Consider the following 144,179-nt stretch of genomic DNA (forward strand, 5'->3'; position numbering starts at 1 on the left):
GTGTACTTGGCCTCCCAATCTTGCCACCTTGGATGGTAGTGATGGTACCAAAGACAGAAGAGAGAAGGAGAAAAAAGGAGAGAGAGGGAGAGGGGGAGCATTGGAGAAATGGAGGGGAGAGAAGGGAGAGGGAGAAAGAAGAAAAGGGGAGAGGGAGAGAGAGGGGAAGAAGGGGGGGACACAGAAAGAAGGGGAAGAAAGAGAGGAAGGGAGAGAAAAACAGAGAGGCAGAATGAAGATGGGGAATCCCCAAAATGAACACCTATGATATAGGCCTTTCGGGCCTTTCTGTCATTTTTAAAGTCAAATAAAGATCAAGTTGACATTCAGAGAAGAAATGGGGAATCTGAAAGAGAGGGAATGTGAGAGAAATGGCTGGAGGAATAAGGGGTAGATAGAGAGGTAGGGGTTAAGATGAAGAGAGAGAGAGGGGGGGTGCAGGCCACAGTGATAAAAAGGATAATGGGGAAAACTTTTTCTTTTAATAAGAAAAGGAAAAGAGGGAATGTGTATTAAAGAGAAAGAATCATTCCATCCTTGCCCATTGTACATCCATGGCAGAAAGCAGGATAAAATATGATATAGGGCCTACACCTGTAAGAGGAAAAAATATCCTATTAAAAACAAATGGGCATTGATGGTGTACATGTGGTAAGAATTGAGCACCCATACTTTTAAAAAAAAATGAATCAGCTATACCAAGACTAAATTGATAATAAAACTTAACTTTGGGTGGATTTAAATTCCTGTTTAACGTTCTTCAAGAGAGTCTTTCTAGGAAAAAGGCAGTATAGTTCAAACACACCCCCAAGTTCAAACTGGTTTTCTAAAGGATTATATACTTAATCGTACATTACAGCAAGATCTTCAATATTATGATAAGCAAAGATTTCGGTAAAAAAACATTCAAGAAGAAAATTGTGGGGAGAAAGAGTCAGACAAACAAACAGATAATATTTTCTTTGCCTGAGAATAAATCACAGGAGATTTGTTGACCTGACTCGTAGACCTGTTGCGGAGGTCAGATGGGGTCAAATGGTTTAGGTTGGGATGCAGGGCAGTAATAGAATGCGATGACAGCACTGTCAGGCCTGGGATTCCACAGAGGGCATCATTTTGATCCAGTGCACTGTACAGAAGTCAATCACGTTATGATTATACAGGGAACGAACCAGGTTTTGAAGTCAATCATATTCTGGTGCTCCTAGCTAGTTCTGTAAATATGGAATGGATTATGTACAGGAGTCAGTCACATATTTGATAGTCAATCATTTTCGCTACTACTAGTCGATCACTGATCAGCAACTAAACAAGTAACATATATTTGAAAAGCTATATCATGTATTGCATACACTGCAAACAAAATGTGGAAAACAAGTGCACGAGTCAATTATAGATTTCATAATTAATAAACATGTCTTCTTAAGATGTTAATCATATATTGGATATGTTGGGGTATAGGATCCATGGTTGGAACTAGTCATTCTTCACATATGTGGAGCGTTGTGGCCCAGTGAATTAGTCTCCGGACTTTGAAACAGAGGGTCGTGGGTTCGAATCCCAGCCATGGCGTAATTTCCTTCGGCAAGAAATGTATCCACATTGTGCTGCACTCAACCCAGGTGAGGTAAATGGGTACCTGGCAGGAATTTATTCCTTGAAATGCGTGTGCACTGTAATCTTAGTAATTACGGCTGCCAAGCTACAGCTGGGGTAATAATATCAAAGTCCTTTGGAAGTGCATAGAGACATTATTCATAATTGTGATATGCGCTATACAAGAACTGTTTATTATTATTATTATTATTATATGTGCTGGAGAGAGGGCGTGGGGGCTAGAGCATTCATTTATGATTGGTTTGATTTGATTATAGGGCATAAACATTAATGATAACCAACTGAACTTTGTTAACCCTGTATTTTCATCTTTAAATTTTCCTCTGCAAACTGAAAATATCCACACCTTACTCTAGTAACAAAACATTCTCTGATAAAAAGGATGTATCAGAAGTGATTTCGTTATGTAAATAATTAGAATAATATCACTGTTTAACAAAGATGTCAGAAATATAATATTTTCTCTTTCCCAAAAGGAATGTTCATCAAACTCTTCTGATCACACAACATTGAAGTCACCAATCCAGCTTGATTCAGACTGAATGCATAATCATGAATGAATACTCAAAGCTACTGGCAGACAAAAATGCCTAACTCTGGGACATTCATTGGCATTCACTCAGCAACAGAGGGCAGCAATCATTCATGATGCTGCAAGGCATTGAGTGTTCATATAACATGGACACAATCCAACTCCAGAGTTATTTCATCAACAAAATTTACAAAATACCTAACCTTTCTAACCTATTCATTTGTGATATTTTTGTATTGAATTTATTAATTCTGCTTACTAGTATTTGATAAGATAATACCACTATGAATATCCTTCATGCTGGCTAATTTAATAAAGCTCATTTAGTCTAGTGTTTTGGTTGAGAGATTCATCACACCATCATACATTGCCAACAGGCAGATGAATCATGCAAAATCCAATCATTCTGTGAAAGACATACTTTCATAAATGCATTTCATAATTGTGTAAACAAGCTAATTCACTGTAGTGGGTTATGATCACATACTGGCTCACTGAATCTATTAACCTAGATACATTGATATTATTCTCCATTTTAACGTTTTCTATAAGAAAAAAAAAGAGACATTAAAATGGCTGTCATCATTATTTAAAGCTATTGCAAGAAGGCAAATATAGAAAATTGTAAAACTGCATACCTTTACAAAAGGGGAAAATAATCAGCTCTATTTGCACCACGACACATATTGGAAATCATTAACCAAGATGTCCTATGCTTTCTTGATCAAAGATTTGTTTAATTCATTGATTCATATAATAAATATGAAAAACTACAATCTTTGAACATAATCACAACAGATTTTGTACAAGATTTTTTGGGTGAAATAGTGCTATATAAGAGAAATAAAGAAACAAATCATTCATTTGAATTTTATTTAACAACACTTGCAAAGACATTTCTGTATATAATAAAAAAAAAAAAGAAATGAAGTCTGCTTGGCCTCTCAGAATCTATTACCAATATAGGTTAACGAGAGAGTATAAATTTTGAGAAAAAATCATCATAAAGCACTGAAAGCTAAATAATGGATGTTCTGTTCAAGTGTTCACTGTAATAGAAATACTTCATATGAAATGAATTCAGTATTAAAAGAGGAATACATTACTAATGCAATGCGCTCCATTTACAAAATAAGATGAATGAAAGGTGAAAGAGCAAGTAATACTCCACATAAGAATTGTCCCATACATCAACCTAATATGATGACATTCAGAATACTCATAAATCATATATACGGCACATGCACAGTGAATTGGTAATCAACTGTGTGAAAAATCACACTCGAAGTATAAATATTCCCTCTCTCCCCCCCCCCCCTCTTCCATTTTTTTTATTTACCCTTTTCTTACCCCTCCCCTCTCACTCACTGTCCCTTTTCCACTCTTCATCCTCCTTTGTTTAATCACAATCCATTATTTTCTACAATAAACGTCCAGAGTCAAGTAAAGATACCTTGAAAGATTCCCTAAATCACGATTACAGACATGCAGCATTGCATGTTTGAAAATATCTTAGACAGTAAGAATTTTTGTATTGTTTTTTTTTCATTGAATATCAGTCTCTTGAGGGATGATGCAAACAAAAATTAAGTCCAAAGGAATTGTTTGTGAAAATATTGAAAATATATACTGTATGTGTATAAATATATGTATCTAAGTGTACAAAATTATTAGAAATTATGTGTGTGTTCATCTCTTTCTAACTCCCAACATGCCCCCTGGTCTCTCTTACTGACCCCTCTTTCTCTCCCCTCCATCTCCTTCACTTTCTCAAAATCATCTTTTAACAAGTAGTCCAGGAGCTATGGAAAACAGACACTAATCGATGATCACAAAATATTTGTCAAAAGCCATTTGCTGATCCTCAAAAAGAGTGCCACTTCAGTTCTAAGGATCAAAGCCTGAGCACTCCCCAGGATCTCGGCTTAAAGGGGAATGAAACCTTTGGAATAAGTAGGCTTGTGTCGAAACAGAAAAATAAAAGAAACAGATCAACAAAAGTTTGAGAAAAATCGGACAAACAATGAGAAAGTTATGAGCATTTGAATATGCAATCACTAATGCTATGGAGATCCTCCCATTGGCAATGCGACAAGGATGTGTGATGTCACATGTGAACAACTTTCCCTTTGATGGACTATACAATACCCCAAAAATTTTTCTTTTTGCTTTTTCTTATGGTGATACAAGCTCTTTATCAATGATGTATTCTTTAAAATCTGTATTACATGCCCTCCTATAGAAAGAACACATGATCTACTAATAGATGTGATAAAAGAGGCAATTTAAGTGAAATACAAGTGGAATGCCTCTGGCCGTCTCACCTGCATCACGCGATTCAATATAGCAGCAGTGCTGATTTTGAAAACTACTATAACTCGCACAAGATGTTCAGTGATACTTGACTACTCTTATTTCCACGTTTTATGAACTAGACCAATACACTTATAGAGATATGATGGAAATTCAACAAATACCCCCAACGTGGCCAAAGTTCTTTGACCTTACATGACCTTTGACCTTGATCATGTGACCTGAAACTCGCACAGGATGTTCAGTGATACTTGATTACTATTATGTCCAAGTTTTATGAACTAGACCAACACACTTTCAAATTTATGGCTGTAATTCAACAAATACCCCAATTTGGCCAAAGTTCATTGACCCTAAATGACCTTTGACCTTGATCATGTGACCTGAAACTTGCACAGGATGTTCAGTAATACTTGATTACTATTATGTCCAAGTTTCATGAATCAGATCCATAAACTTTCAAAGTTATGATGGTAATTCAACAGATACCCCCAATTCGGCCAAAGTTCATTGACCCTAAATGACCTTTGACCTTGGTCATGTGACGTGAAACTCATGCAGGATGTTCAGTGATACTTTATTAACCTTATGTATAAGTTTCATGAACTAGGTCCATATATTTTCTAAGTTATGATGACATTTCAAAAACTTAACCTTAGGTTAAGATTTTGATGTTGATTCCCCCAACATGGTCTAAGTTCATTGACCCTAAATGACCTTTGACCTTGGTCATGTGACATGAAACTCAGGCAGGATGTTCAGTAATACTTGATTAACCTTATGGCCAAGTTTCATGAACTAGGTCCATATACTTTCTAAGTTATGCTGTCATTTCAAAAACTTAACCTCAGGTTAAGATTTGGTGTTGACGCCGCCGCCGCCGTCGGAAAAGCGGCGCCTATAGTCTCACTCTGCTATGCAGGTGAGACAATATACTAAAGTAATGGGGAGAGTTGTTCACAGGTGACATCACACATCTCTGTTGCATTGCCAATGTGAGGATCTCCCTAGCAATAGTGATCGCAATATTCAAATGCTCATAACTCTCATTATTTGTCCGATTTCTCTCAAACTTTCGTTGATCCATTTCTCAGATTTGTCTGTTTTCACACAAGCTATCTTGTTTAAAAGGTTTCATTCTCCTTTAAGAGACAGTAAATAAATAGGCCAAGGAATAGAAGATGAGACATGACATGGTCATAAAACAATACAACACACTAGGTACAAGATAGGCAGTCAGGTTCCATTGCATCATAGGAAGGCAAAAGAACAAGAAATAAACCAAAAACATCAAACAAAGGACATGGCCCCATCTTACAAAGAGTTACGATTGATCCAATCAATCTCAGTTTATGGAAATCCATCAGTCATATTTTTTCTTCAGGAAATGTGCACAATGTCCCTTGTACACAAAGAGAAGCATACTGAATTGTCTAGACAACAATGACCACATGAATATAAATCATATCTAGAAAACATTTTGAACAAACATTCATTTTATATGTTGGCGTTGTTGGCTTTTCATAGTTGTGGTTAACTGGATCAATTGTAACTCTTTGTAAGACATGGGCCCAGAAAAAAACAAAACTGAGGATGTTTATCAGCCTTTCCTTGGCATTTTCAAGGCGGCTGATTGATGATATGCTCACCTCATCTCAAAGCAAAATGGATCCTGAAGAGTAGGAGATGTTTTTCTTGGGTTGTTCTTGATGGATGAGAACATAGGTCTATGACAATGCATCAGAATAAAAGCGCTTGGTCTCTTTGGATATCAAGGAATAGCCTGCCAAAAGAAATAAAGAGAAATAAACATAGCATGTGGGGGGGGGGGGGAGGAACACGATGTCCAAGAGAAAAAATCATGTATCAAAATGTGAGGGCATTGGAGATCAATGATGAATGTAATTTCTCCTAGTTCTAGTTCTAATCCTTTCCACTTTCTACATCCTCCCCCTTCTCAATATTTAATTACCCCTTCTCTACATGTATTGTCTGATAGGCCTATTCTTTGTACATAATTCAATTTTTTATGCTTTCATTATGTATCTGTCACCCATTAACCCAATAATTAAAATGAAAAATCTGCACCATTCCTGCCTGATGAATGAATGTATTATCCAAGGCAATGATAACAGCAATTTACAAGTTTACAGACAATCAGTTATGAATACACAGAAAAGCAAGGATAATAGGAACCAGAAAAAAGCATGAATGCTAGTCAAGTCTGGCCCCTTCTAGTTTAGGCAGATAGGGTATTATTTGGTTATTTTTTTAATTCAAATATGATTCTTATAACTATTATAAAGATGATAGAGATAACTATTACCAAACTATCAAAATACTTAATTGAAATTTTAATTTGCTAAATGATATAAACACTTCATAAGCATAATCGAACACATGTCATAACTCTTGGGGGAGAGAGGACTCCATATCTATTGCACATACACAGACCTGCCAACCTCTGGGAATGAAGAACTGTATTCTGTGATTAAAAAAAATGTATTTTTCCCCAAAAAAGTGTATTTCATAATAAAATGCTTGGCGCACTCGCTCATCGCGGCGCTCAAGCTGCATGCAAGCTAAAATGCGCACTGCTCTTGCAGATGAAAAAAAAAACATTAAAACATGTGTATATCTTCACCCTGGTTTGAACAAAATGATTGAAAAAAAAAAAAGTTACCTGAAATTACATTGATCTAATAACCATATTTGTGCACGTTTTATGAAATAGAGACATATAGAGATTATTTTTCTCAATAAATTACGATTTAGTTTTTACAAAAAACGTATTTTTCAAAGAAAAAACGTACTGCCGTATTTTGGTTGCAAAAACGTACTAAATACGGCTAAAACGTACTGGTTGGCAGGTCTGCATACATTAGCAAGACAAAGAGAACTTTATAAACAATGTATTATAGGCATCTCAACCCACTTTTCAAAAGTCAAAGAAGAAAGAATATACAAGCACTTCATGACGAAGTAAAATCAAACTAGGTTTATGTCGTTGCTACACAGCAGGGACTTGACAACAGATGCATAATGCATTTTTTTTTTAATCCAATATTCATCCCTTTTTTACTAAGCTTCTGAATAAATGAGAGCTGTCTGTGAATTATTGAGAGCTGAATACAACCTGGGAAAGTAGAACAGGGCCCCTTCTTACAAAGCGTTACGACTGATCCCATCAATCTCAAGTATATGGAAATCCATCAATACCATAATTTCTCTTCAGGAAATTTGCTCCATATCCTTTGAAAACAAAGAGAAGCATACTTAATTGTCCAGAAAACAGTGGATGGATGAATATACATCATTTTCTAGAACATGTTTTTGAACAAACGTGTAATTTCAGATGTTGACTTTGCTGGCTTTCCATAGTTGCGTTTGATTGGATCAATTGCAACTCTTTGTAAGATAAGGCCCAGGAGCCATAGCACCACAAGATGCAGGTGCATTTTGTATTTCAATAACTTTGTAACATATACATAAGAGAGAGACAGACAGACAGATAGATGGGGAAGCTGTAAAGGCCAATGCAGACATTTTCAAGAGACTGGATATTTTATGGATTGCATCTTTTGTTATTGCAGAGTAGCACAACTCTCATCCCTATTTAGAGCAGCAACGAAACGAAATGTTCTCATCAAGGTATACTTTTGCAACATTTCATCTGTTGAATACATAAACACAATGTAAAATAAGTATAGAGAACATCTAAATCATGAAAGAAATATTTCCTCATAACTGAATTCATTTACTGATAAAGCTATATTAAGTTTACTTCAGATATTAATAGGTAATGCCTCTTGTAATTTTTTTATCAAAGATTTTATTTATCTACCTATAAAATTTGATGCAATCAATATGAATTGCTGCCATATGATCAACATTTTTTTAATGTTTCATCTTATTTTCATATTATATAAAAGTATTTTTCTTTCAAAACTTTACTTTCATTAATGAGTAATGACTCAAAATTCCTTGTCATTGTTCGTATTCAGTGGTATCTGTTACAACTTTTTTTCTTCCTTTCTGGGGGTCTATACTATAGCAATGCTTTTAAATGGATCTTAAATTACCACACATGAACATCAAAAAATGTATTCACAGGTATTTTAGGTATTTAAAAAGTTTATTTTTTCAATAATAAATCTTTCACTTATTTCATCTCTAATGTTGCTGCTTTTTAGTTGAAAATAAATAAAAAAGGAATTATACAATGAATTTGAATAATCAATGCCCCTCATGTTTAATAATTCAAATGAAAATATGAATTTGTAGAACCTTTAATGTGCCATATAAGACAATGCATACAGAATACAGTACACCAGTTAATACTTAGTTCTATCGTGCCATCTCTTACGATTGGCCTTTCATAGCTGTTCACAAAAAAATTTTAGCCTTCAATTTCTTTTTTTACAATCAAGACGATTGCGATAACTGAGCACAAGATCTGATAAGACCTGTCATGATCACTACAATAACTCCGTGATTTGGACCACAGTTTCAATCATGGCAAAAATGACGACAGTGGGAACTACGCATTGCAATTTATAGAAAACAAAGAGTTTATACGAACTGACAAATAAAATAGCTGACAAAGTATCCATTACACTTATAATCTTAATACAAACAATGAAAAGTCTTAACGAAGTGTGTGGTGGTGCACTAGTTGTTCTGATTGCAACAACTAAATAATATTGCATATCGTTTTACCCACAAAAAGGGTGAAAAAAATGAATATCCATTAACAATATATATTTAATCAATATTTCAGTCCAGGATTCCCAAGAGCACTGGCTTGAGAATCCACTCGTGCTAGATGTGAATTATTTACTACCATGATGTACTTCTCTGTTCATAGGTTCTCGTGTATATTTCACAACTGAAATTGGGGCATCATCACGTATTAATGGAAAGCAACTGCATAAAAAGTTAGAAATTATTTTTTGATAATGCCAGGACACGTTTTCCTGATCTTTTCTAGTCTAATTGGTAACATGTCAATCAGGATTAATTAGGTTGAAAGGATGTATGCGTATCTCCTGGGTGTCCATTCACAATGGAGAATAATATGTACAGTATGATCTAATTCTTTTGAGTTCTCAAATAAATTAAAACGTAAAATCTTGCATACACTCTAAATTACATGGATTTCAAATGAATACAGACTGGCTATGAAGAGTGACCAAACAATGGATTTAGAAATAAATCTTAAAGATTTCAATTTAAATCCTTTGACATTTAAAACTACATCTGTAGGATTCAAATTCAATCCCGTTTGATTTGTCATTAATTTATTTAAATCCATGTAATGTATGCAAAGTGTACAGAGACAAGTTATTTTAGAATGGCATCCAAAGAAAGTCATCTCCAAGCTCTTGTGATTCTGATTTTTAGTCAATTTTGCTTTATAATGTGATATCTATTGAAAGTCCACTCATTCCAGGTCAAGTAACTCAGTAAAAAAGTAGCTTTAATATGGATTAAATTGACTCCCTGCTCACACTGTTACCAAGTTTAATTTGGCCTAACAAAAACATGAGTTTGCGATGTCTTTTTTCATCCTACACTCGAATAAATACCTTATGAGAGAAGAACTTAATAATGAAATTTATATTTACTTTCTTGTAAAAGTGGTAGGAATCTTGTCCTATATCACTGTTATAAAAATTTGGTTACTTATAGTTAGAAATTCTATTCAGTAACCCTCTGGGAATGTATCTTTTCATATTTGAGTAAAATTACTTTTATTAGAATGTATATTCCTCTCCTTTCCTCTGAGCACCTAATTAAAATTTAGTGGCAAAATTCATGGTTCACCAAAATGGTTTATCAAATATGATTATCATCACAAAACCAGCATTTACCAGGAAACAATCCAGAAGTCACTGTCCTCAAAAGCTATAATTTTGGGTACAATTTCATGAACGATGTTATAATTAATTCATCTAAAATGAAAATAATGAGGCATAAGAAATCCATGGTAGTATCCCAAAGACCTCAATCCGCCTTGACATCCAATTTGTCATGAAAACCAAAAGCCACAAGACCCAGTAAGCCACCTATTAGCATTTTGTAAACTTGATGTGAATTAGATCCACATGCGTGATCTTACACATTCAAACCAGGCTGCCATAAATGCCACCAATATTCATGAGCTAATTTGGGATGATGAATGAGAGCAATTCATGCGATATTTGTGACTTAATATCTTCCCTGGCAGGATTAAGTTGCAATGATATGGCTTTCAATGTCCTTTCATGCACCATTAGATCGAACAACACTTATATCTTACCATGGCAATCACATGGGAAATAGGCCATTGAAGATCTGCAATGGAGGAGGAAATTCGTCAAGACAGGAGAACTGTAATATGTCCATTAATTATCATTTCATCAGTGAAGAGCCTGATTGGGAATATGACATTTGTCTTGCTATATTACACAACAGCAAACAACATTCCACCCCCCTCCCACGCTCTCAGCTCTTTAAAAAATTGGGTATCGCCACATAAAATTAGGTCAAGATTATTGAGTCCCAGACTTTTGGGGCATAGGGTTTCCTGTTCATCGATGCAAGAACCCTGGGTAAACTGCAGAACATGTGATCCAGAGGTTCCAGCAAGCGATCCCCTAATAGTTCCGACGTAACAGGAATGAACGATTAGCTCGGCAAAAAAGAGCGAAACATTTTGCGGCAACTTCAAAAGATCGGGTAATTCTTCTATTAATCTTCGCAATAAATTTTCATTATCGGTATTCTTTAGGAGAATTGGGATGTAGACGGAAACCTACAATGGATTGGTTGCCATGACAATAAAATTTTAGTTAAGAATTTGTCTGATATCGGCAGATTCATGGTAGATGCTTTTCTGCCAGAGACAAAAGAAGATTGTCAACGATATTTATGCAATTCTTAAACAAAACTAAAAGCAATGTATTCTTATAACATCTTCATCAGCTTAATGCAGACAATACAATGTTGTTTTGATCAAACTGCTTTCAAATTTTGCTATTTTATTAGCTAAAATTTTCATCCAATAAAGCTCTGGGAGAGAGGTTTGAAAGAAATCAGTCTAATTAATGATTACCTTCAACATGTAGGACAGAGACAAAGAAAAAAATAATACTTCAAAGAAACTTTGCTAGTAAATTGTTCTACATTCATCAATGATAGATAAAGCAAATGATGATGCAAGTACAAACTAAATCAGAACTCGTAAATGTTTGTGGGATAATTGTTTATAAGAAAATAAACTTGAGAGATAGAGAGAAAAGGGGGAGAGGAGCAGTAAGGAAAGATAATTGGAGAAAGATAGAAAGAGAGAGCTTTGTGCTAATATTATTCAATGTTTTAAAAGGTACTATATTAATTGCTGATCTGTTAGTCAAATGTATAAGGTCTACTTGGGATATTCTTTCATCAAATCTGAGTATATTTTCTCTAGACTATTTTATACACCACGAGGGTGGATAACAATAAATTATCAAGAAGTCTGTTTTGTTTTATACGGGGATTCAGATGAAAAATTTGCTTCAGATACTTCTCTTAAAATGTATTTTATATTAGAGATAAAACCAAATCAACCGAAGTAATGCCATTTCTTTACCATTCCAAAGGTACAAGAAAACATTTAATGTAAATGTCCCTAAAATGCATTATACAGCAAAATGTAAACTGTAGGTGCATAACTAATATTTAAAATTACTTGTTATATTTTGTAAATGGTTTGTCACATAACTACAGGTGTAATTAATAATTAAACTGATCATCATCTTATATGATACTGATTACATTAAATAACTAGATTTTAGAAGATTTTAGAAGATTAGGAGATACCTTGGTCAAATCTGACATAAGTGCAGAGTAAACGAGCCGAGATAAGCTCAGGTAGAATACTACTGCACCATCCCTATCCGTATCTTATTCCTACTACATCATCCCTATCCATATCTTATGCATACATCTACATCAACCAGCCACATGAGATTATGGACAAAATATATATTGAACTTTTTCTTATGAAATCGGGATAATTTAATTTGAGATCAAGACATTCATACCCACATGTAGGTCAGCGCAATCCGAAGAGATCCCCCAGATACCCCCTCTTGCTTCCTACGGAGTCTTTGTCTCGTATCTGTGCTATCTTCAGGCGTTGATATTATAAAATTGGGTTAGCCTCACACTCTATATGCCATGAAGTTTCTCTGTTCAGTGTATTTTCCCAGATAACACTGAGAAAACAAGAGGTCCACAAATAGAATAAATCGTGACTGGGGGGAACACTGTCACTTTTAATAAGACAAGCTCACATGCAATTTAAATCAACCTTACCTATAGCCATTCCTTCCTGTATATATGTTATGTATGCATGTCCTAAGCGAGCTGGCCTGCTTTTGGGGAATTTTTCTGTTCATAATGCGTTGACAAAGGCCGGTTAATTTTCAATTGTGTTCTTCTCTCAACAGGCTTCAATAATCACACAGATTTTCTTGTGTAATAAATTCCATAGCAATCAGTATTTTGGATGTTATCGTAGTTTTCATAATCATGCATTCAAGTTGTGCATAGCGCCCTACATGTACACGTCAGTTTGTGATATTCAATATCTAAAGGAAAGTATGAAATAGTATTAGTATTGATAATGGTAATAATAACAGCAAACGCATCATTCATTATGCTAATAATATTTTAGATAATGAAGAATAAGAAGAAGAATGAGCAGGTGGAATGAGGTGATGGAGGAATAGGATAAGCAAAAGAAAAGAGGAAGGAGAAGAAAAACAAGAGAGAGAGAGAGAGAGAGAGAGAGATAAAAGAAGACAGTTTTGTGGAGAGAACTTTCTTGTTACCCACATGTACGTAAATCATCCTTTTGTTCAATCTAAATATCCACACCTGCCACCATGTATTAAGAGCTGGAAAAGTGTATTGAACCGCACCCTACACCCTTGATTGACAGTTAATTACCATCATATTAACACCAAATATGCCTTGTGGAATATGTTATATAGATCAAGTATCCCAGGTACTACACCTGTATATTCATTCGAATAACAGGTGCGGATATTATAAGTCATATAGTCTAGAAATTCAAACACTTTAGAAGTCCTCATTGTACCTGTACGTTAACATTTCTTTAACTCTTCATTTACCCTCGCTTTCTCTTTCCCTGGAATTCTCTTAGACTATATTTTAATATTTCTCTAATACCATTTCCCTAAAATACTCTAGATCTCAATTCCCTCTCTTATCCTCTTGATATGTTATATTCTATAATTCCATTTGTAAAACACCCCTTTATTTTCTTTCTTTTTTCTTCCCTTCCCTCTCTCTCCCTATCTCACTCTCTCTCGATGCCTCCCTCTCTCTCTTTACATCTAACAAGGTCTACTATTTTATTCCTTTGTCCTCTGATTGCTTTTCTTCACTGCTTTTATAAACCTAACATTCTAAGCCTGCCGTTCAAATACAGACACATACAGAGGCCCAATACCTGTCCTCCCTGCCCCCACCCCGTCTCCCTTCTCTCTCTTTACCACCAACTCTCTGCACCTCCTTGTATTTCAACCTCCCTACCATTTATTTCACAATCATATCTGGCATTACACTAATTCCCGCTCCCTGAGCTTAAACTAGAGCCTAACCCAGATCAGCTCACCCTCTCTCTCACCCATTATGCAATCTGGCCAAAAAAGAAATCCAGTCAATTGACCTTTAAGAAAACCCTCTATGCCAATTTAGGCACCGTTTTCCTCTAATTAGGACAATTAGCCTAAATTTGAAAGGTCAACAAGGAAAGATAGGTGATTTGAATGCTTAAGATATATTTTGCAGGGCCATTGTTACACTGGTCAATAGAGCAAAAATGTTATCCAATGAAAGCTAATTCTTTTTTTCATATCAAGCATCAAAATAAAAGAGTCTAAGGAAATTCAATTGATGAATGTTTTCAATAGCTAAAAATTACTAATAATTACTTCACTGTTATCTACTCTTGATGTGAATATACTGAACAATCATTATCTGACAAAGTAATTGCATTTAACAAAAAAATTGCAGATTATCTACACATTTTTGCTCTCTCTCTCTCCCTCCCCTTCTTCTTTTGCTATCTCTCCTTTTCCACCCTCTCTCTTTAAATTGATTTAAAGGAATGAGAAAGAAATTCCATATTTCATAGTCATCTAACTCTGATGTGAATACATTAATTCCATTCTAAACTATGTGGATTTGAAATAAGTCCTGATGAAAAGAGACTATAGACCAGCCAAACTATAGACTTTTTACATAAATGCTTCAATCAATATCTAATGAAATTTTAAAGATACAATTTTAGATCCCAAGTTTGGCCGGACACTAAGCACAGTAAATCAGGACCTATTATAAAACCCCTGTAACTAAAGTGTGGGATTAAATACCTCTTTCATTATCATGACTGAATCAATAATTTCAATTAATGTGATTAAAGCTAAATGATAGTAGTTGCAGTAAAACACTAATTTCGTGAGAAAATCTGTAAAACCAAGGTTAAGTAAGACAATATCATCGTGGATCTAGATCTGGTACAGTTACATAAACTGAACTTTGTGAAATCATAAAATCTAAGCTGAAATACGATCTCACTTAAAATCACCAACACAGATAGGCACACGTGGGACAGTGTATTATTATTGCTGGAATAAAGACCCGACGGAAGTGACCGAATCCGCGATTATTTTGCTTATTTCTCAGCAATTACACAATTTCTTCCAGAATCCTTTGGCACATATTTTTTATTCATACAAACAGACACTTGGGTGGTCATTATATTAGATTCTGTAAAAAGTCATTTTGAGATCGTTACCAGAACTGGAATTTATCTTTAACTTAAGGACATTCAGTCAATAGTACTTGTAAAGTCTAAGGTTTGCTATCTTCTTTTGATATGAACATGTCAACAGTACACAGTTGTTCAATAATCTCAAATTTATAAAAATTCATCCTTTTATCAGATTGCTTCTCTATTCTATAATTCATAGCTCCAATTTTTCAAATAACCGTATTCAAACTTGCACTGCCCTATTGTTTAAAAGAAGTTATTAATCTACATATACTCAATATCACTGAATTCAAATTCTATCCACATGCCTGTTAGGAAAGAACTATCTCGGGAAAACAGGTATGGATGGGAGACTAATAATCAAACGCATTGTTCTATTATATTCATGTATGTGTTAAGATGATACCTGCCTGAACCCCTAACGTATGCACGATTCCTCTCGCCCACCACAGCACACACTCAAGCCATCACATTACCGACTAAAAGGTGAGCTAAGTAGTGTGCACTCCTTGTCCGCACATTACCACAGAATGAAAGTGACATTTCCTCTTCGAGAGAGAGCAACCTGTTTCGCAAATAAATGCCTCCTGCGTACTCCAAGACACACAAGACAATTTAGAGTCCCTGGATGTCACATTTTCAAATAATGACAGTACATTTGCGCTGATCCTACCTTCTCCGCCCCCTCCGATTTAGGAAATGCGCAAGTGAAATATGGCTGCACTCTTGGCGTTTATAGGCGTCCCAAGCTTGCTAGAAAGCACCATAAAGCTTCCCCACAGCGAGCGAGTTGGTGCCTAATATGACCTTGATGTGTTTACAAGACCCAGCTAGCTATTTCCGTATCTCATTTTTCTTTCCTACACATCTAGTTCAATATCTGCCTCTGATATTTGTTTTCTACAACTGCTTCCCAACAATATGCAATATTCAACCTTGCTTAGTGTTTTAGAGGATGCCCCCTTGGTTTTTAACAATACTAATCCCTTTCTTACCGACGTCTTAAAAAAAAAATCACCCCTCTCCCAAAAATCGTTTAAAACCTTTTCAAAACTTACAACAATTTTATCTTATCCAAGCATGATTTACAATATCATACCCAACTATATGTACACTCTGAATTCCAAGGATTTAACTCCAGATCGGCTGTGAATAGTGACCAGCCGAATATTAGATTGAGATTTAAACCTTGTTGATTTAAATATAAATCTAAAAGATTTTAATTTAAATCTTTTGAGATTAAAATCTTTTGAGATTAAAATTTAATCTTCAAGATTAAAAATAATTCAAAATTTGGCTGGTCACTTTACAGCCAATCTGGATTTATTTTAAATCACTGGAATTTAGAGTGTATGCCCATAAATAAGAATAAGGGACCAGTTACTCTATGTATAAACCTGCAGTGCAAGTGTAGTTGAATATATCATGCATTCATAAAATATACCTTCATGATAAATGCATCAATGGATCAAATTTAAGTTGACAAATTATTTCTGAAATACAAGATGCAACATTCTACGCTCTGGATTAGAAATTAATCTTGAAAAAATGTAATTTAGGCCAATGAAACTTTGAATAAAAAAAAAAACATATTGATTTGGCTGTCTTATCGGATTTACATTTATACCTCAATTTCTGATGTTGAAAATGATATTACAATCACAAGGAAATTGGAGTTTTTTTTTCAATTATTAATAAATCACTGGGTGCTGACAATTGCACCAATTGTTGTAATTTACAGCTCATCATCAGGTGTTAAAAGTACAACGTTTCAACGTAACAACCACATGCTGTGTAATAACATAAAATGGCATTGAACCAACATCATAAATCTAACACTCTAGGATGTTTGATGGTGTTTTCTATGGTCACGTAGGTAAAGGGGAAGTGTATTTAAACACTACTGGTTTTGTGATGTCCATTCATTACGCCGAATTTTCATGCTATCTGTTGTTTGATATATCACCTTTCATGTCCATGCCAAGTCCACTCCCGATATTTGTGTAAATATTGAAAAGGTCATCACAAGCCAGAAACTATAATATCAACTGCTACAGGGGTAACTATTCCAGAAAGAAAGATGGTTCCGTATGTGCAGTGGCATATGCAGGGGGGGGGGTTACAGGTGTTCAACCCCCCCCCCCTTCAATTTTTTTGATACCCCAAACCCCCTCTAAAAAAATGTTGAAGACCTTTTTTCTTTTCTTGGTTGTCAACATTTCATTCAGCTTGAAAAAAATACGCAGCTGCGTATTTGGGAGGCATATCAAGGAAGATAGGTAAGGGGTTGTAATAAGAATGAACCAGTGAGAGAGACAGAGAGAGAGAGAGAAAAAAAGAAAGAATATGTGTAGGCAAGCGGAGGGGATGTAGACAAATAAGAAGGGAAAAGAATTTATCAGCTTCGATATGATTATTCAATAATTCATTGGTTGAAAGATGAAGAAAACAAGAAGAAGAAATGTCTTTTCCAATATAGTGATGTAATGAATTATAATGAAGATCGATAATTCTAAGTACACAATAATGTCTTTTGGATTGAGAAACAAAATATGTTTTAAAAAATAAAGGAGCAAGATTTCACTTACTTTGGATTCAACGTGTACAAGTTATTTGAGAATAAAAACAAATTAAGTGAAATTACATTCAAGAAAAGTGAAATGAAATGAAAGAGTATATGTGTTAAGGAAATGAAACAAAATAGGGCTGCGCAAAGTGATAAGAAACCCACAAACCAATACAGCGGATGGGATAAGAAATGTGAGAATGAGAGTGATATCCCAAGCGACTGAGAGTGACCCCTGACCTTTCTCCAACCCACAAGAAAGCTGCGCACACGAACATGATGTTACAAGATGGGCTAAAAAAAATCAATGAGAATCAACAGTGGATACATGATCTTAGCAGAGTCGATGTGAGATAGTAGTAGAATAGAATATTTGTTTTTTATTTCAAGTAAAATCTCATCAGGTACATGTAAGGGGTAAACAGCATTATAAAAAATCAAAGCAAAGTTCATGTTTTATTAGCTTAGGGGGTTCGACTCTTATAAGCTCTGTTTTTTGGTGAGCTACTTCCATTTTTATTTTCTTCAATACTCAGTAAGGTCATAATAAGTTCCTGAAGTTCTATTGCATGTATGTATTCTAATATAAGTATTTGTAATATATTGACTTTGCTGTGTTACGTATATTTCTGTTTTGTTGATAGGAGATTAAAATGAATAAAGTCTTAATCTAATATAAAAAAAACCTGTAGCTCTGACTAATTGAACCACAAATTGAACAGGTACTCTTCCTCAGTGCCTATTATTTTCAACACATGTAACAAAACAAAATAAGCAATAGAACAAAGAGGAAGCACTAAAATTCATGTAAAAAAAATATTCAATCGAGAGCTAAGGAAATACAGATTGATACTAAGGATGGTTCTCTGTTAAAAGGAATTGAGAAGCAAGCATTTGTAGATGACTGATTTTAATGATCTGTTTAATTACCCTGTTTACTATTTGGTGTGCACATGCATGCTAAGGGTGGTGTATAAGAATGCAATGCCCTGTGTATTAAAAGCTAGTATAATAGTCAATATTTTTAAAGCGTCATTTGCACAAGATACAAAGCAATTTGGGATGCCATCACTGGTCAGCATAGGAGATCTATGAAAAATATACATTTTACTGGGCAGTGGCAGTAGTATTCTGTCTAGTTTTTTTTTAATAATAATGCAATATGACAATGTGTACAAACCACATAAGAAATATATAATTCATTAGAAAAATAGTAGATGGATAATAATATCATTAAAATCCCTGATATAATGAATGAAAATACCTAGATCATATTCACATTTTTCTAGGTTCCTATTAGAACAAATTAAACTCAAATTCACCAAGACATCTATTAAGTAAATCTCAATTCTTATAATATGTGGTATGTGTCAAAGATGAGCATGATGAAAAGTGCAAATAATTGAAATGGAGTACCATCATTCCATTCATACCATTGCCCAAGCAAGACGTATTTACTCAAGAGTGACTTTCCCATGAATATATTTATGAAACTGGATAAACATCAGTTGTTATTATTCTCAATTGCCTAAAGCAATATGCATCATCATCTTTGCCAATGTCTAAATAGCCAGCGGGTAGCTGTACAAAGAAATTCACGAGTAAAATTACACTTTATTGAATTATTTTTTCATTATCTCTTGAGATATTGTAATATCACCAAATTTGCTATTGTTAACAAAATTGATTGAATTGATACAAACATCCCAAGAATAAATAAGTGCTTAATGAAATATTTTTTGTGCAAAAATTGTCACTGATTAAATGCATTTTGGCTAAACTGTTACATCCAATTATAAAAAAAATTGATATGATACTAATTTCAATGATTTTAATATACTCTGTAATTGCTGTTACAAACTAATCTATAGACAATAAATATCTATGCATTTTCAAAATGTCTTTTTACATTGATACAATAGCTAAAAATTATATAATTTTTTGGTAGTTTTTCAATGTGTTCAAAACCCTAAAAATGTTTGGTTATGAAAATGAAAGTTAGTCATGAATGAAGGGAAATCAAAGTATTAGCTTATGACAATGGAAATCATTTCATAAAATACAGAAACAAATTGTGATGATCATTTTTCTTTTCAGTATTTAATTAACATGATATCACAATTAAAGAAAACTGAAAATATTTTTTTTATAAACTTATAATACAAAGTACTCCAATCCTACGTTTGCTGGTGCGAGAGTGAATGAAACGACAATGAAATTCACTAACTAGATGATGAATCAGAAAAATGAAAATACACTTGATTATCCAATGTCATGTGACTTCAAATTATATCTGCTATCTCAAAATATAAAGGGGAATTCCCTCTGCATTCTAATGATTCACAAACTTTATGACAATAAAATCAGCACTTGAACAACCCTATATTCTTTCAACTTCAACGCCAATAATAAAGCCTTTGTTGAAATCAGAAACTCCATGCACGTGTCTATGGAGTTGTTTTTTCTCAATATCAGCCATACCTTACCTGCATATATATATCTCCTACAAGTGCTTCCCGAATGCTCAACAAGTGATCCGTTGGCAATGATCATGTATGTATGCATGCAATTGTCACGCTAGTATTTCACTACCATATATATATGGCTGGAAATGCTTCTAAGGAACTGGGTTTATTTCTTTTTCAGCAATCCCTAGACAACCACACTCTTCTGATCAGATGACTGTCTGCCGAGTTCGTTTCGATGTAGAATACAATTCTCAGAAGAATGAACGTGAGAGACGAGCAAGCACCCGCTCGCATAAAAGTTGCCAACTACTCTCATTGCCTCATTACATGCAAGTGAATGCTTTCTACCTCATGCAAACAAACCCTCCAATCCTCACTGGCAATTTCAAAATGTGTTCAACTTTCAATGCAAATCATGAGCAGTCCACCTTGATGACACGAAATGGAGAGAGGCACAGAGAGGATAATGAAAATAAATGGAGCTGAGAGATGAAAAATCTCACCCTCTTCAATTACTTGCACTATGCCTGTAGACAGTCAGCTAAATAAACATTAAGGAGTAGAAATAGTCTTAGGTCATACATGTGCAAAGAACTTCGCGTAGATCTTGAGAAAGTCAGCAGTAAAGGACGCAGAGCCCTCTTCGGTAACCTTGGAATTCCGCCGTATCTTCTCTAAATCGCTACATTTGCAATCACTATAAAGATCTAGCCACTTGCGTATTATTCATAGATTCATATTATGCCATGCTCTCATAATACAAGCAGTGTCTGCCCCCAAGTCATCGTTCCCCCTACATCCATGTACACAGGTTGAGACAATTCCACCAAATAGCCCAAGGGATATGCAACGGCTACTTCTTACCCCATCCAAACCGGAGAGGGAAAAAAAATCAGCCATATCAGCTGCTCCTTGCAAAAACGAGCCGCAATCTCACACTCAAAAATATTCATCATTGTTTTCCTCCATCTCTCTATCTCCTCGTTTTTCTTCCCCAATCTCTTTTCTATCCCCTTCCAGAATCCCGGTTTACTCAATAAAGATATCAAGCCCCAGGGGATGTTTTAGCATCCTTCTCAAAATAAAACTGATGGAAATCCACAAGAATACAAGCGCATTAGGACAGCACGAATATTAGATCATTGGGGCAGAACAATGCAAATTCAATATAACCCACACAGGCAATAATTCACAGACTCCTAAAGTGGTTGTCAAAGAGATTTGTTAAAAACTTTGGCATCTCTTTTTTTAAATAAAATTTTATTTCCTCACAAGATTTGCTGGGACTTCAAATAATACAGCAAGGCAAGATAATTACTCTGTTTTCTTTTCGGGAGGATGAAAGACAAATATTTTGCTGCCCACTTAAGGCTTTCGTCAGCCTACTTCATTTGATAAAAAAGTAATATTCTAGTTTAAATAAACCCTGACCCATTTTCTTAGATAACACAAAAATCCATGAGTTACTTTATCTATTTGCCTAAGGGGTAGTAACAAAACAAAATAATAGTGAAACAAAGTTTCAAAGGCCTCAAACATTACCCATAGATGAAAAAATGAAAATCATGTTGTTATCATTATGTTGTATGCTGGGCCATACAATGCTCTATACACTGAAAATGCAATATTTGAGAATTCATTTAACAAAAACAATTCTTTTCAATATTCTTGCAAAGAAAATGCAAACATCCTCATTCTTTTTCTTGATTCTATCTCTTAAATCCCTGGCTTGTAAACTTTATCGTTTCTCCATTATTATTTTCTATTCTCTGTCCTCATCATCACCCCTTCTTTCTCTTTCAATGTTTTCCATTTTTACCTTAAGGCATAATCTATAATTTCTCTCCCTTGATCTGTTTTTCTTTCTCCGAACTCAGTTTATCCTCTTACGATGATCCTTGGTTGTTCCCTGTACCTAATCCGCCATGATCAAAAGCCAAAGATCCCTTGATCAATGCAAATTTCTACCACAATAATTCCTACAAATCAAGGGATAGCATTAGTATCTTCTGCACCAGGATGTTGTTGCGTATTCTTTTGATGTAATCTATCTGGATCAGGACGGGGGAATTAGCGCCACGATGATAATCGAGATTGAGTTAGCCTACATACGATCCCATATCTGTGGGGTAAACGGCTCCCAATTTGCACGAAAGCAATTTTGATTCTTCATCTCTTTCGGCGGCATCACCCGAATTTTCCCCCTCGACTCTATACCTTGCGAAAAGGAACACAGATTTAATTTCACAATTGTTTCAGTATTTATTGGAAGGAAAGCGAGAAGCGTCGAGGCATTAGGAAACGAGATCAATACAGAGCAATTTCTTGGGGATATAATAAAGACCCTTGCGCTTTGTAGCACAGGGAAGAGGCATGATATCTACAGAGGGACCCCTTCATAAATGAAAGTTCAGGTTTGCTTAATACAAACTGGGACAACTTTGGCACATTGAAACAAAATTTGACATAACACCTTTGAACATACTGTATATGAGTCTCTAAGGCAACTGAAGGGTTTGATTCAAATAACAAGCAATAAACATACAAATCTTACAAATGTAGTTAAACAATGTGAGCTCATGTTACATATTCTGTCAAATTAGAATGGAAGTTAATGTTCTGTCCTACTTTAGCAACAATAGGGAGTTTTCCCTCCGCTATGCACAAGGATTCAAGAACACAGTTAATGTATTGAAAAATCCCTGTCAAATGACAAGGAACAGCTGGGAGGTCTTTAGGTGGTTTCAAACCGCCTCGATCACAAGAATCCCCGTTAAATTACGAGAACATTTTTAGGCTAAAAAATACCCATTATTATTCCTGCATTCAGACCGCCCCGAAACATAGGCCTACACTTCGGGATAAATTCCTGAAGTTAGGAGCATGCGCAGTATGGTCTAATAAACAGGCAAGGCGCGAGATTCAAAACTACTAGCCCAGCAGCCACCCACGGCGCCGCACCCATCGACACGCTGGGCTAAAAGTTCCCGTAATTTGCTTTCACATCGCCAAAATACCTGCGACCTTGGAAAAATCCCCGCGAAAGTTCTCGTAATTTCGCCAAGTACCTACTATTTAGCGGGTATTGTCTTTCGGGGAAATTACGCGTAGTTTGCTTTCACATTACCAAAATACCTGGTATTTTCTGATCGGGGTAAATTTCCCGATCAGAGAATACCTGGAACTGACGAACTTCGAGGCGGTCTGAAACCACCTATTGTCAGAACAGCAGTTTGGTCCTAAGTTTTGGAGCTGATAAATATTGCATGAAGACTGCCTGGTTGTTCATTGTCATGAAGGGCATTTCAAGGGTTATCAGTGTCATAACTTTTTCTACAGGAAATTTGCAAAATGTCCTTTGTAAACAAAAGAAAACACACCAAATTGTCAAGAAATCAATGACTTTATGGATATACATTCGTATCTAGAATTGTTTTTAACAAACATGCATTTCATATGTTGACTTTGCTGGCTTTCCATAGTTGCCATTGCCATTGACCTGTTGTCTGTCATTTGTCATGGAGTAAAAACACTCTAATGAACAGTGAAAACACCAAAAGGAAGTACTATTACAACATAATCAAGAGAGCAAATGAAAATGTTACTAAAATTGTATCCACATGAATAGAAGCGATTTACAAATTTTTTTCCATAAAAAGGAGACATCCAGCTGGCCTGAAAAAAAAGTTGAATGAATCATAATACTCATCACAGAAGGGGACAATTTGCAGATTTGTTAAGTATTACACAGCATGTAAGAAGGATAAGACCTGAAACAATTCAAGTCATGAATTCAACAAAAAATAAAATAAAAACTTCACAAACTATGATAAATTAAACTTCAAATGACCAGCATACGTGCCAGAAATTAATTCTCGCAAAATGTTTGGCCAGGAGGAAGCAATGAAGGAAAAACTGGAATGTTCTATATGAAATTAAAATTACAGCAACTGGGACTGGTGGGTGAAAGATAATCCAATTGCTAAAATTGAGATGATTGTCAGGTTCTTTATCCGCCGGCCAGAAACTACTTTAGGGTTATTAATTGTGACTTGGCTGAAGGCATGAAAAGGAGTTTGATTACTACATAGTTTAGACGCAAGGAGACGTATCCTAGCATCTTAACTATAGAATGAAAAGGTCTGTTTCATAAAACTGTTTGACCAATTATGCATGAATTTACGAACAACAGAAATATGGCAAGTCATTAGCTAATTGAAAGGATTAACATTTAATAATGCAGATTGTTTAATAACACTCTCCACTGTGCACTATACAGTGCATCCCACAAAAACGGGAACCAGGATTCCCATGCCTTTTTTCTTCAAAGGAAAATTAATAACCATATTTCATTAAATCATCTTACAATTCGATTATTCTTATATTTTGATACTAATATGAGACAAGCACTTTACATATTTATGAGCAAGACAAGTTTGAAATTTTGATGTCAAAATCAAGTTGCGCAGAAAAGTTGAACAAGATTGGTTATCATGCGACGATCGTGCTTAACGATTGGCTCATTAGCATTTCTTTTGTATTCTCTGTTGAATTTCTCTCACTAATCCCTAAAATGAGAGTGGATTTAGATTCACACATGAGTTTCTGCGCAAATCATTTCTGACATGCCTCAATATTTATTGTTTGTAAAATGCCATGCGCCAACAATTTACTAAGATGTTGGTCTCATTTTAAGATTCCACTCTTACCAAAAATATCAAATTTATAGTATAAACATATTTCATAATCATAAAATCTGTCTCTGAAAACGGGTTTCCTTTTCTGTGGGATGCACTGTGTATTACAAAGGGTTTTAAAAAAAAAATAAAAAAAAACCAAGTACTGTACATAATTGGGAGAGATACAGAAAATAAAAGGAAAGAACTGATCAGGAAAATGGTTTGTCTGAGATTCGTAAATTGATCTGTAAAGTTTATGTATGCAACATATTTTTTGCTAATAAATTCAAATAATTTTTTTAAAGAAATTAATCTTGATAGTTCTGGGGTATTTTTATTCTTGTCACTGCCCCATTATGGACCTGCTAAGATAATATCTTGAGGGTGGGTTGTGCTATCGCAATTAAAGTTTGCATGGCAGAAAATGATGTTATCTATGGTGTTGCATAGCTAGATTCAACTAATTTAAATCAAATCATTTCATATTAATCATGATAATTCATGCATGAAAATAGAACTTAAGTAATAATTTAGATAAAACAGCTATTTTTTCATTAAGAGCCCCTGTATTAGGGTTCTGATTAAAAAAGGATTGTATCTTTAAATTTTTAAATATATTTTATTTTTTTGAAAAATCATAATTATCTTCTTTTTTTATTTTTGTTTTGGGGATGGAAATTGTAAGCAATACATTTACAATCCTAAACAAGATTACATCAATATACTTTAATCAGAAGAGGTAAAATAATGTTAACTATGAATTTTTGCAAAAATAGAATTTGCATTGGATTTGTGCATGAAATCATATTTTTGAGCAATTTGTTGAATGCATCGTCAAAATTGTATGAAAACAATGAAGGCTATTTTGCTACTTCATGTTCCAGTTATTCTTAATTTTATGCACAACTTTACAAGCAGTTTGAAGAAACAGATTGGGTTAAGCCAGGACAAAGTTGGTCCTATGGGCTTCTCAGACAATAAAAATCAAGTAAAGTTGTACAATCTTATAACTTTCAGACAAAAGTAATGTTGATGAAACACCCGGTCCAGCTGGAAGATACTAAACAGTACATCGATCAGCATTCAGCAGACACGTGAGTCATTGCTTTGGACAAAAATAAAATGTCGCATAAAAAGGCCACAAACACATAAATAGAAAAGAAAAAAAGTGCAGGGATTATATGACAAGACACAAAGTGGAGCCATGTTATCACATATGGATTTATATAAAACTCATAACCCACTTTTTGCCAACTTAATAAAATATTCCCTCCATACAGGGATAGTATCATTGAGTTCTTTAGTAGCCCCATTATATCATGTAATTAGGTCAAGTAGAGTCATAAAAGAGATGAATGCAAAGACAGATTTTATGACAGGAACTTTCATGCTAGCTGCTCTTATGTCATCTCTAAATTATTGTTCAGGGGGAAAAAAAGATTGTCAGGAAATACTGCAAAGACAAATGGCCCACTTAAAGGATTTATTTATTGCCATTTTTAAACTCTTGACAGGTTGAAGGTACTGCTTGCCATGTGCATGCATGAGCAACAGATAAAGTATCATAGATAGGTCCATGTTTGGACTATGGTGTCGATGTTATTTGGTTGTTGCTGGTGGTGTTGGTGTTGGTATAGTTGAATGTGATGGTGTTGGTGTAATTGTGGGTGCTGGTGTTGAGAGTTTGAACCATTACATTGTGCATAATGACGTATTGTCTTTAAAACAAAACAATAATAAATGTTTGTATGTAAAGAACTTTGTTTATCTGTAACTTAATTATGCTGTCAGTTTTGCTACTGAATATGACATAAAATATAGGGCCCGATAATTTCATACAATTTTTTCTGTTGGAAATGAATAAATATGTATGTTAATTCAAATTTGAACCTAGCTCAAATATATACTTTTTGTTATTTTCTTTTATACATTTATCATTATATTCATGGTAAAATATTTTACTTATGAGGTCATTTCCAGAACAAGCCTCACTTCATGTTCAGTGTGAAAATTGGCCAAACACCAACATCATCTGTCTACACAAAACTTTTAATCACACACACACACCACCAGCCTGTCAACACTAAAACTAAAAGTTACAATTTCTCATTTTCAAGAATGCTTTGGAAAGCTTTGGAAGCCCGTGGTTCACAGATCACTCTTTTGAAACCAGAGACATTTTTAATCATTGCTTGGGGGACTGAATTGATCCTGTATTTAATTATAATGATAATATTATCAACATATTAATTATATTGTGCATATCACTGCCAAATGTGTCCCTATGCACTCAATAGGATATTATTACCCTGGTTTTAGCCCCGCAGCCTTTTACAGCGTGGTAGCATTTCGAGGAATAAAGTCTTGCCTGGTACCCATTTACCTCACCTGGGTTGAGTGCAGAACAATGTGGACAAATTTCTTGAAGGAAATTATGCCAAGGCTGGGACTTGATCCCACATGTACATACTTGTTGCTCTTGATTAATAAGACAAGAGACGAGTATATGTGATCGATCATACCAAAATGAGAGACAAGTCGCAAATCAAAGTTCCTCGGAATTTGACAAACAAATAAAAAAGTCAAAATATTGAAGATTTTTTTTTTTAATTTCTGATTCTTCCACATTTCATAATTACTCTGTGAAAAAAATGAGTGAAATTGATGACAGGAAAGTGATAAAAAAGTTTTTCTGTGAGTGTTTTTTTTTTGGTCAGTTCGAAAATATCTGATACTTGGCACGCTCGACTTGATTGAATTTCGCCTCATACTAAGCTCCACCCCTAGCAACGTACACCATTGTTGATTGGCTATTCCTCGCTCTTTTTGTTGTAGAGTTAAGATGTTTATGTCAGTTTTTTTTCTGCATTACTTTTAGAATCACTATAACTTTTTTTTTTTTGTCCTTTTTTCATTAATATATCTTTATGGGTTTTTTTTCATACTAATTTTGAAAAATTCTAATGCTGTAATAATTATACCCCCCCCCCCCAAAAAAAAAAGATTGATAATAGACGATATTGAGCAAATAATTCACGTTTTTGTTCTTACTGCCTCAATCTAACATAAGCATGAATACCATACACATTTTCCTACGATTTCCATTCAAATTCCAAAATATGATACATTTTGCAAAAGCTGACTACTGAAATGTAATCATTTTTATCAAAATATCAACTATCTACTCTTTTTAGAACATATACAGTTGTGCTCAAAAGTTACTGACCCCGTTCACAAAATGCACTTCATGCTGAGTGTGAACAACATCTTAACAATGTTCTGTGAGCCCATAGAAACAAAATTGATTTAATGTAATATTTTATCACCGGAAATCACAATTAAATATCTAAAACATGGCAGAACTTGAAGACTCTAAAATATGTTCATTTTTCGAGTGGGGTTCACTAACCTTTGAGCACCTCTGTATATCGTCAGATTTGGTCAGTCAGTGGACCTGGCAGGGAAAATGAGTCCTTTCTTTCTATAATCATATGAACATGGCACAGTGTGATAACACTATATCCAACATAGATACCATCTGCACAGGAGCATTGATAGTTATACTAGACTTCATTCATAGTATTTGGATCTATAATGAAGATCATGAGCATTATCAAACCTAGACTAAACATGGTCTACCAAGCTCTATATTGTGTTGATCTTCTTTTATCAATCCAGACTTCTTCATCAGTAGAGTATTTCATGCATTCTTTTTTAAATTTCACTCCATTCATTCCACTCTATTGATTCCCCCTTTTCTCTCATTCATGCAGGACCTAACTGTTAGTTGTCTTCATTGGTAAAAAGGATCACTTTTATAACCTTATTTATCAAATCAATTCAACCCCATATAAAAAAACAAGGTGGCAGAAATATGTTCTTTTACCCTGATGTCTGATCCAAAGGGCCATTTTAGGCAAAACTTTAAATGGGAAAAGGCAAAAAAAGTGATAATAATTAGAATATGAATCAGATTGAAATTTTACATTTTGAATAAAGTGATATGTACATGTACATAACCTGCTTTGTAAAACAAGAGTGTCGCTAAGGCAAGCAAATAATAAGCCCGCCTGTAACGCGGAAAATGGAGTAATTGGTCAATGAAGCAAGAAAGTGGAAGGTGACGACTTCACCTTTGACCTTCTGACCTCAAACTCTATAGGCTTCCTGGGATCTATGCTAGTATCTTCAGAAGGGTAAGATGAAAACATGTCACTGTCACCTTGACCTTTAACCTTTTGAACTCAAAATCTATAGGCTTCCTGGGATCTATGCTAGTATCATACACACCAAATTATATGAGCTTAGGTGAAGTTAAACTGAAGTTATCGCATTTACCTGTTTACAAGGAAAAGTTAACCAACGGACAGACAGACGGACGGACACCGAGCATGATACCATAATAGTCCTGTAGGACGTGCATAAAAAAAAGAGATTACTATGTTGTGAGCTTGAATTTTACCTTCTTGTATGTATTTCCTAACATAACACCATTAACATTTGAATAATTTTAAGAGCATATTATATACATTTCAATATTGCAATATGGACCCCGACAGAGAAGTTCTATACTAAAGGATTTCCATTACAGCCCCTCTATCAAACACATTTTTCCTGCAATATGACTCCAACAGAGTAAGTTCTAGTGTTCTAGCAAAGAACTTCCATTTAGTACCTCCATCAAACACACTTTGCTTGCAACGTGCAACAAAGTTATTTTAATGAAAAGATTTCAATTGAGCTCTTTATATTGCATATCAGACCCTCCACTAAAAAATAGTTATTCTTGCATTTTCTCCACTATGCTAATTTTACGCTCCCATAGTCAACACGCAGAGAACAACAGAAATACACCGGTTGAGGACGTCTCAAACAAATACAAAAATTATCATCATTCCTGCTATGCGCGGTCACGTTTGGGTTACGGTAAGCTAGGATTTTCCCCCCGTTATTTTCCCCCTCTTCCATATTTGCAGGGGAATCTGCTTATTGATATCAATTGAGAAACATTAGGTTTGTGTCTCCCGTGTGCCTTTGAAGCATGCCGACCGATCATGGGTTTATATTTCTCGGTAAAACTTCTCTGATGTCTATATTGAGAGGATATAGATGGGCAAAATGATTTGAGGAGAAGTTACTTTTCATTGATTCCTTCATACCTTAAAAAAAAAATGGCCATTTTGTTTATTCCTTTTGTGATGTTTACCCTCTCCCCTAACTCAGTATGATATTCCAAGTATTAAAACCTTTTATCTCTGTCTCAAGGGGTCGGCATCATCTATAGCATCAATCACAAAGATAATTTACATGTATGTATATTTACAAAATTAATGAGCACATTTTTCTCTAAAGCTGATTTTCATCATTGCGGTATACTCTGAAAATGTTTGGCTGTATACATGAGGGGCCAGAAAACTATTTTGAAAGCGGGGGTGGGTGCTGAACATAAAATCACAATTTGATGGTCATTTTTACTTCTTTTAGCAAAGTGGAGATTTAAAGCCCCCCCCCCCCCCCCCTATGTTCTGCGACCCCTGAACTGGACTCTTATTGGCGACTTTGTAATACACTGGATGCTTGTTCATCCACCAATAATTGTGTCATAGCAAATAAATTTCTGCAAATTTTGAGAAAGAAGTCAAATGAAAATGTAATTATTAAACGCCTAGCTAGGCATATAAATCTACATACTATATACATAACAATTTGTATGCATATGCAGTAGGTCTAAAAGAAAATATGTGGTTCAAGAAATTGAATATTTTGTTGATAGATAATGATGGTCCACACAGTCATCTAAAATGTACAGGAGGGGGGTGGTAAATGTACAGAAACAGAGGGGAGCAAGTTCTAACAATTTACTCCAATTCCATTAGGAAATAGGCAAAGAGAAAAAATATCAAAAATTAGTATATTCTCTCGAGGTTCAATGTGCTTTAGGGAATAGACAAATATTGCATTAAAAAAATCATGAATGTCCGTAATTGGTTTTTCAAAGTTGGAAAGTGAATTAATGGGGCCAGTGTCATGTTAATGCAGAAAGGGACGGTCTCGCTAGTCATCTATAATGGAGTCCATAGCGCTGAAGCCCTCAAGGCACAGATGTTTTTAGCCGCTTTCTGCTCTCGAAAGCATCAGAAATATGCAACACTAATTTGTCACCCCTTGCATTTTTATGACCACAAGAAGTGAAGAGTGGAAATACAAAAAGTCTTAAATTTGCCACTTTGATTGACACATTGGCTTTGGTTGGCATTGCCTCTTTTCCTCAGTAAAATGGATGCAAAACCAAACTATGCTATTAAACAATGTGACAGATTTTTCAGATATTTTATCCCCCTTGTACTGAAGTCAGTCAATCTCATAGGGAATATGAAGATAATACATAAATTCCTTTTTCATTAAAAGTGATATTCCTTAAAACTATAAAGTGTCATATTATCAAGCTAGTTCACTAGTCATTTAAATTTAAAAATGGGTGGAGACTTGATCCATGTTCAAGTGTGTTTTGTTATTAGATTTGTTCGGGGATATTTTTACTTTAAACTGATAATTGATATTGTTGACCATGACGGAAATCATAGGGTGATTGTGTTCCTTACCAAAGTCAATTCATGAACAAACAATAATGCACCAGAGCCATTCAAAAATCAGTACCCACTGAAGGATTGATAGAAGCCCTCTCCTCTCATTAATGGATGATATTTTGCAGCATTTTTAAAAAAGGGCAAAAGATATGAATATAAATATCTACCTTTAACAATATTCATTTGATGAAACCACTTTTGCATCTCCTCTCTACCATATCACTCTCTTTCTTCTATTTCTTTCACTTACCTTCAAAATGCTTTTATCTTTGATCTGTAAATTTTGTGCCGTCCCTGTGCTAGTTGGAAGAGAAAGTGCAGTAGTCTATGTCTTCCCTGTTTGTCTTTCTCAGAAACATCCAAATCCAGAAAGTTTTAGGTTAACACACCTGAAGATGAAAAAAAAATTAAAATAATTGAGGCTTCTCATCTCCAGATCAATGACACATCTTGTTTAATATTGTCAAATAATTGTATTCACAGGCCTTTAAATTTATCTATTTCAGGGCAAGACCACTTTCCCACAGGGTGCATTTCTAATCGCAGCACAAATGGACAAAATTATAAAGGGCACTAAATATATATCAAGCTAATATTGGGGCATCAAGGTCCGTCGATAGGGCATCTAAGGTCATATAGCCTTGCTGGCATTCAATTACTTCCCCATCTTTCTTCTCTCTCCTTCTGTCTCTCTCACCCTCTTTCTCTTTCCTGTATAAATCATTGTTTATACCCCTCTCTCAACCTTTGAAATTGCATCAGTTTTCCCCCTTTTCTTGACACCCCTCAGTTTACTTTTATCTTTCAAAGTATGTTCACTTTGACTGTTATCTTCCTTCTACTTCCCATGTCTGAAAATTGGTCTGTACAGTTTTAATGATCTTTAGGAGCCCATGAACGCTATTTCTTTTAGCACATTTTTTTATTTACATTAATTGCCTTTTCCCTTTTGTATTATTGTGAATACTTATAACTCTTACAACAATTCTCTTTATAAAATTGCTTTTAAAATTTGATCTAGCTAGAACCAAGATGTTTTTTTTTTTTTTTACTTTTAAAAAAGTATTTACAGTAGAATATAGAATAACACCCCACAATTAGCATTCACCGTGTTCTAAATTAGAAATTCAGATGCTTACCTTATTAAAGAGGTGCAGCTGCTGTTTGAATGATGTTGATTCCGGTCTTTCCACATCAAAGGAGAGAGACAAAATGATGGCTAAGATGCATCAGTGCTGTGACAACATAGGTGAAGATGTGTATCATAGATGAGAAGTGAACTAAGATTTCTAAAGTGTATATATGCCTCACACCTGTGAAACCATTAATGTACAAAACAAGCCACCCACTTCTCATTAGAATCGCAGACCGTGAATCTTATCATACCAGGTGATACTCGACGCTTCCTGAGGAAGACAGAAACAGTGCCGCTTAATCCCTCTAGATCCGCATCGCATGCCGTTAATGACATGCGGCAGGCTTTATCTCGCCGTTCTCACGGAGAGATTCATGGTGGAGATACCGGCGGGCGTCTGTAGGCAGAAAAAGAGGGCTTGTCTGAGCCAGGGACATCCAATTTAATTAGCAATGATCATTACATTATCAGCACCATGATACCATCAGTGCCTGCCATAATGAACCATTCAAGGGGCCCGCTATCAGTATTTACTATCGACAGAACGGTAATAATGTACGAGACTTATCTCTTGAGGTTTGTCAATACTGCTAGCTATCTGATTGTCACAGCCGGGTTGTGATGTTACCTGTATTGTGTCATGTCAGAGTCGCGTCAATTTCCACGCCGATGAATCCAGGGGATGAGCTTGATGAATCTCCCGCTTTTCTTCTCATGATCCCTGCCGACAAAAGAACGTTTTAGATCTGTGTCACTAAGCATGCTTAACTTCCCCCGACCAATCTGTTTTCACCTTTTTATTAAATGTTTTTCACGATAATCATCAAAGTTTCTCTTTTTAAGAAATATTGGAATGAGCATCGTAAACAACGATTGAAGGCAAACGAATCACCTAAAAAGTACCCCAACCCTGTATTATCAGATGGCGCTTGATCTTATCTTGAAAGTGAGCAAGCCCGTGGTTGCTTGGTTTCAATTATGACATTTAAAACTGATCTCCTGAATGGATACTTGATATGGAATAAACCCACAAGGCATTTTATATCCCATTGTTCAATAAGAGCCATTTGAAAGCCCCCATTCAGCCCCAAACAAGGCTTTGCAAATTGGTTTTAACTTACACGATCACTCTACCATGAAATGCATTGTGGTAACAAAACACAATATTTTTTTTCCACACCGGGAGATATTTCTATCTTTGGATTGTCGAGCTTTAATTCAAATCATTCCATTCTTTCTTTAAAAATATTCTCCTTTTCAAAAGAGAAGTTTGTTGAATAGGTCATGGTCCTCCTTAAAAGCCAAATCCCCTCTCACAAAAATGGACTGATAAATTATCGGTTTGGTAATGATGGGGGTGGATTTAGTGTCAGCAGTTATAGTTTCACACATGTTCAAAGAAAGAAAAAAGAATGTTTGCTATCTTTGACCTTGGAAGGATACGCAGGTGGTGGCTTTAACCTCAAAACACCAACTCTCCCATCACCATTGCACTCCAGACTGACTTTAAAAATTATTATTGTTGCGGTTGAAACCGAAATAAATCAAAATGACACAAATTTGTGAGAGATATAAAGGAAAGAGTCAGACTCTGACATGAAGTTGGTAGCCTCTGAAATTGGAGCATTCTATTTGAGTCTGTTGGTCAATCTCAATTATTCTAGTGATGAGTATAGGCCTACAATTGATTCCATTTCTTTATGTTTACAAATTAATTATTTACTTTTCTTGAACAGGTTCTTTAATTCCCCCATTGTTTTCCATCTGTTGAAGGAAATTGTGATAAGATTGATTTACAATATTTATCTCTCCCAACTCCCTCTCTGTCTATCTCTCTTTTTCTTTGTCTCTTTGTTAATTCATCTCTCCTCTCATCTTTAGGCTAATTTCCCATATCCTAATCTCTCCCCCTACTCTTACCCATCTCTCTTTTGTATATTCCCCTCTGTACTATAAGGTAGCAGGCTGGTATCTTTAAGCCCAAAACATATATTTCATATGAAATTTTATGACTTAAGTTATAATAGTTATAAAATTATAATCTCCCAAAAAGTAATATGAGGCTGAAAAGAAATTGAACAAAAAACAAGATAAGACAAGTCAAACCAAACGGGGCACCAGGAAACAAAAAAAAATACAAGAACAGTACATATCAGAACATTACAGAACATAACAGAACAAGAATACAACAAGTGGAACGCCTCTGGCAGTCTTGCCTGCATTACGCGATTTAATATAGCAGCAGTGCTAACTTTGAAAACTACTATAAAATAATCATTCACAAAAACACAATTCATATCATGACATAATACCACATTCATTGACCATAAATGACATTTGAACGGTGACTTAAGACTTGTCAACTACACCCATGTCCACATTTCATTCACTCTATCCATAAACTTTCAAAGTTATGATGGCAATTCAACAATTACCCCAACATGGCCTAAGTTTATTGACCTTAACTGACCTTTGACCATGGTCATGTGACCTGAAACTCGTACAGGATGTTCAGTGATACTTTATTACTCTTATGTCCAAGTTTTATGAACTAGATCCATAAACTTTCAGAGTTAGGATGGTAATTTAACAAATAACCCCAACACGGCCAAAGTTCATTGACCTTAAATGACCATTGACCATGGTCATGTGACCTGAAACTCGCACAGGATATTCAGTGGTACTTGATTAACTTAATGTCCAAGTTTCATGAACTAGATCCATAAATTGTCAAAGTTATGATGGTAATTCAACTATTACCCCCAACTTGGCCAAAGTTCATTGACCCTAAATGACATTTGACCTTGGTCATGTGACCTGAAACTCAGGCAGGATGTTCACTAATACTTGATAAACCTTATGTCCAAGTTTCATGAACTAGATCCATAAATTTTCAAAGTTATGATAGTAATTCAACAAATACCCCCAACTTGACCAAAGTTCATTGACCCTAAATGACCTTTGACCTTGGTCATGTGACCTGAAACTCAAGCAGGATGTTTACTAATACTTGATTAACCTTATGCCCAAGTTTCATGAACTAGATCCATAAATTTTCAAAGTTATGATAGTAATTCAACAAATACCCCCAACTTGACCAAATTTCATTGACCCTAAATGACCTTTGACCTTGGTCATGTGACCTGAAACTCAAGCAGGATGTTTACTAATACTTGATTGACCTTATACCTAAGTTTCATGAACTAGGTCTATATACTTTCTAAGTTATGATATCATTTCAAAAACTTAACCTTCGGTTAAGATTTTGAAAATAATTCTCCCAACGTGGTCTAAGTTCATTGACCCTAAATGACCTTTGACCTTGGTCATGTGACCTGAAACTCAAGCAGGATGTTTACTAATACTTGATTAACCTTATGCCCAAGTTTCATGAACTAGATCCATAAATTTTCAAAGTTATGATAGTAATTCAACAAATACCCCCAACTTGACCAAAGTTCATTGACCCTAAATGACCTTTGACCTTGGTCATGTGACCTGAAACTCAAGCAGGATATTTACTAATACTTGATTGACCTTATACCTAATTTTCATGAACTAGGTCTATATACTTTCTAAGTTATGATATCATTTCAAAAACTTAACCTACGGTTAAGATTTTGAAAATAATTCTCCCAACGTGGTCTAAGTTCATTGACCCTAAATGACCTTTAACCTCAGTCATGTGACCTGAACTCAGGCAGGATGTTCAGTAATACTTGATTAACCTTATGTCCAAGTTTCATGAACTAGGTCCATATACTTTCTAAGTTATGATGTCATTTCAAAAACTTAACCTTAGGTTAAGATTTGATGTTGACGCCGTCGCCGTCGGAAAAGCGCCGCCTATAGTCTCGCTCTGCTATGCAGGCAAGACAAAACCAAACTACAAAAGGTAGATAAAAGGAAAAAGAGAGAACATGGAGGCATCTGCCTCATCTCCAAAAATTGTCAGTCTGCCATGTCAGTAAAATCAATAAAATACAAAAAAATAAATTAATATGTGAATAAATGATTGATTTAATGAATGAATTAATTAATCAATGAATTAAATTAATGAATTAATAAAAATGTCAAAAATAAATTAGCTAAGAAATAATAAATAAATAAGTAAATAAATAAAAGAATAAATAAATTAAAGTAGATAAACAAATAAATATGAAAAAAAAAGAAAGATAGTGAATACAAAATACATAGTGTATGAATATAAGAATTAATAACTGAATGAATGTAAGAATAATACATAATTTAATGAATCAATGATATGAATCAATGAAATAATTTTTTTTTTAATTCAATCAGTTAAAAAACGTCCATTATATAGGGGAGACCGGGGTGAACTGGGACGCGGGAGAAGTGGGACACCTCCTATATCTAGAAAAGTGTTCAACCAATCAGCTATCTGTTCTTATCCCGTGATAGACATTAGGTATTAGAGTAAAAGCACATGGAAGCAACAGCGCAAGAACTCCCCTGGTAAGTGTAATTTTGAATTTTATTTTTTCACACTTTTTTTGTAGTTTTTTGCAGTCAGTGTGAAGTACTTTTGAATTCATTCTTATAGCTTTAGCAGACACTTAGCATGCTTTATCTAGGCCTTGTTAGTCCTAATAATTTGCACTCTAAGTTTTTGCAAAAATGTGCAAATTTGAAAAGTTAGCCGCCATTTTGATTTTTTGTGTTTGTTGGGATAAACTAGGACATGACTGTCCCACCTCTCCCTTTACTGTCCCACTTCTCCCAACTGTGTCCCACCTTACCCCATAGTCATACAATATGGTCCTCACACCAATGACATTCATATCACTTTAAATTAATTGGTATAATCATGTCGGTAGTAGTTCTTGAAGCTTGTGTTCATATAATTGTAGGCCTTGTATAAGTATGGCAAATTGATTCAAACACAATCTATTCAGGAACATGTAGTCTATCAATTAAATTAAAGCAGTAGGCCTACACTTTTACATCACCTTCATCAATACTCTGTTAGAGAACCTACTTGTCAAGTCTTCATATGGTGTGGTACTGCATGTCAACAGTTCATCCCATTTTTATACTTTTGCAGATAACATGCCAAGGAACTACAAACGAAAAACTCGCATGGGACTAACGTCCCATGCAGAAATGTTGGAGGCTGTTCAAGCAGTGGTGAGAGATGGGAAATCGATTCGAGAAGCAGACGTAAAAAAGTCAACTCTCGGGAGATATGTTGCCAAGTTTCGCGCAAACCAAGATGCAAGACTAGCTCCCCAATATCAGCATTCCTTGGTGATCTCTCCAGAAAAACTAGAGTGTTGAAAAAGTTGATCAAGTTTTGCACATATCTCAGTGTGAAGGATATTGCCCAAACAGTTATGGTTTAAGAATTTTGTTTTACGTTGACAGGATTTTTACTGTAGCATGTGCAGATTTGGAGTTTTCAGAAAATAGATGGGGAATATGTACCATATTTCATGAGTAAAAATACTCTACACAAAAGACTTTAAGGTATCGTGAGACAATATGAGCAACATTTGAAACATATCATCTGTTTTTTACGGTTGTAATATATGCTCAGTTTTAGACGGCTATTCCCATCTGCACAATTTGTTGTTTCCCATATTGAATTAAGGAAACTTATGTTCGGTGTTTGTTATTTGCTTCCCCCACAGTATAGGTCTAATGTTTAGCGTTGACAGTTTAACGTTCAAGCATTAGCTCAAGGCTTATGGCGGGATGGGCAAGTTGAATTAGATTTTAATAAATGTTTGAATTGTTGATGATAGATTTACAGTTATAAAGTCTGACATTTTTTTCCTGAAACTACTTACACTAATTGTATGTGACAACATGTCCCAAGACCAATGAAAGGTATTAGCTTGTGCCACATCAGAGAATTATTGTAACTAATACTCTTGAAATGTTTTAACTTCGTTTTTGAAAGGGACCCTAATTTCACATTTGAAAGAGCATCCAGTTTCAAAATCGCTTACAACAGAACAGCCTTACCTGTTACAAAATTTGAACTTCTAAAGGTTGATTATGATTTATTTCCCAAAATAATGACACCAAATTGGTGTGAAGTGTGGAAGGGAAGCATTCACCAACATACTTTTGGTGAAAACAAATTGCTTTGCTCAATTTAATGAACACCTGATCCTTCATTGTTAACTTAGACAAATATCTGCATATGAAGAAAGCAACAATCAACAATACCTGAAGGGCTGAAAATGCCAATACAGGGATATGTTGCCAACATTTGCATTTTCAGCCCTTCGGATATACTTTTATATCTTACTTGAACATGTAGGAGGATGTCACACAAATTTAAAGTACAAATATACATGTGTTTTTAAAAACAGCTGAAAAAAAATGAACCACAAATACATCTATTCATCCACAAGTTTTGATACTGATGAAGGAACAAAAAGGATGAACATCCCACAGCACTGTCAAGGAATGCCATAATTGTATTAGTTTGAATTACAAATAATGTTGTTTTCAGCATTAAAAGTTAAAACCAGTTTACTTGAGGAGCATTTACATGTGTCTTGATCTAATGCATTATTTTCTCTGAGGTGTGTGCGTTGATCATGATTGATTTTTGATTGAGATTACAATGGCATTCATCAGCAATTAGGATTTTCTCATAAGTAATATGGTTTACATTGACTGTGATATAATAACTGGCTTTGGTGGATGGCTGATTCATGATTACGTCAAAGTAAGGGCATTGAATAACCTGACATTTATCGATAGTTAAATTTTCTTTCGATATGTCTAAGATAACATATTAATAAAAGTATTCTGGGGGCATATCCATTTCATATCTGGCAAGTCATAAATACACATATATACACACACACCCCATTCACACTCACATTTACACACACGCACACACGAAAAGCTCATATATATTCATAATATATATACATATATGCGCAATGTGATATTCTCAACCTTATTAGTAGGCCTAGTTATTGTTTGTCCCACTTCTCCCTAGCCATCCCACTTTACCCCAGCCGATGTCCCAATTCTCCCAGAGGTGGCCCACTTCTCCCCGTTCAGAAGCTTTTTACTAATCAATGATTACACAAATATGAGACTTGCAGCAATATGAACCAACGTTCCATCATGTGGCCTAGCATCGGTTGTCTTAAGGTACAAAACACAAGTTCCCAATTCTGAATAAAAGAAAAGTTATAAGAGAAAATTCATCAACTTGTAATTTTTGTCCCACTTCACCCCGGTCTCCCCTAGCCATCAATTCTTAATTTAAGATGCCTAGCTGAATTGGTTGTAGATCTAGTGTGAGTATTATCAAAAACATTATTTCAAAAGCAAATGTTTTTATGGTGAAACTAATTAAGCTACTATGATTTTCTAGTTTTAAAAAGGGGGGAAATAGCACCAACTTGATAATCAAATGCAAAAAGTGAGAAGTCCCCTTGTATGGATGCACAGCTAACAGCAACAAAAACTTCATCTTATGGTTCATCAGAGAGACTCACTAAATCAACATCTAACATAGATTTTTATTAACAATTTCAAAGGTAGGGTCTATATAGCAATCCATGTCTTGGATCAAAATAATATCATACACTCTAGTTATTTCAAGATTCTTTTATTGGTCAATGTACGCATACAAAGAAATTTCGTTTCCAATGGCTTTATGAATAAGTATACACAAAGGTGAAAAACTATTTATAACAATATTGAAATGATTCACATGAACAATCAATATTTCAACTTCAAGAACTTAGAAGTGATATTGAGCTAAAGTTTAGGAGCCATAGAATATTAAACCAATCTGATGCCTCGTCTATAATATACTAGTAATAGTATACACAGCCCTCGTTATCAGCAGACCAAAGAGTTGGTCAGACATTCTGAACGGGCTGGGCCTATAGGCCAGGGTAGCCTAGGCCTACAGTTCTCTGCTGGCTATTTTGATCAGTGGGCCGATCGATGCAGAAGCAGTAGCAGCTAGTGCTTTGTTCTACCACTCATCTGACATTGCCCACGGACTTAATTGGCCTACTTACAGCCATATAAATGATTGATACCTCGTTCTGTTTCTCTTGAAGTTCTATATTGCTCTCATTTCATGACTTTCTGATGAATTTCTGATTTGATCTTTGTCATCACTGTCCAGTCCAGTAGATGTCCGGTCCGGCGTTCTTTCCGGAGTTCTTCCACTATCATCTAGCCCCGGCTCTCACATCCACCACCTGTTACACATTGGTTTATTGTACCCACGTGCGCCTCGCTTACGCATGATTCAATTGACTGAGTACTATATTGGAATTCCGGTAAAATTACTAACGTGCGAATGGCTCAAATAATGAGAAAATAGGCCTATACATATTCATATAGGCTATTATACATGTAGTCATTAGTTTCATAGGCCGATATAGTTATCCGGGGTAGTTTATTAGGCCTACGTCTCATAAATAAAACAGGACTAAATTATGACAAAATGACATGAGCACGAAAGAATAAGGGAAGAGACAAGACTGCCAAATTATGTGTGCGGTGTGTGTGGGGCGTGGGGATGGATAGAGATATCTCTATGGGGGAAACCTAGATCGGAGAATTGAGAGAGAAAACAGAGGAAGGGGGAAGGGGCCGGAAGATGCAGAGTTCTGCCGTATTTCCCTATTCGATAACTCTTTCAGGACAGTGACTAGGGATACAAGGGTTCGCGTGACCCCATCCCTTTGAAAAATAAATACCCCCAAAAAATAATAATAATAAATAGGGGGGGTGTAATAATAATAGAAATATGTAAATAGGTGAATAGATGAGCTAAAATAGAAATTAATAAATGCAAATTTCACATGCCGACAGTTATTTTCTTTAGCTGAGATATATATTTTTTAAATTCCTTGTCAAATTCTCGAGAAATTAGCAACTGTCGAACCATTCTACTTTTAATTGATGGTCTTTTCTTTTCTCTAAAAGTGATTTCATTGGCCAAAAGGAATTGTCCACGTGCTCTTCATGGGGAAGGGTGAGAAGGGGATGGGGAATCATTTTGTTAATCCAACCAACTTCCCCATTGAAAAGGGTGGGCCTATATGCAAAGGAAAAAGGTAGCCTATGTATAGGCGGCGGAAGCGGGGGGGGGGGGGGGACGGGGGATCCTGTCCCCCCTAAATTTTTTGATAATTTTTTTTTTGCTTGTCAATTTTGTTTCCTGCGTCCCCCCCCCCCCCTCCTAAATTCAGGTGGACCCCCAAAAATCTTTTTGGCTTCCGCCGCCAATGAGCCTATGAACTAACATGTATACAATTATAGCTTTGCTACATTTTCATCACAACCGAGAAATATATCTGGGTCATGAGAATACGCAGCAAATACAATAAATTAATGATACGATGAAATTAAACTCATAAAGATAAGAATCAATCGATGTTTGTAGTATGAACTCAAATAAATTGACTACTGTTCATGAATGTGTGGGAATTATGCATGGATGTATTGTAATGTTGTGTACTGACATGATTATGATCATCGATTTATCAAGAAAGTACTTCCGGATTATAATTGTTACCTAACTCCCTGCTTTTATCATCCTGAATAGAACTTCACTGTTCACTTTAATATTGATAAACAGAAACAGTTCATGAAAATTTTCAACTATAATTGTTATAAAAATATTAATGACTTGATGCATTCTAAAGTAACGAATGTAAATGATGAGTAAACAGAACACCTATCTCTGAAATCAAAATGCCTAATAAACGTCACATGTTTGAATTGTGATATGATATTAAATTCTTGCACTTAGACCATTCAACAGACAGTCCCATGCATGTTTACATTAAAGTGGAAGCAAAAATCATTTAATAATGGCAGTGCAACATAAGGAGCTGCTTTGAGTGGTCGACTGCATTCTTACATCTGACATAGCGTCAAAAGTAGCCATACTTATGGTCATACAGAAGCCTAATGAGGGGAGTTTAAAAAGACTAATGCACGCTACATAGGGACTAGAGCTCAATTTGAAAACAATAAGTCTTATATAGAAAATTAGAAAGTCCCCACTTTGATTTTGGTAAACAACCCTATAACAAAGTAACCTAGCTTCATGAGGGGAGCAAAATAAAAAATAAAAAATCGTAACCCCCCCCCCCCCCCCCCCGCAGCAGGTTTTCCCAGCATTCACTCTTTAGGAAACGACGAATATTGTTTAACTGCTAAATGTTTTTTTTTTTTTAAACTTCGAAAATGTTTCTGTCAAATACAATCTAACTTTCAGTAAGTCTTAAATTACAATTCGGTTCCCATGCATGCAAATGTGGAATCTTGAAAGACATCTGTCCTGTTTTATTAACTTTCCCACTCATGTCAGAGGCATGTATCTTAAGAATGATGTGAACACTCATAGACTATCAACTGATAATAAACTGTTATCATTTATATTATTTATACGGAGGTGGGTATTTATGGGGAAAGCCCAATAGTCCCAGGGGTATGTACAGCGTTTGACTAGGAAGTTCTAAATCAATATTTCCAAACATTTATAAGTCCAAAGAACAGAGAATACCCCGGTCACACCAATGATACATCGATATCCTAATTACACCAAACAGGGCTATTAAATCCAACCTGGGTCCCGTACGCTTTATTTTCACCATTGATTGTACACTGTAGTCAATGCAATCTATCGTAAATAAAATGTTCTACAATTAATCATTGCTAAGCTTTGTGTTACGGGCCCCTGGTCGTCAACCAGCCAAACAATTAAGACCAACAAGTCTCGACTACGAGTCCGACCAACATTTTATTTATACCTAGACCACCATGACCCTGAATCAAACATGGATTGGGGAGGGGGGCACAGTAGAGAAACCCCCCCCCCCCCCCTCTCTCTCTTTCCAAATTCCCCGAAGAAATTCTTCGTTTTGAAGTAGGCTCCTACTTTTTTTTTTTAAATAAAATAACCTCCGTATTAGTCTTCTTCTTTTCCACTTGATGTGTTTGTCTGATTTGTTTGGGGACATCTATATAGTTGAATCACGTTCAAGAATATTTTTACATTTTAGAAAGGTTTCGTGCCCCGCTCCAGTATTTCCCAATTAAGCTATATTGGGACTCAGATATGAGACAAATTAGAGGTGTGACTGATCCCTCCATTCATTATTTGCAGATGATTTGTGCGTGTGAGGAATATCTACGTCATGTTTATGACATTGATAACATAGGGTATACATTTATATATCATCATAGTCCTAAAATTCGATTACTATAAGTATTCAACATGAAGTGCATGTGTGGTTTGCTTCCATGTCTGGTTGTGTGTTTGGTTTATGTTGGCTTGGTATGTGCCCAAACGGAACACGTTGAAGGTAAGCATTATTCGTTGTAACGATTTTCAAAAGACATGGCAACAATAATTGTTCGCAAAAGCTGGCAAAATATTGCAACATAATATTGAGAATGAAAATACAAATACATGTATCTATTTGTTTTCAGTTTTTCCTTTATATAGGGCACTGAATGTCATTTTGAAATGCTTAAGATGTATATGCATTAGATGAATAGCAGCAGCAGTAGATGTAGAAGTAGTGAAAGTGGTCATTTGAATTTGAAAAGGTATACTAGAAATCACATGGCAGCCCAAAGCTGAATTGAGTGAAATTTTATATCGTATAATAAAATACAACAAATGATAACAGTCATAACGTCTTTAAATCATGACCAAAGATTAATAACAAAGGAAGGAGAAAGAAAGAAATGAAGAAAACCTAATTAGTGACAGGAAACACAGGGGGCGGTATAGGTATAGACAGGTAAAGAAGTTGAAGGTGGTGTATAGAGAGGAGAGTACTCTGAAAGCCGGGAGTAGAAGAGGGATGTAATGGAAAGTGAAGGAAAAAACAAAGGCATATCAATCATACATGGTATGCAAACAAATTTGAAGTCAATATGCAAATCAAGAGAGAATGTGGTAAAAACTCAAACATCATTAAAAATGTAGGAAACCACGTTGATGAGTGTTAATTGAAAGTAAAGTGAAGAAAAAGTAGTATAAGATATTGCAGTTAAAGTCATCGGGTAAATAATATAATATAAATGCATAAGATTGGACAGACTTCAAAAGTATATAGTGGCAAATCTGTACTTTGAATTAAAAAAGAAATACTGTGGTGCTTCGTTAAATTGTTTTACGTCAAGAGTTTGGAGGGGGGAAGGGTTCATACATTAAAATACAAGCATAGAACAATAATTATTAAAAAGTTGATTACAATAAGTTTGCTATGCAAATAAAACATTGAAATGGTTTTACAACGGGAGTATAAGATAGGGTATTGGACTGTTTCTATTATGCCTTTCAGTCCTGCTCATGTTAAAAAAAATGCCAGTGTTTTTACTGTTATACCCGTGTTTACTACGTTGGGGCAAGAGGTGATGGAGTAAGAAGAAGAAGAATTAAGTAGAAGAAGAAGTGGAAATAGTAGTAGTAGCAGTAGTAGTAGTAGTAGTAGTAGTAGAAGTAGTAGTAGTAGTAGTTATATTGGGTGATTGTTCCACCAAGTGGATCTGTTTTACCGACAGGATGGCAATATCCACTTTATTTGCGCCTCTTCATAACAATCTTTCGTGATGATAATTAAATGCTGTAACCCATCTCTAGGTGATATCCGTCTGGTTGATGGGATCTCCAATTCCAACCAAGGTCGAGTGGAGATTTATCACAACGGTGTCTGGGGGACGGTCTGTGGCAGAAATTGGGGTTGGGAGGAGGCTACCGTTGTCTGCAGACAGTTGTACTTGGGGGAGGTCCTGCTCCAGAAGGCGTTTTTCGGCAACGGTTCTGGGCCTATATACGTCGGGGCAGACTGTCACGACCATGACTTCCACATCGATGATTGTCATGGGTACTGGGAGGAGGTACCCACCACCTGTACACACGAGGATGATGTGGCGGTGATCTGCTACCCAGAGGACCATGAAGAAGGTATATTGTATCGTATTGAGTTTTATGACAGGGGTGGCGCCAGTGTATTTTGATGAGGGGGGGGGGGGGGGGGAGGGGCAAGATGACAATTTTTTTTTTCTCAAGGGATAATATAGAGTTACAAAACCGACGCCTCTCTTTTTAAGGTTATTCAATTTCCCCTCTATCCATCCTCTATTTCTTCTTTTTTCCCCTTTTTTTCACTACTTAAAAAAAAATGGAAGATGCAGTCGCCCTTGCGTGCCCCTGTATCACAGCTCCTGTGTATAATCAGTGGCGTAACAGGCCCTTTGGCGGATTTGACCAGGAAAATAAAAAAAAACAGTAGAAAGAAAAAAGGGAGAAAGGAAGAAAGAAAGGGAGAAAGGAAGAAAATGAGAAAGAAAGAAAGGGGAAAAGGAAAGGGAGGGGCAAAGTTGAAAGAAAACTAAGGAAAACCATGAAAAGGGAAAACGGAAGGAAAGCGGGAAAACGAAGGAAAGAAGAAGATGTGAAAAGAACAAAATCATCCAGAAATACTTATACATTAGCATGATGAGACAGATAAATTAATTTAAAAGATGACAAAATGTCAAACAAAAGCGCGAAATGAAGTTAGAAAGTAATGAGCCAAAAGCTAAATTGGAAAATGAAAAAAAGGGACAAGAAAAGAAGAAAAACATTACACGACCGGGCTGCCGAGGATTGAAAATAACGAACGGGAAGAAAGATGGGTGGCATATAACATTTATCATCATCTATTATAAGATTGCTAAATTCTATGCAATGGCGGTCGCAATCAGGACAATAAGTCCTAAGCCAAAGGCTAGATTCGACACATCCCCTTTACACGTACGTTATGTGCCCCTACACAAGTAAAGCTTGGCAAGAGTAACCGTAAAAAGCAAAATTTCCAAAGCTACAGGGGGCTCTGCCCCAGACCCCATGCAGTAGGGGCTCTTCATCTGTAGCCTTCACAGTGCTCTGTAACGGGCCCCTTGTATGGATCCTTCCTGCATTAATCTCTAAGTTGTAGCACTGGGGGAGGGGGGGGGGGTGGTACCACAGACAAGGGAAAATAAAATGAAATAAGATAAAGGAGGCAGCGAAATAAAATGAATGAAAAACAATAAAATATATGTTATTTGCTTAATATAATGTCAAAAACTAACAGCGTTTAATTAATGGGTTGTGTAAAAGCATGGTAAAAGTTATATACATGTATGTAGGGCCTACCCGCGATTTGATTAAAAAAGCGGCCATTTGTAAAGTTTAAAATGGCTTTAATATCAAGAGATTCTGGGGCTTCACCCACATAGCACTGGCGTACAGATAGAACTAAGAACAAAATAGAAAAGGAGGAAAGAAAGAAATGCAAATGAAAAGCGTAAGATATGATATTTTCTTAATAACATGTCAAAATTTACCTCAAAGTTGGATTCTCATGAAAAGGTGATTTTTTTTACTCGCTTCGCTCGCTCGAGACTTATATTAAGCAGCTTTTGCCAAACGCGCCATACATGTGCCCCCAATCTGCTCAGTGGCGTACAGACCAAGAAAAAAGGAAATAGAGAAGGGTGAAATATGAAACTATTTTCTGATCATGTCAAAATCTATCACAAAATTTGAGTTTTGTAATAAAATTTCGAAATTTTTGCTCGTCGCAATTTAAAAAAAATAAATTTTGCCCGATACGCCATATCTGGCCCCCTTGAAATTTTTGCCGCATTACGCCACTGCTTGTTCATGATATGGCCTGGAAATGTTTGGCCCTGGCTACAGACCCCTGTGTATTTTTATGATAATGGTGGTGGTGATGAAGGTGGTGGTGATGATGATGATAATGGTGGTGGTGATGATGATGATAATGGTGGTGGTGATGATGGTGAAGATGATAATGGTGGTGGTGATGATGATGATAATGGTGGTGGTGATGATGATGGTGGTGGTGGTGATGATGATGATAGTGGTGGTGATGATGATGGTGATAATGGTGATGATGATAATGGTGGTGGTGATAATGATGGTGGTGGTGAAGATGATAATGGTGATGATGATGGTGAAGATGATAATGGTGGTGGTGATGATGATGGTGGTGATGATGATGGTGATGATGGTGGTGGTGATGATGATGGTGGTGATGATGATGGTGGTGGTGATGATGGTGGTGATGATGATGGTGATGATAATGGTGACTATGATGGTGGTGGTGATGATGACGATGAGTATGATGGCAGCGATGATCATAATGACGTTAATGATGAGGCCTTTATGATTATGACGCGACGATAATTCTGATGATGAATGTGTCAGAAAAAAGTCTGACACAAAAAAGGAGTTTGGAATACATCATTTGGCAAAGAAATTAAGAAAGGGTTAACATTTGCTTTTGATAACGAAGAATATATGTTTTTAGTATTTATTTCTTCATTTATTTACTCAAATAACATATTCTTCTCACGTTTTTACTTCGTTGCTTGGTACACCCATCCCGCCAAAAAGACTTATCAGCGCTTGTTAAATATATACCCCTGATCGATGCAGTCTATATCACACATACTGAGGAAACTACCACTTACATGAAATAAAAAATCTCCTAAAAGATACTCACTTTAGCATTTTTATTCTCCAAAAAATATTTGTTTTCCTTTTTTTGCATTTTTATACTCTTATTTTTAATATAAGCTCGTCACCCTCGTATCGTGCCTCGTTGGCGATAACCTCGCTTTTGAATCTCAAAACATTTTGCAGTTTTTTCTTCATCATTTCGTTTTGGGTTTTTTTGTCGATTTTTTTTTTTTTTTTTTTTGGGGGGGTATACTTATGTAGAGCAATAAAGTTGAAAGTGATGATGAACATGACGTAATTTGTTCCAAATTCTGATCATTTATCATGTTTATTAATAGTCGAATCGTTAACTATAATAAAACGCCCTATTCGTCCCTTTCTGGTAATTTTAGTCTTTATTATAAAACAGTTTCAAACTATGGATAAGATAATTTTCAATTAATACAATTTCAAATTTGATTTTCCATTTGCAATATCATCATATTGGCGTGTGGTCTAACATTAATCGACTTCTCTACATTTTCCCCCCCAAACTTTCAGTCGTTGAAGGTTTAACGATGTGGCAGGAATTGATCATCATAATCGCATTTGGAATCTCCTTCATGCTTTTTCTTAAAATGGTCAAGTTTGTAGGTAAGAGGCATGGTATTATTTAACTCGTTGTTTAAGAATAAGTGTTATTGATAACAATTTAAACAGACATGACTGATATAATATATAGGCCAAGCCCGCCTAAACTGACGAGACATGAGCATATAGGTTTAGAAAAGTTAGTATAGCTGTGGAAATTTATCAAAATCGGAAGTAAGATAGGTAAGCTTTGGCCCTTTTCATTTCTACTCACTTCTACAGCAGAGTTGCAAACCCATAAGGAATATTAATGAGATGTGTTCTAATATAAACTCAGTGTTTACTTCCCGATTGAATGACTGAGCGGAAAAACTTTTGTTAACATGTTTTGTCTCGCAAGAAAACATTTGGTTCAGCCGTTTGGTTATTCACATTGTAATTTCTTATTTGATTAATATTCCATAACGGTTGGTATCTCTGCTACAGATGAACAGTTATACCCATTCTGGTTAGTTTGCATAGTTACATTTGTACTTTATTACATTAAATTAAAAAGAAAACTGTTTCCATAAAAAGAAGATCTGATGACAGAGAGGATTTTTAGGTTCATGTCCCATAGTCAGTGAGAGTGTTGCAAAATCAGGTGTATTGAATGATTGTTAGGTATAGAAAGGGGTAAATTGCCAATTCGTCTACTGCCAACTCGTCCTCTCACCACATGGTCTACTTTCATTTAGTCTAATGCCATTCCGGACGGTCATCAACATTTTGTATAACAACCATTTGGTCCAATAACCAATTCGTCCAATCATCACTCCGTCAAATCACCATTTCGTCTCATAACCAGTTGGTCTAATATCCATTTCACTTTCATTCATTTTGCACGATTAACACTTAGTCTAATTAGGTCAAATGGTATATGGACTAAATGGTTATTGGAGCAACTGGTTATTATACGAAATGGTGAATGGACGAATTGGCAATTATACCATGTGGATAGTGGTCGAACTGATGGTAGACCGAATGATAGTAGACAAGTTGGCAATTGGACAAATTGGAAGTAAACCTAGAAATGTAACTGAATATGGATTTTAAATCTAAGAGGTCACTTTTTGAATTCTTTGGAAATGGAAGTCAATTTGATTGACCGATCAAACGACTTCTCATTTATACCTCCTCCTTCTTTTTCTTCTTCTTCTCCTCCTTGTTCCTTTCTTCTTCTTCTCCTCTTCTTCATCTTCTCCTCTTCTGTTTTCCCTTTTCTTCCCATCCCATCTTCTTGGAATGAGATTCCCCAAATAATAACTCATTCACAATTTATATCTTCCTTTAGAAAAACAGTACAAAATGTTTCTAGTAAATGATTATTAATTTTCGCAGTTGATATCAATGCATTACTTGTACCATATCTACCCCCCCCCCTTCGATTCGTGTCTTTTTGTATTCTTTGTTGTTGTTTTTTTCCTCCTTTTTCCTACATTGTATTTACTATAATGATATGACATTCTGTTTTTTTTTTTTCAATATTGTTGTCGTTTTACTATGTTTTGGCGATCCAGCCTTACAGGTTTCTTATAACCTTCATGGAAAGCCACGCAATTTATTTTATTATATAATCACATTAATTGATGTTTCTTTGTATTTTTATCCTATTTTGCGAAATAAAGATTGAATTAAATTGTCAATATTATTCTCATTTTGTCATAAGTGTTACAGGTCTTTTGTGTTTGTAACCACATTTGTCTCTTATAAAAATATGTCATGATTATTGCATATCTCTTTATCAACAGAAGATAGCAAGGTTGATGTTGTCGGTGATGACATTGCTCTGAAAGAAATAAAGACTGATGACCATCCATACGCCGCTAGCCAACATGTTAGTACAGCTGACGAGTGTCATGACCCAGCTGATACAGAGGCTGCATCAGCAAGTAAACAGGTAGACTCCGCAAGTAAAAGTGATGACACAACGAGTGCACTTGAGGTCACTGCGAGCGAGAACGATGTCAACAAAAAGGAACTAGATGTCAGTGACAATGAGACTGAAGGAGTACAGAAGCATATTTTAAGAGATAAACCCAACATCCAAAGTGCAGATGTTTCTGTTCAGACTGTAGAGTGACTTTTTTTTGTTATGTGTTTGTTTTGATTTGAAAGTATTAAAATTCGATTTTTTTTTTTTCCAATTCAATTTTAATACTTTCAACTTTGTTCAAAAGACACACACTAAACTGTGTCGCTTTAAAATTCTAACAACCAGTGAACACAACATATTTCAAATATATGTATTACCAATACCACCATCACTATTTTCATTATTTTCATCCTCATCACCATAAGAGGTGTTGTGTCTCAGTGGATAATCTCCAGACTTTGAACCACAAGGTCCGGGGTTCAATCCCCCTGCAGCACTCGAGTCTTTTGGCAAGGCATTTATCTACATTTGCAACACTCTGCCTAGTCTAGTAAATGGGTACTCGGTAGGAAGAAATTCCTTGAATGCTACAGTGTCGGATCAGGGTAGCTGTGCTAAAGCCGGAGTAAATCATGTAGTATGGCGTGCTTAGAATCATTGTATTAAGCACTATATCAACGTTGCATATTATCATTATCGTGATTTATATCATCATCATCATCATGCTTTTAGTATCATCTTCATTCAACATTATTGTTATAAGATGTGATCAAGTGGATATTTCACCAGAACATAGATCACAGAGTTTAAGGTTCTTATCGCACTGAAGCGGTGTCCTTTGCCTTGACATTAATCTATGCACCCAAGCTTAACCCAGGTGGGTGTTTCACAAAACTGTTCGTAAGAGCAGCTTTACTAACAACCGGTGATTTTTTTTCTTGTGGTAAGTGATACACTCTGGATTTAAATTGGCGTTGATTTACGTCACAAGAAAGGGTCACCAGTCGTTCGTAACTTACGAACAGCTTTATGAAACAGCTACCAGGTGACTTAAAATGAGTACCTTCAAGAATTTGTTCTTTGAAATGAAGTGCGTTCTTGGCAGCTATTCTATAGCTGTGGTTATGATCGTGGAGAGCAAAATGTGTCCTATATGACAGACATACTAACTTTAGAAGCTCCCTGTCTGATTTTTTGTTATTATTGAATAATTGTTATTACGAAAATCATCTTCACTACCAGCACTACCATTATTATAGACCTTGCCATCATCATATTTTTTTATGTAATAGCTACATGTCGTTAAATTATTACATGGATTTGCTCAGACATAGATTTACTTTCATTTGTATTTGAACCCATATTGTTCTATTCACTAATATCATGAATGCAGAATAATGAGATCAAAGTACAGAAAGCATCAATAAATTTGGCACATTTTATTTCCTATACATAAAATATAAAAATTTATTGATATAATACCTAATCTCATCAACACTGGAGTTTTTGAAAGGATTCAATGTATTCAAATAAAGTTATTCTGTCCATGAATTAAAACAAAATAAATTAAATTTGGTTGAAGCAAAAGCAGTTTAATACTGCTTTGTCTAAGTTTAAGTCTGCTTAAAGTAATACTCACATGTCCAACATGTTTACTTTCTTCTGTCTTTGGCATGTGACATAAATATCATGCATTTCATGATTACTAAATGTTCCTTTTATTACCTGTGATTGCTGGATTTCAAAGCCACAAATCAATGAGCACATTCCCCACTCCTTGGGGAGTATTCCTACTGTTTTGTACCATTCAAGTGTGTTTCTAAATGTCTGTAAAAAGGCAGTATTGGTACTTCCAACCATGGTCTGACTAGACTAAACCCTGTTTGAAGCAAGTCGAGTGTCTAACGAAACATGTCACTGATTTCACCGACAAACTTGCTCTTAGCCAATCAGAAGCAAGGATTTCAGTAGCTAATAAATAATAATCTGTGAAAGTCACATCTTACAGATGATGGTTGATATAGAAGTTTACAATCTTATCACTCTCAAAGATGTCTATAAATGTCTGAATAGAGTCTGTATTTACAGACTACTCATCTTCCTGGTCATTGAGTATAAAGGCGACCGCACACCTTACGACTGGTCTGCGACCCGATTTAGGAACAAATCGCATTTTGCTCATTTTCTGAAGATGTGAATGGAACATATAATTTTATTTGAGGTTGAAATTAATTGAAATAATAATATTATAACAATTTTGAAAGATTGCAAGCCCTTATTTTGGATTAAGGTCCAAATTAGGTTCAAATCGTAGCCAATCGTAAGACTGCTATGACGTCATTACGACTAGATATTAAATTCGCTTTTATTCTAAGAAGGATGATAGCATAGTCACAAATTTGATCATAGGTATTCGTACGATGATTTCGAACATTACACAGTAAGATATTCCAAGTCTCAATATTAGCATCAAATTCTATTACATTTTATTCTGAAATCGGGTCGCAGACCAGTCGTAAGGTGTGCGGTCGCCTTTAGAGACTTTTTCGGGGTAGAGTCTATAATAGACAACATGGCAATCAGGTCACTATGGAAACCGTTGCATTGCGAGTTCATGGGAGTGTTTCATCAACACTTTCATCCGACAAGTTGTCAGATCTGACATCTTTCTCTGATGTTGATTGGCTGAGAGGTACTGTTACTATGGTAACTGTCGGATAAGATGGGACTTGTCGGATAAAACGTCCGACAAGTCCTTTCATGAAACGCCCCCCCCCCCCGGTTTTTACTTCAGGACTAACCATGCATCTATCACAAATCCAGTAACAAACAATGGTATATCCAGGAAAATCGCCACCCGAGACAACCCAGAAAATTACACCACCATTCATAGATGACTTTAAATCCATCGGGTAACCAAAAGATAACGACTCAAGGAGGCCATCATTTGTCAAAGACTTTCATCCACTGTGCGTTGGATCTGAACTCGGCATAGTGACGCAATGCATACAGGCATCCTGTGAACAGAGAGACAAACAAGAAGAGAAATAGAGAGAGAGAGAAAGAAAAATTCATTACTTTCATAAATGGCTGAGTAACATTAGTATAAAATCTATTACACAATCATTTTGTAATAATCCAACTTCAACTGTCAACTTCAACAGTGATTACTGAGAGGAATCATACGTACATGTATCAGTCAGACTGCAGGTCCCTATGCTAATGGAATTTATCAGGAATCTGATCAGACAAACCGCTTTTGTTACTTTGCAACAAAATAATACTGCACAGGCAGAACCATTTTTTAAAGTCTTATATCTCATTGTCTTTGTACATAACATGTTGATGAGTTATGCCACACCATGTTTGCATGTAGCTTAATGGCTTGAATTCACAAAGGTGGTTTTGAAAACCCATGGTTGAGTCCATGGTTTATGCAGATTTCCTGTATAAATTACGCTTATTTTACCGCGTATATTAAAAAATGCTTTTGTCACAGTGCGCCAAATTGACGCCTGTTAGTGGTTATACACGCTATTTTATTCATGAGTCCACTGTTTTGAATTAATGAGTCCATTCTTCAAGCAGTGGACTCATGAATAAGATAGCGTATCTAACCATGGTAACAGGCCTCAATTTGGCGCACTGTGACAAAAGTATGCATCAGCATTGGAATTTTTAAACACGCGTCGATACGTGCTAAATTAAGCATTATTTATACAGGAAATCTGTATAAACCATGTACTCAACCGTGGGTTTTTCAAAACCACCTTTGTGAATTCAGGCCAATAAGTTTGTATTGAAAAAAAAAAAGGATTATATTTTGTTACCTCTTAGTTGTCTTCTCATTGGGTCTGTAACCAGCTCAGGCTTGCTGTCAATGCCCATGTTGATCAACCACTCAATGATCTAAATAAAACAAATCATTAATAACATTCTCATTCAAATGGAAAGCTTGTTTTGGGAAAAATGAACAATGATTTTAGAATGTTCTTAAGGAGTAACTTAGGAAACAGGTCTGTTCCCTGCTTAAAGCATGCCCTTGAAATGGGAATACATTTTGTTAGCTTTGACAGGGTTCCCAGCTTTTCAAGAAAACAAAATTCCCTGATTTTTCCCTGATGAAGTTTAATAATTCCCTGATAATTATTTAAACCCATTCCCAGTTTCGCATGTTTTCTAAGTTGTTACAGTGAATTATATGTATTTTCAGTATAAAACAATAATGTTTAGTTAGTAATTAGTACCACCATAACCAGTCATTCAATGGATATTATTTTGATATGCAAAAAAATATAACAAAGTCTGACTAACTACTGTGCTTTCGACTTATGGGCTGATCAAAATTCCCTGATTTTTCCCTGACTGGAAAAAAGTACAATAATTTTCCCTGATGGGCTGGAAACCCTGTTTGAAAGTTTGCACTGAACATGCCTTTGAGGAGAATGTCTAGTCTTGAATATGTATGAAGCATCTCAAAAAATGTAGTGTCCAGGAGAGTTCAAAAGAAGGCTATCATAACACTGTGTCTGCCCTTTGTAACAGCTTCAAGAAAAAGAACTGAAATTTGACCAAAATGTCTCTTGGTTGATTATCTGGTTACAAAAATAATATTTTTGGGGTATCATTTTAGGTTAGATTTTGTGATACATATTTTTGTCACCCGGTACTGATGTTCGTGAGAATGTGAGCTAATTTTTATATCAGTCAACTTCTGATAAATTTAATTATTTCCAAATCGCGCATCATTTCTCCACACCTTTGAAAAGGTGATGTTTTGTTTACATGAAGTTACATGATTATATCTGCACTTTCATCTTAAAGAATAGGTGTAACTTGAGCCTTAAGAAAGAGTGAACTGAATCAAAGCAACCTTGGGTCCTTCCATGATCAAGAGACTTGGAATGTGCAGGTGGACCAACCAAAAGGGCTTCCCTTACCGTAATAATAATAGCAGATGATTTTTAAAATAATGTATCGCAACTATCCTTTATACATGTCTCCAATCAAATTAATTTGACAGAGAGAGGGAGTGAGCAGTCTTAGATTAGATAGATAGATAGATAGACAGACAGATAGATAGATCATAGATAGATAGATATATAGATAGATAAAATGGTTTATTAAAAGATTATCACAGCCAAAGGCCAAATTGTGATCAATTTTACAAACATGCAAGTTACATATATATGAAGTTTTCATACAAAGTATTGTATCATTTCCTACATGTAAATGATACACAAACCTATTTTGTAAGTTATGTGATCCATAAGTCAGAAAAATTGTACAAACAATGAAAAAATGAGCAAAATCAAGGCAAAATGAGAGCTAAAAATACAGGACATGCTGCGCCAGTACAGCGCCATCAAAATCCATTAAATGTAGCATTCAACTTCAAACAGAGGGGGTATACATAGAAGATGAGAGGGAATGGGGGGGGGGGTTAGAAGTATATCATAACTCATTACTGACTGGAAGAAATGAAAGTAGAATTCCAACAAACAATGTTCATACCTTGCCTCTCATACCATTCCAGGGGGCCATGCTAACCAGTCTACACAGAGCACTAGGCATATAGGATTTCACCCTCTCCAAAGTCTGCTTCCCATACTCCCCGCATCCAAGTGGACTATTCTCATTGACTTGCTTCAGCCAATCAGGGCTCTCACAGAACTCTGTGGAGGACTGTTCCTCCTCTTCTCCTTCAGTACCTGCTGCTGATTGGCCAGTTCCTTGGGTGGATCCATCTGTGGCATAGTGGTGGGGGTGGGGACCACAAAGGTGTGTAAACTCGGGAGATGCCCAGGTAACAATGGAGATGGCAAACACTTCAAGTAGAAAGTTGATTCTCTAGAGAAATACAAAGAAAATGAAAAGAATTCAAAAGTGGGGCCCCCAAAAGGAAACAAAGGACACAAAGTGTATTCCATTACACTAGGAGTCTGGACACAAACTTTTTAAGATATCATATCAAAATAACAGCTATAACAACTGAAAAATAAACTTGAGAGAGAAAATCTCACTATCTGAATAGAAGCAATGTGGGCCCTGTAACACAAAGCTATAGAACTTGATCATAGGGTGGATGTTTACTCTTGATCACATTGGTCATTATGGGCAATCAATCATGTAAATCAATCGTATGATCAGTAGCAGAGCTATATGTTACTGGACTCTGAACAATAAAGTATCAGCACCTGATGAGGTTCACGTGAGCAGTCAGATAGTGTTGATTCTCTGCCGAAAGCAATGGTTTTCAAGTGATTCATGAGCTGTTGTAGCCATGCTTCCCTCTCTCTGACTGGGAGCTTAGAAGGTGTCTGCCCAAGGGATATCATCAGGAACCATAGAAGGACGGACTGCTCTGACTCGCTCCCGACATTCATCGCCACATCTGACAACATACACAAATAAAATCTTATGATATTGTGGATTTGTCCTTAAAAGCCAGGGGACTGATATAAATGACTACTCTTGCATAAAAACAAACCTCAATTGTTGCAGGCAACTCTGCATAAATGAAGAGGGACTATTTAGCTGCAAGTGTGCAGGTTATAAGATGTAACTGAGGTATGATCCAATTGATAAACTTGGACTGAAAATAGGCTAACTAAGTAGGCAATAATACGATTTGTGAAACATGTCTTCTAAATAGTTGACTGTATTATATAGAAAAGTTGTGAAATTCTCTTTGATAACTTCCAATAACATTTAAGGACATACATGTATGACAGAGATCTCATTTGAAAAACTGGACAGGTATTCTGAAAATTAATTTGCCTTTTATCTTATCTTCATTATTGCAAACAGAGTTTAAAAATGGAAGGCGTTCTTGTGATAATTTTTGGACCAGCAAGCAAATCAACTGTGTGCATTTCTGATCACTACGGCAATGAAATCATGATACAAAACATACAGACTACCTGCCCTGGTCTTTACACTACATAGCTTTTTATGGATTACATAATTGAAATTTAAAACAAATGTAATCATAAAAAAAATATATAAATATTTAGTGTGTTCTTCTTGACTCACCTATACAGTCATTCAACCAATGCACAGGTTGTAAACCTTGTTTGACCAAGTATCCTCGTATAAAACTTGCTTTCAACAGATTGCCCTGCAAAATCAATGAATGAAGTCATTATCTTCAGTTATATCACATTGTTTCAACAAATAAAACTTCTGCCTCTCATGGCGACTTGAAATACAAACTGAGTGAGTCTTTCTTTGCACAAGAGGGATTCTTTATACTTGGTTGAAATTTGGGTCTCCAGCATTGCCAGATCAGAAATATATTGAAATGCCAACATCTAAAATTTTCAAATGATGACATTTGACCTTGGCTCCCAATACCTTATCAGATCAAAAACAAAACAAAGGAGACCCTAGCCTTACAAGCCTTGCTTTTTCAGGGGTTCTCCTTGTCTTTCTCTCAATACGTTTAGTTATTTGCTATGTTCCTTTTTTCTACTGTAACAATGATTTATGGTTAATTGATTTTTTTTTTTTTTCATTTGTAGAATGTGAAATCATACTTGTAAGATAAAATGTATAAGCAGAAAGAAAGACAAATAAATATCTTATCTTATCTTATCTTATCAGCTTCACTCCTATATGTACACACAAGCGAAGTTTAAAGTTGAATCCCACAAACAATTACTTCATTATCATGAAAACAAGATAATGTATGTACTTTCATGTTAGTAATGACCTTCTTGTCCTTCTTGTTTTTGCTGTGAAAATAACCCATGTAGGCTCACCCGACATTGTTCCCCATAATATATTATATTCTGAATCAGTTATTCACCAAATTGTTGCTACATGTAGACTGGCCTATTGCATGTTACTTACCTTTATCCTAGTGACGTCCTCTAAGAATTCCATAGGAAGGTGTTTGATGAATTCGGCAAAATGGGCTAGGAGCAGGCAATGGTACTCCTAAATACAAATAAAAGAATTGGTAATGATTGCATGAAATAATTGCAATTAATATTCTCAATCATTTAAATTACCAATGGTAGGAGTCAAACATGTACGCTTAGGGGCTCAGGTATGATGTTCCAATTGACTTGTCAAGCCACTGAAATAAACAAAGATGAATGGACAAACAATAAAGAGCCATCAATAGTTTTATTCTGAATGAATAAATCTTCTTGGTAAGATTCCTTGATAAGTTGAGGTCCTCTGGTGAATAAATCCCAAAGGCTGTTCTATTAACTATTTCTTAAGTTACACATGACTTATCATGGGACAGGTATATATTTTTGTGATGAATTAGATACTCTAAAAAGTCATTGGTGTTTTGATATAAAATTTCATGCAACCAAATTAGAATTTTGACAAATTAGCTTCGCCTTGAAATGCTTGTTACCAACAAACAGTTTAATCTATTAAAAGATCAAATTTCAAGTTTAGCTGATGTGAACTGAAATGATTGTAATACATATTTTGGCACAAAATTCCAGTCATTTGTAAATCAATATTTAACTCTGTGAACAGTTTCATGAAAACAGCCCGCGAGCATGAAACTCATTGTTCATGTATGGAACCTTTCATTGCACCTATTACATATGGCAATACATTGACGCAGAAGAATTTCAATCACACGCAACTACACAACTCATTACAATTTCTTTTCAAACCATTCAGAAGTTGAAGCTTGTGATTGCTTTGCGTTGAAGCACTGTCACTTTTTTTTTACAATGGGATCCAAGTAAAGTAAATTGGAACCAAGTGGTGCAATAACTTCCATGAATATTTCAGCAAAATTTTTATGAAAACTTAGATTCAACCGAGGGTAATAATATTACACTTTGTATTAACTTTTGCTTGGATAAGGACCTCAATAAGACCCAAACCCACACCACAATGCTCAAATTCGCTCTTAAGCCAAATAGTCACCAAAACATGCATGTGGGAATTCAAGAGGAATTTTTATTCAAAATTTATACAAATCTTTGTGAAATAGATAACAGCAACACTACAATTATTTGTACCTTATCAAATGGCAAGCTTGCAAAAATCTTCTGAGCAGTCTCGATCAGTAAATTGACAACTCCTTGAGCTGGGTCTTTAACCTCAGCGGCTAATTTCAGTCCATACAATGCTGCAATACATTGGGTGAGGTGTGTGTTGGAATGCTGAAACAAGCAAACCAATTGGCCAGTGAGGAAGGCTTCTAGAGTTTTGAGAGGGATGCAGCTCACAAGGATGTGTAGAGATAGGAAAAGGTGTTTCTCGCAACTTTCCTGTATGTGAAGGAGAAAATAATAGCAGTTCCACATTCAATACTTCTTTTTTTTTAATGCATTCTTAGTTCAATCTATTAAATGCAACTGATACAGGAACAAGTGTGGTCCCTGCCTAAAATCTAGTAAAAAAAAAATAATAACTATGCCTTCTAAAAGTTAAAAAAAAAAAAAACCTTTCATAAGGAGAAATAAAATTTTGACTTTTGTATCATTCATTAAAACTGTCAACCAGATAAAATTGATAATCAATTTAGTGGCCTTCATTTACATAGTATAAAAGATATAAAATTATAATTTGGAATATCAAATGACCAATACTTGATTCATCAGTAACTTTCAAACATAGAATTATATGCTCCTAACAAACTTTTGTCTGTAAAATCCTTCTTCTAAACATGCTACTCCTCAGATAAATGCTCCAGCAGGTAGTTAGAAGAATAGCAGGAAAGCAGTTAATTAAAATGATCATAATCAAACCAGGGAAGTGTTATAGAAGGAAATGAAACTCGAAAAGTAAGATTTTATTGCCCCCTTTAGGCAAATCCGAAGTGAAATTGAGAGGGGAAACCCTGCTGATAACTGCTGATAAGTCTCTCACCAGCCCCCAAAATACCCCCGCAGGCCGCAATGATTACGCAACCAAGGCTTACTTTTATCGCTTTCCCTGCCTCGCTCCTAATCTCCGCTCTCCTAGCCAAACGACTTCGTCTTTTGATCTCACTACCTCGGAGCCGATAACATGACGTCATTTACATGATTTCTCAATAGCTGAGTTCAGAGTGAAAAGTTATATGTACACGTTTTGGCTGCGCACCACTCTGTTGATTGCTGGAGACATGCGTAGTTATCACATTCGCACCCAGTGTATTCTAACGATTCAGCCGATATCTCATTCATCAAATTCACCCTTCGTATACCGGAGTAACAAGGTTTGTTATCTATTTGTTTACATTTTTGTATATGATATGATATATAGATTTCATTGTATGACCCGCTAATCTTGGCTATTCTTCTGTTATATGTAAGTGAAGAGGAATAAAATATCTTTATGATGGTAGTAGTCTCATTGGCGTGTTCTCGCGTGCCTAAAAGTTATGGTACTTCAAAGTTGGTTGATTTTCACCGAAATCTCCAGTTTGGCCGTTGATCGACTCGATTCGAGCGCCACGCGTGCATGGAAAGCGACTTTCGTGCAGCTGAATAATGGTATAAGATTGCATAGAAATGACCATGATTTATTTATTTCAGTTTATGTTCCATTATTAAATCATTAAATGCTGTGTTTGGTGGGCTTTGGGAAGTTTCATTTTAAGTTCAGTTTCGATGGGAACGATTTTGCGTGCGGCTCAGGCTGCACAGCTACCGGGATAGCGTAGGCCCGGAGCGCAGGCTTACGAGGTGTATACAGTCCCCGAAGACGAAGTCTCGTTGCAATGACAATGCAGGAGACTAACTTGTTAAGTTTTAAAGATATTCGAATTCAATTATTTATCTTGAAACCAAGAATTGTGTTTCGAAGAATACAAATGTAAATAATGTGAAATTTATTTATGTTAATGCTATTAAAACCATTGACTCAGGCATACAGTGTAATAACGGCAGCAGAAGTTCAGAACCGTGACTAGTTTTATCTAAATATGGGACAAGAAGGATGGGGGGTCGGGTCCGCGACATTGAATCAAATTTTCCGTAGACGGAATGTCACATGTGCAAACAGATGATGCCAAGTCGCTGACTTCCCAAACGGAGGGCTCTAACAGCAATTCATCGTCGAGAATATCGTCAATGTCACTGTGTTTACATTCGGCGTCCATCTTAGCAGATAAGCCTATCCCATATTGCACTGCGCGAGTCCTGTACTTCCACCAGCTGTCGCGACCGTGAGCGGACTTTACGACCGACCGCAGGGGATCATTTTACGAGCTTGCCTGATAGAATGGGATTAAGCCAATTATGGAGAAAAACAACGGCTCCGCGCATGCTACAAAGGGAACTTTTTGAGTTTCATTTCCTTCTATAACACTTCCCTGATCAAACCAAGAAACTGGTAGCCATCATCTATTTTTAAGGAAACAATAAACTAAATCTACATTGAGTAGACCAAGTCATTAGATAAACAAGCAATTATGGAAACCAAAAGACGGGTGAATGGCAACAGCTATTTTGAAAATCAGCCAGTAAAACTAAGACTTACTTAACCAGTCAGGTAAACCATATAGCTTTTGAATGATCCATTACCTTGATAGTCCGATACACAGACGGTGACAGCCAGGATGATACAAAACTTGCTGTGCTCTGTAACGCTGCTGACCTAACAATACTACATTGTCCTATAGCTAGCTTCGTACATTCACAGTAGATTGCACCATTTGCTAAAAAAAAAGAAGAGAGGTATACAAGCAATAAAGTTGGATGTTAGCCAATTCACTATGATACTCCGTAAAGTGGGAGGCGGCATGATCTAGTGGTTATGACACTCATCTTTCAATCTGAGGGATGTGGGTTCGATTCCCAGCCATGGCATGTTTTCCTTCAGCTATAATTTTACCCACATTATGCTGCACTCAACCCAGATGAGGTGAACGGGTACCCGGTAGGAAGAAATTCATCAAAGGCAGCACGGCTATAGCCGGGTAATAATAATAGCATTATTGTAATACGCAGTTGAGTATATACATATAGAAATTGTGCAATACAAATATACACTTATTATTAAATGAATTCTTGAATGGTGTTACGTTAAGATTGTCATGGTTGAATTGTGACATGAATCATGGAGCAATTATGTGGGGCCATTTAACATAAAATATATAATCGATTGCACAATTAGACAAAACTGTAAAGCTTCTACAACCCATTTACGAAATGTTATCAATGATAGATATTAATCCATTCTTTTTACTTTATAGACTCTTATCTCTTATCTTGATTACAATGTCAGTCATAGTAATCATGTTCAAAATTATGAGCACTTTACAAAATTTCTCCAATCAATATCATTAAAAGCAATTATGATAATTGTATCAAACTGTAGCAAAGGAGAAAAGATGGTGTTTAATTATATATAAAATCTTGTATATCATTATCAACCAACAACACATAAGACCAACACCATTCTAAAATAGGACTTCATTTTGATCTGATAGTATTCAACATTTGGGTGGTATAAAATTCAAAATGGGATTGCAATACGTTTTTTAAGGGATGGTCCGGGCTGAAAGTATTTATAGCTTAATAAATAGAGTAGAATTCACTGAGCAAAATGCCGAAAATTTCATCAAAATCGGATAACAAATAACAAAGTTATTGAATTTTAAAGTTTAACAATATTTTGTGAAAACAGTCGTCATGAATATTCATTAGGTGGGCTGATGATGTCACATCTCAACTTGTTCTTTTGTATTTTATTGTATGAAATTAGGTTTATTCAAATTTTTTCCTCCAAGACCTAGAAAAATTGGATTGACAACTGATTTAGTGCATTAGATATTTATTGCTGCAACTTATTTCATTATAAGGGAGACATATTATTCATACAAGTATGAAATAATGAAAAAAATATGATTTTATGTAATAACATAAGAAAACAGAAAGTGGAGATGTGACATCATCAGCCCTCCTAATGAATATTCATGATGACTGTTTTCACAAAATATTGCTAAACTTTAAACTTCAATAACTTTATAATTTGTTATCCAATTTTGATGAAATTTTCGGCATTTTGCTCAGTGAATTCTGCTCTATGTATTAAGATATAAATATTTTCAGCCCGGACCATCCCTTTAACTCCGATATGAAAATGAAGTTGTGAAATTTATTGAGGGATTTCTTACCATAGCTGCTGTTTCTCATAATAGGGTTGAGGACCACGGCCCAATTGATTGGTGGTAATGCCTTATTACAGCTTGCAGAACATTCATGCAATACTTTCAGTACAGTGAGTACATGTTGAGAAGGGATCACCTCGCTACCCAGCCTCCCTGCATTAATCAACAAGTCCACTGCTGCCCTCAGGAGGCTGCTTTCATCCAGGTTGCTGTAGTTGGATGGAACTGAGAAGAGAGTGTAAACATGGAATTTCAGAGTTTGATCTCAAATCTTCAAGTAAACTCATTAGGCACTTACATATTTAAACTATCTTGTAAAGATTTTACAGTCAGAGCCTTTGAGTACTAAAATTACTCCACGTTCTTGTTACGTTTTAGTGCTAGGTTTCAAATCTTAACCAATTATTATACAAAAATTGGTAGGGTATCTTGGAAAGGATTTTTTGTGTCAAAGCAAACTGCATATTTTCTTCAGAAGTAGAAATAAATTGGTGAGTGCATGGAAGTATCTTAACCTCAGGAATATCAAACAATTAACATCACATACAATATTCAAACACAAATCATCGCTGACAAAACAAAACTAAATTCATACGAAAGCCACAGACAGGATCATTCTCATTTAAACATTGTCTATCCATTTATGTATTACGAAAATTTGAAGTTGTTGAAACCATCTCTATGGATTTTTCTTACAGTAAGTTGATCTTATTTCACCTTGTACCCCTAAACATATATTATGTCACATGCCTTAAATATACTTCAATTAAAGTAGAAAGGATGTTTGGATTCAAATGCCTTTACTTATCACACCACTAAGCAATTTGGTCAAGGAAATGTAGACCAAGGTACTGGGGTTTTTCACAAAGAGTTAAGTCTGATTAATTGTCATATCTAAGTGTGAATGCATTAAACACCTAATTGTTTTGATTAATACGGTTCAAAGCAAATTCGTCCAATTACCAAATCGTCTACTATCATTTGGTCTACCATCGGTTTGTCCACTATCCACATGGTCTAAGTGTAATTGCCATTTTGTCCACTCAGAATTTCATCTAATAAACAGTTGGTCCAATGGCCATTTAGTCCATATACCATTTGGTCTAATTGGACTCAGTGTTAATTGGGCAAAATGAATGAAAAGAAAATGGGTATCAAACCATCTAGTTATGAGATGAAATGGTCATAGACGAACTGGTGATAAGGCAAAGTGATTATTGGACCACATGGCTGTTAGACAAAATGTTGGACGAAATGGCATTAGACTAATTGAAGGAAGACCCTGTAATGAGTGGAAGAGGTGGCAATAGACGAATCAGCGATTTACCGATTAATACTACGTAAAATGTATCTCATTTGCGCAATCTGTTATATACAACACACCACACATGAGTGAGGCTTTAAAGTGCCATTTTTACTCAGACTTTAATCTTTTTGAAAACCCCCATAAAAGTATCAAGTGCAATCCTCACTCAGATGATCAGGTAAAACGTTGGTAACATCTTGAAATTAAAAAAAAAAATACAAATTTTTCTTTAGCAAAAAAAAATTCTTCCTAAAGAATTACTGGTTCTCCAGACTTTCTTTGATTAATTTACTCTAAACCTGAAAGTTTATCTTACCAGATGATCTTGTTTCCGTCACATCTGTAGATCCCATGTACAAATACCCAAGTAACCATGGCAATGAATGCTGAAGTTTCAAATCTGATGTATCTGATAATAGCTAAATATCAAAGAATTAAAATAAAATCCCAAAGTCAGATGGACATAACTATATGAGCTACAAGGGGTTTCTACTTTCTACCAGATAATTCTATTTATAAAAAATAATAATATTAGTCACAATAAAGCATATGTCATACAACTTCCATCTGATATCACGAAACACTGCGATATAATGCAAGTGTGCCTCAAATATCTTCATGAATTTTTTATTTATTTAAAAAAATTGAATAGTAAGTTTAATCATGAAATAAGGAGAAGATATCAAACAGGTATCAAAATAATCCTGTGTTTTTAGACAAAAGAAACTGGCATAATGTCAAGAGGCAATACACAAGAATTGACTCAGTGTTAACCTGTTGAGACTGAATGATTTCACTAGAACACACTATTTCCATATACTCACATTTATGCAGGCTCATAGTACAACTCTAAAACCCTATCCTCTATACAATATTGATATTACATTGGATGGCTCAGAATGAAATACCAAAAATATTCCAAGAGTTCGGGAAAATATTCCATGAATCGCAGATGAGTAGTGGAATATTGGCCCTAACGAGTGGAATATTTCTGGTATTTCATGAAATAAAGCCATCCAATATAATCATTATCATCTATCCCACCCCCCCCCCAAAAAAAAAGCGGGAGCAATTTCATATCACTTATCACATTGTGCCATTATCACTCCATAGAATCAAATTTGGTCGTTGACTTGTAGTTCATTGTGACATCATTGAGTGTAGCTGTGCTCTATGCTGCGCATTGCTTTCATTGTTGTACGCGTTGTATATTTTACGCGTTCGCACACGCACCCTAAACTGTTGAATATCCTCTCATATTCAATAGCAAATTTTGTACAGGAGCCTATGGGATACTTGTTGGATTTCAATCCTTTTTAGGGATACACTCTGATACTGCATGGGCAATTGATGCAGACCAAAATACGCGTTTTTAATGCATCACTAAAATACTGTATATAGATGATAATTATATAATATTGACTGGTCTTGAGGGGAACATCAAATATATTGCCAGCAAAAGAATCATATTAGCCCAAGTCTTTAGACGAGGGCAATATGGGTCTTTTAAGGGCAATATATTTGATGTTCCCCGAAAGAAGGGCAGTCAATATTTTTATTATTATCCAAATCAGATATCTAGAGCAAAAATCATGATAACAGTGATATCTTTTAAGAATAGAGTTCTGTTGTGTCATGATAATATCAGTGTCTAGGCTCTGCACTTTACCATTATGACGTACTTGCAAGCGCCCAGATCCAGCGTTGTCTTAATTATGACGTAGATCGTTGGTGCGCGGAACATTATGAAGCGTATCGAGCGTATCACTTCATTCGCATCCTCAAAGGCCCGGATGTGAGACCAGGGAAAATACAAAGGTATATTTTGCGTCGTCTCTGCATGCAAAGTCAATACGCGCGCATTGAGACCGAGGAAAATACAAACAATATACCTAACCCTTCCTGATAATAATAAAATACAGGGAAATACGGTTTTGTAAATGACCAGCTCAGATGTCTGATATGGGTGATAATAAAAGTTAATCAGTTAATCAATGTCACTTGAATAAGGTCACTGGCTTATTGTCCATTACATTCCTCCTTGTTTACAGCTCCAGCATGAAATCAACTTCTCAGTTATTTCTTGTAGATTTCCTACCTCCTGTAATCTACAAGGTAGCTATTGTCCAGCATACCTGTCAGGGTATATTACACAGGTGCAGGTGTATATTACATACCTTCCTGTGTATATTACAGGCAAGCATGTCCGGTGTAAGCTACAACCTGTCAATCAATTTACCTCAATTATTGAGTGACCTAGTTCCCCCCCCCCCCCCTCCTCCCCTCTCTCTATCTCTCTCTCTAAATAATAGAGCAGTGACATTACTGTATGTGACAATGTTAATGCACAACTGCTAGTTTCAAATTTTAGCAGTCTGTCTTTAACAAGCTATTATTCTACATGTACTTACCCATTATTTCAGCAAACTAGATACTGCACAATTTGCTATAACCACTGGTCAATTTACGTATAATATTATCAATTCTCTATTGACCACAATTAAGAAGACACTATTATTTGATTAACTCACTCTGAAGAAAAACTTTCAAACTACAAAAGCTGTTTTTAATTAGGTTGTTTAAATATTCTTTTTTACAAAATTAAGTGTTTAAATACAAGCATTTATAATATCACAGGAAGAAAATAAATTATCACTATTTTGTCAATTTTTTCTTACATCTGCATGAGTTTACCTGACATAGCATCTTGACTGTAGAGCTGAGCCCTCGATGATCAGGTCCTGGTCTTTGTTCTGTGTGGATGAGATGACCAGGTCCTACCAAGAGGGCCACTAGTCCAGCTACCGATGACTTCACCAGGTCTATGCTGCTTTCCTATTGGAATCAGAAAAAAGGAAAATATAATAAATTATTAACAAAAACAAAATTAAAGAAAATATAAAAAACTATAACTGGCTAAAATATTTTTAGCCCCACCTATGCCTTTTTATTCTTCATTTCTCAAAGGCCATCTTCAAAGAATCATAGCTTAACATTACTCAAATCAAAGGAGAAATATTAATAATGTGCCAATTATTTGGACCATAAAACCTGTTTACCCATCTATGACCAGGCGGATACAAAATGATGGAACTGGTTTTGCCAGTACAAAGCATGTCAATAAGCCAATTCGCAGTTAACTCATCAACAAATTTTCTCGAATGACCTTTCCCATTAGGATGAGCACTGAAAATTTCAAATTAAGATGTTGCATAAGCTCTTCTAGCACAGCATTAAAAGTCTAAAAAAGGTGACTAGAATAGTATGTCAGAGATAAAATTTTGAAATCATTTGTTTTTCCGCTTTTTCCACTTGTTTTTCCGCAATTAAATATTATTTCAGCGGTGGATCCATGATTTTCCAAAAGGGGGGGGGCACATTTTTCTGAGGAAAATTTTGACCAGCAAAAAAAAAAAAGTCTTCACTTTCAAAAGGGGGACACACCATTACAACTTTTAATTTTGCTTCTCAAATCAAAAGGGGGGGGGGGGGGCACAGCCGTCCCGTGATCCCCCCAGATCTGCCAGTGCTTTTGGCTACAGTCAAATACTAATAATTATGAACACTTTGTTACTCTTCAGCATTAATTAGATAAAAAGAATATTCTTAAATGAATACATAAGTTATCATCAAACCACAAAGCTTATATCAATGAATATGAGGATTGTGGACCACCTCGATGGTTAATTTCAAATGACCTATTACTGCTCATGCGCAGTTACCACTGCAAAATGGCCAATGACAATACCGAGTCGTGGACTGGAATAAATCACCTTGTCTGTGAGCTGTCTGAGTAGTACTGCATGTTGATTATTGTAGAGAGGAATCACATCTTGATGACCTTGTCTAGTCAAGCTGTGTATCAGAACACCAGTTCCTACTGCATATGGGATACACTACAGGGTTAGAATTGAAAACAAAAACAAACAAAAGTGGCAATAATAATATGTTCATTTATATAGCGCGGTTACTATGTGAATATACTCAATTATATACTACATATATTAAATCCTGTATGCTGATTGGTTTAAATAGCATCATGTGATCAAACATATTCTCACTATTTTGCGATGATGTCGAAAATGAAACGCCCACCAAAGAAAATGTGCTATTCCGTGACGTCAATGATGGAATAGTCGACTATTCCATCATTGACTAACAGAACATGATGGCGCAGGCACTAATACGCGTTCCGCGCACTGAGTGCGTAGCTAAGCGCTTCAGGAAAAGTAGGTCAGTAAGCACAGATGGTTTGATTCAGATTAAAAAAAGGATGAACTAAGAGTACAAGAACTAGATTATCAAGATCTATTGCTCTAACTTATTAAAGTAGGATATAAAAAAATATACCAGGCCTTTATTTCGAAAGTATAGAGGAAATTATTCATCATCGGTTCTACTGGCATAATCACTATTTTTAACGCCAGTCCCACCTCGGATTAATAATTCCCGCTTTACTTACTCAAAGCCTGGTATATTTGTATACTGCGCTTTGATCCTTGGTGTCATATTATTACCCCGGCTGTAGCTGAGTCGCCATATTAATAGGCGCTAAAGAGTTCGAGAAAAAATCCTACCGGGTACCCAATCACCTCACCTGGGTCGAGTGCAGCACAATTTGGATAACTGCAGTCAGTTTTGAAATGTATATAAATGTTAACATATTAATTATTTGTGAAACTGATTTTTCTTTTTCTTTTAATTCTTGTTTGAATTTGTTACTTATTTTCTAGCAGAAGTATTTGGCAGAGGTTATAATTTTCATTACGATTCTGTTGAAATTCATTTGTGATTTTTAACACCTAGAATTCAACTCAAACACCCCCCCCCCCTCCCGAAGAAAACTAAACTCCGAAGCCCCATATTTTATGTTATTCCTCATGAAGGCACATACTTAATCATCCTGTCCATAAAGGCTACATCTGTGTACAAGGTCAATTCCAACTTTTTTTTAAAATCTGACACCCAATTTTCTTAATTTTTACTTCATCCTATGAATAACTAAACCCGTGATAATTTCAAATCTTAAGAACCTTTCATGTGAAGCTCACAGCTAAGACAAGGCTCCACATATACAAGGATTGTCATATATACTCTCTGTATGGAACTGCCTATACACGACTTCTTTTCTTATCTCCCTTAACCCACTGCCTACTGGAACCAGATGATTCATGTATAAAGCCTGTGGTAATCTAAGAATTCAGTAGTCAACGGGTTAAGTGGCCTTCATAAACAGGGTTCACCATACATAATGTATATTGACATTGATATGGGTAGGGTTCTGCAAGGTATTTGAGTGGAATGTATTTGTCTTATAACAAATCCATGTTTTATTCTTATCATTCTTATCATATAATGTACGAGGGGTAATACCCCATAGTTATGAAGAACACTTTTCTGTTCTCTCATGAGAGATCGATATAAAACAAGTTTGAACATTTATTCCGCATGGTATTGCACCATTTCCTTTCAGAGAATTACCACAAGAAACCATGATTTCCTCTACTGTTATGCACTTTTTCTTGTACTCATCTTTGCTCTTGGTTTTTGTTGTAAATTGCCTTTGAGCATTTCATCAAAATGGAAAAGATGCTAGCCAAGTCATATGTATTATTATTATCATCATCATCATCATCATATAGGCCACAAGAGAGCTCTTTTCTGATCACCATAGAGTGGTCTTCATAAACAGATTTCACCATGTTCATGTAATAATAATAATAATAATAATAGGCATTTATATAGCGCCATCTATCTAGAAATATTCTATTCCGAGGCGCGTTGTTATTATTATTATTAGCCCGGCTTTAGCTCAAGCTGCCTTTCAGCGCTCATGCATTCGAGAAATTAATCCTGCCGGGTACCCATTCACCTCACCTGGGTTGAGTGCAGCACAACGTGGATAAATTTCTTGCTGAAGGAAATTACGCCATGGCTGGGATTCGAACCCACGACCCTCTGTTTCAAAGTCAGAAGACTTATCCACTGGGCCAAAACGCTCCACGCATGTAAATAATTACCTTGAGGTTGCTTTGTGCAAGATTCTGCAGGGTATTGACGGTATGGAAAGCATCCTTGGGGTTAATGTAATTAACCTGATAACATGCAGCAGTCACCAAGGCAACAGACAAAACTTGTGCCTACACAAAAAGAGAGAATTGAGAGAAGTATAATTGAAGAATATTGAAAACAATTTAAAAAGAAATATCAAATCAAGACTTTATAGGAGAAATTGTTTCAAAATAAACTTGTCAAGACCCAAATACATAGAAACAGGTTTGAAATTATCAAAGAAAATTTAATTTACTAAATCCCATTGTATCATGATGCAACATTAAGAGAGACCTGGGTCAAGTCTTACATAGAAATGCAATAGATTCAAATCAAAATCGAATCGTGATTGATATAATTTTGTGTAGTAAAGAGATAAGATCTTTAGATCGATTGCAAGTCAGTCTGAATCTTTCGCAATTCTTTGTAAAACTGGCCCCTGAAATACAAAAGCAATCATGAATTACTTCTTTAGCACGAATGAAAATTGAAAAATGTACAAGTGCACGTATTACGTCATATCTAATAGTGGCGGTGATTTCATGTACCGAGGGGGGGGGGGGGGAGGACAGAAACATATTGGACCATGTTTCCTTCTGCGCACATCAAATCAACCAAGTATGTACATCTGGGTGCAAGATTTCTTGTTCATATCAGGGGCTATGATAGAAGGGTATGCATGATAAATGACTGACTTTTGTCAAAAAGAACAAAGTATGCATTCCATCATTAAGGATATGAATATTTAATCTTTTGGACAGGTGGACAAAATATCTCCAAAATGCTTAATAGAAATAAAAACAGCAATGTTAAAGATAAATTCCAGTTGTGGGAACGATCTCAAAATGACTTTTTACAGAATTTAATATAATGATCATCAAAGTGTCTGTTTGTATTAATAAAAAATATGTGCCAAAGGAATCTGGAAGAAATTGTGTAATTGCTGAGAAATAAGCAAAATAAGCGCGGATTCGGTCACTTCCGTCGGGTCTTTATTCCAGCAATAATAATACACTGTCCCACGTGTGCCTATCTGTGTTGGCGATCTTCAGTGTGATCGTTTTTTAGCTAGATATTATGATTTCACAAAGTTCAGTTTATGTAACTGTACCAGATCTAGATCCACGATGATATATCAATATTTTACCTTGGTTTTACAGACTTTCTCACGAAATCAGTGTTTTACTGCAACTACGTTCATTTAGCTTTAAGCTGTAGAAATTGAGGGGGCACAATTCCGTTAAAAACATGGAGGGGGAACACCCTCCAAGGATCGCTGCCTATGATTAGTAACATCATTGTTAACAAAAACATTCTTATCTATATAAACCATACATTGATCTCCTGACTTTCTCCTGAAAAAATATCTCACTTAGAAAAATAAGGACTGCAATTCAAAAGTTTCCAGAAAACAATAGCAATCAACAATGTCTAGAACTAGTATACAGGCAAAAAAAAATTAAAAATTCTGATACTTGGTTGTCACGTGTCAATGTAAAAAGAATCCTGAAATCCTGGGCCCCGTCTTACAAAGAGTTACGATTGATCCGATCAATCATAACTATGGACGGCCAGAAATCAACATCTATTATGCATGTTTGTTTTAAATATTTTCTAACTGTGATGTATATTCATGCATTCATTGTTTTCTTGAAAATTTACTTTGCTTCTCTTTGTTTACAAAGGACATTGTGCAAATTTCCTGTAGAAAAAAATTATGGTATGAATGGATTTCCATAGAGTTACGATTGATCCAGTCAATCATAACTCTGTGTAAGATGGGGCAGGTCTTACTTGTACAAGACAACTGGCAGTGATTCCAGGGCATTCAATTCTCTTCAATAAATCTTCTCTAATCTTCAAGACATGGACCTTAGCATGGGTTGTACTTTCATGCGTCAGACCAGAGAGGGCGACACCCAACCCCAGCGTATAGCCAATCACTCCATCATTGGGATTGTTATTCTCAGTCAAGACCATGTTCTCCAGCTTGTCGAAGTATCGGAAAAGGATTTTCTCACCCTTGAATTAAAAAAATAAAACAAAACAAAAAGGTACTGAAATCATCAATGTCACTGTCTCATTGGATATTGGCTTTGAAACACTCTTGTAAGGAGAGGAAATGTCCAGGGGCCCATTTCACAAAACTTGTTATGACAACAAATTTGCAATAACCGTTAAAAGCTATTGAAACCCTTCAATCTAATTGGCTGAGAATTTTTTTTTCTCTAGAAATTGTGCATTTGTTATGACACGTCTTTATGAAATGGGACCCAGTTCTCTGTGAATGGTTAAAAGAATATGATTTCAGACATCGTCAAGTTGAGTATCTACACCAGACTCTGTGTCTGAACCACTAAGTAAAATGTACCATACTTACATGTAGATAAACATGACCATTCAGACCTTTTTGATATTTTCAAAAATTTAATATGCAAATATACTTATCAAGCTTATAAGCGTTAAACAAAAGATATACCCATGTTTTGGGTTTTGTAAGATGTTAGCAATTTTGTTTTCTTTTTGTATATAGCCAGCACCATTGCATAAGCATGTTCAGTAAAAATATGAAACGTATTGACAATGGCGACTGTTCACACAAACCTCTGTTCCCGTCATGTCAGTGAAGTGCTCAACACACAGCCTAGCCAATAACATCCCCATCCCGACACCATGGTGTATGGGCACTGATGATGGTTGGGCGGAGCTTAACGACATTATCCTGTCAATCAGTTGTGAGACGAGACTGGGAGGCGTGGTCATGAGATGGCTGGCCATCAGCGGAAGGGCAAGGGCGGCGCAGGAACGAAGCTGTTCACCAGTGGCCTGGGAATGGTCCCGAGAGTGCTGCAAAGTAAAACAATGCAATTCAAAGACATGTCAGAAAGTGTGCGGAAAAAAATAATGATCTCCACATTTCATGAAGCTGTGTGTAGACTTATGTACATGTTTTAACTGCACTATAATAAAGAACTAAGACCCTGTCACACATCCTTAGTGATTAATTGATTGTAGGACTGATTTTAAAGTTGAATTGCATTGGTCATTATGTGCAATCAATTCTAACAATCAATTGTGATCAATGAATATGTTATGTGTTAATGATAATAATAATAATAATAACAATAACAATAGTTAAAAAATGAATAATAATAATAAATGCCACTTTTTTTATAAAGCGCCAAATCCACTCTCTGGAGAGTGCTCAAGGCGCATAAATAAATCAGGATGTGAATAGAAAGGTTTAAAGGTTAATGGGCCCTGGATATATATCTACATCTGTGTTTAAGGCGATTTTTGGGGTCTTCTTTTGTTGTTTCGTAATGCACCTTAACGCCCTCTACCTTCGTCTTTATGTCTTTATGTGTATTATGACGGAATAAACCCATTCATTGACTTCCCCCTTTCGTAGGATGTAGGCATATATGTATATATATATATACCCATATTTTTTTTTTTTGCAATTGACAAACTTCAAATTTTTTTTTTTTTTTTTTCAAAACAAATTTTGAAGCAAAATATAACTGTCAATGGGCAAAAGAAAGAGCCAGAGTTTAAAACATACATTTTGATACTTACATGCTGGCAAAACTTAAACACTGACTGAGCTTTGTAGGTTGTATCCATGGCAACCTGTAAAGAATCCATGACCCTAGCTGTCCATGACTTATGACCTTCGTACTGGGCGGCTGCCCTCTGGCTAATAATAGCTTCTTCTCCAAGTTGTACGACGTAAGCACTCATAGCATGCGCCAACCCAGCCAATGCAAGAACTGCATTGCCCTTGGCACCAGAGTTTTGTCTGCAATGGAATATTTAATCAAAATCTCACACGGTTAATGGAAATATTACCACTGCACAGAAATGCGAAGTTGGGTTGTGGGATATCACTAAACTGTGAAATCATCTTTTAAAAGGTGATACATTTCATAAACTTCCCTTAATAATTGTCAAACAATGATCACACCTGACTTCATCTTAAGCCAGCACATATACAAGGTACATTGGATGAGAGGATAATTTAGTTAGAATGACATTCTTGCGACTCTTTTCCTTGCACCATGGTAAATTGGATTAGGGTCATGGGGATAATACCTTAGATTAATCCAAGGTCACCGAAGTCATGACCTTTGATACCCCATTGATTGGCCCCATTGCCCTCTTGTTGCCGTTGGATATTTTCTGTGCCCTATTTCACTTCTCCCATTTGTTGTCAGTCGGACCGCAGGTCCCTATGCTAATGAGCAAATAGGCCAGGTTCATCCAAATCCTCCCTTGGCTGAATCCTCCCAGCAAAATCTCATGAATCATGAGATTTTCTTTCTCTGAGAATTTACCTACTTTATCCTCAAGTCAAATTAAGTAACTTCGCACAATCGGACAGTGTAAATGTTTCTCTTTTATATTGGTTTATTTATTTTGTATAAAATATTTTGATAAGTGGATTTCAGGCCTGAAAATGTGCATCAAAACTGAATTTTCTTTTGCAAATTGTGCAACTTAACTTTTTATTTTGAGCCTCGAAGATATCTATATCACCACAAAGCTGAATTTCTGTACTTTCTCACAATGTCACTCTTACTATGCGGTACCTTTATAATCGGGTCAAGATCACACTATTTCCAACCAATGTACAAGATGAGATTTCTAAAATTTTTGAGTAGCATGAAATCTAGAGTTCTGATTGGCTGTATAAGGCTTCAAAACAATAAGCGCGGGAATTTGATGAGATTACCACATGGGGACTGTGACCTTGCTGTGAACCCAGTGCTGGAACCGTTGAGTGTGTGGTCTCTTTGACCAATCAGAGTACAGTATTCTTGTTTTTAAGCTGCTTAATGTACTTGGCCAATGAAAAGTGTGATCTTGACCCAATTAAACCAATTCGTTTGAAAACCTATTCCATTTTAAAGCATAGATATTCAGCTTTTATCTTGATCTAAAAATCATTTGGCTCAAACAAAAATAAAGTGTAAAAATAACATTTTTTTTTCAGGTGAAAATAATTATCTTGTAGTGGATTTTAGATCAAAAGTTTCTCCTACATTACATCTTTAAATTAATTCAAACACATGACCCAAAACAATGATTCTTCTTCTTTACAATGATACCAAAATCATGAAATTTGATGTATATTTAGAGCAGTAATGACCGAATTTAAAGAGGTGTTTTGGTCCGCATCAAGGTCATTAAGTATGCAAAACCTCTCTAGTCATGAATATCACTTGGATGAAAGAAGCCACTTTTGGGGGACCTGCCTATTGACTGCTGTAATATAGGAATGTGCCCTATAGGCTATACAAAAGTGACATTGTCCTGAAAAATATCCACTTTTTAAGGCCTGGATTTATAGCTTTCTTGCTCTGATTTACATGTATGACTATTTAAGGCAAAGTTTGTACAATATAAAGAATTCTCACAATACAGTTGTCCTTAGCTGTTCAGTCAGCCTGTCTCTAGCCCAAAGCCAAGCTGACGAGAGACCTTCCCCTAGCTTCTCCTCATCAGGTCCATCTCTGCTACGACTTGCTTCGTGTTCTACATCCAAACGTCTTCCCTGAATGATGGAAAAAAGCTTGTTATGTTGTTATTGGTGCTTTTGTGTTTGGTTTGATGGCTTCAAGAATAACATAATTATAATATATTGCATTTATAAGGCGCTGATAATCTATCTGATAGTTCAATGGTGCACTATGTATTACTTTACCCTGGCTTTAGCTTTAACTGCTAAATGGCACTTGGTGCATTTAACAAATTAATCCTGCTTGGTACATGTACCTGGGTATATAACAGCATTACATACTTGACAGTTTACAACCAGAGGACTGATGGCTTGAAGTACTCCCCAAGGAACTCATAATGTTGAGAATGAATGGTAAGGACATTAACCCATTCGATTCTACTGCGAATGGGTGTACTTATATAAGCAACCTGATGACCGACAGATAAGTTTTCTCAAGGGACAATACATATCAAGGATATCAAATGCCTTTACCAAAAGGGATTGAATGCTCTATTTTCTGCAACACTTTAACTTGGTAGAGTTGTTTTCATGAAGTCATTGATATTAATCACATTTGATTACTTTCTTTTCACTAGGTCTGTTGTGATTTATGATTTACCTCAATGACAGCTAGCAGTGTGGTTGACATGAATGAAGCCCACGCTCTGGGTAGCTGCATGATGTAAAACCAATCAGGCGAAGAAACGGGAACCTGCAAATATGACAAAATAAGGAATAATTAGAAATATCACTGAAAATTGATATCTGAAACAACATGTATGTGCTAGCTCATGAGCACTGCTTACAAAAATAAAGTTTGATTTGAAAACTTTCCTTGTTGTATTACATTGAAGTGTTATCATGACGATGAATTTTCCAACATATTCACAAAGTGTGTCCTACATATCTTCGTCCTTAAACCACAATGTACACCAATATTTGGTAATCTTACTTGAAAAAGAAGTAAATAATTTGATCTTCGCAACATGTCACACTGAAACTTTACGACACATAGTGTTTGAGGACCAATATTAGTTGGGGTACACAGTACTTGTATGTTGGCTTACCTCATTCAGCAATAGGGAGAGCTCATCTAAACAGACTTTGCTTGTAGCAGCCTTGTTCCTCCTTACTTTCTTCGCGTCTCTACTGCTTTCACACCCAGGTTTGAAGCTGAACAGTAAACCAGCTATAATAGTAGACAAAATAAGTTACCTCTTTCACTCAGACAATCATCATCTCTCTCTTTATTTAAAAAGGGACTGAAGACATTTCTTTTTTCCAGTCCAGAGTTTTAGGATTACAAATTTCATTCTCTACTTGAAATGATGTGTTCTTTTGGTTGTTGTAAGCGCTTTGAGCCATTTTGGGAAAAGCACAGTATAAATAATAATAATCATAATAATAAAATACAATGTTTAAATAAAGATATGCATGTTTGTGTTATGGCTTGCAAAGGAAGTACAGATGCTACATACATACTTCTTCTCTCTCATTAATGAAAAAAGTTTAACACATACACAAATACAAAAAAAATCAATCCCAAATGTCTAGACATAAAAATAAATAGTTTTTCAAATACAGACGTGTCTATTTGTATGACCAAAAGCTGTGCCAGGTTATTTTGATGGGGCAAATGACCTATGAAACAATGATACTGTTTTTTTCCCCTCTATTGAATAATATTGGTATACTTTACAAATACCTTCTCCCCCCCCCCCCCCCATTTCAGTACTTGAAATTCACACAGGGAAGGGTCTCACAACCCACCCCTAAAACTCCCCTCTTGCACAGCCACTCATGTACATGACAACAATTTTTCTTAATATCTTCATACTGGGATTGACTACATTCGGAAAGGTTTGTTTCTGAGTGGTATTCAACAGAGCACTTGTCAGGACATATGACACAATGAATGTCAATGTTTCATTCTCTCAAATAATGACAAGCTTTCAAATTTTGAATAATAGTAATATTCGGATCTTGTTTTCATTAAATAATTCTCATCTCAGTATATTTATGAATTCCACTGTGGTACTGAGGATTGTACCTGCATATGAAGGTCTATGTCCAGGCTGTTTGTTGTGTTGGTTCTTCTGAGAGATGACCGAGGGGATGGCCGATACCTGCTTGCTAACATGGCTCTCTGTAGCTTCCCGTCTTGGTGAACTCTGAGTGTAAAACCTTCGAGGAAGGCTGTCCAGCTCATCACACAGGAAGGAATAAAGGAGATCCTCTTTACCTATCATTCAGGATGCAATAATAATAATAATTACATAGCACCACAGATCTAGAAATAATCTATTCTGGGGGCGCAGAGCTGTGGCAGCCGATAGGTCAAGGTGGTGACGTTCAGTGGAGGCCCTACGTATGCATAGGCTTCTGGATAGGTACATGTAGGTAGGTAGGTTTAGCTTGAGCTGCCTTCCAGTGCTCATTGCATCAAATGAATTAATCCTGCCATGTACCCATTCACCTCAAAATGAACTCATAAACAAGGTTCAAAGAAGGGGTTGATTATTGAAAACACAAGAATTATTTGCATGGAACTGATTGAAAATAGTCACATTTTGCACAACCTCCATAAAAATATCTACGCACGAGGTCATCTGATATTCCATTCATAATTTCTTACATTATTTTCAAATATATATTGACATGATAATTATATCGATTACCATTAATGCCAGCAGCTCCTTGCAGAAATGTGCACAGTGCTTCCTATATATGTTGTATACCCGGTAAATAAAATTTTTGAAAGGTTCATCATGCGAGTGGCTTTTCAAATTGTATCGATAGTATATCAATAATGTCTGAAAAAATTTCAACTTATGGTTTATCATCAGTGTTGAGAGTCATTTTCGTTCTAACTGACAGTGTAATCAAATACCAAAGAATCACATATTCAATTACTGAACTCTATCTTTACGACATAATTAAGCAAAGACTCTCGCAGTTCATTAAGCACTATGTCAATGTCTATTAGCGATGTCTAATAAACATTTTTAGAACACTTTATATTTTGCTCTTAATATCCGTCTAAAAAATATGGGATTGTAAAACAACAGCTTTGCTGTAGTTTAATACCAAAAATAAGGGGGAAAAAAACATGTTTATAGTTTAGTGAAGGGTTTAATTCATCTGACAGCAGGTCTTAAAAATTACAAATATACTTTTTTTTAATTGATGATAAACCATACATTACAAGTATTCCATTCCAAACTCAGGCAGAAATGAACAGGACATGGTGGTTATATTGCTAAAATTACCTGACCAAGAAAGAGCTTAGAATGTGCCTCGGTTGCTAATGTATATCAACATGCTGCAGCTTCAAGGTTTTTTTGTTTTTGTTTAACATACCAGATGTTGCCTTCTGGTTGACACAAGAGAGCAGGTTGATAAAACAATTAGAAATATCGTTGAAAATAATTGATATCTGAAACCACATGTATGTGCCATCTCATGAGCCCTGCTTAAAAAAATAAAGTTTGATTTGATAACTTTCCTTGTATTACATTGAAGTGCTATCATGACAATGAATTTTCCAACATATTGCCAAAGTGTGTCTTACATATATTCATCCTAAAACCACAATGTACACCATACATTATAAGTATTCCATTCCAAATTCAGGCATAAATAAACAGGACAAGGTGGCTATATTGCTAAAAATCACTTTAAGAACCTGACCAAGAAAAGAGCTAAGAATTTGCCTAGGTTGCTAATGTATATCAACATGCTGCAGCTTCAATTTTTTTTTAACATACCAGATGTTGCCTTCTGGTTGACACAAGAAAGCAGGTTGATGAAACAGCTTCCAGGTACAGACAGGTCTTCCTCTTCCTCCTCCATCTCTTCTTCTCCCGTTGATGCCCTTGCATCAGCCCTCTTCTTCCTCTCTTGGGCCCTCTTTGTCAGAATTTCCCTTGTTGCCTTAGAAATAAAGTCATTTGTTAAGTCTATTGGGTCATTTCTCAACGTTATTCTTAATAAGTTCTCCATGGCTTAAATGAATGCCTTGAATATGATAAGCAAGTCCACCTGTCTAGATTTATTTTAAAATTGATTCGAACATCTTCCTGGATGAATCAAACGTTACATCAGTTAAAAGGAAACAACAGATGGCAGTCATGTAGATTACTGTTTTCTCTATAGAGATTTTATAAAGTGTGTTTTGCTGTGCATACCTCTTTTGGAAGATAACGAAGATTGAATGAAGATGTCTTGAATCCTGCTAAGGCTGAGAGAGCTTCTGAGACAACTCTGTGATCTGTATGCTCTGTATAACACCACAGGTGATTGATAACTATCTTGGTTAATACCTGCAATGTGAATAGGAATGTTAAACATCATGAGTGCAGAAGACCACACTGGAAAACAGCATCTAAATATTGAGCAAAAGTCCAATCGAACAATGTCAGGGTAGCCACTGCAGTTCCAAAAACTGTTCTCACAATGTGTCCTGCTTAATATGATATTGTTATTATTATCATCTTAGCTTTAGCGTGGCTACTCATAATGGCCACTCAAGCATTCAGACCAGGGGCCCGTTTCATAAAGGACTTGCAACAGTTGTAACTTTGCCATTATGGCAACTACCATGGTAACCTTGATTCTGATTGGCTGCTGAGCCCTGTTACAGAGATGCCAACCTAAAGGGATGGTTGTCAGGAATATTTACCATATTTGTCAGGAACAAATGGGAGTTTCTCAGGAACATCCCGCGAAGTAGCATCGTTTATACAGGGATGCCACTAGTTGTCCTCCAAAAATACTGAAACTCATCGCGGGCCGGGACAGTGTCCAAGAAAAAAAAATTTAGGGGGGTCCACCTTTAATTTTGGGATGGACACATGTCACAGGTAAAAAATTGGACAAGCAAAAAAAAAAAAAAAAATTAGGAGGGGGTAGGGGAGGGGGGGGGGAGGACCAAGTGGCTTCTTACCTTGTTGTGATCGATGACTTTGAAGTCAATTAGGTTTGAAAAACTGACGGTAGTTAGTTGTGTGTTTCTCATAGAACGCTAGACCAAAAGCTTCAGTCTCTGTATTTTGGTTGTTCAGCTGAACCGCGTTGGCTCCACTCACCAATACATAGACTGAAGAGTTGTTGGCCCGTACATTAAGACGACGTATCAGCTAACCCAGGGAGCTCTGGGCTAGCTGATACGTACGTAACCCAAGGAGCTCCGGCCCGCTTTTCGGACCGGAGCTCCCTGAGTTCCGTATCAGCATGCAGCAGTAACGTTAGATCTAACATTCAGCGGAAACCCGATTTTCGGATCGTTTTTGGTACATCAAATGTCACATTATGAAAAAATAATTACATCCAAACTTACGAGAAAATATATAAAATTCAGAAACATCGTACCTTAGACCGCAGTTACCGCTAATTCCTTTCAAATGATGATCAAAACTTAGTCATCCTCGATTCCTTCGTTGGTCATCGTAAGTTGCCATCTTGGATGACGTCATCATCTTTACAGTCGTATTTACCAGTCGCTATTATACCGCGATTCGTGCCGCTGATTTGTGCTTGTCTATGTGCGTGCGTTCAGAACTTGTCGCTCGCATTGATTGGCCAGGATATCGATAATTCTAATCAGAAAGCCTTGATAAAAGCATAACTCCATGAACGTAGTATACAGTGCGCGCGTTTATAAATTATAGTAGAGAAACTCCCGTTGGTTTACCGTTGGCCACACACACGCTGCATGCACGATACATGTATACACAATACACGCATATACATGCACAATACACAATACACGCATATATACACATGCACAGCAAAGCAATACACAATACACATGTATTGTAGTTGTTTTTTCCGTAACCTTTTTATTGTTGCCGTAACACCGTAATTGGAGGAATCAAATCGGAACAAATACGGCGAATCCGTAACGGTTGGCATCTCTGCTGTTACCATGGTAGTTGCCATTATGGCAAAGTTACAACAGTTGCAAGTCCTTTATGAAACAGACCCCACACCCATTTACTAGACCTGGGTGGAGACAGGCAAATGTGGATCAATACCTTGCCAAAGGAAGCGAGTGCTGCGGTGGGATCATACATTACAACAGATGATATCTTCCTTTCTCAGAAAATTCTCCATATCAAAATAAAAGAATAAAATGCATATTTTTCAGAAAAATTCAATTTCAAAACACAGGGTAAACTATTACGGCCGTTGGTTTTAGAATATGAGCAGTTTTCAGATGGACTGTTTTTTTAATGCAATATTGATAATTGCTGCAAGTTTGCGGTCCATTGCAATTTGGCAACGAAGGAGGATTGAGGTAGCTAAACAAACTTGAATTTTGGATGCATGGGAAATATTTGCAAACAAATCATGAAAAATATTTGCATCACATGCAAAAAGTAATGGCATACATACGTCATAGTCCTTTGAGTCCACATACAAATCTGGGACCAGTCCAAGAAATGCACACCATTTGGCTATAACCATCGGTCTAAAATAAGACAGGATTTAAAAGGAAGCAATAATTATAGCAATACAGTGCATGCATTGGCACAATAATGAAAAAGTCAGTGAACAAAATGATTGATCTTGATGTATATCAGTTGTGGATTTATTTGGTCCTCTAGAAAGAAGGAACCTCACATTCACTTATGTTCAATTATTTCTTTGTTCAATATGTTTTATATCGAACATGGAGATTTTGTGTCATATTGTGTACCACTGGCACAGATCCTGTTCATTGGAAGGGGGGGCTGTAATTATAATAAATAGGGTCACTTCTCTCCCCATAAATAGAATGTACATCCAGATCTACGCAAGTGTTGCGTTGAATTTAAGAATTTATATTCAAATGTGGTGAAACGTTTTATCAATATTGTGTTATATTTGAAGAGCTCATTATCTGAAAAGGGTTAGATCCATTTAATGCTTGGGAGGAAAAAAAGTGTTGTCTTCAATTGAAATTTACACTGTAACCAAGGATATCTTAAATGGATCTAGCCCCTTTCGAAATAGCTAGTTCATTTGTACATCACAAAAAAAAACATTCAAACCTACTCAAGTTGAGATCATACAATCTTATCCGAAACAGGTACTTTAGCTGACTGAGCTACACCTCTTCTTCTACGTTGGCAATTAAACTGCAATAGAGTATCTTCTGAACAACTTCAAATTCATAAACTGTATACAGTTTTCAATACCAATGCAAATAACATACATGTAACTTCACATAGATGTATCCTCCAAGCTCGGTTTGGGTGATAAATAATACTCATATTCATATATGCCGCACCAGATTTTCACACAATATAGAAATACATTACCTCTTCTCTGCTTGAAATTGCCCTGAAAGATTCTTAAACGCTGTGACAATGTCAATGACCTCTGCTTGAGTGATGGCTATTAAGGCGTCCAGGGCATAACAAGTAGCAGGGACTCCCGTTGGACCGGTGGCTTTTCTCAAGACCATGGACAATGTCTTTACCATGTCCTCACCATGCTGCTCTGGTCTGGAGAGAAGTAACGAGATGGAGAATGGGAATAAGAGTTGGAGAGTAAGAGGGAGAGGGGGAATAAGAATGAAGTAAGAGTGATAGGGGAATGAGAGAAACAGAGAGGAGACAAAGGGGAAAGTGAAGGTAAAAGATAGAAATGGAGAGAGATGGGGAGAAGGAGAGTGAAAGAGAGAGACCCAGAGAGAAGAAAGAAGGGGGATGATTGACATAAAAAAGAATGATATGGAGAGAGATTTGAAGCAAGAAAACATGTGAAAAAGGGGGAATGGGAGCCACACGGGACACAGAAGAGAGAGATAACTACTAGACTTAGAGGCAGAGAGACACATACACAGGTAGCAAATGCTTTACAATAGAAGTATACACAACTCTTTAATTGAATATGAGTCCCCATATTTACATATGGCTTTATGTTCTTACTATTGTTGCTAGTTTAAAAAGTAATAACAAGTTACCAATAAACCTGTTTGAAAAGGAGAAAAAATTGAAAAGAAATTCAAGATGATAAAATACCGGTACCGCTAATAACTTACATGTACAACTACAGAACAAGAGATTGTGTTCATGAGAAACTTACTTATGGCAGCAGACTTCATAGACACAGACTGCAATCTCTAGAAGCATGTCATCAAGTCCTGTTTTAGGTGTCAGATGACCAATGCTTTCTCTACATTCGGCCAGTTTCTTCTGAAGCTCAGGAAATATCCGATCCTATGGTGAAAAAAATATCAGAGCTTTCTGCCTTGGGATATATCATACAATTATTACCATAATCTCTGAGTGATCCCTACTGCATTTGTAACACAAAGTTTTATGGAAAGATTTGGTGAAATTTAAGAACAGAAATGACGGTTAACATATAAAAGAACTCAATGGAGACAATGGTAGGAGGGAGGGGTCTCTTCTTGGATTCAAATGCACTTAAATCTTGTAAAGCAGAAAATGCTAACTTGTCACAAGGTCATCCTATTTTTGGGCCTGTGATGATCCTTATGGAGCCCATAAACAACAATCTTACCTTTAATAGCCTTAAAAACGGACATACTGAAGCTTTTCGACATGCACTCTTTGGAGTAAAATCGCATGAATGACTAGAACGCTAGAGCGAAACAATATATAATAGAACCAAAAGAGACAATGGACACTAGTTGTGATTGGCTGTCAAGGTAAACAATTTAGGCTTAGTACCAGCCGTAAATTGAAGTGTCATTCTAGTTGCTTTGCTTCAATTTATTGCTGGTACTAAGCCTAAATTGTTTACCTTGACAGCCAATCACAGCTCGCCGTTTAGCATCCATCGTCTCTTTCAGTTCTATTATATATTATTTTGCTCTATAGCGTTCTAGTCATTCATGCGCTTTTACTCCAATGAGTGCATGTCGACAAGCTTCAGTATGTCCGTTTTTAAAGCTATCTTACGATTTTGCGGTACCAAACACTTAGGCCCGTATTCTGAAGTCGGGTTTAACTTAAACTCAGGTTTAAAGTTGTGGTTTAAGTATGGACAGCCAATTGTTACATAAATCACTAACGGTAGAGATATCATATTTCAGCTCATTTGGCTCTCAAATCATTCATAATTGTCTAGGAAATATATATAGATTATTGTCTTCACCATCGATGAATCAGGAAAGAGCACAGTAAACATAAGAAACGTACAACTTAATAAAAAATTTGATACTTTTGGCGTCCCATACTTAAACCACAACTTTAAACCTGAGTCTAATCATATCTTTCACATCGTAAAAGTAGGGGGAAAAGGGCAGTGGCTGTACCATCATCATCTAATGTCAGATTCTTTATGGGCATCATAGCCCCTACAAGTATGTCCAATGTGATCATCAGGACAACCCACAGGCCTTCATCCTGACCCTACTCTCTCCTAGTCCTACTCTGCATCCAAGCCCTACCTCAACTTCGATTGCGCTAAGCTTTATCCTTCAAATCCATTCTTGCAGTGTGACCATATCTACATCTTAAACCCCCTCTGGTCCTGACTGACTGCAGTGTTACATTTTACTCATCTAGTCCTGAAGGTAATTGCTAATATCCGACCGCAGCATAGAAAGAAGTTGGACAAAATTTTTAAACACTGTATTAGCCTGTAGACTTATTGTATATGCCATTGCGTGATCACTGCAGAGACACCATCAGGAGGCTACGCTAATCATATAACATGATGCTTGTGTGCCCTTTGTAGGCAGTAAATAACAAGTACACTTACATCGTAGAACATAGCCAAATGGGAGATCCCAAAAGACAATGCGGCTTCAGCATAAAGAAATTACATTAAATCTTACCTGTTTTTTCCAGAGGTCTGTAACAAGTTTAAGCGATTTCTCTTGCAGATTTGGGTTCCAGACACACGTCAAAATAGGCCCTATGAGGTAGCGATGACTTAAAACTCTTGGGAGTGCATTGAGGAGGTATTCGCTGATTTTGGGACTGGTCCTCGATTTGAGGAAATGAATGTAAAGCAGCATCAGGCTGTGAGCCTAGGATAAAATAATATGACAAAAATGCAATAAGCATAATTCTTCCATTCAAACTTACAAACCAAGGACTTGTCTTCATAAAGCTGTAACACCAGAGCAATTACTTACACCAATTCAAAGCATACAGTCTATCCTTTCATTCCTTTCATAATTTTTTATAGTTGAAATTAAGTTCAGGTAGGCATTTTGGGAACTGTTTATTTTAACAAAAAACAGGGGGCTTATGTCATTTTGTAAAACCATGCATATCATGCGCATAGTTTTTAGTGCTTTATGCCAGTAAATGTAATGACTCAATGCATAAGCACAGCATCTAAGTTGCGTTTTTTACCTTTACATGCCATTCCAGAGGCTGTTGTACAGAAACAACAGTTAAGGGTGCTTTGTAAAATCTAATGAGGGGGATAATCTGGTACATGCAAAATTTCAATTTTCTCTTATTCTTTAAATAATGTCATACCAGTGTCATATATCACATCACAGAGGAAATGGCCTCCAATTCAGGCTAATGCATTTACAAATAACATCTAGAAACATGTACCTTGGGTGGAGCTACATTGCCAATGTTGACCAGAACATCGATACAGAGGTTGGCCAGCTGGTGACCAAAGGAGAAGAAGATGGCTGCGGTTAACTGTATAGTCTCTTCCATTGCTGCATTCCCGATCCCATCATGCACCTTGGCATGTTGACAGCAGAGCCATGTTTGGGCTGTGGTCATGTCGCTCAGGACAGCAGCAGCCATATCTTGAAAAACAGACATTTTCTTGTACCATGGGTGTGCTCCATGAAACTGGCCCATCTACAGAGAGAAGTATAATATAAAAAAAACATGAATTTCTAGGTAAAATAATGTAGTTGCAGAAAACAATTATTTTATGAGAATTTTTTTAAAATCAAGGTTAATTGCCAACATTTTATCACAGATCTAGAAAAATAATGTAAATTTAACTTCGTGAAATCATGAAATCTTAGCTGAAAACCAGTAAATCTGAAGGTAACTAACACAGAAAAGCATATACAGGACAGAGTATTAATAATACTTGGAAAAAGACCCAACATTTGATGGAATGACATGCTTATTTTGCTCATTTCTCAGCTACAATTACATATTTTCTTCCAGAGCCATTTGGTGGTAATTTTATTTGGTTCTGTTTGAACATATTTTGAGATCATTACCATAACTGGCATTCATCATTAAATAGTTAACTTATTTCAAACAAGTGGAACGCTTCTGGTAGTCTCGCCTGCATATCGCGATTCAATATAGCAGTAGTGCTGACTTTGAAAACGACTATTGAATAATTATTTACCAAAAAAAATATAAAAAAACCATTCATAAAACACGATATTCATTTACCCTATAAAATGACCTTGGACCTTGATCATGTGGCCTAAGACTCGTGCAAGATGAGCAATGATACTGGATTACCATTTCGTCCTTGTTTCGTGAACTAGATCTGTAAACTTCCAAAGTTAAGATGGCAATTCAACAATACCAAAAGATGGCCAAAGTTCATTGACTCTAAATGGCCTTTAACCTTGGTCATGTGACCAAGGATGTTTAGTGATACTTGATTGCTCTTATGACCAAGTTTCATGAACTATATCCATAAACTGTCAGTTATGATGGCAAATTCAACAATTACCCCAACATGACCAAAGTGCGTTGACCCTAAATGACCTTTGACCTTGGTCATATGACCCGAAACTCAGGCAGGATATTCAGTAATACACCATTACCCTTATGTCTATGTTTCATGAACTAGATCCATAAACTTTTAAAGTTATGACGAAATTTCAAAACCTTAACCTTGGGTTAAGATTTTTATGTTGATGATGCCGCCGTCGCCACATGTCAGAAAAGCGGCGCCTATAGTCTCGCTCTGCTATGCATGTAAGACAAAAATGACGTACAACCAAATAAAAAAGGACACTCCAAAAATTATCAGGTAATAGTAATTTAGACTAACATGTACCAAAAAATTGAAAAAATAAAAGCAAATTAAATATGACATATTATGACAAAATGACATTACACAAAATATAACATACAGCCTTTTATGAATAGTGTAAAATGTTACCATTAAACATAAAAAGAGAAATATGTTTTCCCTTTTGAACAAGTTCTAGTTGATGTTTTTCTATTTAGGGGGATGTCCGTTAAAAATTTGGAAATTGGAAGTTATTGGATTGTATCATTGTTTATGGTATGAAGAATGGGGTTTGCAAAATATTTTGAAAAAGGGTAAGTGTGAGGAGCTCTGCCTTGTGAATACCTGTAATTGTTGCTGTGAGATTGGTATACTAGCTTGCAATTAAGGTTAAGAAAAACAAATGATCAAGGAAAATTTGACCATCACTCAAACACTTTAGATTCAGAATTGAACAGGTTACTTTTCAGAAGCAAATGTTAGACTTGTCAGGTGTCAAGTTCACAGGTGGACATTTTCGAACCTCACATTATTGCAGAATAACACCAGCAAATAAAACTGTTTTCATAAAATCCTGTCTCTATAAAGGTATGTTAGAAGATAACAGAAACATCAAAATCTGAAGGGGTAGAGGGCCTAGTAATTCTATACAATTGGCCAAGACATTCCCTTATAAGGAACAGTTAAATGAACCTTTCCACCCAAACTTACTTTATCAGGCACATCACAACTTTCTTCTTTCAAGGGCATTGTTAGGCTGGCCGTGATATCTGTAAAGAGCTTCAGCACCATTTTACGGTTTTCCATCCCTGCGGAAACTTCCAGAGACTTCAGATCGATGATGGAACGGCTCTTTAAGTGTTCCATGACATGTAGCAAGGACCATATCAGCAGCTTCTGAGTCCTGAACCTGCAGCAGGGATCATCAGATGATCCAAACATCTTCAGGGCTGCAATAGAAGAGAAGTAAATAGGGACAGTTGACAAGTATAATAACATTCAATTTCATGAAAGGCCTGTTGGTTGACATGTACATACACCTTTAACCTCAAAGGCATATTACTGAGGTTTGGCAATGCAGCATGGCACACTAGTTTTTAAGCACTGCACAAAGTACGAAAATACTCTACCCAGAGGTCTGTACTACACCCGGAAGAAGAAGAAGACAACTATATCCAAAGGTATACAAAAGAGAAAAGGAACTTGAGATCCATCATTTTTTAACATGTTAAAGTTTGACATCCATATAAGGGAATTTCAGATTCAAAACGGTAAGACCCTGTCGAAAACTAGAACAAAAATAACATGACTCATCCCTACTTTTCAGGCACTCCATCATGTCATCCATGTTCAATTTTCAAGAAAACTGAAGCAACCATTCTAAATAAGTTCTCCTAACCTAGTTATCGATCCAAAATGAAACATCTTCACACCATTTTATATTTAAATATAAGTTTTATTGACCCTAACTGACATTTGACCCTGATTACAAGACTTGAAACTCACGCAAAATGATCTGGAATGATGTCTTATTTTCATGATAGATCCATTTACTTTCAAAGTTAAAATATAAAAAACACTTATCTTTGATTAAGATTTGAATGTTGATAACACCACATTGTCAAAGCTCATTGACCATAAATGACTTCTGGCCTTGATCATGTGCCCTGCAACTCATCCAATATGATACTTAATTAAAATTATGTTCAACTTTTATGAAATAGGTCCACATACTTTCTGAATTAATAATGACATTTCAAAAACGTTACATTGTCCTTACAAGAGCAGCACCTCTAGTCATGCTCTGCTATGCACGCGAGACAAAAATTGCTGTAAATAAATAGTGAGGAATCCATATAAGTATCCTTGAAAATTTCATTAAAATTGGATTTAAAATAAAACCTGAAATTCAAATCACTGATGGTGATTAATACCCCTACCAATGTCATTACCATGGCAATGCAATTTCAACACATTTGGAAATAAATCTTGCATGTCTTTGCCCTAAGATGAATAATTTTGCCAAATTTCATTAGAGCTGAAGAAGTAGTTATACCAGAAATGATGTTTTTCTGTTTTTTTTGTTAATGAGTCGTTCCCATGGCAACAAAATTTCCAACACATTTAGAAAATGGGGATTGCATGTTTTTGCCCAAAGACCAATGTTAGTGGCAACTTTCATTAGGACTAGACAAAAAAATCGGATGGATGTGGAACCAATTTGTCTCTGATTCAGGGAACTCCCTGATTAGAGACGAATGGGTCCAGAAAAGTTCCCTATTCAGCGTAAAATCGCCAAGAATTAACCTGAATTAATTTTGGCCATCCCCAATAAATCTGAATGCCACCCGAAAACAAAAATCTGCAAATGATACGAATAGGTCAGAATCTGCCCAGAATACTCCAAATACCTCCCCTAATCCAACTGAATGTCGTCCGAATACATCCCATATGTGGCCCGAATGAAATTTGTTGTGGCTACATTTCATAGTATTTTGGAGGGTGTTCGGCTGGTTAAGAAAATTTCAAAACAAGCCGAATTCCTTCGGAAATGTTCTGAAATTCCTTCTGAATTTTCTCACATTCGCAGTGGGAGAACAGAAAACTTCAGAACCCTCCTGAATAAAGTGTATTCAGATGGATTCGCAGCCGATTTGGTTCCGGTGTAACCCTGGCTTAATAAGCAGTTACCATGGCAACACAAAATCTGACAAATGATTTTCGACACACGCAAAAATTGTGTGTTTACTTTAACTTTAAGACCAATGTGTGTGCCAAATTTCAAGAGTCTTTCCGAATCTTTTTACCATGGCAACATGATTTCCGACACTCCCAAAAAATGTCTTGTGCACACTTCTTTACCTCAAGACCAATGTGTGTGCAAAATTTAATGAAAAAAAAATTGGTTAAAAACTGATGAAGGAATTCAAACTGCAAGAATTTTAACTGTTTGACATAATAATAATAATCCGCTTTTATATAGCGCTTAATACATCGAAACGACGTGTCTAAGCGCTTTACAGATATATTATTACCCCGGTCATCGGATTCAATCAGTCATTCCCGCACACAATGTGTGCACATCCTCCACTCCCTGGGGAGTATTCCAGTCAGTCGCCGATGAGGCGCACACAGTACTGGACAAGCTACAATGACTTGCACATCCTACCGGGTACCCATTTTGCACCTGGGTCGAGAGTGGCAAAGTATGGATTAATGCCTTGCCAAAGGAGGCCAGACCGCGGTGGGATTCGAACACACGACCCTCTGTTTACAAGGCGAGAGTCAGAACCACTACAGTTTAAGACGGAAAGGCCTGGTAGGCATATAATTCAAAGGCCACCATCTCCCAGCAGGAATCTACTTAAGCCATGTAAACAATTTCTGACACATGCGAAAAGTATGTCTTGCATATCTTGAATGGCCAATACTGACAATTTATGGGGCAAGGCTCTGTAGTACAACTCACAGGCCACCATCTCTTACATGTAGATAGAATCTATTCAAACAATGTAATCTACTGTATGAACAAAATTCAAGGGGCAAGGCCCGGTAGGCACTTAATTCACAGGCCACCATCTCTTACATGTAGATAGAATCTATTCAAAAAATGTAATCTACTGTATGAAAAAAATTCAAGGGGCAAGGCCCGGTAGGCACTTAATTCACAGGCCTTCATCTCCCAACCAGAATGTACTAAAGCTATGTAAACTACTGGATAAAAAAATACGAAAATCTGACAGGGCATGGCCATTCACCTTAAGGGGCAAGGCCCGGTAGGCACATAATTCACAGGCCACCATCTCCCAGCCAGAACCTACTAAAGCTATGTTAAACTACTGTATAAAAATACAAAAATCTAACTGGGCGTGGCCGTTCACCTACAGTTTAAGAGGCAAAGCCAAGTAGGCACATAATTCACAGGCCACCATCTCCCAGCAAGAATGTACTAAAGCTAGGTAAACTACTGTATAAAAAATATAAAAATCTAACTGGGTGTGGCCGTTCACCTACAGTTTAAGGGGCAAGGCCCAGTAGGCACATAATTCACAGGCCACCATCTCCCAGCAAGAATGTACTAAAGCTATGTAAACTACTGTATAAAAATACAATAATCTAACTGGGCGTGGCCGTTCACCTACAGTTTAAGGGGCAAAGCCCGGTAGACACATAATTCACAGGCTACCATCTCCCAGCAAGAATGTACTAAAGCTACGGTATGTAAACTATATAAATCTGACTGGGGGATGTCGTTCACCTACAGTTTAAGGGGAAAGGCCTAGTAGGCACACAATTCACAGGCCACCATCTCCCAGCCAGAACCTAATAAAGCTATGAAAACTACTGTATAAAATATACAAACATTTAACTGGGTGTGGCCATTCACCTACATTTTAAGGGGCAAGGCCTGGTAGGCACATAATTCACAGGCCACCATCTCCCAACCAGAATGTACTAAAGCTATGTAAACTACTGTATAAAAAATACAAAAATCTAACTGGGCATGGCCGTTCACCAACAGTTTAAGGGGCAAGGCCTGGTAGGCACATAATTCACAGGCCACCGTCTCCCAGCCAGAACCTACTAAAGCTATGTAAACTACTTTTTAAAAATACAAAAATATATCTGGGCGTGGCCGTTCTCCTACAGTTTTAAGGGGCAAGGCTCGGTAGGCATATAATTCACAGGCCACCATCTCCCAGCCGAAATCTACATGTACCTAGATGCTAAGTAAACTATACCTGACTGGGCAAGGTCTTTCACCTACAGTGAAAGGGGAAAGGCCTAGTAGGCACAGGCCACCATCTCTTAGCTAGAATCTATTTAAAATATGTAAACTAAAAAAATATAAAAATTTGACTGGGCGTGGCCGTTCACTTACAGTTCATGGGGCAAGCCGCAAGGCCCAGTAGGCACATAATTCACAGGCCACCATCTCCCAGCCAAAAACTACTAAAGCTATGTAAACTACTGGATAAAAAAATACGAAAATCTGACAGGGCATGGCCATTCACCTTAAGGGGCAAGGCCCGGTAGGCACATAATTCACAGGCCACCATCTCCCAGCCAGAACCTACTAAAGCTATGTAAACTACTGTATAAAAATACAAAAATCTAACTGGGTGTGGCCGTTCACCTACAGTTTAAGGGGCAAGGCCCGGTAGGCACATAATTCACAGGCCACCATCTCCCAGCCAGAACCTACTAAAGCTATGTTAAACTACTGTATAAAAATACAAAAATCTAACTGGGCGTGGCCGTTCACCTACAGTTTAAGAGGCAAAGCCAAGTAGGCACATAATTCACAGGCCACCATCTCCCAGCAAGAATGTACTAAAGCTATGTAAACTACTGTATAAAAAATATAAAAATCTAACTGGGTGTGGCCGTTCACCTACAGTTTAAGGGGCAAGGCCCGGTAGGCACATAATTCACAGGCCACCATCTCCCAGCAAGAATGTACTAAAGCTATGTAAACTACTGTATAAAAATACAATAATCTAACTGGGCGTGACCGTTCACCTACAGTTTAAGGGGCAAAGCCCGGTAGGCACATAATTCACAGGCCACCATCTCCCAGCCAGAATGTACTAAAGCTATGTTAACTATATAAATCTGACTGGGGGATGTCGTTCACCTACAGTTTAAGGGGAAAGGCCTAGTAGGCACATAATTCACAGGCCACCATCTCCTAGCCAGAACCTAATAAAGCTATGAAAACTACTGTATAAAATATACAAACATTTAACTGGGCGTGGCCATTCACCTGCAGTTTAAGGGGCAAGGCCCACTAGGCACATAATTCACAGGCCACCATCTCCCAACTAGAATGTACTAAAGCTATGTAAACTACTGTATAAAAAATACAAAAATCTAACTGGGCATGGCCGTTCACCTAAAGTTTAAGGGGCAAGGCCCACTAGGCACATAATTCACAGGCCAACATCTCCCAACTAGAATGTACTAAAGCTATGTAAACTAATGTATAAAAAATACAAAAATCTAACTGGGCATGGCCGTTCACCTACAGTTTAAGGGGCAAGGCCCGGTAGGCACATAATTCACAGGCCACCATCTCCCAGCCAGAACCTAATAAAGCTATGTAAACTACTGTATAAAATATACAAACATTTAACTGGGCATGGCCGTTCACCTACAGTTTAAGGGGCAAGGCCCACTAGGCACATAATTCACAGGCCACCATCTCCCAACTAGAATGTACTAAAGCTATGTAAACTACTGTATAAAAAATACAAAAATCTAACTGGGCATGGCCGTTCACCTAAAGTTTAAGGGGCAAGGCCCACTAGGCACATAATTCACAGGCCACCATCTCCCAACTAGAATGTACTAAAGCTATGTAAACTACTGTATAAAAATACAAAAATCTAACTGGGCATGGCCGTTCACCTACAGTTTAAGGGGCAAGGCCCACTAGGCACATAATTCACAGGCCACCATCTCCTAGCCAGAACCTACTAAAGCTATGAAAACTACTGTATAAAATATACAAACATTTAACTGGGCGTGGCCATTCACCTGCAGTTTAAGGGGCAAGGCCCACTAGGCACATAATTCACAGGCCACCATCTCCCAACTAGAATGTACTAAAGCTATGTAAACTACTGTATAAAAAATACAAAAATCTAACTGGGCATGGCCGTTCACCTAAAGTTTAAGGGGCAAGGCCCACTAGGCACATAATTCACAGGCCACCATCTCCCAACTAGAATGTACTAAAGCTATGTAAACTACTGTATAAAAAATACAAAAATCTAACTGGGCATGGCCGTTCACCTACAGTTTAAGGGGCAAGGCCCGGTAGGCACATAATTCACAGGCCACCATCTCCCAGCCAGAACCTAATAAAGCTATGTAAACTACTGTATAAAATATACAAACATTTAACTGGGCGTGGCCATTCACCTGCAGTTTAAGGGGCAAGGCCCACTAGGCACATAATTCACAGGCCACCATCTCCCAGCCAGAACCTACTAAAGCTATGTAAACTACTGGATAAAAAAATACGAAAATCTGACAGGGCATGGCCATTCACCTTAAGGGGCAAGGCCCGGTAGGCACATAATTCACAGGCCACCATCTCCCAGCCAGAACCTACTAAAGCTATGTAAACTACTGTATAAAAATACAAAAATCTAACTGGGCCTGGCCGTTCACCTACAGTTTAAGGGGCAAAGCCCGGTAGGCACATAATTCACAGGCCACCATCTCCCAGCCAAAAACTACTAAAGCTATGTAAACTACTGGATAAAAAAATACGAAAATCTGACAGGGCATGGCCATTCACCTTAAGGGGCAAGGCCCGGTAGGCACATAATTCACAGTCCACCATCTCCCAGCCAGAACCTACCAAAGCTATGTAAACTACTGTATAAAAATACAAAAATCTAACTGGGCGTGGCCGTTCACCTACAGTTTAAGGGGCAAAGCCCGGTAGGCACATAATTCACAGGCCACCATCTCCCAGCCAGAATGTACTAAAGCTATGTTAACTACTGGATAAAAAAATATGAAAATCTGACAGGGCATGGCCATTCACCTTAGGGGCAAGGCCCGGTAGGCACATAACTCACAGGCCACCATCTCCCAGCCAGAACCTACTAAAGCTATGTTAAACTACTGTATAAAAATACAAAAATCTAACTGGGCGTGGCCGTTCACCTACAGTTTAAGAGGCAAAGCCCAGTAGGCACATAATTCACAGGCTACCATCTCCCAGCAAGAATGTACTAAAACTATGTAAACTACTGTATAAAAAATATAAAAATCTAACTGGGTGTGGCCGTTCACCTACAGTTTAAGGGGCAAGGCCCGGTAGGCACATAATTCACAGGCCACTCTCTCCCAGCAAGAATGTACTAAAGCTATGTAAACTACTGTATAAAAATACAATAATCTAACTGGGCGTGGCCGTTCACCTACAGTTTAAGGGGCAAAGCCAGGTAAGCACGTAATTCACAGGCTACCATCTCCCAGCAAGAATGTACTAAAGCTATGTAAACTATACAAATCTGACTGGGGGATGTCGTTCACCTACAGTTTAAGGGGAAAGGCCTAGTAGGCACACAATTCACAGGCCACCATCTCCCAGCCAGAACCTAATAAAGCTATGAAAACTACTGTATAAAATATACAAACATTTAACTGGGTGTGGCCATTCACCTGCAGTTTAAGGGGCAAGGCCCACTAGGCACATAATTCACAGGCCACCATCTCCCAACCAGAATGTACTAAAGCTATGTAAACTACTGTATAAAAAATACAAAAATCTAACTGGGCATGGCCGTTCACCGACAGTTTAAGGGGCGAGGCCTGGTAGGCACATAATTCACAGGCCACCATCTCCCAGCAAGAATGTACTAAAGCTATGAAAACTACTGTATAAAAAAATATAAAAATGTAACTGGGCATGGCCGTTCACCTAAAGTTCAAGGGGCAAGGCTCAGTCGGCATAATTCACAGGCCACCATCTCCGAGCCATAATCTACTTATTCAATGTAAACTACTGTATAAAAAAATAAAAGAATCGGACTGTGCATGGCCGTTCACCTACAATTCAAGGGGCAATGCCCAGTAGGCACATAATTCACAGGCAACCATCTCCCAGCCAGAATGTACTAAAGCTATGTAAACTAATGTATTAAACAATACAAATATCTAACTGGACATGGCCGTTCACCTACAGTTTAAGGGGCAAGGCCCGGTAGGCACATAATTAACAGGCCACCATCTCCCAGCCAGAACCTACTAAAGCTATGTAAACTACTATATAATAATACAAAAATCTAACTGAGCGTGGCCATTCACCTGCAGTTTAAGGGGCAAAGCCCGGTACGCACATAACTCACAGGACACCATCTCCCAGCAAGAATGTACTAAAGCTATGAAAACTACTGTATAAAAGAATACAAAAATGTAACTGGGCATGGCCGTTCACCTATAGTTTAAGGGGCAAGGCTCAGTAGGCATAATTCACAGGCCACCATCTCCCAGCCATAATCTACTAAACACTATGCAGTGTTGCCTTCATTACACGATTCAATATCGCAGCAGTGCTGACTTTGAAAAAGTCTATAAAACCACCATTCATGATACATGATAATGAAATACTATGTTCATTGGCCCTAAATGACATTTGACCTTGATCATATGACCTATGACTTATGCAAGTTGATCAGTGATACTTGATTGCCCCTATGTCCATATTTCATGAACTATATCCATAAACTTTCAAAATTATGATGGCAACTTAACAAATACCCCAATATGGCTAAAGTGCTAAAGTTCGTTGACCTGAGTTTCATGAACTAGATCCATATACTTTTAAAGTTTTGACATTTTAAAAATATTAACCTTTGTTAAGATTTCGTTTTGATTCCCAAAAAGTTCATTGACTTTACATGACCTTTGACCTTGGTCATGTGATTGGTCATGTGACCTGAAACTCACATGGGATGTTCAGTGATACTTGATTACTCTTATAAATGTCCAAGTGTCATGAACTATATCAATAAACTTTTCAGTTATAATGGCAATTCAACAAATATCCCTAACATGGCCAAAGTTCATTGACCCTAAATGACCTTTGACCTTGGTCATGAGACCTGAAACTTATTCAGTAATATTTGATGACCCTTATGTCCAGGTTTCATGAACTAGATCCATAAACTTACTAAGTTATGATGACATTTCAAAAATTTAACCATAGGTTAAGATTTCAATGTTGAAGACGTAGCAGCAGCCATCACAAAAGCAATGCCTATAATCTTGCTCTGCTATGCAGGAGACACAAATCTGACTTGGCGTGGCCGTTCACAAGGCCAGGAAGGTACATGATTCACAGGCCACCATCTCCTAGCAGAATCTACGTGTAAGTTTAAGCTATGAAACTACTGTATAAAAATACGAAAATAATTATGTGCCCTGTAGGCACATAATTCACAGGCCACTATCTCCCAGACAGAACACTATGTAAAACTAAAATGAAAAAAAATATTTGTAAAAATCTGATCGGGCGTGGCCGTTCACCTTCAGATTGAGGGACAAGGCCAGGTAGGCACATAATTCACAGGCCACCATCTCCCAGCCAGAATGTAAACTCCATTAAATTTATATATCTGACTGGGCAAAGTCGTTAAGGAGTTTATAGGGCAAAGGCCCTGTAGGTACATAATTCACAGGCCACCTTCTCCCAGCCAGAATCTATTTTAATTATTCAAAGTATGACAAAATATATACATATCTGACTGGATGTGGCCGGTCAACTACAGTACATATATAAAGGGGGAAAGGCTCTGGAGGCAAACAATTCACATGCCATCGTCTCCCAGCCAGAATCTACTTTGAAACTTTACATGTATCAAAAAGTATGCAAGTGGAACGCCTCTGGCAGTCTCGCCTGCATATACGATTCAATATAGCAGGAGTGCTGATTTTGAAAACAACTATGAATGATTATTCACAAAAAACACTCTTCAACTAAGTTCATTGATCCTAAACAACCTTTGACCTTGATCAAATGACCTGAAACTCATGTAAGATGATTAGTGATACTTGATCACCCGTATGTCCAAATTTCATGAACTAGGTCCATATACCTTCTAAGATATGACAATTCAAAAACTTAACCTTGGTTAAGATTTCAATGTTTCAACAGAAAGGCGGGGCCTATAGTATCACTCTGCTATGCAGGCGAGACAATAAAAGCACAAACTACTCACCAAATTTCAGTATGAAATTCTGCTCTTGAACAGAGCTGTTCAAGAGCAAGTTCGCCATCATGGCAGTAACTGCTCTGTCCTGGAACTTCACACAATCTGGATGAATTCTTACCAGGGGTTGTAAGACTGGGGACATACCCATCCCTAGTTCTCTCAGTTCATGGCCCAGTGAAAGACAATAACAGATTGATTGTTCTACCAGATACACATTGATTGATTGGGCATTCCTGGAAATGATGTCCATGGTTACTGTTGCAATGTGAGCTGCTTCGGTGATTGCATCTTTTGTAGAAGTCTGGAAAATGGATTCATTGCAAATGGGATTCAGTTGTTTAGAAATACATTTCAGTAAATAAATCATGAGCAAATTCTAGGATTTTGGGGACAATATCCAAAGCACAAATGCTTTCAATGATACCCACAATGCTGTCCAACTCCATTGTAGATGATAAGGGGACCGTTGCCAAAAGAACTGCCATCAGACGCAACTCTTAAAATCATACGTAACTTGATTTTAACCAATCAAAAGCGCACACTTCGGATTGGCAAATGATGCTTTGATTTGCATTTAAACAGAACAAAAAGCAAAAGCAATGCACATGTTAATGATTCCATGGGTTTTCATAAATTTTCCATGTGTATAGAATACATTAAAATGGAATTTTAGTATTGTTTGAGAGAGATTGTTATTCTGTCCCACATGCACATATTGATGTTGAGAAGTTCAATATTGACTGAAATTTTCAAAAATCAATCTTTCAGGACAAGAAAAAAGGAAATATTCTCATTTTACCGTCAGTTACAAGCGATTCACAATAATTGTAAGAGAATCTACATTTTTTTTAAAATGTTCGAAATACAACTCACTGGAAGACATGGCATCAGTTCCATTAAGAACTTCACCACCTCGCTGGGGAAGACTGGTAATACATTGCTTTCGTTAGGTTCATTCTGTGGTGTCAGGCTCTGCCAACATGCTTGGGCAAGACTTTCTACCAGTAGAACCCTGAGAGAACCCTGTTTAGGATCGATGATAGGATCAAGCAAGGCAAACCCAATAAAAGGCTGAAAGATGTGAAGGACTTCAGTTTGCAACCTGGATATATGGAGAGAACGATTAACACGGGAGATGAAAATAATTATGGGAATGGCAAAAAACAAATTACTATTCTTATACCTGAATACACCGATAAACAATTACAATATTAATTTTGAGCACATATTTTCCAGAGGGTAATTCCATAAGTCATGTACATGTACGTCTGACCCCTTTTATTTGGGGCTCTCCTGAAATACTTTGTTTCTGATTCAATGCCCTAAAATTATCATGGCTTGAGCAGTTCACGAAAAGGAAAAAAATAAAGCAATATTGGATTTGGACATATAAAAAAGGGTTGCTTATATTAAGCCCGTCTCACACTATGCGATCCGGTGCAAGGGATTTTTCAAGAAATTGCATTTTGCATGAAATATGAAAGTTCAAAGAAGTTTGGCATATTGTTAAGAAAACCAAAATCATATATCTACTTTGCGGCAAGCCCCATGGTCAGAGTCAAGTCCAAATCTGCTTCAAGTCGCAGCCGATGATGACGTCATTACGATTTTATAATTGAATTTGCTTTTAGTTGGAATATCCATATTAAATGTTATCACAATTAATTTGCAAATTCGGATCGCAACGAATCGCATAGTGAGAGACGGGCTTTATGGAATTGCCCTGGAGATAAATTTTACAAGCTTCTTTACAATCACACATATTTAAATTTTTAATGCAATAACAATAATAATCAAACGGTTTGAAAATGGTTTGAAAAAGGCAATGGCTGTCTTCTTAAAATATCTTTACCACACAATAGTTGCGATCTTTGAGAACCATCATACCACTGGCAAAGCCTGACGCCACAGTCACACAGGCGTCATTGAATCAAGACCCCAAAAAGCTATCACATTATTTACCAACACATGTCACTGGTCGATTTGGAGTCGGTTGCATTGGTGTGACTGAAACAGGTTTCACTTACCGATCATCGTCTTGGGAGAGCAGAGACGAGATGGTCTCCAGAATAGATGACCAACAATCCGGTCTACTCTTGTACATAGATATGAAAGGATGCGGACACGTCCTGTTGATGAATTACAAATAAAAATACATTCCACAGAATGTAAAATATCATGCTTTACAGTTCCAACTACGTACCTGACAGAACTACCTCCATTCATAGTCTAGTTACACAGATATGTCTTGCATGTTTTCCAGAGATATTGCATCAAATTCCCCATTGAATTGGTAAAGCTAATATCACTAGGATACTTTCCCAATAAATGTAGACATACATGTTGTCTATAAACTTTTGCAAGGACTAAATTGCCAAAAAAAAACCCACAGAGAAACTGATCACTAAATAGAGTCCTTTTTTTTTGCTTTGTAGCTAGGATTTTGTTGAAATCCTAAACACATTGTTGGCAAAGAAAAATATGATATATGAATAACATTGTGCAAACACTTTCAACACTGGAATTACAAATGGGTCCAAGAAATGCTGGTGTATAAAATGATACATGTATAGGCAATGTCCACAATTTACTCTCATTTTTTATTTCAAAATGCAAAGGTCGTGCAACTCGACAGTCCTCACCTCATGTGAAACAAGTTACGACTTTCTGGCACAACCTCATCTCCACTATCCATCACTCCGTACATAGACTTCTTCACGATCATTAGGAGTAGTTTACCAACAGCCTCCACGCATGGCTGCACAGACCTAGCTGTGGGGAGGAGGTTGATGAACCCCTGAAGGATGTAGTCCTGCTGTAGGACATTGTCCTCCCAGAGTTCAATCAAGGCATGAGCACACAGGGAACTCTGAGATGAACCATCCCCACATTTCAACCACAGCAGTTCTAAGGCATCAATCTGTAAATAGGAAGTACGGTTGGTGGTTTAGATAATGTTGAAAGTGATAACATTGATAAAGATGATGGTGATGATTATGATGTTAATGACGATGATAGTGATAGTTTATTATGAAGATAATGCTAATACTGATGATGATTAAGATGATGATGATGATGGTGGTGATGATGAAAGAGATGGTGATAAAAATGATGAAGATCATTAATGGTTTATTATGAAGATGATGTTAATACTGATGATGATAGTGATGATGATGATGCTGTTGTAGTGATGATAATAATGATGGTGAATTTGATCGATCTACCTGATAATTGTGCAATGTTGGTTCATTTTAAACTAAGTGAAAATCTGGGATACTGGATACAACTAATATAATAATCACAATAGTTAAAACTCTTGATGAAATGGGCAATTATGTTGTAACAGTAACATGGCTTTACAGCAGCCAATTACAATCAAGGTTACCATGGTAGTTGTCAGAATGGCATAGTTATTATGGCTATCTTTAGGCCCCTATCAAACTTTACAAAAAATCAGAGTCATGTCATTTTGCAACAACCAGGGGAAAAATTACATGGGGGCGATTAAGTCCCCCAAAATGCTCAACAGAGCCATGGAAAATCCCAATTCATTCCGATGTTGCAGATTTAGGCGGTAAATTGTGAAAATTAGCCCCCCCCCCCTCTCCAAAAAAATTAACAATTTTGCATGGCAAACCCCCCCCCCCATCCCTCAATCAACATGCTACATGGTACATGTATTTCACAGCAGCTTTCCATTTATTTCTCATCAATGTGTCTATAATGAATGTGAGGATTAGATGCTTCATTCATTACAAATTCATGCATGGAATCCTTTGTATTCCAGCTCTTAGAAAAAACATTCCCCGGATCATAAATATGACAAAACTGACAAGCCTGTATAAACTCACCTTTGCGGTTGCGGCAGAAATGAAATCATCACCAATCAATTCTATTCTTCTTTCTTTGATAGACCGAGTGATTTTCTTCACAGTCTGACACTGAATTCTTATCGAGTCAAAGTTTAACTTCCGATTTAATTCCTCCATCTGCGGATAAGAAGTACAGAAAATTCTTCAAAATCGTAAGATAAACTAAATGTGTCATAGCCTAGGCCAACATGTACGTATAATAAAGGCTTTCCAAAGTTATAACAATTCTTTTGTAGTCAAAAATCAAAATACAGATCAATATAAGAAGTCTTTGTTTGTACATGTACAGTACAAACAACGTAGGACTGAAACCATCTTACAGACCCCCGGACATTCGCAACTTTCAAATAAAGGCAGCTGTTGACCTGTTTATGTTCATAAGCCCTCTTTCTCAGCCGGTGCACTCTATACCAAAATGGATCCTGCACCATACACATCCAGATCCAGACTGGTTAGAATGGTGGTGGATTGTATTAATTAGCAAATAAATTTAACCATATCAAATACAATGTTTTAGTTTTACATGTAGATCTAGGTCTACTTCACCAAACTTCTATAATAAATGAACTGCAATATTGGGCAACATTAAATTTTGGTCCAGACATAATACATACATAAGGAACAGTATCTTCATAAAATGATACTTGTGTGAACATTTTCATTGTAAAAAGAATACGGCCACTTGTTATTATTATAATCATTATTATTTATTCGGCAAATCATACAAAATAATACTTGTATCATCGATCGTAATTGTTTGCGCACACTGAAATTCTGAAGTTCAAAATTTCAGTACAATTTTACCGAGTGCAAACAAATTTCAAACTTAAAGGGGTCCAGCCTTGGTCATAAGTGTTGTGTTGGAAAGGATGGTAAAAGTTTGAAAAATATCGGACAAGCAATAAGAAAGTTATGGCTGCTTTAGAATTGAGATCCCTAAGACTATGGAGATGTCAAATTGGCAACTGGGTAAGTACATGCAAATTATGACAAGGGGCAAGACCAACTTTCCCATAGGCCATGTACTTAATCATCAGGGATTTGTGGGTTTCTCTTAAGTAGGCCTACCCATTGCCCTGTGACTGTAATCTTAAACCCAGGTATCATATTGTTTTATAGTCCTCATGAAAGAAAATATAATTTGAAGTAGACCCAACTTTTGAGAAAAAAAAATACATATTTATATTATTAGCCATTTTATATGTATTGGTAGGTAGGACAACGAAAAAAAACGAAACAGCATAATTACTTAAAAGCATTACCTTAATATATTCTTTATTAGCATTATCACAGACATTGCTCAAAACTTACAGTACCTCAAAATTTCCTTAATAGTGAAAAATAAGGCTTAAATACTCCATAAAATCATGTATGCATATTGGTCCTAGTGGCTAAAAGTTTTATGATGACCTACATGTCATGTAGGACTGTTGGAGTCTCCGAGTCTGAGAGGAGCCATGGAAACATGTCACATCCATAGATAATCAACTTGGCTGCCAGAAAAGGTGAAGATGTCACTAAGTTTAACTACATTATTTACTCCAAAAAAAAAGAAAGAAATTTGAGGCCAACTCACTGACTTTTTGGACACATGTCTACAGCACAAATCTAACTTAGTGCCATTGCCTAGTATTGGAGTACATGAAGAGTAGGCCTACTAGTAGTCCTTGGGGGTATTCTGAAAAGTCTGTTTCCTCAAAACTTTCCTCATTAGTTCCCCATTTAATGGAGAGAGCTCTAATGGACCTCCAAATATGTATTCTGAAAACTCTATTAGCGCTCAATTAACTCCCTCTAGGCCACTCCCCTACTGAACCGAATTGGCCAATCATATGCGCTCGTACAATGTAAAAATTTTTACTAGCGTGCAGTGTCTCTTCACTTTGCTGGCTTGCAGCGCAGCAGCCAGCTGCTGCAGGTGCACTGTGCCACGATGCTTAAAGTTTTTGCAAATTAGAGATTCGAGGTTATGTTGTTGAAGTTAACTGCTGTCTTGTCCCTTTCTCTCTCATTTTTCTTGTATCTTTGTTGCTATTAAATTGTTTTTTTAAATTTTGAATGCATTCTGATGTTTACATCCAATTTGTTGCTTTTTTTCTTTTCCAATAGCCTATTTGTCTCTGTCTCAGAGGACTATAACATTATAGTTCCTGCTTAATTGCTTATTTTAAAAAATGACAGAAATCTTCTCCAACATAATGCTGATCAATTTGAATAAAGAGATTTAACAAATCAGACAAGCATAATAAAGCAGAATTTTTTTTTTTAATTGGATACAAAAGTTATGATATTCTCGATGTTAAAGGTGGGGAAAACAATGATATCACTCAATCACTGTTCTTTTTTGCATCTTATTTTGCGAAAGAATATTCATTAAGATAATAGAGGGGTCTATTCATAGTTGTTTTTAAATCAAACAAAGTTTGATTCATCAGTGAATATTGCCACACCTACCATGCTTTGGCAATATCTTTATTGTCAAGTAATATGCAAATATAAAATACTGTGTGATGCTAATAATAAAAGAAAATATAGGAAAATAATAGTCATCATATTTCCCCTATAGATGTACACGATTTCTATTTCCTTTTCCCTTTTTTCTTATTTCTTTATTACCAAATATACGCCCTATTCTTTATTTTACTAATACTTGTTTGTATATACTACCCCCTTCTTTACCTTTATTCTATTCACTTTTTATACCTTTCTCCTTATCTTCCTTCCTCCTTTTATTCAACCGATTTGATAGTAGGCCTATTGATAAGAAATGAAAGCCACATTTAGCAAGAGATATCTTTCTCCATCAGAAAATCCGCTAATTGAGAGCTATGAGACTTTTCAGAATACAAAAGTCTCGTAACTATACTTAATCAAGTCTTCGCGCGGTCATAACGCATACGCGCAACCCTGCCAAATATTAAGGGGCACTTAAAGGGCCCAGTCACTGACAGATCATGGGGAAATTGAATCAATACGAAATTTGCAAAAGGACAATTGACTCGCATAATATAATCCGTCCATCATGACGGCCCATCAGACTAATGCGATAAAAGTTCGGACAGCACGAATTTGACCGAACTCGTGATATTAGTTCGGATCATCGCAGTTCCAGTTTCCAACAATGAGCACTTTTAGAAATGTACGTCCACATAGTGGACTGGTAGTGGTACGAGATGACGTCATTTTTTGGCGTTCCATATGCCTCAGGTCCTCACACACGTCCACTATCAGAATCGAGAACCTCGCCACATCCATTTTGCGGTTCTCCTAAATCATAGTGGACGTGTATGTGAGTGACGTCATTTTGACCGTTCAAGCCCAGCATGAAGATCAACCTTTCCCTTTTAAAACACAGTTTTCAGTGACTTTTCACAAAATTAATGTAAGTTGTACGATGCATTATTGAATTGCTTTCTGACCTCCAAAATTTATATCGATATATATCCAAACTCGAGTAAAAAGGAATCAAAGCAAGTGAAAGGGCACGTGTGCACAAGTTGCACTTTCGCATCACCCGACCGGGTCGCCAGGCGATGGTACGCCAGATCTTCTGGGACGGGCAGCGTGTCATGACCCGCTGGTTATCGCGCTGTTTCACGTGGACGTACGTACACGTACAAGTCGAGTGAAATCTAAAGTATTCGTAATTGTAGTGAACAAGGGCAGACGATGTTGACCCAAACGATCAGACGACTGCTACGTCGTTCTCGTTCACTGCTCCTAAAAGTAAAACTCTCCATTCCCAATTCTTAGACTCATACTCATAGCAGGTCTCTTGATTTTAAACCAAAATAAATAACCTCTGTGAAGTTACATGTTTCAAAGTGAAAACACGCAGTTTATTTCTGGTTGGTTAGTCTACTAACTAATGCTCTCCTATAGACCTCCCAGACATGCCGGCGTCTATTACATAACACCCCCAGGCATGCATCCGAGTGAAAGACTTGAAGTTGAATCCCTTCTCTGTTCTGAGATTTGTCTTGATTTCCCCTAGACCAAAAGCTTCGGTCTCTGTTATGTTGGTTGTTCAGTTGAACTCCGTTGGCTTCACTCACCAAATACAGAGACCGAAGTTCTAGCGCGATCTGTACAGGGGGCTCAATGGCCATATGTTTATGTACTTAAGATCGGATAAAACGGGGAAGTGAATTTGCACGACAGCTGAGGTAAGTCACTGTTTTTGTTCCTTTTAACTTGATTTTTCTCTGTTTTTTGGCAATTAATGCCAAGAGGGAATATTAATTTGCATTTTGGTCATGTTAATTTTCAAAAATTTTATTCATTAAAGACAAAAATTGAAGAGCCCCGACGGGGGGATTTTGCATTGCAAGTCCCCTAATGGTGGCTGCACGCTAGCGAGCCGTCTGTGTACGAGGAGAAAAAAAAAAAAAAAAATGTTAAAAAACTCCTCGAAACAGACGGCTGCCAGCTGTCTAGATTTCCCCATGATTTGTCAATGAAAGGTCGCTTTAAAGTGACTTTTCAGAATACCAAAATGCTAATCATTAATTGAGCGCTAAATCAGAATACCACCCCTTGCCTTACATTACAACTGTGGCATCACAAATGCGGCAAATTTGAACTCTCCATGGCATGGGTATAGACTAGTGATTACCAATTTTTACAACTTTTAAAAATTCATGACTTTATTTATTGTTTGTCCGATATTATTGTTCCCCAGCCCAGTCCGGGTATTGTTCAAAATTTGTCACCTATCAACTTGATTTTTAATTTTCCGCTTATTTGCCCCAATCAAAATTGTCAGTCAAATAAATTACCTCTCCTCAATCCTAGGCTAAATGACAGCAAGTCGACTGGGCGTTGTGGCGTGCGCCTGTAATCCAAGCTATGTGGGAAGTTACAAATTGATGCAGAGGTTCGAGGTTCGAGCCCCGGTCACGTCTTTCGGATGGTGACGTTAAAGGTCGGTCCCAGACGTAAATAATCATATCTGATTGATCCACGTCTGACAAAACTCAAATACACACACACACACACACGCCAAGTGTCTTCCTCAGCGAAATCACCAAGTGGCCAACAACAAAGTCAAAGAGTAAAAGACGACAAACAAGACCAGAGATTAGGCCTACGGCCGCGCGGGGGCGGACCGGTGTCGGGATGGGTGTAGCCTGCTTTTGGACACTGGCAGTGCCAATGGCACTATCATTCAGCACCTACCGGAACTTTTTCAGGATGAAAATGGGTAAAACTTGACTTGGTTTAAAGTTGAAAACTCGGCGCTGCGAACACAGCTACCGTATATCACGTCTGTGTGGGACAAGAGCAACTCTTAGCTTCGTCTACGATTTGTGCGAGCGCGATCATACGAACGAACAGGTGCATCGACGCCGCGAGCGCGCACGCTCATCGTCGAATTGTTGATTTGAAGTTGGCGCCAGCGCCACGAGTCAAAAGCGGTCAAAAGGCACGGAAATAAACTGGTCAAAGGACCCACCAGCCGGTCCAGGCATACGGTCATGAAGCCACTGGCGGATCTAGGGAGGAGGGGGGGGGGGGGGGGCACAGCCGGCCCGTGAGAAGCAAAATTAAAATTTGTTTTGTAAAAATGCCATTAAAACAGAGGTGTGCCCCCCTCTTTTGAAATTAAAGACCTTTTTTTTGGGGGGGGGGGCTTGTCAATTTTTTTTGGGAATACGTACGAAATATCCTTAATTTGTGGTTGAAAACATTTTTTTTTTTGCTTGTCAAAATTTTCCTCCAAAAAATTGCCCCTCCCCTTTGGAAAATCCTGGATGAAGGCCAACATATGACGTTCATGATGTTAAAAATAAATAGATAAATAAACATTAACAATTAAATAAATTATTTAAATAAATGAATAGTTGACGACAGTCAACAAAGGTCACAGCTCGGTCGAATCTTTGTGGCGTTACCTGCATCAAATGGCAAAACTGTCAAGAAACTTGTTAGATCACTAGAGGAAGCGATCGAAGAAACTCTCATCATCTACTAGATCAAAATAGAGATTTGATATGACAGATGAAATGCAATTAACTCTGGAAGTTGTTGACTTGAACAGAATATTCCAGACTTTGATATTTTTCTTTGTTATATATATATTTTTTTTGTTATATATATTTTTTTTTTGCCTTTTTGTATATTTTCCATCAGAAATGCCAAATGTCTTCTAACTGTAACTGTGTATTATGTAGCAGGCAATGTAACTTAAAGGAGAATGAAACTCTTGGAGCAAGTTAGCTTTTGTGAAAGCAGAAAAATCAAAGAATAAGATCAACAAAATTTTGAGTAAAATAGGACTAGCAATAAAAGAGTTATGAGCATTTGAATGTCGAGATCACTAATGCTATGGAGATCCTCCCATTGGCAATGCGACAAAGATCTGTGATGTCACACACGTACAACTCTCCCATTCGGACACTGAAAATATACCCCAAAACATCTCTTTTTGCTCATTCTAATCATATGACAAACGATTCATCAATGATATAATGTTGTGAAACCTCTGTACTTGTCATCTCATAAAGAAAACACCTAACCTTGTGATAGACTCTATAAAAGTGAGAATATAAGTGAAATAAGTACTAAAGTAATGAGGGAGTTGTACGTGTGTGATATCACAGATCTTGGTCGCATTGTCGATGGGAGGATCTACATGGCACTAGTGATCTCAATATTCAAATGCTCATAACTTTCTTATTATTCATTCAATCTTCCTCAAACTTTCACCAATATGTTTCTTTGATTTTTCTCTTTAATATGGATTCAGCTAGTTTCAAGGGTTTCATTCTCCTTTAACTTCTAACGATTGTTTCTTATGTAGGCCTTTAAGAAATGAACAAGAATCTAAAACTAGTTTTGATGAAAATGATGGGTACTTAGAAAATTTGATAAATAATAAATATTATACCCCTACGGAATTCGGAAATGTCTTGAAATTACATGGTGAGAAAAATCTGATTTTGGCAAATTTCAATTGCCGTAGTTTAAAGTGTAATTTTGAGACATTCACTAATTGTCTTGATGAAATTGGTCAGAAATTGTCATTTATTGGTACTTGTGAAACATGGCTCAATAATGAGGAAGAACATGAACGTATGATTCCAGGTTATACATACACATAATAACAAAAAAGGAGGAGGCGTAGGCATGTATATAAATGATAACATGAAATATATTAAACGCCCAGACTTGGTCACATTTACTGAAAATATCGAAAGCCTGTTCATTGAAATTCCAAATAAGATTAAGAATTATAATGTAGCTGTGATGTATCGTCCGCCAAATCGAAAAATTGAAGATGCTTTAAACGATATTAGTGGAAGTATGAGTAAGATTGCAGGAGAAAATAAAGAATGCATAATATAAAAAATGTCGATTTTCTCAAAAGAAATGAAAACATTGACACAGCAGATTTTTTCAATAGCTTCGTTACTTTCTCATACTTACCTTTTATTCATAACCCAACAAGAATTACCAACACTAGTGCGACGACTGTCAATAATACATTTCATAACTTTCCTGAAAAAGTTATTCAAAGTGATATTGTAATTACGGACGTTAGTGATCATTTGACACCATTTATTGTACTGGAACATAATAACTTTAATAAGGAAAAAGATTTTGAAATTAAAAAAATAGATTACAGTGATGAAAATATAAACCTATTTTGTAGTGAACTAAGCAAAGTAAATTGGGATGTTTTGAACGCAATTGACAATGTAAACATAAGGTATGATTGTTTTCTGAAGCTGTATGTTTATAATCGATATTTTAGTGCAAGGATAAAGAAAAAGAAAGTAAACACAAAAAGGAAACCATGGATAACGAAATATAGCATAAACCTAAGTAAACGAAAACATGCTTTGTACCAAAAATACCTGAAGAGTAAATCTGATACATGTGAAAACGCCTTTAAAAGGTGCCGTAATGATCTCGGTAACTTGATAAGAGAAAAGAAACGCGAGTATTTTCACACGAAATTTGCGAAACTACAAGGTAATATGAAAGGGACATGGAATGTTATAAACCAGACTTTAAACAGAAATATATCGAAAACAATTGTAAGAGAGTTAGAAATAAATGGTAGTACAATAACTGATCAACAGGAAATAGTCAATGAGTTCAATGACCATTTCACTTCAGTAGGTGTGAAGCTAAGAGAAAACATCAACAGTATAATAGCACAGAAAATTCATTTAGAGAGTGTATGACTGGTCATTTTGAAAAGTCGTTGTTTTTACATCCTGCTACGGAGAGGGATAGTTTAAACGTTGTCCTGAAACTTGATGTAAGTAAAGGTCCAGGGTATGATTACATTCACCCCAAAGAAATATATTCATATAGTCTTGACTTCTCTTTGTAATATCATTAATTTGGCCATAGAACGTGGTATATTTCCTGATGCACTCAAAATCGCCCGAGTAACTCCGGTTTTTAAAAGTGGTAATACCTCTTCACTAGATTTAGATTTATTCATTTATTTCCGTTCAAACAAAAGATATAATCAAAGTAAAGTGTAAATACATGTTCAAAATAATACATACAGTTCTATAACATTTCATAACAAATATTGAAGATAAAATTATCTGAACGGAGGGACTTGCCAAGAAAAGCAGAGCTTGTAAATAAGGCAAGTCCCTAAACATAGTTCCAATACTAATTAACATAACCTATATACAAGAGACGGGTGGAAAACAAAAATAAAATACATAATCTACAAAATACCAAAATAGAGCGTATAAGCGACAACAAAAAGTGGAAAGTAATTTGAATAATTGGAGTGATAACGATAATGATGATAAAATTTTTAATAGAAATTATAAGAGTGGAAAAGGGAGGCAAAGGAAAGAGAGGGGAGAAAAGGGTGGTGCAAATAAAACTGAAAATAAAAAGAGGAACATGACAGGTGCACAGGTCATAGAACACTGTAGTGACATTATTTAGAATATACAGTGCGTCCCAAAAAAAACTATACACTTTTGAAATGGCTGCCAAATAAAAAATGTAGCACTTTGGGGAAAAAGACTTACATATATGGAAAGCCAATAAAGTCAACTTTCAAATGACACCAAAAAGTTGGAAAACTATTCAGGCTTGAGCGAGCACTGCCCACTGAAACAAAGGGTATGAAAATTAGGGTGGGCTGGAATTAGCCTTCCAATTTATGTCAGTTTTTGAGAGGCAGCAAATCCTCTCGATCTTGCAAAGTTAAGGGCGTTGTGATAAATTAATGATTAACCGTGACCAGTTTTGGTTGCATAAGCAAATTTTTCAAATCATTAAATTGAACTTTAATGCATGAGTGAACACTTATTACACTTTTTGGGCAGTATTTCAACTTTATCATGTGGATTTCAGCAATGTGTTCATGGGAGTCGGGAGAATAGGGGGTGAGATAGGACTTAAGTGGGAGAAGTAGGTTGATGGAATAAGGCTCAACAGAACATTCAGCCCCTGCCCCCTCCCTCTTTCCCGCCCTCCCCTACTCTTGAGAGACTAATGGCTATTGCCATGTACGCGTGAAGTCCAGAGCAGAATGTTGATTTAATGATTAATTCTGAATTGGGGCATCAACTTTTTCCTATCAATTATTTAATCAACAATTTATCAGTAAATCAACTCATTCAATGTGCAATGTGATCAATCAAACATTCATTTTTTTTCAATAAATTATTTCATTAATCATCATAATCATTAAATTTCTTGGTAATCATTCAATAACAAAACTGACCATCAGCCACCGGTCACTTGGCAGTTATAAGTTTTGAATACGCTACAATCCATGCAGGAAGTGAGACAGAGAGAGAGAGAGGGGGGGGGGCTGGGAAATGGTGGTGGAGAGGGGAGGGTACATATGACTTTTAATTTGTAATTTGTAAAGGACAAAAAGAAGAGGAATGCCCTTTTAACCAAGTCTTAGCATATCTCGCCCTCTTGCTTGTAACAGGTACCATCACATTACTCTGACTCTCACGAACACACTTCTGAGGTCCACAAGATGAATATGCTACACTAAAATTACAATTGCTGTTCACTCATGATTAAATTTCAATTTAGTAACTCATGCAATTTAGTAACTCATGAAATTTGCCTAAGAAACCAAAACTTTTCTCACTCATTAATTTAGCTTAGCAAGTTCCAAAGGACTAACCACTAAAAAAAACTGTAAGGCTAATTCCTGCCCAGCCTAGCCGAGCTTAGTCTCTCAGGAGAGAAGCGGGGGGGGGGGGAGGGGGGGGGGGTTGAGATGGAGAGAGGGGTTGCTAAATGTTCTGTTGACCTTTATCCCATCAACGTACTTCACCTACCTAAGTCATATTACCCCCTCTTCTCCTGACTGTCATGAACACATTGTTGAGAGCCACATGATAAAGACAAAATGCTGCACTAAAAATTGCAATTCATGATCACTCATGCTTTAAATTTCAATTTAATAACCCATTAAATTTTCACAAACAATAAACTGATCACAACTGATCTTTAATTCACCAAATAACCCTCAACTTTGCATGTACCAAACAAAAAACCTGAGAGAAATTGGAAGGCTAATTCCGGCCCACCCTAATTTTCATACCCTTTGTTTCAGTGGGCAGTGCTCGCTCGAGCATGAATAGTTTTCCAACTTTTTGGTGTCATCTGAAAGTTGACTTTATTGGCTTTCCATATCTATAAGTCTTTTCCCCCAAAGTGCTATATTTTTTATTTGGCAGCCATTTCAAAAGTGTATAGTTTTTTTTGGGACGCACTGTATATTTGACAAATTTGTTGATAATTAAATGATAGTTGTAAATACGTTTAGTTACAGTTATATATTAGCTTGACTTGTTGGTGTGGAGTATTGACAAATTAGCATCTTTTTAAGTTTGCGCTTGAAAATGTTAATGCTTGGTGATTCTTTAAAGTCATTGGGCAGTGAATTCCAATACACTGGTCCAAAAAAGACGAAAGAGTTTTTTGCTAAAAGAGTACTAAATAATTATAGACCTATATCAGCATTATCAATTTTCAGTAAGATCTTTGAAAAAAATATATATAATAAGTTGATTGTTTTTATTGAAAATAATAACATTTTATTCGAAAAGCAATTTGGTTTTAGAAACAAGTGGAATGCCTCTGGCCGTCTCACCTGCATCACGCGATTCAATATAGCAGCAGTGCTGATTTTGAAAACTACTATAACTCGCACAAGATGTTCAGTGATACTTGGTTACTCTTATTTCCACGTTTTATGAACTAGACCAATACACTTATAGAGATATGATGGCAATTCAACAAATACCCCCAACGTGGCCAAAGTTCTTTGACCTTACATGACCTTTGACCTTGATCATGTGACCTGAAACTCGCACAGGATGTTCAGTGATACTTGATTACTATTATGTCCAAGTTTTATGAACTAGACCAACACACTTTCAAATTTATGGCTGTAATTCAACAAATACCCCAATTTGGCCAAAGTTCATTGACCCTAAATGACCTTTGACCTTGATCATGTGACCTGAAACTTGCACAGGATGTTCAGTAATACTTGATTACTATTATGTCCAAGTTTCATGAATCAGATCCATAAACTTTCAAAGTTATGATGGTAATTCAACAGATACCCCCAATTCGGCCAAAGTTCATTGACCCTAAATGACCTTTGACCTTGGTCATGTGATGTGAAACTCAAGCAGGATGTTCAGTGATACTTGATTAACCTTATGTATAAGTTTCATGAACTAGGTCCATATATTTTCTAAGTTATGATGACATTTCAAAAACTTAACCTTAGGTTAAGATTTTGATGTTGATTCCCCCAACATGGTCTAAGTTCATTGACCCTAAATGACCTTTGACCTTGGTCATGTGACATGAAACTCAGGCAGGATGTTCAGTAATACTTGATTAACCTTATGGCCAAGTTTCATGAACTAGGTCCATATACTTTCTAAGTTATGCTGTCATTTCAAAAACTTAACCTCAGGTTAAGATTTGGTGTTGACGCCGCCGCCGCCGTCGCCGCCACCGTCGCCGTCGCCGCCGCCGCCGCCGTCGCCGCCGCCGTCGGAAAAGCGGCGCCTATAGTCTCACTCTGCTATGCAGGTGAGACAAAAACCATACTACTTGCCATGCACTTTTAAAATTTGTTGATAGCATATCTCAGGCTTTTGAGTGCAATGAATTTTTAATCAGTATATTTTTAGATCTATCAAAAGCTTTTGATTGTATTGATTTTAATATTTTATTCCATAAATTGTATTTTTATGGAATTAGAGGGACTCCATTGTTATTATTGAAAAGTTATTTATTAAATCGTAAGCAATATGTGAGCATTGGCAATAATTCATCAGCATATAGCAATATACAAATTGGTGTACCTCAGGGATCTAATCTAGGCCCATTATTATTTTATTGTATATAAATGACTTGCCAAGTGTTAGCAGTATTTTATCATTTATTCTCTTTGCTGACGACACAACAATATTTTTATCTGGTAATGATCCTTTTAATATGAATTTTATATTAAATACTGAAATAGCCAAAATTCAACGATGGTTTCTTGTCAATAAACTTTTTATTAATTTCGAAAAAACAAATTATGTTATTTTTAAAACACACAATAAACATATTGATAACAGTGCAATACGAATAACAATTGCCAATAAAGTAATAATGCAGGTTAATCAAGTAAAATTCTTAGGAGTAATTCTTGATAAAAATATGACATGAAAATATATAGATTACATTTGTAAAAAGATTTCTAGAGTAATTGGAGTAATGAACAGAGTAAAAAAAAATTACCATTACGCATCCTTGTAAATATATATAATACCTTGATCTTGCCACATTTGAACTATTGTCTGATTATCTGGGGTGGCTGTGCATCATATTTATTCCAAAGGATATATGTGATTCAAAAACGTGCAATAAGGGTAATAACAAATCCCTTTTTTAGAGCTCATACACATATTTTATTTTTTAAGCTAAAACTTTTAAAGCTAAATGAACTTTATGAAACGCAAATTATTTTATTTATGTACAAATATTTCAATTTAAATTCTACTTTTCCATCTTGTTTTAAAACTTATTTTATATTTAATAGCAGTATAAATAATTATGTAACGAGAAATTCAAACAAATTATATATACCGTTCTTTCGTTATATACGCTTTCTAAATCTACAATTCGTTATAAAGGACCAAACTTGTGGAATAATTTACCCGATACATTAAAATTATCTGCTACATTCTCATCATTGAAACGTAGATTGAAACAAAACCAACTGTCTACTTATAGTTAATAATTCCAACTGTCTATCTAAGGGGGGGGGGGGTTGATTTCGATATGTTCGTGTCTGTTTTGTTTGTTTGTTTGTTTTTTGGCCACTATTTTATTTGTGTTTTTAATCGTACCATAATGTAGTAATCAAGGGAATCGGCTTTGACAGGTCAATGGCCTTTCTGACTTCCTACATCCGCTACATTTTATTTTCATTTCTTTTATATTTTTACCATTTTTTATCGCTTATACTGTGATTTAAATTCTTTTACTCCTTTGTTGTTGTATACTTGTACATATGTTTTTAAAGGATGTCAAATAGATGAATTGAATTGAAAAAAAAAATGATAATTTTTTTTTCATGGAACCCTCTACTCGCCTGGATTGTGCTTTATTTTTTGAAAGCAAAGAGTGGTTAATGGGGGGGGGGGGGGGCTAATAGAGTGGTATCAGCCGACTATTCGTCGGCGTTCGACACAATTGGCCATTGCAAACAATGTCACGTTGAAAAAAGAAGTAATCCTGTTGACCTCGATCTCTGGCTTTGCTCAACGTATAGCGTGCGTTTATGCGCCACTTACCCTAGAATCATGATTCAAATCATGATTATGCTGAATCAAGATTGCGTAATTACTACCAAAAAAAAAACACAATTATTTCACGCAGATGATAATCTCATGGTGAAATGCTCCCCAAGGAGTAGAAAAGGTGCACACATTGTGTGCGGGCATGCAAGGATCCGTTGACCGGGGTAAAAGCGCCAGGGTTGGCATATTTCCCGCTTCGGAGGCTTATTTCCCGGACGCTGGGAAGTAAGCGGTATTTACCGGTATTTACCGCTTTTTTCCGGTATTTACCACTTTTCACCGGGAAATACCGGGAAATATAATTTTCCACTCACTTTTCTATAGGGATTGTCAAATTTTGAACATAAAAACAAAGGTGGTAAGTATGGTTGCTCTGGTGAGTACCATTTGTGTGAGAGTGTGTGTATGTGTGTGTATGTGTTTGTTTATGTGTGTGTTTATGTTTGTGTTTGGGTGTTATCTATGTCTGTTATCATGAAATGCTGGAAAAAATACAATAAAATACTAAAAAGATCCCAAATATACATCTAATTTAGATATGTTCTTCATTAAGTCAGTCAATAATTACCATATTCATGAATACCTACATGTACATGTATTAATGAGCATAAACGTGTATTAGCATATGAACAAATGCCATGTGCTTCTAAAACCATGTGCTTTTAGATCCATACATGTAGTCCACTAGATTAGTGATTCTGTTTCAGCAAGGAGCACACCTTATCTCAGGACACACGTGATTGGAAAGTGCACTATTTTCATTTGTTGAGGTTAAAAACAACTAAAATTATTGAAAAAAACAAGAATTATAAATCATATTTCCCGTTTCTTACATATTTACCGGACGCCCATCTTATTTACCGGACGGTATTTACCGGTATTTACCACCGATAATTACCGCTACCGGTATTTACCGCCCAACCCTGAAAAGCGCTTAGAGACGTCGCGACGCGTCGTTCCGATGTGTTAAGCACTATATAAATGCGGAATATTATTATTATCATCATCATCATCATCACCACCACCACAATCACCATCCCCACCATCATAATCTTCACCGACACCCATCATCTTTGCCACATCCTCATCCCTACGACTATCATATCATATTCATGATCATCACCATCATAATCATCATCATCACCATGTGGGTGCGTCGTGGTCTAGCGGTTCTGACTCTCGCCTTTGAAACAGAGGGTCGTGGGTACGAATCCTAGCCATCGGGCGTGTTTTCCTTCAGCAAGAAATTTATCCACACTGTGCTGCACTCAACCCAGGTGAGGTGAATTACCCGGCAGGAGTAATTCCTTGCATGCACTGAGCGCCGGTGATGGTAACTCGAGCTAAAGCCGGGGTAATAATAGCAGCACTTTTGTATCCTCAGGCAAAAGGCGCTTAATAAATCCAGCTATCATTACACTGCAAAAACTCCGGTCTTGACTTAACACCAGCCCGGAATCTATGTATGTCCACACCAGATAAGTATTGAAACAACACCAGTTTGGAATCAAACCCATGCTGTTTTAATACTAATTATTGTATAAACACCTATCTGGTGTTAGACCGAAACCAAACTGGTGTAGTTAAACACTTCTCTGGTGTGGACATTATATAGATTCCGGGCTGGTGTTAAAGCACCGGTGTTTTTGCAGTGTATCATCATCATCACCATCACTATGCTGTCTTCTTCACAATCTACACCACATACCCATCTTCATCACCATATACTGCCACCACCACAATCACTTTCATTATCATCGAGCATTACCATCAACACCATCATCCGCTATTTGTCGTCATCGTTACCAATATAAGAATATCATCTTTGACTGTTTTCATCCTCATCGTCATAATTATGAAGAAACGAATAATAGCGTATTGGCAGACGCTTTCTGCAACGTTCAAAATCTATCGAAATTGCCCGTCAAATCACAATGGACAGATAAGAGGTTATTGTCGAAGGTTGGTGGACTGGGTGTCCCAGTTGCGGACCGTGACCCGGAGGAGACAAAGCATTGGAGGGGCACATCATTGTTCACAAAGAATACAGTGCCCCTCCAATCATTATTTTGTCTCCTTCGGGTCACGGTCCGCCACTCTATCTGGGACAGCACGACGCCGTTTGTCCAGAGTCCATGCGACACTGCTGTTTTGATTCACCGATTTTTTTATGACGGGCTTTTCACAAAAGATTCTCTGCGGTCCCGTCTGCGGTATAGGAAAGCGTTTGCAAAGTGATTGATGAAATGCCCTATTGACTATATTGTTCATTACCATGTGAGAACAAATCCCAAAGATCATCTTATAAAGCGTTGGAAATGAAAATGGGGAAAGTGGAATACCTCCAGTTGTATGAATATAGAATGGAAAGTGTACCGGTGTGCCTAATACAATCTCACATCTGTGGTCCGTTTCATAAACCTTGTTATGATAAAAAAAAAAAGCAATAACAGTTAAAAGCCAAATAAAACATTGAATTTGATTGGCTGATAGTAAATTTGTTATAGCAATATTATTGTGTGTTTGTTATTAATTCAAGTTTTCATGAAATGAGACCCATTTCACAACTTAAATAATTGTACACACACAAAAAAATATGTGACAGGTAGGCTTACATATTCCCTTTTTCTATGCTTCATCACGCCTGTATAGCTAGGATTTTTATGGGGCGGGGCTCATCTCAGACCCCCATAACTGTATCACAATTTCACAAATGTGTACTTTATTAATCAAAATCAATTAATTTCACATTGTTATGATCAGAAAAGTATTAGCCATGCACCATTTCCAGTGCAAAAACACACAAAAGAGTAAGAAAAAAGAACTACATATCAAAATAATAAAATAAGATAGGAAAGTATATTCAGACAATTTTATGAGAAACGATCGAGCAAAGAGTCTTTGAACACAAAAAAAGCAGTTCAGAGCTTTTTCCTTAGAATGAAAGCCAAATTATAATTTCATGCATAAATTAGCAAATTGATTAATATAAAACCTAATAAATTGAGTTAAATTCAGCTATGCGTAGATTTTTTTTAAATCATCGTGCTAAGTTTCATCGTGACCGCGCGATCCTTGGCCCAGATGTTAAGGGGGAGGGCATTTTACCCCAATGCACGACTAGCCAGACTTTAAGATAATCTGAGACTACTATAGGGTTAATTTAATTCAGCTTTGGATCCCTAAACAAAATTCCATAACGTACACTTTTTTATAACTCCTTGTTGGACATCATATCGTAAAGTATTCACATACTGTATATAGGCCATATATGATTTGGAAATATATCCAAAAATTATTTACGCAAGAGAAAACAGAAAATGGTTGAATATACATGTAGGCCTAGAGATGTCGAAATACATGTAAATCTACATTTTTTACCTCCTTCAGAATAATTCAATACCAAACATTTAAAAATATCAGTTTTAGCGAATTTATATAAACTCCGTCATCATTAACTCGATATTTGTCCCATTACTGACAGTTTTATTTATTTCTATTTTGGCAAGAAAATGACAGCATATCAAAGGGTACGTACTATAAATTTCCATCATTCTTATAGTATCCAACATTAAAAGTAAGTGACCGAGCGAGATTGAATCTCGACTATGAAGAGCGAATGATTGCATTTGGTGGCCACGAAGTACTCATTTTTCTGATTGGGGGGGGGGGGGGGCAAAATCATGAATCTTTCTAAAGGTGCTCGATCACACCAAACAAACTCACCTACACACACACACACAGGCCTAATTATATACATATATGAGAAAGAGACTCGGACACATATCTCACCAACAAATTAATGCGAGCGCGAAACGCGAGCTGAAATTTTTTAGAATGCTGACCTGAAAACAGGAATGGTACCTGTTTAGGACTGTTTGTAGCAGTAACTCATGTGGAGGATACATATCTCACTATATACACAGATAATGCGAGTACCGAGAGCGAGCTGAAATTTCTTTATATTCTGACCTGAAAGATTCATTTTTGGTATTAATGATTAGGATGGGTATCTAAAATAACAATAGATGCGAGCGCGAAGCGCGAGCTGAAAATTTTGATATTTCGATCTGAAAAAAATTGACAGGTTAATGGACGTTTTTAATAAAGTACAAGATATATATTCAACAAAAGATTATTGCAAATCGGAGCGGGAGTTCTTTTTAGGTTTAGAACTGAGAACGGGACATTCTGTTCTCCTAATTAATCATGAAAAGTATGGGTTTTGGTACATAAATGATGCAAGCGCGAAGCGCGAGCTGAAAATTTTATATTCCAATCTGAAAAACGGACATTTTGAGCACGATTTTAAATAAAGAACGAGTTGTGTATCTCAGTCTCGCTTGCTGATTTCTGTGTAACACTGCAATCTTATTTTATTTTTGCACATGCATGCGGAATTATTGGGGGGGGGGGCAAAACGATATGTTTGCCCCCCAATATTTTCATTGGTGGGGCGATCGCCCCCCCCCCTGCCCCCAGGGATCGACGCCTCTGCCTGACTGCCGAAATCTTGGAACTCGCCGGTTATGCTGCTCGTGACAAGACAAAGTTGCGATACAAATTGTTTTATTGTTCACCAAATGAAAATTACGACCAGAATCGTCAACCTTAAGCAAAGTTAAAATTTCTTTGCCAACTGAGGCATTAATCTTGAAATTGAAATTAAAACTTTATTTACCACAATCTTCATAAAAAAAATACAAATCAAGAAGTATATATATTTTAATAAAATGCATTATAACACGAGTGAGTATTACGTACGAATAGCGTAAGGATCGCTGAAAAATAACAAGGAACTTGTAAATTAGTGATCCTGAAATTAACACAAAACAACACAATTAAAGAAAACAAATGCAGTCAGGAAATACAGAATAAACAAACATAACATGTATGCAATTGGATTTTATTTTAGTTTTACTATTAGTATTAGACTTTCTGCATTAAGTATATTTTTGAATTTCTTTTAAAGCTTTGAAGGGTTTTGCACCGTTTAATATTTTGAGGGAGCTTATTCCAAACAATGGGACCCTACATAAAAATATGTTGTTTGAGAAAGAATAATTACCATATATTGCACGAGTATCAGCTGAATTTCTAGTATTATATCTATGTATATCTTTATTGGTTTGAAAAATATTTTCAAAATTATTAGGCAAAAGGTTGTTATAATAGGAATACATAAAAACAGATAATTGAAAATCATGTAGTAAAGAAATTGGGAGTATATTTAAGTTTAAGAAAAGAGGTCTGCTATGACTTAAAAAGGGTTTACGGCATATTATACGAACTGCTCTCTTTTGAAGAAGAAAGATGCGGTTCAGTAAGTGTTGCTTGCAGGATCCCCAAATAATATTGCAATAAGATATGTAAGGTAAAAATCAATGAATTATACAATGTAAGAAGAATATTTTGTGGTAAAATGTCTTTAAGTTTACTCATTATCCCTATTGTTTTAGAAACTTTCCTTAAGACCTCATAAACGGGTGTCTTCCATTTTAAATCCTTATCTATAATTATTCCTAAAAATTGTGTAGTAGTTACATGTTGAATTAAGTTGTCATTAATATAAATGTATTTACCTCTTTTGCACTGTTTTCGGAGAATTGAACAGCATCACAAAAAAAGATCAAACTAGGAACTGTGACAAAGTAGACTTGAAAGTAATAAAACATTCATTTGTGTACCTTTAACAATTTTTTTATAATTATACCACAAAATATTGACAAAGCGAAAATTTTCTAGGAACTATAAAAAACTAAGTATATTTTGTCAATTCTTCAAATAAAATGTTCATATGCCAATGCAAGAAAATACAGGCATGTCACAAATCAAAATAAATATATAAATAATAAATAAATATAAAGTGGCTCTAAGTAGTTGCGATCAGTGGCGTAATGAGCAAAAAAATTTGAGGGGGCCAGACACGACGTATTGGGCAAAAGTTATTCAAAGTTGAGAGCGAGCGAGGAAAATTTCGAAATTTGTATTACAAATATAATATTCAGAAAATAATATCATATCTCAGCCTTCTCTCTTCCTTTTCTTCCCTTTTCTGCTTTTTTTTCTTGGTCGTGATTTTTTTTTTTTTTTGGGGGGGGGACAAGCGCCCCAAGCCTCCGATCTATACGCCACTGGTTGCAATATAAATGAATTAAAACGAAAGTGGAGAGGATGTCCATAAGGGGGAAAACGCAGTATCGGAGTACAAGTTTAGTTAGCTCGCGATAATCTTCTACAACTCCTACAGGTGAACATCCTAACGATGGTTTCTCGAAATAGAGGTTGAGACATGGCATAGGAGAGAGGGTTCAAGAGGCTGTTCCCGTACTGCAGGTTGAGGATGGTTGTAAAAGCTTCGATTGGTAGACCTGGCAAAACGAGTCGAGGTTCGAAGCTGTAGATCACATTGATAACGCTAACCGGAATCCACGTGACTACGAAAGCGATGACGATGAGGAGGAGGGTTCGAAAGGCCTTCGTCGTTTCAGCTGTCGATTCCATACGATTTGAGGTTGATGTCTATTGTTTTTAGAAATTAAGAATGGCCAAAATCAGAAAAATGGGAGAAATAGAAGGAAAAACAAAAAGACAATGCGTGCATATCGTGTACAAGATCAAGAACATAAAGTTACCGAGATGAGGGGGGGGGGGAGTATACTCAACAGTTATGCATTATTGACAGGATAATTGATTGATTGTTTTTATTTCTGCATTCAATGCATCAGATAGAGGTTTAGAAGAAAATATATACAAATGTAATATGTAACAGATTAATTGTACAAGCATTGGATCAATGAATATTTTTTTTGTTTAAAATGTATTACTCATTAAAACATTTTAAAAGAATGCGAGACCGCCATCGTGAGAGACGAGGCTTGATAATGATGTCGGCCTCGTAAATAGGTACATGTATTTTTTTCATTGATCAAGTGGGTATAATGGAAGCGCTGATAATAGTATTAATCTTCAAAATCTGTTGAAGGTGCGGCGCCATAAAGGGGTAGGGGACCACTACCCCATTTTATCTTGTGATAATTTAAAAAAGGAATGAAGAAAAAAAGGAAGGAGAGGAAGAAAGAAGAATTCAAAAAGAGGTAAGACCTTAATTAAAACTCTATAACACATCCCTACTTTAAAATGATTAAAGGAGAATGAAACTCTTGGAGCAAGTTAGCTTTTGTTAAAGCAGAAAAATCAAAGAATAAGATCAACAAAAGTTTGAGTAAAATAGGACTAGCAATAAAATAGTTATGAGCATTTGAATGTCGAGATCACTAATGCTATGGAGATCCTCCTATTGGCAATGCGACCAAGATCTATTATGTCACAGATGAACAACTCTCCCTTTTGGACACTGAAAATATACCCCAAAACATCTCTTTTTGCTCATTCTAATCATATGACAAACGATTCATCAATGATATAATGTTGTGAAACCTCTGTACTTGTCCTCTCATAAAGAGAACACCTCACCTTGGGATAGACTCTATAAAAGTGAGAATATAAGTGAAATAAGTACTAAAGTATAATGAGGGAGTTGTACCTGTGTGACATCACAGTTCTTGGTCGCATTGCCAACGGGATGATCTACAAGGCATTAGTGATCTCAATATTCAAATGCTCATAACTTTCTTATTATTCATTCAATCTTCCTCAAACTTTCAACAATATGTTTCTTTGATTTTTCTCTTTGATATGGATTCAGCTGGTTTCAAGGGTTTCATTCTCCTTTAATGAGAAAAAGTTACGTCATCTTGAAATCGTCTTACCCCCTTCCCTGTCAGAGTATCCTGACACCACTCCTGACTTTAACTCATTGCCTACTACAAATAGATAGCCCCTTTCAAAACCTATGATGATTCAGTGGGTCAACAATTTAACAACATGGCATGAGTTGATTGTCCCATTTTTTTTCGACAACTTAAAGATTTACATTTAAAAAAAGTATAATTATGTACGTATTCAATAAACCTTCATGTACATCCGTCGACCAAACTTCACGAGTAAGTCCAAATAATTCATAACAGTGATGTTAGATTTCTTACCGATAATTCTTGGCTGCGATCTCCAATCTTGCCTTCATCGTTTGACGGAGATACGATGGTGTCGTCTCTGCTTCTTGGTTCTGCGATGTCATCAAAGGAGACTTCAAGCGATCTCGAAATGACACGAACACCTGACACATCTGTGGTGGAAAGGTTGGTGTCTGTTAACCCGTCCGACCTCTTGGTCTTCCCCCTTCTCCTAACCGTCTTTCGGATCTTTTTATAGATTCTGAAGTACAGAACGGCGATAACGGCAAGAGGCAGAAAGAACATGGCCACAATCTGGACGACATTCGTGATGGGGTTTTTTACGTACAGCTGGAGACAGTGTGGTCCGTTGTCGAAATCGACGACGAACTCCCACACAGTGACATACCCAATCCAGAAGGACAGTCCAATTACCCACGGTAAGGAGTTGATAATGATGGCCTTGCGCTTTGACCTAGAGATGAAATGGTTAATGGGATCGTAGATAGCTTGGTGTCGATCAGCGCAGATCACAACCACGGTGATGTTAGAAGCATTGACGATTCCATTGAAGATTCCCGTCATGATCTTACAGACATTTTGAGAAAATGGATAGCGGTTAATATAAGAATGCTCTATCACAGCCCCCAATCCAATTCCAACCAGCAAATCAAGTATGGTGAGGTTGATGATGAAGTAGTTATTATAGGTACGGAGGCGTTTCTCAACCATGAATGCTCCAAGGCTGATAATGTTGGCTATCACGATGAGAGCGAAAAAAATGGCGGAGAAGATAAGGCTTCTTAGGTCTTCTGGATTAATTCCAGACAGATCAAGAGAATGAGGAGTGGTATTTTGGCCATCACTTAAAACTATGTCCGTCGAGTATGACTGAGTATTGTAAGAAGAAGTGGCCATGATTAAATGAAGCATTTCCCAGAGCTCTACGTCTTTCCTTTAAATACATATTTTGGTGACATGGCTTATATATAGCTAGCGAAAGATTATAGACCTACGCTCTCTGTTCCATAAATGAGTAGCATGGAATGATGCAATATTTTAAGTGTAGTATTTACGATGATAGAACTTTTTTTTGATAAGCTGAGATCGTCCTTCACATGTCAAATGGGCGAGATACAGAAGAAAAGTTGTCAACCATTACCCATTATTGCGTGACATTTCTTTAAATGACACAAAATGCAGTACAGGAAATTGGTCTCTAAAAAATAGACGCTACCAATTATTAAAAGTCCTTGAAATATATTAACGAGTGTATATTCGTGCAAGAGTAAGAGTATATTTCTAATTTAAATGTTCTCCCGAATGTTCTTTACAAATTTTGCTTTGGATAAACTATATTTCACCCTTTTTGGATATGCACCAAACGAAACCAAAGCTCACTTTTATTCCCAGAAAAATGAACGAAGGATTCATGGCTTTTAAGATGCAAACAACCTTCAAACTGACTGTAAAAACAAGAGCTATGAAGCGACTTACTTGATCGATGTAATCCTCTTATACTCTACTTTTACAGTCCTTTATCTCGTTATTCGTACAGTATCTTAGTGCAACTTAAGTTTTTGAAAAGAAATATGGAGCCTTTTTAAGAACACACGCATGCTGACTTCTTTCATCTTCTTTTACAAATCCCCAGGGAAAAGTCGGTATTTAAATGTATCTCTTAGGAACATGCATGTTTAACAAAAACTTTGTAGGCCGATTTGTATTTTCATGACAATTGAAAAAAATATCACTTTTTGCTCGACAGTTTTAGAAACCAAGTAAAACGTTGAAGAATATATATATATTTTTCAAATATTATATATAATCTTTGAGACAGTCACATGAATGTAACCGAATCCTGACCGATCAAAGTGATTACAATTTCATTAGCGGATCTATTTTAGGTGCACATCCGTCCCGTGTCCCCCCCCCCCCTCCGCCTGAGAGCCATAACAAATAGGGTAATATATACGCAAGTGAGGACCTTTTTTTTACTTGTCAATTTTTTTTCTGACATAAATCACCATTACTTGGGAGTGAAGACTTTTTTTAGGGGGGGGGGTGTTTTTTGTACAAAAATGCCCCCTTGGAAAATTCTGGATCCTCCCCTGGATTACAATGTTTCGAATGATATGACAAAAATGCAATTCAAAATTCCATTTATATATTCATAATGCAATACAGGGCATCTTTTTTTTTTTTACTACTGCACAGGCCTATAGGTGACTGCGTTTTTGCGTCAAGTTTAGATTTCTTTTTATTGTTTCATGAGATGCTTTATTGCAGTTTCTTTTTTTTCTGGAGGAAATGCTTCAATTCAGTGGCGTAACATGCGGGGGGCTGAGCTTGCTCCCCTGCCCCCCCCCGCCTGTTACGCCACTGAATGGAAGCATTTCCTCCAGAAAAAAAAGTGGTGGATTTCACCGAGGAAATAAAAAAAAAACAGGAAAAAAGAGAAAAGGGAGGGAGAAAGAAAGAAAGGGAAAGGAGAAAAGGAAAGGAGGAAAAGGAAAGGGAAAAGTGAAACGAAAACGAAGATAAAATATTTTTTAAACGGAAAAGGAAAGAAGAAAAGCGGGAAAAGGAACGAAAGAAGAATATTTGAGAAAGAACAAATTATTCCGAAATAGGACTATGTAATGCAATAGCATGATGGAAAATAAATTAAAAGATGACAAAATGGCAAACAATAGCGGGAAATGAAGTCAGAATGGAATTAGCCAAAAAGGTAAATTGGAAAACGAAGAAAAGGGATAAGAAAAAAAACTTAATAACACGACCGCGCTGCCGAGGATTGAAAATAAAGAGCGGGAAGAAGGATAGACTGCATACAACATTGTGCTATAAGCTTGCTAAATTTTATGCAAATAAGCTACCGGGGCTTTGCCCCAGACCCAACGCAGTAGGGGCTCTTCATCTATAACCTTCAAATGGCTCTATAGCTTCCCCCTATAAGGACCCTCCCTACAGCTTTACGTTCAATCACTGGCGTACAGGCGTGGGGGGTCTTGGTTCCACACCCAAGAGGAAATAAAAGAAATATTGGAGACAGCGTATAATGACATGAATGGAAACAATGAACTGTGTTATTTGCTGAAATAAAAAAAATCTATCACATAATTAGAATTTAATTTCAATAGGCAATCTTTTTTTAACAAATATTCCCACATTGCTATGTTGTGCCCCCTCAAAATATTTGGTTCATTACGCAATTGGGTTGAATAATTATGTTGTGTAAAAGCTATATTCTGTATATACCCGCGATATTTGATTTAAAATAGCGGCAATTTGCGAGGTTTAAATGGCTTTGATATAAAAAAGTTCAGGGGGCTCCGCCCTGGACACCAACCGCATAGCACTGTCGTATATGAGTATGGTAGGGTTGGAACATGGCCCCCAAAAGTTCTACAACTAAGAACAAATAACAAGGAGGAAAGGAACGCAAAGGAAAAGTTTAGGATATGAATGTCAATGTTAGATTCTCATGAAAAGGTTATTTTTTCTCGCTCACTTCGCTCCCTCGGAACTTATCTTAAGCAGCGCCCCTCGTTTTGTTTTGCTTTTTTACTCTTCACGCTACTGCCGCAAAGAGTCTTGTTCACAGTGGCGTACAGACCACAAAGAAAAAGGAATGGAAAGAGAGAAGGGTGAAATATATTATTCTCTGGATATCACAAAATTTGATTTTTGTATTAAAAATGTTTTTAAAAAATTGCTCGCTCCCTTCGCTCACTCGCAACTTTATTTGAATGATAAATTCTGCCTGATACGCAATATCTGGCCCTCTTAAAATTGTCGCCTCATTACACCTTTAGGCTTGTTCATACCATGATATGACCGGACATTTTTTGGCTCTTGCCCCCTCCCCCTGGCCACCGACCCCTGTTATTTTGATAAAAACATAGATAAACCAAAAAATGTTTTAAACAGCGATTTCGGTATTTTCATTTTTGTATTTGTGTATAAAATATATCATACTGACAGCACAGTGGCGTAACAGGCGGGGGGGGGGGGGGTGCAGGGGGGCAATCTGCCCCCTGGCGGATTTCACCGGGAACATAAAAGAAAAACGGGAAAAAGATAAAGAGGAGGGAGAAAGAAAAGGAAAGGGGAAGGAATGGGGAAAAGGAAAGGAGGAAATGGAAAGGGAAAAGTGAAAAGAAAACGAAGAAAAAAACTTTTTTTTAATGGAAAAGGAAGGAAAGCGGGAAAATGTACGAAAGAAGAACATTTGAGAAAGAACAAATCATTCCGAAATAGGACTATGTAATGCAATAGCACGGTGGGAAATAATTTAAAAGACGACAAAATGGCAAACAATAGCGGGAAACGAAGGTAGAATGTAATTAATCAAAAGCTATTAATTGGAAAACAAAGAAAAGGGACAAGAAAAAATAATAATAACACGACCTGGCTGCCGATGATTGAAATTAAAGAGCGTGAAGAAAGATGGACTGCATACAATATTGTGCTATAAGCTTGCTAAATTTTATGCAAATAAGCTACCGGGGCTTTGCTCCAGACCCCACGCAGTAGGAGCTCTTCATTTATAACCTTCAAATGGCTATATAACACCCCCCCCCGTTCAATCACTGGCATACAGGCGCGCAGGGGGGGGGGGGGGGTCATGTTCCACACCCAAGAGGGAAAAAAAGAAAATATAAGAGACAACGTATAATGAAATGAATGGAAACAATAAAATGTGTTATTTGCTGAATATAATGGAAAAATCTGTCACATAATTAGAATTTAATTTCAATAGGCAATTTTTTTTCCAGCTCGCTTTGCACGCTGGCGACTTTTTGCAATTTTTTCCCACATTGCTATGTTTTGCCCTCAAAATATTTGGTTCATTACGCAACTGGGTTGAATAAATGTGTTGTGTAAAAGCTATAGTCTGTATATGAACGCGATTTGATTAAAATAGCGGCAATCTTCGAGGTTTAAATGGCTTTGATATCAAGAAGTTCCGGGGGCTCCGCCCCGGACCCCAACCGCACAGCACTGCGTATGGAAGGGTTGGGACATGGCCCCCAAAAAAGGAGGAAAGAAAAGTGTAGGATATGATTTTATTTACTGAATATAATGTAAAAAATAGCTCAAAGTTAGATTCTCGCTCGCTTTGCTCGCTCGGGACTTATATAAAGCAGCTTTTTAGCACATGTGCTATACTGCACCCCTCGTGTTTTTTGTTTTTATTTTTTAATACTCTTCACGCTACTGCCGCAAAGAATCGTGTTCACAGTGGCGTACAGACCACAAAAGATGAATCTAGAGAGAAGAGTGAAATATAATTCTCTGGATATCATGTCAACATCTATCACAAAATTGGATTTTTGTATTAAAAAGGTCAACATTTTTGCTCGCTCGCATCGCTCGCTCAAAACTTTTTTAAAAGATAAATTCTGCCCGATACGCAATATCTGGCCTCTCAAAATAGTCGGCTCATTACACCATTACGCCTGTTCATACCATGATATGACCGGGAAATGTTTGGCTCTTGCCCCCCCCCCCCCCCCTGGCCACTGACCCCTGTTACGCCGCTGACCATCACCACCACAATCACCATCCCCACCATCATAATCTTCACCAACACCATCACCATCTTCACCACATCATCATCCCCATCACTGCCACTATCATCATCATTATGCAGGGGCCGCGGAAGCGGGGGGGGGGGGCACTTTTTTTTCTCCAAAACCGTGTACCAATACGTAAAAATGACCATATAATTGTGATTTTTTGCATGGTCCGCCCCCCCTCTCTTTGAAAACCGTTCCGCGGCCACTATTCTGTCTTTATCACAATCTAAACCACGTACCACCATCTTCATCGCCTTATACCACCACCACAATCACTTTCGTTATCATTATCATCGATCGTTACCTTCAACACCATCATCCTTTCTGTCGTCATCGCTACCACTAGAAGAATATCCCCCGACATATCGACTTGGCAAGATAGAATATATCGCCATGTCTAAATAATAATCTTATTTAGTAGACATGACAAGATAAAGTATTCCGCCATGTCGTCACGTCGATGGCATTTTAAAGGCTCCGTACTAGGGGTAATTATCCGAGGTAATTGTCTGGAGGATAAATTTCCGGGGGGGGGGGTAACAGTCCCTGCATGGCGGTAAAAAAATCTGGAGATAATATTTTCCTTGAAGTAGTTGTCAGCCGTCAGGGGGTGATTACCCTAACTGGGTTATTGTTATAGAATCCAGGATCTCGTGGGGAGGGGGCCCAAATTTGACCTGATTTTTGGCGCCCTTGTGTACTTTTCGAGAAAATGGCGCCTTTCCCTCCCGGTCAGGCAAACTTAAGTGCCTAAAATGCATTTTGAATTATCTTATCAAATAATCACATGAAAAAAAGCAATTGAAGACCACTTTTTTAATGTGTTCTTAAAAAATCCTTTACATAATGTAATATCAATGCGAGCGCGAAGCGCGAGTGATTTTTGGGGTTTCAATCTGGCTTAACTTCTCACCAGAGTAGGCCCTACTAGAATATTATGTGAACGGGAGCTGTAATTTCTTTACTAGTTGTTTTACAATAGCCTTCAATAATATTAATGATAACCTCTTGGGAATAATGCAATCTCGAAACAATCGACTCAATCTCCTCATCAGTGGCGTAGCTGTGATTTATTTAGCAGGGGTGCACGGGGGGGGGGGGGCTTGTTGAACTTTTGTAAAGGGCACCAAGATAAAAAATAGATACAATTGGGGGTAGAATTTAAGAAAATCTGAGATTTTATTCTTAAAAACACACTGAGGTATCTCACAAGGCTTAAATATATAGTGTGAACGCGAAGCGCGATCTGATTTTTTTTAATGTAATTTATCCTCAAAGCTTAATATTCCAACCTAAAAAATGACATTTCAAACCCCAAAAAGGAACACTCTATACATGTTTTGTCAATCATGAAAAGGGATGGGTAATTTGGTATCTTCCTACATCAACAATGCGAGCGCAAAGCGCGAGCAAATTTTTTTTGATATTCTGATCTGAAACTCGATAATTTTAGCACGTTTTGAATAAGATCAAGCTGCGTATCTCAATAAACATGCATGCGCGTGTTTTAGTGTTAGACCGAATCTTGGCATTCGGAATACATTTCATTTTTCATCATGAAAATCAATAATGCGAGCGCGGAGCGCGAGCTGAAAATAATATTTTAAATTCCGATATGTAAACGGTCAATTCAAGCACTATTTAGATCACTGTATATATAGGGAAATTGTGAAGTGGATAGCACTTAATAAATGATGCGAGCGCTAAGCGCGAGCTGATATTTATTATTATTTTAACCTAAGATCGGGACATTCTAGGCCTAAGGACATTTTGTCATCATATGAAAGTGACGACTATCTTTCTATTCCTCTTCCTAAGCGCGATATGAAACTTGTCGATATTTTTTTCTGAAAGAGGGACAATTTAGTTATTATGAATTTATCTAAAAAGCCCAATGAGTGCGTGAAATTTGTTGACAGTGCATGAGGCCTGAAAACTGGATATTTTCAGTTTTTTTTTGTAATCATGAATAGGATTCATGGGTTGATATATGTTTAACAAATAATGCGAGCGCAAATCGATATCCGAATTTTTTAATGAACTGTCATAGATGGGGGATTTTAAAGTAGTTTGTTATAGAATTATTATATAGGTATGCACAACTCACCAATCAAAATGCGAGCGCACAGCGCTAGCTCATAGGCCTTCATGTTTGACAATCGAGACACCTGAAATCGGGCCCCCCCTAGATCCGCCTATGTTAGTAGTTGTTATGATGAACCCGATGCATATCTAATTTTAAGAAATAAATGCGAGCGCGAAGCGCTAGCTGAAGACTTTTATAATGATGAAATGAAAAGGACATTTTCAGTTGTCAAGTTAGAATATCAAATATTTTCAGCTTGCGCTTCTCGTTCGCATAAAAACTGTGAGGTCGGGATGCTTATATAACTGAACAATTTTTTTTATATAATGACTTAAGAAGGACTCTTTTAAGGTCTAATTCCTATTCTAATTGTTTTTCTTTTTCTCTTCTTTTATTTTCTTTCCCGTTTTTGCACCACCATGGTGAGGGCAAGAACTTTGCCCCCGGGATCCGCCTATATATATTGACCTAAAAAACACTAACATCGACTACGTGGGATCGATGGAGAGGATACACACCTCACTAATAAAATACTGCGAGCGCGTAGCGCGATCTGAATTTGTTATTAACCCTTTTTTGTGACCCTGAACAGGATACCTATCTCGCTAAACAGACTTCAAACTCGAGCACATTGTTTTTGTCTATATCGTAAAAACGGGATATTTTAATTCAGCCGCATTAATTTAACCTTTTTGGGCAGGACATGTATTTCACTATAAACAGGCAATACGAGCAAACATGAATTTGCATGGAGCCCCCTAAGTTCAAGGTCAATTTTGCGCCCTCAGTTGAACATGAATTTGGCGCCCCCCAAGTGAAATATAACTTTGCCCTCCCCCCTCTGAAAAATGTATTTGTCGCTTTATGGTCAAACAAATTAGCGCTCCCCTAGTTCAAACACCAAGTTGGCGCCCCCACCTAGTTCGAACATCAATTTGGCGCCCCTACTTTGAACATTAATTTGACGCCCCCTCCTAGTTCGAACATTAATTTGCCCCCCCCCCCCCTTGTTCAAACATCACTTCGGCGCCCCGTAGTTTGAACGTCATTTTGGAGCCGCCTAGTTCGAACATCAAATCGAACTGAAGTCCCGGTCAACATCTCCCTCTTTCTTTTCCCATCTCCTTTTCTTTCTTTCTCTTTTCCTTCTCTCTCTCTCTTTCTTCCCCCTCTTCCTCTCTCTTTTTCGTCTTCTCTTCTTTTCCCTCCTCCTCTCTCTCTCTTTTCTTTCTTCCCATCTTCCTCTCTTTTTTTCCTTCTCTTCCTTCCTCTCTTTTTCTTCTTCTTTTTCCACTTTTCCTTCCTCTTTTCTTTTCTTCTCTTCCTTTCCCCACTTCCTCTCTATTTCATCTTCTTTCCCCCTTTTTTTTTCCTTCCCCTGTTTTTTCTTTTCTCTTTTTTTCTTCTCTTCCTTTCCCCCTCTTCCTCTCTCTTTTTTATTCTCTTCTTTGCCCATCTTCCTCTCTCTTTTCTTCTCTCCCTTCCCCCTCTTCCTATATCTCTTCTTTTCCTTCTCTTTTCCCCCGTTTCCTCTCTTTGTTTTCTTCTCTTTCTTTCCCCCCTCTTCCTCCTATGTCTTTTTTTTTTGAGCGGGGGGGGGGGGGGGTGAGGCTTGGCCCCCCTGGATCCGCGCCTGATAGAACCCCATGGTCTCGTATCATTTGACGTTTGGACCTCTCGATGAAATTTGATATATCCTGATCATAATTTTACACACACAGCGGACTGTCGGACTAACGGACCCGCGGACAATTGGACCCGCGGACTATCGGGATGTCCCCGCCTAAAAAAAGTATTGAAGTTCCCTTTGGTAAATTAGTTGAAGCTATCAAAATATTGGGAATAACTTTTTCATTAGATGTAGAAATTCAGGAAAATGCTAATTACAAAGAGATTTTAAGTAAAATAAAAAAATTATCAATATGGTGGAAGCAAAGAGATCTCACCCTGATGGGCAAAATACAACTTTGTTATTTATTTGTATATGCACAAAGAGTCATGTGGCTGAAAAGGCTTTTGACAGGAGATTTCAGAATAGGATGGAAAAGTTTTTTTTATATATGGAACCCGTGATGTAGGAGGCCTTTTGTTATTATTCACTAATACTTCACTGAATATTTGTAAAATATCATTACCAAAATTTTATATGGATATATTGGAAATTTGGGCCGCTACCAAAGAAGTACTTCTTAAAAAAGAAACATCTAAAAGAAATGAGATATTTTTTAACAACAAACTTATTCGACTAAATGGTCAAATGCTCTTTGATGAAAACTTATTTCTTAAAAATATATAAATTACATTATATTGTTGACAGGGAAGGCAACATCAAATCTCCTAGAGACTTTGTGAGAATGCGGTTAGATGGAAATGAAATAGATGAAGTTTATAAAGTTTTTGAAAATATTCCGACAACATGGAAAAACCTTTTGAAGAAAAAAGACAACTGTGAAGACACTGGTCTAATTATAGAATTTATATTTAATGTTAAGACTAACAGTTTACCAAACGTGACATCCAAGAAAGTATACAAGGCACTTTTAAGTATTAAATTTGAAAATCGTATGCGTTTACTAATATAGAGAAGAAATATAATTACTCCGAAAAAGATATCCATGCTATATTTTCAAGACCCAGAAAATGTACTCTAAGCAGTATAGGCTTATGAACTAATATACACGAAAAATATCTACACTTATTCAAAATTTCCTCAGATAGTGAATGTTCATTTTGTGAGAATACTGAAGAAACTTACGAGCATCTGTTTTTACATGTGAAAAGACGAGAGACTTCAGACTTATGGATAGATTGTGGTAACTTATTCAATATATATGAAATAAAAAATGCCAGGTGGGTGTTAAGCATGCTAATATAGGGAAGAAACAGATAATAAATCACATTATTCATTTAATAAAATATATGATCTTTGCTTAAGCCCCCATCACACTTATTCCGAATCAAGCAGAATTGGCCTGAATGAAAGGACTATTGTTTGACCACCAGTTGGTCATTTAAATCTACTTCGAACACCGTTCGAAAATATCCCTCGAATGTTTTGAACATGACCAAAACCTTCGGGACGGCCAAAAGAAATGACAAAAATATTTCGAATGCACTCAGAATGCAGTCAGGATATTTAGAATGCCCCTAGAATGTCCAAGAACGTAGCACAAATTATCAATCTGATTCCATTGCGGTTCATTTTGACTAATGTATGATGATACACCTGGTCAATTTACTGAATTTCAACTCCAGTTTGGTGAATTCATAAGTTTCTCCCAAAAATTTCTAGATTTTTTGAATATTTTTTCTTTCCAGCTTCTGCTTGATTCCTGCTGATTCCGAATAAGTGTGATGGGGGCTTTACAGCAGGACTAAAAAAAAGACCACCAAGTCCCAATGAAATTAGACAAAAGATGTTAGAAAATGAACGTGAAGAGAAAATTTTAGCAGGAACGCGAGGTAAAATATCAAACCATATAAGGAAATGGAAACATTTCCTTATATACAAGAGAATATATAGAGGCGACAGAGCTCACGAGATTATGTTCGTTATTGTTTCAAATGGAACGCGGGCACCGTATGCAAGGGCGTATGAAGTGTGTGAGTGTTTGTAAATTGAGGGTGTGAAGTGTGGGTGTTTGCGTGTATGTCGGAGGGAAGGGGGGGGGGGGGGAGGGTGGGTAAGGAGGGGGCAGGTGCAACCGCATATACTTTAATAAGTTTTTTCTCTGATATTTGTGAGTCACACTCATCTGAGTACGATGCAGTGTCTTTGAATAATATCACATGATGTGCATAATGTATAAGAGTTTAAGTTATTTGTTCGAATTATTCTTTACAATTGTTACTTTGTGAACTGCACTGTATGAATTTAATTTGAGAGAAAAACAATAAACATCTTTAAGAAAAAAACGTATAGCTAGGATTTTTATGGGGCTGGGCTCATCTCAGATCCCCTGTATCACAATTTCACAAATGTGTACTTAATTGATTAAAATCAACAATTAATTTCAGGTTGTTATGATCAGAAAAGTATCATCCACCATTTCCAGTGCAAAAACACACAAAAGAGTAAGAAAAAAAAAGAACTGCATATCAAAATAATAAAATAAGATGAAATAAAATAGGAAAGCATATTTATCTTGACATTTTTATGAGAAACGAGCAAAGGGTCTTTGAACACAAAAATAGCAGTTCATGGCCTTTTCTTTAGATTAAGAGCCAAATTCATAATTTCAATTAGCAAATTGATTAATATAAAACCAAATAAATTTAGTTAAATTCAGCTATGCGTAGATTATTTTTTTTAATCATCGTGCTAAGTTTCATCGTGACCGTGCGATCCTTGGCCCAGATGTTAAGGGGGGGGGGGGACATTTTGCCCCAATGCACGACTAGCCAGACTTTAAGATAATCTGCGACTACTATAGGGTTAATCTAATTCAGCTTTGGATCCCTAAACACAATTCCATAACGTACACTTTTTTATAACTCCTTGTAGGACATCATATCGTAAAGTATCCACATACTGTATATAGGCCCTATATGATTTGGAAATATATCCAAAAATTGTTAACGCAATAGATACCAAAAAATTGGTTGAGTCTACATGTAGGCCTATAGATGTCGAAATACATGTAAATTTACATACTGTACCTCCTCCAGAATAACTCAATACCAAACATTTAAAGATATCAGTTTCAGCGAATTTATAAACTCCGTCATCATAAACACAATATTTGTCACCTTACTGACTGTTATTTCATTTCTATTTTGGCAAGAAAATGATAGCAAAGAGTACTATACTAAATTTCCATCATTCTATAATATTCAACATTAAACATGTTGACCGAGCGAGATTTTGTCGAAAGAGCAAATGATTGCGTTTGGTGGCCAAGAAGTACTCATGGCTAAAGGCAAATATTGCGAATTTGAATTTTTAATTTGAATTTATAACCAAAGCTCACCGTTAGGTACAACATGAAATAATACATCACATATAAACAAAAACACTTGATAATATTTCTTGGCAAATAACGATTTTGGTCACATTGGGCATCAAATGCGCCTTTTTCGTGAAGTTGACATAAATTGACATAAATATGATTTTCGTTTGGAATTTCGCATATTTTTGTAAATTAAGGCCATCCGGTATATGCATATAAGAAAAGGATGAGTATTTAAAAGTGGCCAGTTTATTTTCATGGCCAAACGTCAACAAAGTGGAGATACAAAATGTTTTCTTGTTCACCAAATGAAAATTACGACCAGAATATCGTCAACCTTAAGCAAAATTAAAATTTCTTTGCCAACAGAGGCATTAATCTGAAACAAGGTCAAACTAAGAACTGTGACAAAATGAACTTGAAAGTAATAAAACATTCATTTGTGTATCTTTTAACAATTTTTTTATAATTATACCACAAAATATAGACATAGCACAAATTTTCTAGGAACTATGAAAAATAAACTTAAACAGAAATAAAGCATATTTTGTCATTTCTTCAAATGAAATGTTCATCTGCCAATGCAAGAAAATAAAGGCATGTCGCAAAAAAATCTATCTATATATATATATATATACATACACACATACACACACACACACACACACACACACACACACACACACATACACACACACACACACGCTTATATATATATATATATATATATATATATATATATATATATATATATATATATATATATATATATATATATATATATGTATATATAAAGTAGCTCAAAGTAGTTGCTATAAGTGGCGTAATGAACCAGAAATTTCGAGGGGGGCAGACACGACATAAAGGGTAAAAAAAAGTCAAATAATATTCATTAAATAATATCATATTACAGCCTTCTCTCTTCTCTTTCTTCCCTTTTCTCCTTTTTGTTCTTGGTTGTGATTTTTTTTTTTTGTGGGGGGGGGGGGGGGGTGTCCCAAGCCCCCGATCTATATGCCACTGGTTGCAATGGTAATGAATTAAAACGAAAGTGGAGAGGATGACCATAAGATGCAAAAAGAAAGCAGTATCGGAGTACAAGTTTAGTTAGCTCGCGATAATCTACAACCCCTACAGGTGAACATCCTAGCGATGGTTTCTCGAAAAAGAGGTTGAGCCACGGCATAGGAGAGAGGGTTCAAGAGGCTGTTCCCGTACTGCAGGTTGAGGATGGTTGTGAAAGCTTCGATTGGTAGACCTGGCAAAACGAGTCGAGGTTCGAAGCAGTAGATCAAATTCATAACGCTAACCGGAATCCACGTGACTACGAAAGCGATGACGATGAAGAGGAGGGTTCGAAAGGCCTTCGTCGTTTCAGCTGTCGATTCCATACGATTTGAGGTTGATTTCTATTGTTTTTAGAAATATAGAATGGCCGAAATCAGAAAAATGGGAGAAATAGAAGGAAAAACAAAAAGAAACTGTGTGCCTATTGTGTACAAGAACAAGAACATAAAGTAACCGAGATGAGGGGGGGGGGGGAGGTATACTCAACAATTATACATAATTCATTGATTCATGTAGATAACAGATTAATAGTAAAATCATTGGATCAATAAATATTTTTATTTAAAATGTATCACTCATAAAAAAAAAATGACATTTTGAAAGAATGCAGTAGACCGCCATCGTGAGCGATTAGGCTTGATAATGATGGCGGCCTCGTAAATAGGTACATAACATGTATATAATTTTTCAGTGATCGAGTGGGTTTAATAGAGATTAGTCTTACAAATCTGTTGCAGGGGCGGCGCTATAGTAGGGAACCACAACCATCTTGTGAGATAAACAAAAACGAAACGAAGAAAACAAGGCATAACCGATGTTGTGTCTCGCCCACTTGTAAAAGTAACCGGAAATATCGTGAATTGCGAGGGCATGCAACAAAATTGTATCAAAGGTTCATTGTAAAAATAACTCGGACGGAATAACATTTGTCATAAGAGTCTTGCACGTAATCTTTAATGTTGACCTCAAAATGACCTTACCATGCGACCTTTGAACACAATAACATGCAGGTCTCCTAACTACATCTACAACCCAAGTTTGGGTGAAAAGTGACTTGCGGTCGCGGAGTTGTGTGCCATAAGGGAGTCTTCACTGAACTAGTTCAGTGGAATTAGTCTTGCACGTAAACTTTAACGTTGACCTCAAAATGGCCTTTGACCTTACCATGTGACCTCCGACTGCACCATAACATGGCCCCCCAAGTACATCTACCATAGAAGTTTGGTTGAAAAGTGACTAACGGTTGCGGAGTTATGTGTCATAATGTTTGTGACGGACGGACATTAATGGATCCCTTATAGTCTCGCCCTCACCTCTGGTGGGCGAGACAAAAATGAAGAAGAGGAAGAAAGAAGAATATACAAAAAGAGGTGCGACCTTATAGCTCTATAACATATCCCTACTATATGAAGGAGAAGAAATTACGTCATCTTGAAATCGTCTTATACCCCCTCCCTATCAGAGTATATCCTGACACCGCCCCTGACTTTAACTTGTTGCCTACTACAACTTGATACTCCCTTGTAAAACATGATTCAATGGTCAACAGTTTAACAACATGCCCGAGTTGATTACCCCCTCCCCCGGAGTATTGCCCCATATTTTCGACAACCTAAAGATTTACATTGAAGAAGAGTACATGTACGTATTTAATAGACTTAATTAGATCCGTCGACTAAAATTTTACGAGTAAGTCCAATTAATTCACAAGAGAGAAACATTCCTTAAATTTCTTACCGATAATTTTTGGCTGCGATCTCCAATCTTGCCTTCATCGTGTGACGGAGATACGATGGTGTCGTCTCTGCTTCTTGGTTCTGCAATGTCATCAAAGGAGACTTCAAGCGATCTCGAAACGACACGAACACCTGACACATCTGTGGATGAGGTGGAAAGGTTGGTGTCTGTTAGCCCGTCCGACCTCTTTATCTTCCCCCTTCTCCCAACCGTCTTTCGGATCTTCTTATAGATTCTGAAGTAGAGAACGGCGATAATGGTAAGAGGCAGAAAGAACATGGCCACAATTTGGATGACATTCGTGATGGGGTTTTTTAAGTACAGCTGGAGACAGTGTGGTCCGTTGTCGTAATCGACGACGAACTCCCACACGGTGACATACCCAATCCAGAAGGACAGTCCAATCACCCACGGTAAGGAGTTGATAATGATGGCCTTGCGCTTTGACCTAGAGATGAAATGGTTGATGGGATCGTAGACAGCTTGGTGTCGATCAGCGCAGATCACAACCACGGTGATGTTAGAAGCATTGATGATTCCATTGAAGATTCCCGTCATGATCCTACAGACATTTTGAGAAAATGGATAGCGGTTGATATAAGAATGCTCTATCACAGCCCCCACGCCAATTCCAACCAGCAAATCAAGTATGGTGAGGTTGATGATGAAGTAGTTATTGTAGGTACGGAGGCGTTTCTCAACCATGAACGCTCCGAGGCTGATAATGTTGGCTATCACGATGAGAGCGAAAAAAATGGCGGAGAAGATTAGACTTCTTAGATCTTCTGGATTAGTTCCAGACGGATCAAAAGAATGAGGAGTGGTATTTTGGCCATCACTTAAAACTATGTCCGTCGAGTATGACTGAGTGTTGTAAGAAGAAGTGGCCATGATTTAACGAAGCATTTCCCAGAGCTCTACGTCTTTCCTTTAAATACATCTCTTGGTGACATGGCTTATATATAGCTAGCGAAAGATTATAGACCTACGCACTCTGTTCCATAAATGAGTAGCATGGAATGATGCAATATTTTAAGTGTAGTTTTTACGATGATAGAACTTTTTTTTTGACAAGCTGAGATCGTCCTTCCAATTTCAAATGGGCGAGATACAGACGGAAAATTGTCAACCATTGCCCATTATTGTGTGACATTTCCTTAAATGACACAAAATGCAATACAGGAAATTGGTCTCTAAAAATAGACGCTACCAAGTCATTGAAATATATTAACGAGTGCATATTCGTACACTCGTTCTTTTAAGAACAAATGCATGCTGACTTCTTTCATCTTCTATTACAAATCCCTTGGGAAAATTAGATATCTATTATGTATCTCTTGGGAAGATGCATGTTTAACAAAACCTTAGTAGGCATATTTATCAATTCACGGAAGAAAAAAAAATTTAATCACTTTTTGCTCGATAACAGTTTTAGAAAGCAAGTAAAACTTTTATTTCAAATATGTTTTTCAAATATTATATATAATCATTGAGACAGTCACATGAATGTAACCGAATCCTGACCAATCAAAGTGATTACATCATTGGCGGATCTAGGAAGGGGCACATCCGTCCCGTGCCCCCCCCCCCTACTGAGAGCCATAACAAATAAGGGTAATATGTCGTGCATAGGCAAGTGAGGACCTTTTTTTTACTTGTTTCTGACATAAATCACCATTAAGTAATGGTGATTTATGTCAGAAAAAAACCTTTTTTGAGGGGGTTGTTTTTTCTGTACAAAAATGCCCCCTTGGAAAATTCTGGATCCACCCCTAGATTACAATGTTTCGAATGACATGAAAAACATGCACTTCAGAATTCTATTTATATATTCATAATGCAATACAGGGCATCAGGGTTATTTTTTCACTCCTGCACAGGCCTAGGTGACTGCGTTTTTGCGTCAAGTTTAGAATTCCTTATATTGTTTCATGAGATGCTTTATTAAAGTTTCCCTTTTCTGGAGAAAATGTTTCCATTGGTAACAAAATAACACATTCTGTCACCAATTACAACAAACCAAAGAAATCCAAATTCAACAAAATTATGATCGAGGCCTGCGGTATTTTAATATTTCAACGTTGGCTCACAGGCATAAATACTCGCATCTGAATGATATATATATGTAAACCCTTTATCCAATTTGATTTGTAGAGAACGAATTATATTTAGCAATACGAGTTTAGAGATTATGTCTTGTTTAGAAGATTCTTATTAACCTCTTTTAAAGTCATTGCACAATTTTCATAAAACATTAATAAAACACAAATAAACCAAAGAATACTTTAAACAGCGATTTCGGAATTTTATTTTTGTATTTGTGTAATAAAAGATATAAAACTGACAGCAACGAGAGAGCTTTACATACGAGGCTCATAAAGAAAGAATGACACGTTTTCATTTAATTTGATTGGAGTGAAATCGCTAAGCGAAACCTGTCATTACTAACCGGATACTGACGTCTGTCAGCAGTGACAAGTTAATTGTCTTTCATTGTGTAAAAGTTTCCACAGTAACATCAAGAGATCTGAGCTTTTCAGCAAATCACAAGCAAGGATTTCATGGAATGACAACGTATCGGTCCTGACAAAATACATTAATTTCCCCACAATTTGTGAGTACCAAAATGCCATCTTGTAATTTATTTATTTGTTAATGAAATGAGGTCACGGGGCCAATAACCACCTAATCGATAGAGTTTCGTTCTAATAACAGTTCGTTTATATTGTTTAATTTCCCCACAATTTGTGAGTACCAAAATGTCATCTTGTAATTTTTTTATTATTTAATGAAATGAGGTCACGGGGCCAATAACCACCTAATCGATAGAGTTTCGTTTTAATAACAGTTGGTTTATATTGTTACATTTTAGATTTTTATTTTATTCAACTAGTATTATTTGAATTCAATGAATGTAATAAATATCATTATAAAATATCATGATATAATTTGACCTCAGCATGTATAAAGTTGCGAGCCATTTATAATTTCCGAGACTATAAATGATAAATCTTTTTATTTATCATGTTTTAATGACATATTTTTGGTTTCTCCTCTTACTAAGTGATAATTTTCTACTTTTGTTTTATTTAAACATGCTCTTGAAACAAATACCCGTTTTCTATAAGCGAAATTTAGAATTACCAAAATAAATTTTCTCCCCTGTCCTCAAAGTATCAAACACTATTATCATGCACGTATTCGGGGGGGCCTCGGGGCCCGGGTAGGCGAAAAGGGGGCGCCAAAAACAGGAAGAAAAGAGAGGAAAAGAAAAGGGGAGGAAAAAGAGGGAAAGAAGAAGAGAAAGAGAAAAGGGAAAGATAGAGAGAAGGGGGGGGGGGGGGGAAGAGGGAAGGGGTGTCGAATTGATGTCCGACAAAGGGGCGTCGAATTAATGTCCGAGAAAGGGGCGCCGAATTGACCTAAAATGAAGGGGCACTTAATTGATTTCGACCTAGGGGCGCCGAATTGATGTTTGACACAGGGGGCGCCAAACTTATGTTCGACCTAGTGTCCCTGTATACAGGGACACTAGTTCGACCAAGGGGCACCGCATTGATCTTCAACCTAGGGGGGGGGGCGAATTGAAGCTCGATATAGGGGACGCCGAAGTTATGTTCGACCTAGGGGGCGCCGAATTGATTTCCGACCTAGGGGCGCCGAAATTAAGTTCGACATAGTGGCGCCCAATCGATGTTCCACACGGGGGGTGGCGCCAAATTGATGTTCA

At 36.6% G+C, this 144,179-nt stretch overlaps 4 protein-coding genes and 1 long non-coding RNA gene across 8 annotated transcripts; 1 reads left to right on the forward strand and 4 right to left on the reverse strand.

The window, feature by feature from the left end:
- Nucleotides 1-25,679: 25,679 nt before the first annotated feature.
- LOC135154133 (uncharacterized) lies at nt 25,680-41,185 on the reverse strand. Of its 3 annotated transcripts, XR_010293554.1 has the most exons (5): nt 40,774-41,185; nt 33,357-33,449; nt 32,733-32,828; nt 31,844-31,982; nt 25,680-29,414 (listed from the first exon to the last, which is right to left on the reverse strand). It is a non-coding gene; the product is annotated as an uncharacterized LOC135154133 (long non-coding RNA). The 3 variants fall into 3 exon arrangements; XR_010293552.1 differs by having other exon boundaries at nt 32,733-33,449; XR_010293553.1 differs by having other exon boundaries at nt 32,733-33,449; nt 40,753-41,185.
- A 2,735-nt stretch (nt 41,186-43,920) lies between these two features.
- On the forward strand, nt 43,921-52,808 carry LOC129261584 (scavenger receptor cysteine-rich type 1 protein M130-like). Its single transcript, XM_054899640.2, has 4 exons — nt 43,921-44,061; nt 45,351-45,674; nt 48,762-48,854; nt 50,582-52,808. Exons 1-4 carry the CDS (start codon nt 43,974-43,976, stop codon nt 50,911-50,913), a joined length of 837 nt encoding a protein of 278 aa, XP_054755615.2. The 5' UTR covers nt 43,921-43,973; the 3' UTR covers nt 50,914-52,808.
- A 361-nt stretch (nt 52,809-53,169) lies between these two features.
- LOC129262140 (focadhesin-like) lies at nt 53,170-108,498 on the reverse strand. Of its 2 annotated transcripts, none has more exons than XM_064100211.1 (34): nt 108,359-108,498; nt 103,160-103,297; nt 101,951-102,228; nt 101,336-101,437; nt 100,182-100,410; nt 99,315-99,609; nt 89,284-89,522; nt 87,180-87,440; nt 86,444-86,638; nt 84,721-84,854; nt 83,952-84,137; nt 83,044-83,119; nt 80,835-80,969; nt 80,415-80,580; nt 78,698-78,889; nt 77,715-77,836; nt 77,267-77,359; nt 76,565-76,701; nt 74,724-74,946; nt 73,749-73,991; nt 72,939-73,166; nt 71,114-71,233; nt 68,867-68,989; nt 67,788-67,928; nt 65,410-65,512; nt 63,794-64,012; nt 62,199-62,332; nt 59,706-59,957; nt 58,561-58,647; nt 57,742-57,826; nt 56,904-57,100; nt 56,221-56,556; nt 54,537-54,615; nt 53,170-53,723 (listed from the first exon to the last, which is right to left on the reverse strand). In XM_064100211.1, exons 2-34 carry the CDS (start codon nt 103,295-103,297, stop codon nt 53,650-53,652), a joined length of 5,622 nt encoding a protein of 1,873 aa, XP_063956281.1. In that variant the 5' UTR covers nt 108,359-108,498; the 3' UTR covers nt 53,170-53,649. The 2 variants fall into 2 exon arrangements, with proteins under 2 accessions (XP_063956281.1, XP_063956280.1); XM_064100210.1 differs by having other exon boundaries at nt 107,959-108,498.
- Nucleotides 108,499-123,102: 14,604 nt separating this feature from the next.
- LOC129260313 (5-hydroxytryptamine receptor 1A-alpha-like) lies at nt 123,103-125,981 on the reverse strand. Its single transcript, XM_054898316.2, has 2 exons — nt 125,058-125,981; nt 123,103-123,531 (listed from the first exon to the last, which is right to left on the reverse strand). Exons 1-2 carry the CDS (start codon nt 125,955-125,957, stop codon nt 123,223-123,225), a joined length of 1,209 nt encoding a protein of 402 aa, XP_054754291.2. The 5' UTR covers nt 125,958-125,981; the 3' UTR covers nt 123,103-123,222.
- Nucleotides 125,982-138,623: 12,642 nt separating this feature from the next.
- Nucleotides 138,624-141,432, reverse strand: LOC129261583 (muscarinic acetylcholine receptor M2-like). Its single transcript, XM_054899639.2, has 2 exons — nt 140,450-141,432; nt 138,624-139,053 (listed from the first exon to the last, which is right to left on the reverse strand). The coding sequence occupies exons 1-2, from the start codon at nt 141,338-141,340 to the stop codon at nt 138,748-138,750; spliced, it is 1,197 nt and encodes a 398-aa protein (XP_054755614.2). The 5' UTR covers nt 141,341-141,432; the 3' UTR covers nt 138,624-138,747.
- Nucleotides 141,433-144,179: the final 2,747 nt, after the last annotated feature.

Source organism: Lytechinus pictus, chromosome 5 (assembly GCF_037042905.1).
Source record: "Lytechinus pictus isolate F3 Inbred chromosome 5, Lp3.0, whole genome shotgun sequence".
NCBI classification, from domain to species: Eukaryota; Metazoa; Echinodermata; class Echinoidea; order Temnopleuroida; family Toxopneustidae; genus Lytechinus; species Lytechinus pictus.

Coding starts and splice junctions, on each gene's coding strand:
- LOC129261584 (XM_054899640.2), top strand. CDS start 43,974: ATGAAGTGCATGTGTGGTTTGCTTCCATGTCTGGTTGTGTGTTTGGTT. Junction 44,062..45,350: donor CCAAACGGAACACGTTGAAG/GTAAGCATTATT, acceptor ACCCATCTCTAG/GTGATATCCGTCTGGTTGAT. Junction 48,855..50,581: donor TAAAATGGTCAAGTTTGTAG/GTAAGAGGCATG, acceptor CTTTATCAACAG/AAGATAGCAAGGTTGATGTT.
- LOC129262140 (XM_064100211.1), bottom strand. CDS start 103,297: ATGGAGGAATTAAATCGGAAGTTAAACTTTGACTCGATAAGAATTCAG. Junction 100,411..101,335: donor CTCTCCCAAGACGATGATCG/GTAAGTGAAACC, acceptor CCATATATCCAG/GTTGCAAACTGAAGTCCTTC. Junction 80,970..83,043: donor TGGACTCAAAGGACTATGAC/GTATGTATGCCA, acceptor TTCACATTGCAG/GTATTAACCAAGATAGTTAT.
- LOC129260313 (XM_054898316.2), bottom strand. CDS start 125,957: ATGCTTCATTTAATCATGGCCACTTCTTCTTACAATACTCAGTCATAC. Junction 123,532..125,057: donor ATCGCAGCCAAGAATTATCG/GTAAGAAATCTA, acceptor TAAAAACAATAG/ACATCAACCTCAAATCGTAT.
- LOC129261583 (XM_054899639.2), bottom strand. CDS start 141,340: ATGGCCACTTCTTCTTACAACACTCAGTCATACTCGACGGACATAGTT. Junction 139,054..140,449: donor ATCGCAGCCAAAAATTATCG/GTAAGAAATTTA, acceptor TAAAAACAATAG/AAATCAACCTCAAATCGTAT.